General features: G+C 42.1%; 1 protein-coding gene and 1 non-coding gene across 4 annotated transcripts; one reads left to right on the top strand and one right to left on the bottom strand.

Annotated features, from left to right (window-relative positions):
- Window positions 1–53,832: 53,832 nt before the first annotated feature.
- TGFB2 (transforming growth factor beta 2) lies at window positions 53,833–133,798 on the bottom strand. 3 transcript variants are annotated; one of them, XM_061185317.1, is made up of 8 exons: window positions 132,790–133,798; window positions 118,215–118,298; window positions 82,596–82,759; window positions 60,892–61,024; window positions 60,658–60,768; window positions 58,952–59,129; window positions 57,434–57,587; window positions 53,833–54,357 (listed from the first exon to the last, which is right to left on the bottom strand). In XM_061185317.1, exons 1-8 carry the CDS (start codon window positions 133,133–133,135, stop codon window positions 54,199–54,201), a joined length of 1,329 nt encoding a protein of 442 aa, XP_061041300.1. In that variant the 5' UTR covers window positions 133,136–133,798; the 3' UTR covers window positions 53,833–54,198. The 3 variants fall into 3 exon arrangements, with proteins under 3 accessions (XP_061041300.1, XP_061041298.1, XP_061041299.1); XM_061185315.1 differs by lacking the exon at window positions 118,215–118,298; XM_061185316.1 differs by lacking the exon at window positions 118,215–118,298 and having other exon boundaries at window positions 54,236–54,357; window positions 58,952–59,014.
- On the top strand, window positions 102,507–102,615 carry LOC133089204 (U6 spliceosomal RNA). Its single transcript, XR_009700590.1, has one exon. It is a non-coding gene; the product is annotated as a U6 spliceosomal RNA (small nuclear RNA).
- Window positions 133,799–144,179: the final 10,381 nt, after the last annotated feature.

Here is a 144,179-nt window from a genome sequence, read left to right as displayed (position 1 = left end):
TCCTAACTTACCTGGGTCTAACTTTGACCACTCAGTTCACATTTTCTTATCAAAACATCTCCCCAGGAAAAATCGCCCAAGATGAGATGGATCATAATTTTTAAAGTATTCATAAAGGATCTGTCATTGGGATTTAGGGGTGGAAATCAGTTTCAGTTGACATACATTATACACTCAAACCTGGGTAGATCCCGTCACATCTGTGAGTATTTTGTCCAGGAACGACCCAAGTTGCCTTTAGGCAGGACTTGATGGGAGGATGATGAGAACTGTAGTAGTTGTTCTCCACCCTCCAATTCAGGATCCACTTCAGCTTCAGGAGAAAGAGGAGAGGATGCAAGAGGAATGGAAGGGAAAGAGAAGGGAGAGGAAGATGGGAGGAGAAGTAGCTCTCTCATCTGTACTAACAAACAAAATGAAAGATCCTGAAAGAACTGAAGCCCCGCCTACCTCCAACTTCAAATCCTATCCAAAGCAGTTCCCACCTGCACCCAAGATCATCCACTTTGCGTTACTGAACACACTCACCCGTTGCCTGATCTGGCCGACATTGGCTAAAACGAAGACTGTTTCATTCCAAACATAAATTAGTTCATCCTTTGAATAAAGTCATTCTCATTCATTAAGTTCAGTAGGTTACAATCACCTTCACGGTCTCTTTAGCTTTCCTTCCCATGGATGATGGCTCGGGTCTTAGAAATAACAATTAAAAGCCCTCAGGTCTTGTTATCTTGGCCCATAGCAACAGCAATCCCCTAGTTTGTTTAAGGGTGGGAAAGGCTTGGGAAAGGAGAAGAGAAAGCAGAAACCTGCTGGGCATTATTCTAATCAGGGTTCTCTGCTTGGCAGCGGGCACAGACCAGCTCCTGTTTTGCAGAGCAGCTCTCCCCAGGGTGCCAGAGAGAAGAATAGCAAGGCAGAGCAGGTGCTGGCCTTTCCCGGCTCACCATGCAGGAGGGCTTTCATTTACTTTGGGGAGGAAAGTCAATGAGCCCGCAGTACCTCCAAACCAGGCTGAGGGTAGCAACCTGAGAAAAAGCTCTGAGAAACAGAATCATCTTGGTCTAGAGACTAGAATGGCTGTTTAGTCAGCGGGCTGGGCTGAGAAATGTCTTTCCCTCCCTCAGCCAACCTACACGTTTGGAGGCATGTCTCTAAATGGATGACATCAAAGAGCAGAGATATGGACACGGAAATTGATATCCATCAATCACAATATAGCAGGCAATCAATGGCTCCACAGAGGGCCTGGTTCTCCTCCGTGCCACAAAGGAGCAACCTGCGGTGAAATCTCCTTTCTCTAAGATGGGAAAAGAGCCTCACTGCATGAAAACACAGATTGAGGTTTTCAAGGCACTTTCCTTTTTCTTTTTGGTCAGAAGTCTATTCTTGCTAGAAAGAGGAAACTACATCCTTTACTAAGGATCATGAAAAGTAGTACGACGGCGTGGAATAAAGTGGAAAGAGCACATGAAATGGGAGTCAGGAGACCTGGAGTCTTGTCCTCACCTCAGAAGACACATGACCCAACTGTTGCGGGAAAGGGAACCCCTTCCAGGGCCCGAGAGTGGGCTCTCGTCTAACACTCGGAAATGAATTGCATGAGGAGACACGTGTGCTGACAAAGCAAAAGACTTTATGCCCGGGTGGACAGCAGCAGAGTAAGGGAACCCGGGAGAACTGCTCTGCCATGTGGCTCGCAGTCTCAGGTTTTATGGTGATGGGGTTAGTTTCCGGGTTGCCTCTGGCTAATCATCTTGCTTGGCCCATATTCGGTCTGACTCGGGGTCCTTCCTGGTGGCGTGTGCTTCTCTCAGCCAAGATGGATTCCAGAGTGAAGGATTCTGAGAGGTTGGTAGGACATATTATGGGCTGACGTCTCCTCCCTCCTTTTGGCCCCTCCCAAGTTCTTCCAGTTAGTTTTACAGGACATATTTTGGGCTGGCATCTCCTCCCTCTTCTTTTTTTTTTTTTAATATTTATTTATTTATTTATTTATCTATTTGGTTGCCCTGGGTCTTAGTTGCAGCAGGCGGGCACCTTTAGTTGTGGCTCGAGAGTTCCGTAGTTGTGGCATGCAAACTCTCAGTTGAGACATACATGCGGGATCTAGTTCCCGGGCCAGGGATCGAACCTGGGCCCCCTGCAATGGGAGCGCAGAGTCTTAACCACTGCGCCACCAGGGAAGTCCCTCCTCCCTCTTTTTGATTCCTCCCAAATTCTCCGGGTTAGTTTTCGGCGGTAGCACCATGTTCCTTATTGGGACCTCCTGCTGCGAGACAGCTCACACAAGTGGTTATCATCGTGCCTGGCAAAGGCAGGCCGTTTTGGTCAACAGTTCCTTAAGACAACCTCAACAGGTCTCAGTTTTCTCATCAACAAAATATGAGGATTAGACTAAATTATCCCCAAGTCTCCTGCCATTGTGAAAGTCTGTGACTTATGAGACTTTGTTATCAGATATTGGTCCCTTCCTGCAATGGGGCTGTGCTGGACTTCACACTTGTATGAACAGATGTGGGTCCAAATTCTATGAAGTTTCTCTCCTTCATCTGTAGCAACAGTTAATGCAATAAAACAAACAAACAAATGGAAATGAAAATTTAATTAACTGTCATTAGTTAATAGCTGTTAGTCTGACTGAACTGTTCATGTTTTAACAAAATGATAGTCTGAGAGGAAAAAAATTAAGAATACCATATACATAAAATTGAACAGAATGCATTAAACAAATAAATCTCATAATTAATAGCATACAGAGGCAAAGAATTAGTAAAATGTAGAATAAGGGTGGCAAGATCACTAGCATTTGATATTAGACTTATGGACAATGTGGAGAGAAGAAAGATATAAATGAATTAGAAAACATCTAGAAAATCTTGCATACAAAGAAGCTATTAATTAGCTGTAGTAACTATGAGGGGTACCTGGTATAAAAATCAGTTTTGTGGACTTAATACCTTCTTATTGATAACCATATCATGGTTATACTATGATAGAGGATTAGAGAAAAAAATAGTCACTTTCCCTCCATCTGGGAAGCCAGGTCAAACTCATTGAGAGAGAAACCGTAGTGGTCCATTGGACTGCACAAAAATATAGGGTGGAAAGTTGCCCATTCGAAGCTCACCTCTTCCGACACCTGCCTTGTTCTCTGCTGCATCCCCAGAACTTATCACAATGCTGGCACATGGAGCAGACTCAGCAAAAATTATTGACTACATTTGCACACTAAACAAGAGTGTAATCACCCCTTTATTTTTTTCATCTTTATCAGTTATTCAAACACTGTGAATCGATCACTCCACTAGTTGCTGGCCATCAAACGTATTCTGAGCAAACGTGTTTCCTCTTTAGGGAGAGCTCACTCTAGCAAGAGAGATAGACATTAACCAGATAACCACATAAAAATGTCACATGTAGTTATAAATGACAATATATACCATAAAGGAAAAGGTAGAGCAATGAGGAGGGAGGCCCCAACTTGGTCCTGGTCAAGGGTGAGAAGGCCTGTCCCAGAAACTTCCTAGAACAATGACTTTGGACTAATATCTGAAAAAGGAGTAGCAGTCAATCAGGCAAAGATGGGGAAAGAGCAATTTAGACACAGGGAATAGCATGAGGTAGAACAAAATTTCTTTTAGAAGAAATTTCGAAAGAAAATCATGGTAGCCAGAGCACAGAAAGTGAGGAGAAGCAAGAGGTACTGGAGATGTTGGCAGCGGCTGCATCCTGCAGGTCCTTAGACGCCATATTAAGAATTACCATCTGAGGGGACTTCCTTGGTGGCGCAGTGGTTAAGAATCCACCTGCCAATGCAGGGGACACAGGTTCGAGCCCTGGTCTGGGAAGATCCCACATGCCACGGAGCAACTGAGCCCGTGCACCACAACTACTGAAGCCCACATGCCTAGAGCCTATGCTCCACAACAAGAGAAGCCACCGCAATGAGAAGCCCACACACAGAAATGAAGAGTAGCCCCCGCTCGCCACACCTAGGGAAAGCTTTGCAGCAATGAAGACCCAATGCAGCCAAAAATAAATAAATAAAACAAATAAATTTATAGGAAAAAAAAAAAAAGAATTACCATCTGGAAGAGCCCATTACCGAGCAGATATTTGGTGTAGGGCACTCTTCTATGAGCTGAGCATACCAAGAAGGTAAGGCTCAATCCTTCTCCTCAAACAAATAGAACTCTAGTTCGTGAAAATAGGATTTTTTTTTTACATGATTTTTTTAAAACAGAAGGTAACAAGTAGTTTCTGCTAGGGACCCATAGAGTGGGTCCCAGGCATTCAAAGAATGGAGCGTTCACTCAACTTGGGAAGTTGGGAGAGCTGGGACGCCATCCCAGAAGAGGAAGACCTTGACCTGGACAGTGAAAAGTGAGACCAATTCCATAGAGGTTCCAAGAATGAAGACCAGGGGGAGAAATGTGCAAAGATGCTTGGGGAGTCATCTGAAGATGCTTCCGACATGATCCACCTGATGGTGTAAAGTCAAATGAAGAGGAGCATCAGACAAATCATCATATAAGCACCTACACAAAATGTCTGTGTGACTGATTTCAACTGAGTTTTTTCCTGAATTCCATCAAAGCAGAGAGTAGATGACACACACCGATTTATTTGTTTTCAGTACATATCCCACAAAGATTAATTCAGCAAGAACACAGTCTACATGTAAATTTTTCCATCTGCAACAGAAGGAAAATACATCTGCTCATAGCAACTTACCCAAGATTCAAAAGAATGAACCAGTGAAGGAAGGAAGTATACTTAGTCACTTGTATCATATCCCTTGGGATAAAATCAGTGCACATCCCTACACTTAACATATGTTGTTTGTCTTTGAAACCAGCTTTGGTAATTTTCTCACCACAATACCATGTTAATGAGTGTGTTTCTAGAAGATTTTAAGCACTTCACACACATTAACTTATTTTATCTTCACACCTACACTATGTGGTTAGTTCTGGTGTTTTCTCCATTTCACAGTTGAGAAAACCACAGCACAGAGACTTAACCCAGGCCGCAGCTGATCAGGGCAGGAATTGGGATTTGAACCCAGGACATCTGACTCTAGAGCTACACTCTTACCTTTACATTACACTGCCTCCCTAATGTACGTAAGCTGGGGTAGGCAACATTTTTCTAGAAAGGCAAGAAATATTTTCAGCTTTGCAGGCCATATACCACCTCTGTCTCTATTTTTCCACTGTTGAAATGTGAAACCAGCCACAGATAATAGGTAAACAAGTGAGCATGGCTGGAGTGGGCTCATGGCAGGTTTGACCCACCCCTGACATAAGCCGTCAGCGCAAATAAAAAGAGAATCGTTTTTCATATATGTACATAATATGAAAGAGATTTTGCTTATTGGTGTTATTAGGCATCATTTGTACTTATTCCTTTATTTATTCAACAAATCTGAGGCCGTACTCTGTGCTAGGCACTTTTTTAGATACTAAAGAGACATGAGTGAACCAGATAGTTTCTGTTCTCCTGGAGCTACATTCTGGTGGAAGAGACAGAAGACAATAAACAATAGAGATATGCTAGATGTCTAAAAGAATATCAGAAAAACAAAGCAGGAAATGGGGATAAAGACAGACAGTGGCTGGTACTGCAGAGAGCATGGTCAGGGAAAGTCTCTCTGATGGGGAGATGTGTGTAGAAGTGGTGCTTGAAGTCTAGGGGCTGGGGGAGATCACCCAGAAAGTATGTACAGTTTGAGAAGATAAGAGGTCCAAGGACTGAGCCCTGCAGTATTCCAACATTTTGAAGCTAATAGGTGAAGTTTCCAGCAAATACTGAGAAGGGGCGGCCAGTAGGGTAGGGGGAGCATGAGACAGTGATGTCAGGAAGCCAAGTTAGGGAGCGTTTCGAGAAAGAGAGTGAAACCAGCTGTGACAAATGCTGCTAACACTTACATGGAAGAGGTCTAAGAGGTGCCCATCAGTTTCGGGGTGAGCATGTCCTTCGTGATTGACAAGAGCATTTTCAGAAGAGGGAAGAAAACCTGACTGGTGAAACTTCAAGAGCTAATGAAGGAAGGAAAGGAAGATTGTGAGTGGAAAAACTCCTGCTGGGAATTTTGCTCTAAGGAAAAGAACTAGAACGGGTGGATAACAGATAGTGTGGCATAGAGGAATGATGTTTATTTCTTAAGTAAGAAGACATAACACAATATGATTTCATACTAATAAAAATAATACAGTAGAGAAGGAAGAATTGATGAAGTGAGACAAAGAATAAACATACCATATTTGAAATTGATATCCATCTGTAGAAGGAGCATTAGTACACTTCAGGTGTTATTTATAATGTTGATCTCCACCTGGACAAGGTACATTAAGTACAATTTAGGTATCATTCCCATGTAACAGCTCAGTGGATGAAACATAGAAGCAGGATTGATATCCAACAAATACCTCCCAGTACAAACATAGAAGTTGTCTGTGGTCACTATCTCTTCTGATTGTTAGATGCAATTCCAGTTGGTAAATATTTTGATGATCATCCTTACTCAGAATTCTTCATGAGAGTCATAACTTTTACACATAATCATTGTATACATAATCAAAATTTCCTAAGAATCTTTGCTGTTCTATAGACATCAACAGCAAAACCATAAAAAACGCATTAGATTCAGAACACTAGGCATAGCTTAGTGATGTTCTGATTATTGGTTGCTTTTAGCTAAAACACATCCCTTTCTCACTCTACTACATTTTGGGTAGTCATTCAGAGTGGCTGGGTGTGAGCATTTTTAGAAATCTTAGGTCACTCCAAGTAGGATGATATCTCATACCCAAACCGCTGTGTTTGTGGGTTTGCTTAACTAATCTCTGGGTGATGTAGGCGCAGAGTAAATAAGCTTTTGCCCATGAAAGGACTGACTGAGAGCCTGAACGTGCCTAGCCACAGTGAGGATTTCTGCAGAGTTCATGATATTGGACCTGCTGGAAGAGCAGCCATCACTCGCTGCATTCCTGGGATGCACAAATGCCTTTGGAGGAAAGGTAACTTGTTTGAAGGAAATTCCAGAATCATTTTCAAATTCCCAGGTCTAGAGACAAAATCAAAAATTAATTAGACAGCATCCTCATAATCCCGTGAAGAGCACATAGGAATAATGCCAAACTTCCTTTAAGATGTTTTCCATTCAGCATATTTTCTCATTTCATTGTATGCGACAGAACATACAGATTTAGTGTAAGAAGGGGAGACATTGGAGTAGATTCCTGAGCTCTGTAAAGGCAGTCACCTTGACATTTGTGTATCCCACCGATGGCACTAGGCAGGTGTTTGATGAATGGATGGATGAATGAATGAATGAATGAATGAATGAATGGATGGATGGATGAGAAAACATACCTGAGGAATCATATGTGATCTCTCACACACTGATTCTGTGGTTTCTACCCCATGATTTATTCATCTTTCCCTTGTTTCTCAGACCTAAGTAAGTCCAATTTCTCAGGCCAGATTTTGTGAACAAAGCCTATAATTATATCCGAAATGTTTATAACCTACTACCAGAGATGTATTTGGGGTATTCTTATTGTGCTGCTGATTTTTTGTTTTGTTTCTTTTCCTTCTTTTTTAAAATAACAGATCTGTACTTGCTTAGCCATCAGACCATTCATTCATTCAACACACTACTGTGATCTAGATAAGTATCCTAAATGCAGGAGATACCAAGTGAAGAAAAGTGCCAGACATCTCTGAACACATGGACTGGAGAATGAGGCCATGACAAAGCATAGGGTTATTTTAGTAACAGTTCACTTCTTCATCACCACCCTCTTTGATGTCGCTAACATTCATCTTTGAATCATCCAGGTCAAGTCATTGTCTGAATCCTGAATCCTACTTGTTCAACCTTGGAAATATCTCCTCTGTGCTCATCAGCAAAAGAACTGACCAGTAGCTGTAGCATCATTATACAACCCTCATGAGGGCAAGACCCAAGGCTCCTTCATTTTCTCCAGGCTTTACACTAAGATGATAACTGCATGCTGTCTTGGAAAGATTTCTGGTCCTGGTTGCTCATAAAGTCAGGACCTCTCAAAATTTCAATTTCCTTGAATATAAAATAAGGTCATTGGAGCTAATCCTCTTAAGATCTCTTCTAAGATCCAATGACTGGGATTATTTAATACTAAAGAAATGTTCATTACTCAGCTAGAAGGAATCTGGCACCTAAAAGTATATTCTGAAGGAAGTGTAGTTTAATAGTGAAATTTGACCTCTGAAGTACCCTGAAGAATCAGGGACAGGCTTTTAGATACAAATATCCACTTTAACACAATGACATAAATTTAAGAGCTCTTAAAGAGTAGCAACTAAATCAAAAGGAAACTTGCACCCAATTTCCCAAGCCAGATGCAAACAAGTACTTAAATCTGGTCAGAGACATTTTGTTTTCATCTGATCTTCCTGTTCTGGGAAAGTCAAGGCAGAACGATGTAGCCAATGAGGCCTGGACTCCTCAGAGCACAAAAACTTGCCCTCCTGGTCCTGCTCTAACAGAAAGGGCTGGTGACATCAGGCACCTCCCTGGCCCTCTTTTCTTCTCCATGAAATTAAAAGGTCAAACCCAGTGACTGCAAAAATCCCACACAATTCTATCATAACATGGTTTTATGAAGCCTGTAACATTAACATGTCTATGTACTTCAGAAAATATCCTACTATTTCAGAAGTCCTATACAGCATCAGTTTAGCAACATTAGACACTCCATAACCCAGAAATCTGTCATTCTAATTTCAGCCTAAATTACAACAAACTCATAGTTTCCTGTACTCAAGGAAAATAAGGAGGCACAGATCAATTCATTTGGTAATTAAGCACCTATGTATGCATGGAACTTGCTAGACACTATATGGGACACAGATAAATATATCACAGACTCTGTGCTCAGGAAACACGAGAGATATATACAAGATACACACAATTCATTCATTCCTTTACAATTCTTTGGGCCCAACAGTAACAGTGCCAGACACTTTCTGTTCCAGGTTAAAAAACTGAAATTGATTTTGACAGACAGTGTTGTGGATATGCATCAGAGCAAGGCATGCCTTTGAGGAAAATTGTTTGGCCGCTGCTATCATTACGGTGTAAGTCAGAAAAGACAGATAAGAGGCAGAGATAAGAGGTTGTTGCCAGAGAATACTTGAGGCATAAAGATGTTTGTTACATAATTATTTATACTAAGTAGAAAGTAATAAATCACTGCAAGGACTAATCATAGAGGTAGGTTGGAATATTCCATAATCATTCAAATACATTTGCCAGTGAAACTACTGTGTTTGACACTACAATGGTAGATATATATCATTATAAATTTGTCCAAACCCATAGAATGTACAGTAATAGCATTGAACCCCAATATAAACTATGGACTTCGTGTGATCATAATATGTCAAAGTAGGTGCATCAAATGTACCCAGTGTACCAGTCTGGCAGGAGATGTTGATAATAGAGGTGGCCGTGCATGTGTGGGTACAGGGGATCTACAGGAAACCTCTGTACCTTCGGCTCAGTTTTGCTATGAACCTAAAACTGCTCTAAAAATAATAAAGCCTATTAAAAAATACATTTGCCAGGAGTTTGTAATAACTTGAGGAAAATGCTTATTTTATTAAGTTAAATGAAAAACGTTGTAAGATAAAAAAAGATATAAGTATACATATATACCCATATATGTATGGATGGATATGAATATATGTATACCTCTAAAATACACATGGAACAGTAGCTAAAATAAAGCATATATCTACTTCTAATTAGGGACATTATAGGTGATATTCTTTCTGCTGTTCTCTTTATTTTCCATAATTTCTACAATGAGTATATAATGATATTATAATTAGCAAGAGATAATATTTTTCAAAGATGTTCAGGTAAGAGGTGATGGTGACTTGTGCTCTAGTATCAGCAATGGGAATGAAAAGCAGGAACTCGGTGACATTATGTGGAAGATTCACTGTGGAATCCAAAGACTCTTCAACTTCTTTCTCCATTTTGACCAATAACGTCGATCGCCTCTGACACCAAACCTTTCAAATTCCATATGTGAGGAGCTATGTAGAATCATGTTCAAGAGTACCAGCCCTGGAGTCAGAGAGCTTGGGTTTGAGTTCTGTTCTGCCACTGACTAGCTTGGTGATCTTGGGCAAGCCGCTCTCTAAGCCTCAGTTTCCCCATCTTTAAAATGGAATTAATAATACCAAGTTCCTAAGACTGGTGAAAGGATTCAATGAGGTCATACATTTAACCATTTAGTGAACTTCTTTACACATAGCAAGGACTCAGTAGAGGCTAATTACTATTTTTATGATTATCATTTGTCTTGTCCACCCTCTCAGTAAAGATCAAGAGGAAAGGGGAGCCAAGAAGTGAGTTTCCTCAGCCTCTGGATCTTTGGAGATACGGAGGCAGCAACAGGCACACGGAACCAGAAAAAACCACTCCCCGGCAGAGTTGCATTTATGGGCACACCCCACAACTGAAGCCTGTCCCCAACACGGATCCAATTACCCTCTTCTCTTCTTGGCCGGTGTCTTGACTGGACTTTGACTCTATCACGCCTCCTGAGACACGGTGATCGTGCTGCTCCCCACCTCAAGGAAGGAGAACCATCCTTCTCCATTATAAACTAACTGTGATTTCTGAGTCCATATACATAGTACTGGCCCGCGACCCTTGGACCCTGTTACCACTCAGCCTAATTCCACAAGGTATTACTAGCATGTGTGATGCTTACCATGAAATGGCAGAGCTGCATCATTGCTTTAGAGAACTTCCAGAAGATGCCAAAAGGAAGCACAATGCCTTCCTCTTGGGACCATCTTGCGTGACAATGTGTGCTTCAGGAATTAAAATAGCAGCTTTGTTTATTGTAGACTAAAAACTCGCCAAAAGGAAGTAGTGCCTTTGTACTGTGACTTTCTGTAACTTTTCTGGATCATGAAATGTTCTTCATTACTCATGACTACAAAACAGAGGCATTTCTGTGGTTAGTGTTGAAGAGTTATGCAGCTATCATCCAAAATATATTATTGACCTTCATTTTCCCTAAGGAGCAAGTCCACTACTTTTCATCTGCTGTTTCAAATTCTTCTCTTCCACCATCTTATCCGTCCACCCTTGCTCCTCTCCACGTTAGCATATATTGTAGAGACAGAAATATCACATACCCTATCAAATAGGATATCAAATAAGAACATAAATTCATGGAAAAGTGTTTAAATAAAATCTCATATTTGTATATAAACCCATGTAGGCAAATATTCAGACTTCACATAGCTTTATGGCTAAATGCTGATTCTCTAAGTCAATAGATAAAGAAACTTATAGATAGAGAAAACAGAAAACCTATTGCTACTGTATCAATGGTACAGTAGCAGAGAGGCAATTGTAGAGCCAAGAACAGAGTACAGGAGCCCTCTCTGCTTATTCTATTTAATTATATCTCCACATTATCCCCTTCAGAGCAAAGACAACACCCAACCTTTCTTGGAAATCATCACATTTTTCAGGCTATGTTTCTTTTGAAGTTGTTCGGAGACAATAACATCATTAAAATTTGAGGCAAGGGACAGACACAATGTCTAGCTGGTTGCTATTAGTGTATTGGAGACGCCAAATGAAATGCTTCTTTCCGTTTAGCAATGAGAGATGTTGATCAAACAATACCCAGCCAACCTCAAAATTGGATGTACCCAGATGACTGCACTCAAGCATTAGAATTTGAGGGTCTGTGGGTAAAACTTGACTAAGTGTGGTATTGACCTTAGGATAGCCATAGAGGACTTACTGTGCTGAGTAGCCCTACATATGCATGACAGAAAATTCGTACACTGTGTTTATGGCATGCTAGAGACAGCACTCCACATGACATTACCAAACTCAGGATCTAAAGCAACTTTGAGCCAATGCCCTAAAGCATCAGAGTTCGTGGTAATCTTTTTATTTTATTTTTTATTTTTTAAAATTTTTATTGGAGTATAGTTGATTTACAATGTTGAGTTAGTTTCATATATACATACATATATCCACTCTTTTTTAGATTCCTTTCCCATATAGGCCATTACAGAGTATTGAGTAGAGTTCCCTGTGCTATGCAGTAGGTCCTTACTAGTTATCAGAGTTCGTGGTAATCTATTGAATAATTCATCTCACAGCCACTCTTGTGCTCCATTTTGTAAACTGGAGAATATACTCCAGGCATGAAAATATGGGAAAACATTCAGATATGAATTACTGAAATAACTACAAGGAAATCTCACTGCACACACACAAGTTATGTTGACATGGAAGAATATCTCCCCATCAGTCTGAGTAAACTATTACATAACAGCTAAGCTATAATAAAATCCTGATTCCAAATCAAATAAGTCTCCCAGACTTCTAAAATGAGTCACCAACAGCTTTATAAACATACAAAATACTTGACAAGGAAGTCTCTGATAATTTTTTAGTAATTATGCCTGCAAATTGTTCCTTGCTGACATCACCATCAGAAATGGTTTCCCATAAGTTTGCATTGCCTCTTCACATCTGTTCATCAATCATTAATGCTTTGAATATTTCTATCATTATTAGGTAATTCACAGGGTTTACAGGATTCCACAGCACTCTTCTTGGTGGAATTTTTAATTAGTGGAATCAGTATGATCAAAGCTGGTATAATCATGGTCTCATGTTCCTTGCAGTGTTTTTTAGGGCAGCTTCACAATATTGACATACTTTTATCCTAAGATCAGATTTCACAAACAAAGATGACACAGCTTCTAAACATCTCAAAAAAATGCAAGGAAGAAAGAAAAGGGCAGGGTTGGAGGGGGGTCACTGAATTGACATATTTTGTGTTAAAAGACATTTCAAAACACTGGCGTCATCTCTCTTTGTGTTGGACGTGAGATTTAAAGTTCTGCTCTGACATGTGATTCACAAACCAGCCCTGAGCCAAATATGAGTGTCAGATACTGGGTTCCGCATACTGTATTGTCTGGCAGTGAAAACAGGAGAGAATCAGAGCTATGAAAAACAGCACTGCTGCTTTAGAATAAAGAAAAAGCAGTCACAGCCTGGGCACATGGATTTATCCTGGGAAGGAGGGCAACGTGGCAGAAAATTTCAGTCTAAGACCCAGGAAAGTACTTGGGAACAAGAGGACTCCTTGGTCTAAACTAGGCCATTATAATGGATGTGACCCAGAATAAACTAAGTCTTTGATCTCTCTGTAACTGTACTCATCCAGTGATAAACACTGGCTCCCTGGAAGCCTGAGAAAGTACAATATTTAGAGGAGTTCAAAATGTGTCTAAATGGAATTTGGATTTCTCCCTAAATGACCTGTGTGGCTGGCATGCCAGAAACTTGCCACTGGAATGCCACTGGAATGAAGATGGTTGAACAAGCAAAGGAATAAGCACAGTACTTCCTGTTGAAAACAAAATTGCTATCTTCATCAGGCCTGAAACCTTCAGTTTAATATTTAGAATAAACACATGGGAAAGATGTTTTCTATGGGAAAATGGAAGTTCTGAGGATAGGTTTTAGCTTAATACCAAAGAAAAGCTTTTTGTCATTAAAGTTATCCAACATAGTAATGGATCGACTAGCAAAGCAGTATTTCAGAACAAGAAGCACTCCAGGAGAAGTTGCATGTAAGTGTCATATAAGTGATTCATTCATTAACTAATTCATTTATGGCACAGTATTTATGGAGTGTCCATGAAGCATAAAGTGCTGATAATGCAGAGATTAATAAGATGTAGCCCCTGACATCCAGGAGTTCACAGAAGAGTGGGTGAGCCACTCCCCAAAACAGAAAATGAAAACACAATATAGTCAGTGATGAGCTGATAATATGGCCCTGCTTTGGACCACACATAGGACCTCACTTTAGAAGGAGCTGGACAAATATATATCCTTCCACTGGGCCTCTGATGGGTTGTTTTTCTGTGCTTCCAAACAAACAAATCTTTTGATCCATTGATCGTGTTACTGGGAAAAAAAAAAAAAATGATGCCTAGAGGGAAGAGATATGGGAACATATGTATATGTATAATTGATTCACTTTGTTATAAAGCAGAAACTAACACACCATTGTAAAGCAATTATACGTCAATAAAGATGTTTAAAAAAAAAATGTTGCCTAGCCCTTTAATTTAAAGAGAAGCAACAAGTTGGAATAATAGAAGAGTAGAACAAGCCGTGCTGCCAAAAAAAGTGAATCAGTAGGGGGAAAAGATAAAGGAAAAAGAAAGTAACATTAGCAGACCCTTGGAAATCATGCTTTCTACGCAAAAAGCTTGTTCTCTCTCTTCCTCTGATCCAAGAAGTAAATATTTTCTCATCACTCTAATAACAAGATCCTTTTGACTTCAGAAACTTGCACTGATAGGAAAATTCACACACACACACATACACACACACACACTCACACATGCATACGAGCCTGTTTCAATAAGCTAACCGTAACAATGATTTAAAAATTGAGTCATATAACCTATGCCAAGAATGTTTGAAACGAATTTTCAGATCTAAAGAATAGAAAAAATATTAACAGGAAAGAATTAATGCTGAAAAAGAATGAAGACCAACTACTTAATTTATACAAGATCCCTGGGATGAGGAAACCAAAAGATGAGAACCATGAAGCATTGCCAATTATTTTGAAGAGCTATGAGGGACATGAAAGGTGACAGAAGCCTGGAGAGAGAAAAATGTGGCTCTGGATCAGGCTCACCATGGGTTCGCTGAATTAAGCAAGAAGTATTAACTTATTTCCTGTTCTGACAGCTGAGAACTTGACTGTCTGGGAAGGACACTGGGCAAGGTGAATCATGATGTCCTGGTGGGGATGATGAAGAAACGTGGACTGAAATGACCAGTTAGTTGGTGACTTTATAACTGTTCAAATGACTGTAACATATATGGGGTGACTATGGACAGCACTTAGCCTGGGAGGACGATTCTCACAGCAAGCCATAAATGCCCTGTCCAAGTTAACGTATTTATCACCAAATTAAATGACAATGCTGATAGTCAGCTGATTCCATAATTAGATAACATGAAACTGAGAGGGATACCTGATTAGTTAGTTGCGAGAATTCTGTTCCAAAAGAAACTGGGTCGATCTGAAACGATGAGTCAACTAGCAAGGGCATAATAACTCTAAATAGAAAATTCTGTATCTGATCTAAAAAAATCCAATTTCAAAAATGGAGAAATGTGGTTTAAGAAGAGAAAACTTGGGCATAACCAGGGTTACATCATGATAATACTGTCACTACTGAAAGTCAATGTGAAATTTCAGTAGTATTCAAAGTAGGATTGAGACAGTAGAACCAGGACTAAGGGGAGAAATTGAAAATATGCAGATGTCAGTGCAACACAAAGAAGAACTTTCTGACCCCTAGAGCTGTTAAAAAGTGTAATGGGTTTCTAGAGGAGGGTCAGAGGGTATTGAAGATAATTTTCCTTTGTGACTACATACATCTGTGCTGTTCAATACAGTAGCCACGAACTACATGTGACTACTGAGTGCTTGAAGTGTGGCTAGTCCAAATTAAGATGTGCTTTAATTGTAAAATACCCTGAATTTTCAAGACTTGGTATGAAAAAAAGAAATGAATGTAAAATATCTCATTAATAACTTTATAATGATTACATGTTGAAGGAATAATGTTTTGGACCTACTGAGTTAAAACAATGTTAAAATTAATTTCACCTGTTTCTTTTTACTTTTTTAGTGTGATCATTAGAAAATTTAAAATTACATATGTGGCTTTATTTTTAGCTCACAGTCTATTGCTAGTGGACAGCACTGATGTATTAACAGTGGCTGGACAACCATGTAGAGGGGTGGAGGGAGTTTACACACTGCATAAGGACTGGTCCCCATCTCTAAGTCCTTCAGACTCTAAATTTTATGCTGTAGGTTAAAGAACCACCAATAGAAACTGAAAAGTAGTTAAAACTTCACTGTTAAATTGCAAACGCTTTTTCTAGCAACAACCATTTGTTGACTTAAGAGTCCTGCTTAGGTTAAGACCATTTGTGGAAGAAGCTAAATGGCAGTGACTCATCACACAAGTGTCTTTGAATTCTTGGCATTTTCTAATGGGGCCATCACGTTGATCAACCATCATGTTGATAACTGTAGTCATAGAATCTTAGACTAACAAATCATGATCTTTTAAAATGGGCCTTTATAATAATCATATTCAAGAATTTTCTAATTTTTATTTCCTACAGCATCTTATAAATAGGATGTTTAGGAGTTTAAGTAAATAAATGAAATAAAGAACTTCAGAAAAGAGCAAAACAACTCAGGCTGGAGTCTTTACTCTGTGCATTAAAGAAAATTGAGGGCAGTGAGTACAATCTATATTCATAAACTGCTGTATAATGGGTGCTCTTTGTGTTTCAAGATTGAACTGTTCGTCTCCTTCACTAGACTATTATGACTTTGAAATCTGTATGCAAGTCCCTTCTATGAAGTGTGAGCTTTGTACAAGAGATCTGGGAGGCACTAGCTAGATGCTTGCTGCATGTAGAGATTACAGTAAGGCTCACTATTTTGGAGAGACTAGTTCATTTTCAGACAGGAGTGGAATTTCCTGATAAGCCCAGGAAGCAATATAGAAACTGATTTGATTTCAGATCAGTATACATTCTAACCGCCAACTTCCTCCTTCCAGAATCAATAAGCCCTTCAAGGAGTTTTGAATCTAGCTAAGGAACTCATCATCATGGATTACAGGAGATTAGAGCTGGAAGAGCTGACCCTGAAACCTACAACTCCTGACTCCAGTCCTGACTTCTTAAAGTTCACCTGTATCTTACTACCTAGGCATCGTGTATGATTGTAAGGCCTTAGCATTTTAAGGTAGGAGAGTAGTGCTGGTTAGTTTCAGTGATAAACCTAGACTTGAAATGCTCTGCTCTTCAGTGACCTTAATCACTGATGATCTAAAAATTCTGACAAAATTTTAGGATCCCAAAGTTCTGCAGAGACTGCTTATGTAATTGCTATTCATCTTGTTTTATAGGTACTTGGCTTAATAGGAAGCTAACGATGGGTATTTAAAAGTCAAATGACAAGAGTCATTAAGAATAACCAAGAAGGATGATGTAAAGGCATCTCCATTTCAGGCTGGAGAGAGCACAGGAATTTTCTACCTCCTGGATCATAGATAAAAATAGCTGCTGTCTGCTGGTGCCAGGTACTTTACATGATTCTCTCATTGACTCCTCACGGCCACTATATGAGATGGGTGCCATGTTATTCCACGTAATGCGTGAGGAATCTAAGGCAAGGAGAGGTTTTGTTACTTGTCAGATGTTACAGTCGGTCATGGGGGCTGGAACCGCATCCTACAGCTGACCGGATACCCAAGCCTGCTGTCTGTGCTGACTGGGGGTAGAGACTGCCCCTCCCACCAAGGAGCTGAGATCATCTCAGATGAGCCCCTGCTTGGATCTTAGTAAACTGTAAAGAGTTGTTTCCTCTGAGAGAACAGGAGCGAGGGAAGGGGAGCTGTCAAGACACAGCTTGGACCCTCAGGGAACGCTATGCCTAGAAAGTCCTCAATGATAGAGGATCTTGCTCCGAAGAATCGCAGACACCTCATGGCTCTAGCCCTCACTCAGTAAGGCAACTTAAAACAAACAGACAATCACCTAAAATTAAGGCTAAGAAATATTAGCAGCACAATATCAGTAACAGTTTACACCCTAAACCCCAAAGGAAAGAGGTGAACAAATATCTCATTTTTCCCATTGAAATTTGTCTCTTCTGTACCCTTAATCATTACATTGCTCCAGTGGAACTTTGTATAGATTAAAACCCCTTATGGACTTGCTACCCTTGTTTTCTGATCCAAATTCAGTCATAAAATGAAGAACTCTGGTCACAATCAGAGAGAAACAAAAATGTCTGTAAACTCATTACCAATAAACTATCAAGTCCTTATCCTGTAACAATGTTGGGTCAGAAATGTTATCTTTGGGTAAGAGAAACCAAGCAAAAAACGATGGAGGCATTTCTCTCAGAGACCAGCAGGAAGTATTCCAGGAAGGTGGGATGACCCCTCGTGATGTAAACAGGATGAATGAGGACAGAGGAAGAAGACAGGGCAAACACTGAGTCCTCTCAGAAGAAAGTTTGAGAAAGAATGTGACATAGCTAAAGGGACCAAAGAACAACAAGAGCTGGGCTAAGGAAAGGTCAGGAGCAGACAGCCGTGCACTTCCCCTCGCTTCAATATCTGACCACATGTAGAAGTAAACAACAGCTGGGAAAGAAGGAAAAGAAAAAAAAGAAGAGACACATTATTCAGGTGCTATGAAGTGTGAGGGCAAGTCGGATACACAGGAAAGTGGCATCTGATGTCAACGAGAGGACAGCACGTCAGTGGGAAGCCCTTCAAGCAAGAGGACAGCCAAGTGTCACGTTAGAAAACATCTGTAGACAGTTACAAAGCCAAAAGGATGTTGACTATTTTGTGCGGAACCCAGTTGTAGGCACCACGAAGGGGAAAGTGCCAGGAAAAGAAGCAGAAGGGAAGGAAAGTCCAGGAGGATAAATGGCAGAAAGGCTGAATGACCGGATGGTAGGAAGCAAAGAAAACATACACCCTGACTTTGAAGAGTTTATCTTTGCCCAGCCTTCATGACCTGGCTTATGGGCAACCAGCGGATAATTGGAGTTGTAAGAAATGCGAAGTTGTCTCCCATGGCTAAATCAGCCATTGGTTGAAAAGAGAGAAGGTGAGAGTGTGTGTTAGTCCACTCAAATTCATCTTCAGCAGTAAAATATTAACTCAAATCACAGGGTCTAGAAGAGGACAATTTGGATAAGAATAGAAACTTGCTTGAAAAGCAGGGCAGTCAATGACAAGTACAATGCAAGTGACAGATATTAATTATCTAATTCAACTGAGTTAAATGTTGTGTTTGCCCTCGTCATTAAGGAAGAGCAATCGACCAATGAAGCCAGTTGGTAAAAAAAAAGTACAACTTGGAAAAAGAAAACAACATATTTAATACTGTGTAAAGGGAATGGTCTCATTAAGTGTGCATCAAAATGATGCATAATCAGTACCATTATTATTTATTAATAACAGCGGTATGGAACCCAATTTCACAGTGGCTGAGGTCAGCCTCAAATGGGTGACTCACACACATGGCTGATCTACATAAATAGCATGTGCTAAGATTACCATCTGGTATAACAATCTACATCACAAGACTCCACATTTCCTGTTACCCAGGGTAAGTAAATTTCAAGCATGAGGGAAAATTTTAGCAAGTTTCTCCAAGTACCTTTACTGAGAGACTCATGTGGCTTACACAGAGAGGAGGGGAAGGGAAATTATGAGGTAAAGGTTATTCTCTCTTTCATCTGCCCCCAACTTCCCCTTCCCAGGAGAAGAGAGACGCCACCTTTGCTCTTCTGGCTCCTATCATTTAGAAAATCAAATTTGCCTAATTAATCTCTAACAAAGGTACTCCAGACATACCTTGAGACAAATATTTGAAATGTTAAAAACGGGCAGTGCATATTTGAAAAATCTTTTTCCCTTCCTTTCTTTTCCTATTCTTTTTTCTTTTTTTTTTTTCTTTTTTCTTGAATGAAGATATTAATGTGTATCATGGACCTATGCAAGGGAAGCTGTAGCCCCCGAAGATGACTTTGGTATTTTGTATTTCCAATAAAGACATCCACATCTGAAATTGTGCTCAGACGAAACAAATTTTGATTCATTTTAAAGATTTTCCTACCCGTAAAGATGTTATTACTGCTATAGCTAGAACTGCATTGTTTTCTATCAGAGGCAAGTGAGGAAGCTCCTACTTTCACACCTACACACATGATGCCTCCTGGCGCATTATTATAATACCCATCTCTTTTTCTGAGAACCACCCCCAGGGTCTACCAATCACAGAAGCCCTCAGAGGGATTTTTAGAGCTTGGGATAAGCCAGCATCTCTACTCCTGGTTTGATTCTTCAGATTCTCTTTTATTATTTAATTTTCTTTTTTTTTTTTCTTCAAATTTTCACAAATTTGGAACTTTGCAATTCAGATTATAAAATTCAGATTATAATTCATCTCGGTAACAGAATTCTCTCCTTGGCTTTTTGCCATCTGTAAGAGGCATTGTGTTATACAAATTAAAAGTATAAACAGAGATTTAATATAACCGTGAGGAAAAGCAAACAAATAGTTTACAGCAACCTTTGCTTGAGAGCAAGGACTATGTTTGTTATCAATAATAGAAATCCCTTTGCACAATACTTTATAGCAGGAATCAACAAGCTTTTTCCGTGCAAATCAGATAGTAAATATTTTAAGCCTTTGTGGGCCAAGAGGCAAAAGAGAGGATATTATGCTGGTATTTATATAACCAAAGAGAAGACAAATTTCCATAAAATCTTTATTGATGAAATTCAAAATGTAATAATAATAATTGGGTGCAATTCTATTGTAATACAGACCTACTAACAAGAAAAAAGGAATTCTTGGGTGTGGAGAGTGGTAACATTTTTCATAGCTGGGGTTCACAGTTAGCGGTCCCTATTAACAAATTGATACACACATTCATTGGCACCATTCTTTGCTCACTGGCTCTGCAGAAACAGGCAACAGACTGAATCCGACCTATAGTGTGCCAACCTCAGCTTGTATTCTTGGGTGCTTTTCAAGCAAAGTGCTCTCACATCTACTATCGCATTTGTGCTTCACAGTAATTCTATGAGAAATCTAGTTTGGTACATTATCCCCATATTATGGATGAAGTTCCCAAAACTTCCACAAGTAAAGTGGCTTCCTGAGGGAATACAGCTGGTAAATGCTGGAACCAGGACTTAAGCTTGTACCTCCTAACCTCTTACACATTCCAATTTAGGGCATATGCTAAGTCTTTGCTTCCTCTGATTTACCAAGGAAAATAGTCAAATTAAACTCTAATAATATCCCAAGATAACATTGCTATTACCCAAAAGATTTTTGTAATCCCATTTTTGAGGTGTCTATCAGAATATCTTCAATGGTGGTCCATCTCTTTCCTTAGACAATAGATTTGGCTTTTGCGAAGAGCCCCAAATCATTTGATGCCAAGTCTCATAACATGAGCTGCATTCGAGACACAAAGTTTGAATATAATGTAATGAGACTTTTTCTCTGGATTGACCTCATAAAGCCAATTCTGAAGATAATGTCCAAGCAGAAACACCTACCTCTGCCTGAAAAAAGCAAAGGAATCTTCACTGGATTAATGAATAGCCTCCCAGTTGACCAATCTTCATACAATTTTAGAATTAGAAGGGACTTTTGTGATAATTTTTTCTAATTTTTCTTATTTACAGAAAATGAAGAAGGAAACAGACTCAGAAAGATTTATTTGAAGAATAGCATTTATTTGAATTGTAAAATCTAATATTTGGTTTTAAAACCCCTCTCTCAGAAGTAATGACAGTTGAATGAATTTCTCTCCAGTATACATCTTATAAATAAAACTAGATATTACAGTTTAGTGACATTAAACTAGCAAGAATAAGATATCTACCCTAAAATGACTGGGAGTTTTGGCCTTTTTAGGGCAAGTTACTGGTTCAGATAACTTCTCAAAATCTCTGCCAGTCCTCAAACCCCATAATACTATGGAAAATTATATTGAGTCAAAGTCAAGTTTTGTAGGTAGTCGTAACCATTAATTAATTGAATACTTCCTGTATGCCTTGCAGAGTACTCAGCTCTTGGCTCATATAATCTTCACAACACTCCTATATGGTAGTTAGTATTATCCCCATTTTATAGATGAAGAAATTTGCTTAGAGAAATTTGCCTACTATTGTATTTATAGCTAGAGAAAGATGTTGGATTCTAACCTAATCAGTTAGTTGGGGCTCAATCAGAGAAGCAAAATCATCAGGAGCCGTATATACTTGACCTTACATGATTATAGGAACTGACTGAACCGTTTACATACAGTTGGGCCTGAAGTCAGAAGGGCAGGCTTTCAGGAAAGAAAAGATGGACATGGAGTAAGGGAGAGCAAGGACAAACTACATCCATGAGAATAAGCTGGAATCTATTAGGATGAACTGGAGCCAATGCTAGTCTCTCACTGCCTCCAAAACTCCAACTCCAATGATGCATATAACCTGCACAAGAGCCGGTGCATTTTGCCACAAAACTGCATGAAAACCTGTCAGGTTCTCACTTCCAGCTTAATGAAACCATTGCTATATCCACTCTCTTGGGGACTAAGACCTCTAGACCAGCAGAGCAGGGACAGGTAGCAAAAATTCCACTAGTTTATCACTAAGGATGATAATAAGAGAAACCATTTGCATTTCCACCTCTTGATTCCTAGAATGTAAATCCTACCTATGGGAGAGAGAGTACCATATATTACTCACTGATTTAGAGAAGATAATGCATCTTGGAGGCTATTCCTTCAGTCTTCCATGCTGTGTACATCTGGTTGGCACTGAAACCAGTCTCAAAAGGTCATTCTACTCTTTTACTATCAGGCCACCTTCTTCAGAGTGGTAGGGAACCTAGTAAGACCAGTGAGTTACATGAGTGTGAGCCCACTGCTGCACTGAATTTCTTGTGAAATGAGGTCTTCTGTCAAAAGCAATGTCGTATGGTGATCATGGCATCTGTAAGTCTGTAGAAGGTAGTATTGGCAGAAGCACTGAAGGAAGTTAAGGTAAATCTACTTCTAGAGTAAACATCTATTCCAGTGAGAACAAAGTGCTGGTGCTGTCCCTTACGTGATAGAATTGGCCCAATGGAATCAACCTGCCACCAGGTGCCTGGTTAAGCCCATCAGGGAGTGGTGCCATATTGGGAGCTCATTGTCATTCTCTGCTGTTGGTAGGACATATCTTCAGCAGTGGCTGAAGCCAAATCAGCCTTAGTGAAGAGGAGTTTGTGTTGTTGAGCCCATTCATAACCTCCACCCATACTTCTCTGCCACTTTGTTCATAGAGCCAACTGGGCAAGGATAGGGGTATCCACTGGTATCCATAAGACAGGCTATTTGTACACCTGATAATTGAGCCTTTTCTGTTTAGGTTGCCCTTTCATGCATATTCACAGAGGTCCACCCACAATCAGAGGATGCCTGATTGACACTCTTGGAGATAATGACCTGTGACCAGTAACTTCCCAAGACCTCTTTGTCACTAATTTTCCAATTGAGCTCCTTCCAAGTTCCTGACCATCTAGGCAAACCAATAGCCACAGCCCATGAATTGTTGTATAACCATATCTCTTACCTTCTCTCTTTCTAAGCAAGTGTACTTGAACAACCAAGTACACTGCTAGAAGTTCTTTCCCTTACCACTGCCTTTAGGGCCACCCCAGAGTAGGGCTATAGGGGTAGTGCCAGCATATTGCTGAAAACTATCCATAAACCAGACCTAAATGATTCCTTCCTCAGTCAAATGATAATAGGGAACCCCCATGGGGCCATGTGTTTGTTCGAGAGGGAAAAAGGCATATAGCAGAAAGATGTCCCATGAGCATCAGTACATTTGCACATGCAACTTACATTTGCCTTCAGGACCTGCGTTAACCTAATCTCATTTATACTGCTTCCATCTAACAATGGAATGCTTCTATGCACAATCAACGTTATGACCCAAATATGTGTGTCTCCATAACCCATGACTTTAACTACTGTATGTACTGCTGTTGGAATTCATAACAAACAAGAACCATTATATTTGGTACAGAAAGAAACGTCAGGTAACGATCGTTATTTACAACATCACCGCAGACATTTATTATGTTAACACTGATGATTTCCGATATAAAGCAGATATAATGGAATAGCTAAACCCAAGCAACCCTGAGAAAATGATAATGGAGGATGCCTGATTTACACTCCTGGAGATAATGATCTGTGACCAGTAACTATACAGGAGAAAAGATCTCTGAAATTATATATAATTTAAATCCTAAATATCTTTTTAAGTAAATAGGTGCTTCTCAAACTTTTTCTGTTAATGATGCATTCCCATTGCAAAGGAACAAAGAATCCAACCTCTTCTTAACTCTTTAGTTTTCTTCTCAGGCTTTCTAAAATACAGCATTATACAAACTAGGGTAATTACTCAAAAATATAACATTTTTCCACCATCAACCTTAAAATATTCTGCATCATATTTTGACAAATGTAATCAACCATACCTATCTGATATGCTTGATTGCCCTTTTAAGAGGTTCTAATTTGATTCAGACCGATCTGATTCCTGAATCTCTGAAGAAGGAGAAAGTAAAAGCAAAGAGAAGCATTTCCTTTGTAAAGCATGAGGGAAAAAAAGAACTTATCTGAGGAAACAGAGTGCAAACAGGACATTGTAAAAGCACAGTTTTGAAGTTAACGTTACTACTTCACCCATCATGGACCAAAGGAAGATTCCATATAAGCTAAAACATGGTGCACCTATGAATAAAGGGATGTTAGGTATGTTGACATTTCACAAAGATGGAGTGATTTTCTTCCAAAGAGCTCTCCATGTATTGCATTTACAGAGATTACAATATTAAAAGTAGAATGAGACACCCTTAGAAATTTGAGCAAGGATTTTCCTTCTAGTCTTTGGGTGACTTTGACTCTCCAGTCTTCACAATGGTGGCTGAGGCCTGCAACTCTTAGCACGACTACCTTGCTTTTGGCACCCTGGGAATTCTCTAGTTTTTCCTGGGGTGATTGTCCCACCCTGGTTACTCTTTGACATAAATGAGCAATGAAGTTGCAAATGTAGTCATTGTCAAGGCTTTAAAAAATAAGGGAAGTGGTGACAAGGATAATCCAAGAACTACAGTTACTGTCAAATGCAAGGATAATCTAAGAATCGCAGTTAAGCCAAAGAGCATTAATGCTTGGCTTTGGAACTGATCGTGAAATTTAGGAAGCCTTCTTGTTGAACTCTAACAAATACTAAAATGAGTCTATGCCCTGGGGATATCCACCAACTCCTAGTTCTGGGAGGCCGGCCTGCACTTAACATTTTTCTTCAGTTGAGATCCAAAGTGGACAATCCACACAGATTAATGGAGAATTGATTTTAAACACTGGGTGATGAGAAATGCCAGTGGGGTAAGGAAAGGGAAAAAGAGATGGGGCAAGAAGGAGACATAAAGCACGTATAGGCAGGTGCACGGTGCCTCCAATCAGATCCGTAATTCTATCCCCCATACTGAAGAAGATGCTTACAACAGTCATGGGTCACAACACAAGCTCCTTTATTCCCACGGCAAATAGCATTTGAAAATGATGCTCCGTGCAATTAAGGTTTGTTGGGAACTTCTTTTTTTCTTTTCACATATGGCAATATTTATCTTCAAAGTTTTCCTCTTTGGCTCACAGGCTCCTTTGTGAAGCAGCTGGTCTTGTGTAGCCTAATTGTGAGATGATATGTTGTGTGATTCAGTAGCATTGTTTATTTGTACAGTGGTTTGGTGGAATTTATAAACTGCATAATATTGTTCTAGACTGTTTTCTTTTTATTAAGAAGCCACATTTTCTCCAGCATTCATGACCGGGTCTGTAATTAGGTGGAGCATTCAAGATATTTTCATCCCAACTTCCTCTGTTAATTAATGACATTAAACCAGAAACTCTTGCATTTAAATGAAAAGATGGGAGCCGAACATGGAAAGAGAACTCGAGTGATGAATCAAGTTGAAATCCATCTTTGTTTTGCATACAAGAGCTTGTTCACAATTACTCAGATGTAACTAATACAAGCTGTAAGTTGTGTCTAATTAGTCCTAGCTGTTCTCAGGAAAATCAAGACAAATCATGGAGTCTTTTAGAAAAGCTCTCTTTTGCTATTCTTTGTCTGTCCCTGAGAAACCCTCAGTAAATTGTCCCAGTGACTTGTCACACGTTCTTTAATGATGAAATATTTCCAGTACTGCCAGGCCTATAAAAAGTTCTAAGAGCAATTTTACTTTCCCATCTCGTTTCCTTCATTAAAAAGAAGCTGCATGTGGATTTGTTTGTTTGTTTGTTTGTTTTTCCAATAAGAATATTTCTAAATAAAGTATGAATGGAATTTTCAAGGGACTTTGGAAGTGAAAAAAGGATAATTCCAGGATCTGGGATGGGCTGTGAAACCTGACAATGGTAAGATATGTTCAAGCTGAACTGAAAGGCTTGAGGCAGAATAGGGTGTCACAGGGGAAAACGGGGTTAGATGATCAGTCAAGCAATTTCCAACATGGCATTGCTTTGGTGAATGAGTCACAGACCAGAGTCTGGCCCTTTGCCTTGTCAGTCCTATAACTGGAATTAATCGAGAATCTCAGATGTAGTCAGAATCTTGAGGAGAGATTCACACACTAAGTTCACAGGAGAGTAATGTGTAAACGCAAAGGTCAATTTACCAATTTCATATGGGGGATATCTATGTCAGGGTGCTGAATGCTTGCCCCTCCCATCTAAGACATCCCTTTCCATGTACTGAGTAGCCAGGAAGATGGGTTATTCATCTGAATGTTGCTTGGTTGGTGTGGAACTGAAAGCCATGTGTGGGGAATGCCTTGAAGATCATGTCATCTAAGCAAAGATAAGGTTCAATGAAATTCCCATCATCTCACAGGGAACAACACTCTACAGAGATCTCTGTGTCCCAAATGCAGTCACTTCAGTCCACTCAATAAGACTTAACATAAATCACTAATTCTTTTGCCCCTTTCCTTCTGTGCTGCATGTCTTTAAAGGTGTTAAGATTGTTAACCAATTATTGAATGGCTGTTTCTGTGGACGCCAGAAGATATGCTGTCCACTTCCATTATATGCTTACTTAATTTCTTTGAATCTCTAAGAGCATCCTTTTTTACCCCACCGCTAAGTTTCTTGGGGAACCCTTGCTTTCACTCCAATGTATCATCTTCAAACTTCAGGATTCAATCGTTCACTGAAGATATATTTATTTATCAGGAGTGTATTGAATATAAGCTAAGTCCAGAGTGTTAAGTTGGGTACAGTTAAAGGCACAAAAAGAAGAGGAGATAAACCCTGCCATCGGGAAACCTCAAATCCAATTAGGGAGATAAGCTATAGATAAATTCAGAAGAACAATGCCATGCAGAACACAGCTTAGTACCAAACACACAGCGGAGTTCAAAGAAGGGAGAAAATAGGATGGTCCAGAGAAAGTTTAATGGAAGAAGTGGAATTGAGGAGGAAAATACATAAATTCCATCTTAGGTTAAGACGGGCTTTCTCAGTCTAGGCACTAATGACATTGTTGTGGAGGCCTTTTCCATGCATTGTAGGATGCCTAGCAGCATCCCTGGCCTCTATCCAACACACCAGTAATATCCGCCTCTAAGTGCGACAACCAAAAATATCTCCAGACATTGTCATATATCCCCTGCGGGGAGGTGGGGCAAAATCACCCCTGTTGGAACCCCTGGGGTGAAGGTAGCCAGTCATCTAAGTGAATTATTCAATTGACCCTTAGAGATGGGGGACCAGTGCCCAGGAGAGAAGTTAGGGCTAAAGATTCAGAGTGGAGAGCTAGCATCACAACGGTGTGAATCTACAATATCGGGGAGGCAGGAAGAGTGGGGAGAATCTAAGAGAAGAGGTGGGCCTGAGACTGGATAGAGCATAAAACACAACAGGAGTTAGGAAATTTACTTTTTGCACTTAAACGGATGTTTTGAAAATGCTTAAAATGTTCCTGCCATTATTCTGAATTGGTGAGTTTTTTTTTTGATATACGATTCTCCTTCAAAAAGACTCTAGGACTTCCCTGGTGGCGCAGTGGTTAAGAATCCACCTGCCAATGCAGGGGACACGGGTTCGAGCCCTGGTCTGGGAAGATCCCACATGCCGCGGAGCAACTAAGCCCGTGCGCCACAACTACTGAGCCTGTGCTCTAGAGCCCCACGAGCCACAACTACTGAGCCCACGTGCCACAGCTACTGAAGCCTGCGCACCTAGAGCCCGTGCTCCGCAAGAAGAGAAGCCACTGCAATGAGAAGCCCAGGCACCGCAGCAGAGTAGACCGCAACTAGAGAAAGCGTGCGCGCAGCAACACAGACCCAACACAGCCAAAAACAAATATATAAAATAAATAAATTTATTAAAAAAAAAAGAAAAGACCCCATATAAAGGGAGAGGTTGGCTACGTACAACTAATTATCTCAGAAGACATCTAAATAACCTATAGGAACAAATATGATTATAGGCCTGACACCAGAACAAGATGTTTTTCAGGGCAGAGAGCTCCCTTTTTACTATATATGACTTTGCTTGAGAACTTGGCACCTAAACTGAGTGCCAAAATATATAATTATGACAGAACACATTTCAAAATGACACTCAGCATAAACAATGTCATCACAATCCATCCTATAATCTCTTTCCAGGGCACTTTTTTCCAGGGCTGCACATGAGCAGAAGTCTTCAGCATCATGAATAGCCACTAGTTTTCCCAAAATGCCTAACGTCACAAGCCAACTTGGAGTAAGAAATTGTTATCTCGGCCCAATTTGTGACTTTGCTGGGGACCCTGGAGGGGAATCAAGGAAAGACCCACTGGCAAAGGGGCACGTGATACTATAGTAGACCTGCCAATATTCCATGTCGCTTTCAGCAGGCTCATTGTCTCCCGGATTCATTTCGTAATCGTTCTAGCAGGAAGTAAGAAGGCCCAGTGAGTCATGCAGAAATACATCCTTAAAAAAAAAAAAAATATCCAACTTGTTCAGATGTACACTGTTTTAAAATTGTGCTTGTTTTGAATTCACCAAAAAGCAGGTACTGTGGGGAAATACGGTTGGGTGTTGGGCAGAAGGGATCCATTAGCCTAGAAGGTGGTGAACAGGAGAATAAAGGGACATGGGAGAGAGCAGTCCCTTCAGAGAGGAACCTGGGATCTACCAGAGACCTTTACCAGCCTCGATGAGTTCGTTTCAATTCTTTTTATTTCACTCTTCGCCTGGACTCCAGCGCATCAGGAGCAACGGTGCAGAAACAATGCTGATTCAGAAAGGCTGTTTGCCGGAAACAGAAAGACGGAAAGGATGCAGTGTGGAGAGGGCAACCTGGACATGGCAAGGCCTGTTATCCTTGCACGCAGGGGAAATCATCAGAATCTCTTGAATCAAAAAAATCAGAGTGGAAAGCAGCCTTAAAAAAAAAAAATTTTTTTTTTTTGAAGGGCTGACTTTCCTCTGATATCCAGAGTTTTCTGGTTAGGCTTCAACTGGAAATGCCACAGTGGGGTGATGGGGAGGAGGGCAGGGGAACTGTTCTCACACAATTCCTCTTTCCCCTCCACTCTCAGATAAAACCGTTTCGAGGCAATGATTCCTTTAAGCTATACGCAAATGTTAAGGATAATTTTTATTTTGTCAAAATACATTCGTCTCTTCCTTTGAATCCTCTCCTTGCCCAGCCATTGCTATGAGTTTCCTTTAAAAAAAAGAAGAAATCACTCACGTTATGACATACACTAGAATAGCTCCAAGTCCTATTCTTAGATTGATATATAAGGAATTTACTCACCACTCCCTTCAGGATTAAGGAGCATTAACCTTTGGAACACAGTCTCCATATGCATGTCAGGGTATTTTTAAGAATGGGAAAACCCAGGATACAGATAAACAACAAGGGTTCCAAAGGGGATTATTTTTAGACCTGAGATTCCGAAGTATATAAAGCTACAGATACCAAAATGGTTCTCATCTTAGTGGACGTGCCCCTCCCATCACCTCCACAGACCGCTGTCCCCTTGTTCTGTTGCATTTGTGTGCACACACACACAAACACACACGAGCACACACACACACCTCAGACCCCTTCATAAAATCCTACTGCCACAATCCCTAATTTTGATCATAACCCAAACCATGATGAGGAGTAGAAATATTTAACTGTTTCCTGCAGATAAAAGACCATTCTTGCTGAGGCTTCCCCCTCAAAACTGTAATAAAAAAATGCCTGGGTTGTGGTAAGTGTGTCTATAAGCATTTGAATATTAGTGATGTCTCCAAACCACTCTTGAACTCTGTGGCTGTCATGGGAAAATGCTGTGGATGTTACCCTTCTTGCAGTTACTACCAACCACCAGTCTCTGAAAAATGGAAAAGGATGAAAAAAAGCCTCCTCACATGATACAGCATATCGAATCTGCAATGGAAAAGAAAGTAATAACACTTGAAAGTTTGCCACACTTGGGCTGATCTAGAGCAGTCTTTTGGGGTTCCGCACAGGGCATGCAGAATTGCTCGCTTATTCCCAAGCTGTGAATCTATCTGAAATATGGAGTACCCTTTAACGGATCTTTGGTTTTCCACTAATCTAGAACACATGGCATCCCCTAAAGGACGAGTGGGATCTGAGGGTAATGGAACTGTTTGCTCTATCCTTTTGGAAAGAGCAGCAGCCGTATGGTTCTTGCACCTGGAGAGAATCAATTTCTCTAGCTGGTTTTACCCAAATTGTCTGAGTCTGTCTATGTTCCAGAGGAGTATCATTACGCTAATGATTTGTAAACTCTTAGTCAACAGATGCAATATCTGAGATTTGTTTCAAAATAATCCAGTGACAGGAAGAGGGATGTGAGAAGAGATGTAGACAAAACAGAGCTGAATAAAGGGTACAGGAGGGGGTTTATTCTACTATTCTTGCTACTTTTGTGCGTGTTTGACATTTTCTATAATAAAAAGCTTTTTAAAGTTTTATGCAGTCATTCATTTATTTTCCATCTCAACTCTTTGAGTGACTCTTTCAAAAAAAGCACAGTTTCCCAGTTTAATTCACACAGTTAAAGCATACAGTCGGTGACCTAGTTGGGGGGGGCATTATAAAACAATGTAAACAATAAGACAGTGAGGGCCCCAAATCCTGATTTCACTACTTACTAACAGAGAGACTTCAGGGAAAATGTCTTAACGTCCCTGAACTCCGTAATTTTACTTTTAAAATTGAGGGCAATAATACCTACTTTATCAGAATTGTTGTGAAGTTCAAAAAAGTTAATATATCCAAAAGGGTCCTGACACTATAGGTGATTAATACATGTTAGTTTTATTTTTCAACAAAACCACTGATGGAATATCAAATGCTGAGTTTATTTCAAACTCCAAAGAAATAGGCCAAGTATTCGTTTAGGCATGTATTCGACCTACATATATCAAGCAACTTTTGTGTGATTTGAACTGTGCTGGGCACAGCACAGAATAATAAATGATCATTGCTTTAGAGGATTCTGTAGCCTAGTGGTAGGCAAAGGTATATATTTATATCACCAGTTGGGGAAAAGCCACAACAGGGGTATCTATGCAGAACTCTTGGAACCCTGGACAGGACACTAAGAACTCAGCCCAGAAGGGGTCATGGAGTGGTTAATCAAGCACTCAACTAGGGCATGCTACTGACCACTAAGCCCTGTTCCCCGGCCTCCCAGGGACTCCATCCAAGCTCCCAGCCAATCCATTGCCTCTCCTGGCGATATCCTAGGTAACCAACCGACAGCCACGGAAACGGAGCATACACAGTGGAAGGAAACCAGAACAAATAACCTCTGGCATTTCCACTCATTTCAGGACAGTCCATCTGAATTGTTAATAAACGGAGAACCGAACTGCTGGAAGGAATAGAGCAGATTGGAGGGTCCAGCTTGTGGGGCTGGGACGAGGGTTTGATAGGGGGAGATATAATGGGAACACGAGTATTTGAGAGGTTGTGAGGGGTCAGTGGCGGAGCCCCAAGGCCATCAGAAGGCAGTCTCACACGCAGGCTTTGCCTTTGGTCAGGGGACAAAGAAGACTTGAAAACTGAAAAAGAGAGAAATAGCTGGGGTGGTGGTGCATAGAAAGAGGCAATGTCCAAATAACTTGCCCCCTCCTGTTTTCTACTGGCACTATAAATACCATTCTAAAATGTTACCGTAACTTAATGAGTCTCTTTTAGGAAGCATTGGGTAGTGAGTCATCTCAAAACTATGCATGAGGCTGAACACCCTGCTGGGATTCTGTGAAGCTTCTCAACTGGCTATTACTGGGTCTGGTTTGGAATCCCATTTCTGTGGCGAGGAAGGAGCTGAGCTACGTACAGACAAGGTCACCTTGGCTGCCAAGGTCTCAGCAACTACATTTATTCCCGTCTTGCCCGGGGGACTTCCAGGAGAAGGGGAGCTCATCAGAAAGCTGGATGGCAGGGATGTGCTTTTAAAGCAGAAGGTGGGGCTAATTTTAATGAATAAAATGTTTTCAGAACAAGACCCTTTGCAGATGACAGGAAATAGACAAAAGGGAAATAGACTGAAGGCTCAAAGCAAGGGACTCAGGGCGACTGGACCAAATCTCTTGGATCCCCTTTCCTCTGGGGTCAGTGCTGCCGGGCTGGCCGAGCCGCCATTTTGGCCACCTGCCTAAGGACACCCCACAGATGTTCCTTTAGGCCCGGTCCCCTCCGTCCCATGGCTCTTCAGAAAGTCAGCAGCCAAAACCAAGGCCCACATCAGACAACAATCCTAGCAAAATCGTTGCATTACCTTATCAAGTGAGGGCCTGAGTTTGTATTTCATCCTCACCGAACTCTGTAAAGTAGGCAATGTTTACTAGCGTTGTTGTTAATATTATTTAATGATTTTGCCTTTTGAATAAAAATTATTTGTACCATAGTAATACATGTTTACTACATGATGATTATAAGGCAAAAATAAAAAATAACTCAGAGAAATAAGAACTATGATCCACCCCTTGGACCTAAGAACTGCTAGCATTTGGATACATTTCTCTGCTGAATTACATGGAGCTTAAAGGAAGAGACTTGGAGAGAGTTGTCTGCTTTTATAATAGTTCCTCCATTTGAGACCTATATGACTTTCTTTTTATTGAAGTATAGTTGCTGTATAATATTATATAAATTACAGGTGTACAATATAGTGAGTCACAATTTTTAAAGGCTATACTCCATTTATAGTTATTGTAAAATATTGGCTATATTCCCCATGTTGTACAATATGTCCTTGTAGCTTATTTTATACCTAATAGTTTGTACCTCTTAACCCCCTACCCCTGTATTGCCCCTCCCCCCTTCCCTCTCCCCACGGGTAACCACTAGTTTGTTCTCTAGATCTGTGAGTCTGATCTTTTTTGTTATATTCACTAGTTTTTGTATTTTTAAAATCCCACATATAAGTGATATCAAACAGTATTTGTCTTTCTCTGTCTGACTTATTTCACTTAGCATAATGCCCTCCAAGTCCATCCACATTGCTGCAAATGGCAAAATTTCATTCTTTTTTATGGCTGAGTAGTATTCCATTTTATACACATACCGTATCTTCTTTATCCGTTCATCTGTGGACGGACACTTAGGTTGCTTCCATATTTGGCTATTGTGAATAATGCTGCTGTGAACCTTGGGATGCGTGTATCTTCGAATTAGTGTTTTTGTTTTTTTTTCAATATATACCCAGGAGTGGAATTGCTGGGTCACACAGCAACCTATGTGACTTTGGCCAATCGATTTAACCTCACATCAACCCACGTGCCTTATCTGGAAGATGGGGACTATAACAAAACCAATCTCATGATTGGTCAGGGGACAAAGAACCAATCTCATGAGGTCACTGTAAAAACAAATCTCCAGAAAGGATGTGTCACAGCAAAAAGAGAGATAACAGAGGGAGCTCAGTAGCAGAGAGCAGGAGAGGAGAAGGAGGGGGAAATTATACCTGGCAACTTAAGCTAAGGAAGCTCCTATGATTGATTATAAAATTTAGCTCTGAGTTCACTGGCAGCCAGAATAAAAATAGGTAATGGATACATTGTATTCTCTCACAATCTCATGAAAGAAAGCTTCCTATTACATCAGGAAAGACATATTCTATTAGCAGTTGACTCTAAGAGGAATTATCGTGTAGTTTTTTCTATACAGGACTATAAAGAACATATTAGGGGCTATATTTTAAATATTTTCTAAAAACACAGATATTTCTCAGGCAACCACCTCTCATCTTCTCTTGAGGCTCTCCAATTGCATGATCATTTGCTTTTAAAACTGGATAATATTTGTAAAAACAAACATAAATCACCCCACATACAACAGATTGCCCTTAATTTAATAGCTTCTACTTGCTGTATCTTAACTCCATGTGGCTTAATGTCGTATTTCACTTTACAGCTATAGATAATTCCTACTTACACTCTTTCTTGATAGAGATGTGAAAGAACAAAATTCAACCGAGTAAATGTTAAAGATCTTAATTGGCCTTATTCAGTGATTCATAAATCATACAGCATCCGATTGGGCAGCAGATAGAAAGGAGCTCCGAAGAGCTGTACAATTTGAGAGGGTTTTATAAACCAAAGTGAGCAGGAACAAGGAAGTTATTTTGGGCAAAAGCAAACTGGTTACTGAAAGGTTACTTTCCTCATATGGAGTGAAGGGAAATCTTGGCGCTCTGTCAGGTAACTTGTGCTGAGCAAGCAAACACTGATGGGTTGACCTACACCTTCCTTTACTGGGAGAGCTGAGTATAGAAACTTAGCTAAGTTTTAGTTTGTTGACGTGGAGCTTAGCATGAGAGCTTTCATCTTGAGCCCAGTAGAGATAATACATGAATTCATTCTCCTTGAGAAGAAAACATGAATTAAAAATAAGTGCCAACATAGTATGTTGATTATGGTATCAAAAAACAATATGTTTTTACAAAGCTTGAGAAAATGAATGAGAAAGACAAGATGGCACCGAGTTTATTAAACATACTTGAGAATCATTGAAAGCTCCTCATAAGCTGTTTACATACCTCAAACTGACAACGGCTAAAAAGAGCTCTTCTGTGTCTTATCTATTCATCCTTAAGTCTCCCAAAGTCTCTATTACATAGCATTTTCTTTATCCTAGAGTCAGTGCTCTTTGACCCCTTGAAAACATTAATATTGCATTTTTAAATGATTTCTCATATTTCGATTTTCTATTAACTCAAATGGCTCAATTAATACATTCCTACAATTTAAAGCGGCATGGATTAACGATAAAAATAGGTCAGTGATCAAAACCAGTCCCCTAGAGCTGTAGAAATTTCCAAAACCAACAGGCGTCCTTTTTGAACAGCTAGTTTATTTTGCAAAAGATCGCAGAAACCTCAAGATAGCATTTTCTTTGTGTGAAAGAAAGATTTGAGTAAGAGTTGACAAGATTCGTATTTAGGAAATGACGTCACAACTTTACCAAGAGTGACGTTGGTTTACTTCATCATTTGTGCACTTCCCAGCTTTTCTGATGGTGATCGGTGGTCCTGGGGCGGGGCGGGGTGGGTGGTGGGGGGGAGCAGGGAGATTCTTTTCATACCACCTGCAGTGCACCTCCATGGGGTGAGGGCCACTTTCAGGCTGACTGTGATGGCATCGGAGGTGACAAAGTGTAAAACTACTCTATTCATCTGAAAGGCTCACGGAGCTTTGCATGTCTCAGGTGGGACATGTCCAAGCATTGCCTATCACTTTAGCAATATCCCCCTAAATATCCCCAACACACCTAGCCTTGGGGATATTTAGGCAGGAGAAAGGGTGAAATAGTAGAAAAGCCCAGCATACAAACTGAGGAAGAAATTTCTGCTCTAAGGTTCCATGGCTGACTCCAACTGGTTTCCTTTATTGGTAAAGTTTTTCTCTGTGGGTTTTCCTTCTGGTCTACTGAGGGCTTGACCAATAGCCCATGGAATGTGTCAGCTCTAATTGCCTGTGTGGATTGGCACAAGTCATGCTTCAAAATTGGAATGTTGTCACATATAGTCCTCCAAAGGGATAAATGTGGCCTGGAAAATGTTTCACCCAAACATTCATTAAAAGCAATTGCATTCTGCTATGGTGAGGAGCAGACAACCTTCACAGAACCGCTGAGCCAATTCCCAGGATGCCGAAGGGGCTCAACACATGTCAGGGCAGTGCTACCTCACCCGGCCCCTACAGAACAGATTTCCTCCTCCCTCCAAGGACAGGGACGACGACCAATTGCACCCGGGGGGTACCCTGGCACTGGAGTCAGGGCAGCTTTCCAAAGGAAGTGGGTAATTGGAGAGTTGTGAAGACAGACAAGGAATCTACAGACCTGGGCTCGCCTTGGGGGTGAGCCTCCTAATTGATGATCTCTTTACACAAGTGTTGCCTGATGGGCAGCTAATAGCTGTCAAGCGAGCCTCATTGGAACAGGTTTGAAGAAAGCAAGGAAGCGGTCTTCGGGGGAGTTTTGCCATGAAGAAAGATGCCATGAGGTAAGGACATAATGCGATTAGGGAGACAAAGAAAGGACACCAAAATCTTGAGCACCTATTATGTGCCAGGCCCCTTGAGTTGGCATTTTTATCCATTTTATCTCAGGACTCTTAAGGTCAAGCACTCACATTCTCCTGCAGGGTCTGCTTTCTTTAGAAATAAATTGTGTCAACCTGGTTCCCGTGAACCAATTAAGTAGTAAATATTGTGTCACACAGACAAATCAGTTCTTTGCTTCTCCACTCCATTTCCCTCTGCACCTGGCAGACAGGTGCTAGCAGAGGAAAACAGAGGCTTGAACCAAATACTATAATATAGTTGGGAAAGCATTCATTATATGCCAGAAGTCCAGATAATGTACCTCTTGCCTCAGAAACAATCCTCATTAAAGGCACATAGGCAGACACCAAAGCATTGTTGGAAAACAAAACAAAAACTAGTTATGTTAGCTACCTATGATGAATCAACTAGTTGACTGATTTAATTTTTGGAAAGATTAGCAAAATTGAGTTGCACTTTTTATCATGAGAGATTGAGTTGATTGGAGACCAATAGCAAAGCCGGAACTCTGTATCAGTTGGGGAGACCCAATCAAGAGCTGCCATCAAGGAAGGACTCTCTACCAGAGACACTCTCAAGAAAGTTCCCATAGAAAAACTCAGGCCCACAGGAAATGTCTAGTTGAGGTGATGGATCACAGACCGCCCCACTTGCCAAACTTCCATTTCAACCTCCTGCAGCACCATCATGTGAAGAAACAATTCTCCTTTTTGTCCTGGGAAATGACAAACTGTGGTCTTCTAAACATTTCATGTTTGATATTTGACATTTTCCCAAGAGGCCCAACCCTATCCTCACCACGCAATGGACTGGAGCTAAAGATGCTTCTTTTTTTAGAGACAGGCAACACTGCTTTTGGAGAGCTAGACAGAACCACAGGCATCTCCTAACAGAGAATGGAGCCGAGACAATCAGATCCCTGGAGACGTGAGTGGGAATCAATTACCACATGACATTATCAATACTCATCTTCTGACTGTTAGCTTTTCAAATAGTTATAGTGTCTGGAAACTCTCTCACTGAACTGGTCCCATTTTTATGAACATTTTCTCATAAGTTTATACCCATTTGTTTAGACAGTACTGTTGACGATTGAACAATGCAGGAGTTAGGGGCGTCAACCCTCCCCACAACTGAAAATCCCCGTAGAATATATATGGTCGATATATAAAATAAATAACCAACCAGGACTGTATAGCACAGGGAACTATACTCACTATTTTGTAATAACCTGTAAGGGAAAAGAATCTGAAAAAGAATAGATATATATGTATGTATAACTGAATCACTTTACTGTACTCCTGAAACTAACAAAACATTGTAAATTAACTGTACTTCGATAAAACAAACAAAAAACTTTACATGTGGCCCTCCCCTATCCATGGATTCAGCCGACAGCAAATCGAATGGTACTGTAGCATTTACTAGTGAAAAAAAATCCACGTATAAGCCCCTGTTGTTCAAGGGTCAACTGTAATTGCCAAATGCTAGCTTGGGACTGCATCAGATTTCCTTAGAAGAGATTTTCTTTTTTTACTACAAAATCCCCTTGTCATCTCAAAAATGACCCGATTTAGTAGGCCTGGGATGGAGATAGGAATCTCTAATTTTTAAATCCCTCCAGATGACTCTGCTGTGTACCCCGGTTTGGGACAACTGAGGGTAGACAGAGAGCCCATCCATAAGAGAATGTGAACTTTTCTCCACCCCTCAACTGTAGACTTTTCGAAATGTTTCACAAAGGAGACTGGGTAACAGAGTTTGGTCTAAATTGGCCCAAATCTTTCTCTATTATTGGCAGAAATATCTAGCCATTAGCTGATGGGTGAAGCCCACTTTTTATACAATTTATTATTTCCTTTAACTTCCCCAGGGATAATTATTCATTCTCCTTTGCACTTCTGATTTAAACTGTTAAGGGTTAAATTGTGTTCCTCCCAAAAGAAATATCGGAGTCCTAACTCCCAGAACCTCAGAATGTGACCTTATTTGGAGACAGGGTTTTTACAGCAGTAATTAAGTTAAAATGAAGTAATTAGGGTGGGCCCTAATCCAATATGACTGGTATCCTTGTTAAAAGGGGAAGTTTGGATGCAGAGATAGACATATCTCTGAGGAAAGATGATGTGAGGAAACACAGGGAGAAAACAGCCATCCATAAACCAAAGAGAGAGGCCTGGAATAGATTCTTCCATCGCAATCTTCAGAAAGAACCAACCCTGTGGACACCTTGACTTTGAACTTCTAGCCTCCAGAACTGTGAGATAATAAATTTACGTTGTGACGCCACCCAGTTTGTGATGCTTTGCTTCAGCAGCCCTACTAAACTGATACATAAACATTAGTCAGTATTTAGTGGCCCAGCCTCCATCTACCTTCCTAATAAACCTGCCTTTTCCCCTGTGTAACGATGTTTCCCCAGTGTAAGCAGCCGTGCTGGAAGGATAACTTCCTGTTGCTACACCCACCATGGAAGCCAAAGGAACAAGATTCCTCCTCTATAAACCCATGTTCTAAGCATAGGAATTGGCACATGACCTAAGCTCAGACAACTGGATGCTTTCTTCTGGGACTTTCCATCTTGAGTGAGGGAGGCACAGATGGAGGAAGCATCAGGCCATTCTCATAGCCTCCACAGCAGCGGTGGTGGCTGGCTCAGCTGTGCCCCAATGGCAATTCCTGCAACAGGAGGTTTGTTCCTCCTCCCTGTCTCTGGTCCCTCCAGGGTTTCCTTGATCCCTGCTAATCCTCAAGTCTGGTCTCTCTGAATCCTATTGATTCTGTGAGCGTCATATAAATGTATCAATAGACAACCTTTTTATTTTAAATTTTTTTTTAAATTTTATTATTTATTTAGTTAGTCTTGGCTGTGTTGGGTCTTCGTTGCTGTGCACGGGCTTTCTCTAGCTGAGGTGAGCAGGGGCTACTCTTTGTTGTGGTGCGTGGGCTTCTCACTGTCATGGCTTCTCTGGTTGCGGAGCCCAGGCTCTAGGCACGCAGGCTTCAGTAGTTGTGACACTCGGGCTCAGTAGTTGTGGCACGTGGGCTCAGTAGTTGTGGCTCATGGTCTCTAGAGCGCAGGCTCAGTAGTTGGATGCACAGGCTGAGTTGCTCCGCGGCATGTGGGATCCTCCCAAACCAGGGCTCGAACCTGTGCCTCCTGCATTGACAGGCAGATTCTTAACCACTGTGCCACCAGGGAAGTCCTAGACAATCTTTTTTGACCTACAATAAACCAATTTCATATGGTCTGACCTAATAATTTTACTAGACTTATTTTCTGTTGTTTGTTACTAAGAACCTTGGTACATTTCCCATGTGCTTCACACATGTATTATTATAACCCATTAGTATCATTTCCATGTGTTTGTCTTCTCAAAACCACTATATTCCCAATACCTGTAGAGTGCCTATCACATCACGAGTGCTCAATAAATATTTGATAAATTAATTGCTTTTGACTTCCAGATTGTATTTTACATATTTATATATCTGGCTCTTTCAGAAGACTGTGAAAACTTTGTGGCCAGAGACTGTGGATTTCTTATCTCTGCATCTCCAGAAATTTATACAGATCCTTGTAATATTAAAAGTTGCTGAGTGACTGAACACACAAAGTTATTTTTTGAGAGAAAGGAATCCATGCAGACCATCTAATTAAATTTTCTTATTTCACAGGGGCTGTTAGTTTAATTAGTAAAAGTCATGCAGCTAACTTCTTAATTACAAAGTCAAAAATAACCATGGTTTCAGTTATCATTGCTGTATAACCAATCACCCCAAATCAGTGGCTTAAAATAGCAATAATTATTCTTACTATTACTTTTTGTGGTTCTGGGCATTAATTGGACTTAGCTAAGAAATTCTCTTTATTTAAAGTTTTTTTTTTTTTTTTTAAATTTATTTATTTATTTATTTATTTATTTATTTTGGCTGCGCCAGGATGTGGGATCTAGTTCCCTGACCAGGGATCGAACCCGGTCGATCCCTTACCCACTGGACCACCAGGGAAGTCCCTTAGCTAAGCAATTCTTGCTTGAGGTTCTTTGTGAAGAATGTCAGTGGCTGCAACTAGAGCCCTTTGATGGCTTCTTAATCCACAAGTTGGACAGTTGAAATATTGACTGTTAGCTGGGATCTTGGCTGAGGCTGTTGGCCAGAAACTTTTAATGTGGTCTCTCCATGTTGCTTGGGTTTCCTCACAGCATGGCAGCTGGTTTCCAAGAACAAGTATCCCAAGAGAACAAGGCAAAAGCTCTGCCTTTTATGACCTATCCTTGGATATCAAATAACAGCACTCCCACTGTAGTCCCAAGCCCAGGCAGATCCAAGGGGACAAGACATAGACCCCACAAGTAATGGAAGAAGTATAAGTTTCATGCTGTAAGATGGGCGTGTGGGATGGGATACACTGTGGCAGTCACTTTTGAAAAATATATAATTTACCAGAGTCTGCCCTCTGACTACAATAGATCATATCCTTCTCACATGCCACATACACTTAACTCCTCCTTCCAAACCTCAGTGTCCCATGCCATAAACTCGAAGTCCAGGATCTTGTTATCTAAATAAGATCTAGATATTGTGAGGCTTAGATGAAATTCCTCAGGTGCATCACCCCAAGTACTGCTTCCCTTGATCTGGAGACAAATGAACTAAGTGTTTGCCCTTTCCATATGCCCAATATGGAACAGAAAGAATATGTTTTATTTCCTCAAAGGAAATAAGAGTTTCACAAGTAAATAAGAAAGAGGAGATTGGAGGCAACTTGATTAGGGTTTAGAAGATGAGAAGGAGACCAAAGTCCCGTAACCTTGGTCATGTTTGAGGAACATCCATGTCCCAGCTCCCTAGACAGCAAGCCTCACAGGGCAGTCAAACATGGGACCTGAGCTGTGGAAAACAATGACTGAAGGAGGTGTTTGAAAGGATGAACCTAAGGCAGCATCAGAGAGTTTTATGAACTCAGCTAAAATCAAGAAAAACAGACAAGAGTACCCAACCTCTCTGAGAAAGGCTCAGAAGTGAGAGGCTCAATCAACCAGAAGAGACATGGGCATTAGGAGGAGGAGAACGTAAAGCACATCTTCCTGACAAGAGGGCGGCTACAGCAAGTCCTCCGACATTAGTAGCACATGAAGCAAGCACACATGGTGTGTTGGCCATGACGTCAATCCTCACCGTTCCCCGGCCCTGTCCTCCCACATAGGGAGGCTAACTCTTGCATGTCACGACTCCTAGGCTCCCATCTCACCTGGCTTCCCACTGGGTTTACCCAGTGAAGACCTGGGCTGAACACTGAGGGCAAGAGGAAGAAAGAAACTTGGGAACTTCTCTCTTTCTTCGCCTCAGGCAACATTTCCAGCAAAGGTCATGTGTCCTTCAAGGCGCCGGCTCCCTACAGACAGGGCCCCTCTGACACCAGCCCCTGGGCTCTGGAAACGCTGCTTCTTCTCTCCTCCCTCTGGCTTGAGTGTGGTTACCAGCTCTTTGTTACTCATCTTAGGGTTGCCTTGAAGTCCTCTATTTGGTTTCTCAGCCCTTCCATCACCTGGGTAACCAGTTCTGTACATAAAATTCCTGTTTCAAACACTAGTGGTTTTTATTTTCCTGTTTAGACCCCATCTGATATGAAGCAATGTCCAAGATTTGATGGGTTATGATATACCCCCCAAGACCAGTGAAGAGAGAAAAGCACCACAGACCAAATATATACCTCCTTGACTACTGTATATAAAATAGATAACTAATAAGGACCTATTGTATTGCACAGGGAACTCTTCTCAATACTCTGTAATGACCTATACGGGAAAAGAATTTTAAAAAGTGTGGATATATGTATACATACGACTGGTTCACTTTGCTGTACAGCAGAAACTAACACAACATTTTAAATCAACTATACTCAAATAAAAATTAATATATATACATACACATGTAAATATATATTTATACCTCCTTGTAGTCCCCATAGGGTAAGGAAGACTCTCTAGGGCCCACATGCTACCCAAGCAACAGAGAAAAGGAAAAGGAGTGGGCAGAACAAATCCAAAACTGACTGAGCGGTTAGTCAAAAGAGACAGCTTTTAAACTGAAGTGACATAGTTATCTTGGCTTGGCAGGCTTAATTGTTCTGCTATCCAAATGAAACTAGAGGTTCAGAAGTTAAGTGGATTCAGTCATAGAAACATAAAAGTCCTTTCTGCATATCGAAATACCCAGTCTTAAAATGCCTATCCACCGAGTGAAGGGTCTTAAATTTGTCTTCTATGCAATGAGAATGCTCTGAAGGGATTCACACAGGGACTGACATATTTATCATTGCTGGAGAAAGATTCTCTTGCTAAACTGTGGAGATGTTATGGGAGGGAACAAGGTAAGAGGGAGAGAGATCTGTTAGTCTTTTCAGAACAGCCTAAATTTAGGAGTCCGGAAGTGGCCTTCCTTAAATGTTTGAGCACTATCTGGTTGATATTGCTGGTTAAAGTCGAGGAGGACAACTTTATATGCCCTCCAATAGAGTTTCCTATTGTCACCGAACTCAGCCGCTCCTCACTTGAAAACCAATACTTGAGAGACAGTGTTGATTGGAAAGGAAAGGATGATTTATTCAGGAGGCTGGCAACCTGGGGAGAAGCCAGACTCCTGTCCAAAAGCCGGCTCTTGAAGATTCTGCTTGACCATGGAAGTTTTTGAAGGGAGAATCATTTGGGGAGGGGGTCAGAGTTATCTTCTACTGTGTGCAGATTTTCTCTTGATTGGCCGGTAGTGAGGTAAGAGGGTGGTGTTCCAGGAATCATGTGTTCAGCCTGAAGTTACCATCCTCCCCCCATTCCTCACCCCCGGCGTGGAGGAGGGCCTTAGTTCCTGCAGAAGAACTCAAAGATATTGTTATGCATATCCCTGGAGGAGGAACCAGGACCCTGCCCCAAGGCTGCACTATTATTTCTTGACTGCTCCACCTTTGTTTCTGCATCCCCTCCCTTCCTTGATTAGCAGCTGTTTGAATCTGCCCTTTGGAACCCAGGTAAGGTCAAGGAGGCTGAACGAAGCCCATTTCCTGCAAACAAGAAACGGGGGACACAGAAAAGATTTGTACCCGGGAGAGCCCCACAGGGTCCTGCTCCGTTTCACTAGAAGCCTACTCTCTCCAGAGACCTAAGCCTCCTAAGCACACTGAAGGTGAAATGACCTTCCAATATATGCAGTCGTGATTGGAGCCTTAGAATAGACACAAATTAATGCAGAACTTGCTGTAAGAGACTCTCACGTTGAGGTGATGAGTGCTTTTGGAGATATCCTCACTTCTGTTACTGTGTTATTTCAGAAACCCATTACAGTTACTCACACTACATTTCTGCAAATGTGTTCATCATGGTTTACTGTCTTGTGAAATACTTGATAACTACCAAATGTTGCAGAAGTTTTGATCTAGATCAGAGTTTTTTAATCTCCGCAGCACTGACATTTTTTGGCTAGATAATTCTTTACAGAAGGAGACTGTCCTGTGCATTGTGGGATGTTTAGCTGCATCCCTGGCCTCTACCTCCTAGATGCCAACAGCACTTGCTGAGCTGTGACAACCAGAAACGTCTCCAGACTTTGTCAAATGTCCCACAGGGGAAGAGGGATGAGGCAAAATAGCTCCTGGTTCAGAATCGTTGGTTTAGATGGAACAAGTTAGCCATGGGAGATAAACCAAGATACACACACTTAGTAAGTTGTAGTGTTGATTTTGTTGATGATGATATTGCTGGCAACAAAACAAAGGATAAGTATAATTGGGTCCACTGTTTCTTTCACTCTAAACTGTGAGCTCCTGGGGTGCAGAACTAGTTACTGTACACTGGTAAGAAGGATTATAGGTGGTGGAATATGCATCTGAAGCCCTCTTTGCTGAGCCTCCACCTGCAGAAGCAACATGGTTCCGGTCTTTCTCCATCATGAAGAGCAGTTCAACAATTCCTTTGTGTGAACTGCAGAGTTGGTCCCTCTCTCGCAAGGGGGTTATAGACCAGCCGCATCTCGGATTGGCAAACGAAAGGCTTTGCTCTAGTGGAGAAAGTATTGGGGGAAACAGGGCTTCTTCCTTTTCCATTACCTCTAAAATCAGCCAAAGAAGTGCCTGTTGATTCTGCCTCCACCAGTGATGGTCAACCAAGTCTCAGCGCCCGCGGCAAGGAAGGTGCAGTGAGAGAAATGGGTTACAGCATCTTCTTTAGGGTTTCACTGGGGTGAAATCCCCCCCACACCCACCCAGAGCATCACTTCCCGAAGGCAGAGACTGAGGCTGTTTTGTTCACTTTTGTGAACCTAGAACCTAAAACCTGAAACAAAATCTGTTACATAGGATATGTTCAGTAATTATTTGTTGAACGAATTATAGTGGAGAGATGTTTTACGCTCACAGGTGCAATCATAGAAAAACACACGAGGGCATCCGACCAATCAGAAAAAAGGAATTTACAAAGGACTTTGTAGATCACCTAATCTAACCCTTTTGTTTTATTGAAGGAGACACTGAAAATGATTTCTCTGCATCCCAGATAGTGTCAGTGGCAGAGTTGGGACTATAATCCCATCTCATGCCTTTCTTTGATTTTTGCCATGAGCTGAGCTGTATAGTAGGGGCTGAGAATACAAGATAAATGAGGGCGGGTACAGAATAGGTAACGTGGGATTGGGATGGCTCACGGTTCTGAGGGAGACCCCTGGGGGTCGATGTGACCATCCCAAACACCCATCACAGTGGGGCAGGGACAGAGCACAAAGAACCACTTCTTCCAGTCACATCATTTATGCAACCAGCTCCTTGGCTTTTCAAGACGCCTGTTGAAAGACAATGGCACAGTGGGACTCTTCCTTTGAATCTTTTGCTTGAGCTTAAGCCGGTTGACCAGTTGTTTTATATTTCTCAGTATATTTGTTTAGTTGCTTTGGTGTTTTATGCAAACATCATGCTCTTGACTCAGTGGGCGATGCACATAAAATTGGTGCTCAGAATAGCCCACTCCCTTTCCTGACCCCCTCCTTGTGCCCCCTCCCCACTTCCCCTTCCATTGTGTCCTGAGTGTTCATTGGTCTCACTGTTCCAAATCCTGGAACAAGAGGAAATAAATAAAAATTGATCCTAGCACCCTTGGTTGGAATTGTTTCCTGCACTACACCCCTGAGGATATTAAAATAAAAATTTAAAAAATCTATCTATCCATCTACCTATCTATCTAATCTCTTCGGGTAAAATTCTACAGGAATAATTCCTCATGGTTGACTGTATTCAGGGGTTTGCCAGATGTCCCTGGACCTCCTCTAGGTCTGCCATGCCACCTTCTCTCTGTGTTTCACCTTTGTAGGAATCTGAATGTAGCCAGTGGCTTTTGGGGACACCAGGATGTGAGCAAGGGGAAGATGTACACATGTGGTGATGTGAAATCTGATATTTCATGAAATGAAAAACGACAACTTGATTGAAAGTTCTCCTCAGTTTTCTGTACTGTTTAACTTAATTTTGTTTCAAAGGAAGAAATTAATGTTACACCCATGTTTGAGGACAAGCCAAGCTACATGACTTCACATTGCCTTCAGAGCTGGATGGGATCACATAAGTTCTTTACTTGTTTGCTCCCAACATCCTGAGATTTGGGATTTTCTATATGAATCAGAATGGAGATTTGGGCCTGAGGAGAGTGTTTCCATCTCTAGAGTTGGCTAGACCTTTATGATGTCACCTGAGTCATACATCTGTGTTCTTTCAGTTGGGTTGGCATCTACGGGAGAGAAAATCCCACTTTGGGGGAAAAGCCTGGGAGATTGTACTGGGCCTTTTTGTGGACCACTAATTTCTTGCTTTGCTGTTTAATTATATCTGTTCTCTTAGGCTGAATGATTTTCCTAGTTTTGATCACAGAGCACTGTCTCCCTCAGTACATTCTGTTCTTTTTACTAGGTCTCTGCCCAATTACAGGAATACACTCATCTCTTCTCCAAATAGCCATTACTTGCTGAAATAAAGAAACCAACTACAAAGTGTTTCAGGGAAATAAAGACAAAATCACAATCATCACAACTGGGGAGGAGGGGCAGGGGACCAGAGAAATACTTTCCTTTAAAAAAAGTAATTGAAAAGCATTCTTTCTGCAACTTCAGGTGAAGTTATTCATATTTACTGACACAATTGCCTAATGTTTATATTAACAATGTCTCCAGTCTCATAGGGTGTTTCAAAAGAGGTATAAAAATAACATCGCCTCTACTGCCTCTGACTCAGAATGTTAGAAAAACCAAGGTCATTTTTTCCTTTGTTCAGCACATAAGATGTGATTTAGAAGATTATCAATAAAAAGATGGGCTATAGTTTTTGCTAGAATTACAAGCTGACCATCTGATAGTAACAAAGGTATGTGTTAGCTTAAGCCCAGAGGCCAGTTTGCAGTGAAACTCCTTTTTTTTTTTTTTTTAATTGATTGATTTCAAGTGGCACTAATATTACTGGGGTCCTATGCTATTCAACTCCAATCCACATTACATAGAAATTCAGAAAGGCTCTAGGTTTCCGGGTTGGGAGAAAGTGAGGCTTTATTTTATTTATTTATTTATTTATTTATTTTTGGCTGTGTTGGGTCTTTGTTTCTGTACGAGGACTTTCTCTAGTTGCGGCAAGCGGGGGCCACTCTTCATCGCGGTGCGCGGGCCTCTCACTATCGCGGCCTCTCTTGTTGCGGAGCACAGGCTCCGGACGCGCAGGCTCAGTAATTGTGGCTCACGGGCCCAGTTGCTCCGCGGCATGTGGAATCTTCCCAGACCAGGGCTCGAACCCGTGTTCCCTGCATTAGCAGGCAGATTCTCAACCACTGCGCCACCAGGGAAGCCCTGCAGTAGAGCTCTTAAAGCTCAAAATATCCCACCTTCTCACTTTTATGGGCCCTCTCTAAGGCTCTGAATCTAATTTTGTATTTGTAATTTTGATTCTTTAAAACAAAAAACAAAACCTCCCTTATATAAGCTTCCGGAACACAAAGCCTGGATCCACCCTTCTAAGACCTGTTAGTAAAGAGAGCACAGCTTATTTACAGATAGAAAAGCAGTGTCTTCTCAGGACCAGTGACTTGAAAGAGCACAGTGAGTATTCTGGCTTTCCCCCCCTTCAACACAGTAGAAAATGTTGTCACAGGTGCATAAATGAAGATTTCTATGGACTGAAAAGATTTGTACGATAGTCCAGCTACCCTAGAAATAGGTTGTACTGTCTCAGTAGTGCTTTGCTGATAAGTAACCATAAATTTTATCAAGAGCTTTGCCAGTGGAGCTTGTAGAATGTATGTATTTTCATTGCCACATCTGTCAATCAGCTCCAACTGTTAGGATGAACCCTAAAGAATTGGCAACTTTCAACAAATCACGACCTACAAGAACAATTTCGTAGAGTTCGACTCAATATTGTTCAATCATAGGTTAATTACAAAAACAAAAGCTGGTAATACAAACAAAACAAAACAAAAGCTGGAATCTAGGACTTCCTGCAGGGGGCGGGCTAAGGGAATAGTTTAGCCCTTAAACAGAACTGCTTTCGAATTCTACACCAGAGCTGTCTAACAGAAGTAGAAAGAACTTCTGGCTCCACATGTAAGAAGCTTAGGAGTCACCACTCTGTCCTAACAACTAGTAACAAGCTGAAAAGACTGAAAAAATATCAACAAATCTTCCTGGATCCACGAGAGGGGAGGACACAGGGCAAACCACTGTCCCCAAGGTTGAAGAGACGGATGGGTAAATAGAGGTCATCACCACTTATCAGAGCAGAGACTTATAAGCAGAAACTGCTGTGGGTGATATGATTTACATAAAATTCAAGAACAAATTAATATACTATTTGTGAATACATACATATTAACATATAAGCAATACAGATACAAAGATAAAATCCAACTTCAAGATGGTCATCTGCACATGTATTTTTGTAACTTGCTTTTTTCACTCAACATCGTATTTTTGAGATGTATATATGTTGATACATTTAAATCTAATTCATTTTCTTTTAATTACTAGACAACATTTCATTGTATGAATGGACTATGCTTTATCCATCACATTATTGATAGACAAAAAAAAAAAGAAAGAAACCACTGCAGGAACTAGTGCTGGGATAGGAAAAGCTGAATGGTAATTTACGAATTGCTGGAGGCTCAGTGTGAATACCTCTGAGAGTTAAAAACTCTGGGGGACCCACCCATAGCCTCCTCCCAACCCCTACATACACACACAATATTGTGAGATTCACCTCCAGGAGATCCACCAGATTCCCACAGTAAATACCAGAGAAAAATCTAGGACTTCCTGCAGGGGATGGGGCAAAGGAATCATTCTGCAATACACCAGAGCATTCTGTTCTTATCAAGCGCTCTGGGGAAACCAGTTAAGCAGAGGCTAACCTGCTGGAGTATTGTCAGAGACTAACAAACTGCTGACCTTGCGGAAGGGAAATACCCAACTCTGCAACATACTAGCCATCCTGCCCCAGCTAAGGAGGGAGAAGAAATCTGAGCACTGCTTGTGAATGTCACAATCCAGAGGCCCAGGTTCACTGGAAGACTGAGACCTTATCATAGACCTATAGACTGCTTCCCCTCCCACTTCACCACCATGTTTCTAAGGCCTATTCGCAGCAGTTCCTTTTACCCAGTACATCATGTCCAGCTATAAGAAAAAATTACAAGGCATACCAATAGGCAAAAAACACAATTTGAAAGGACAGAGCAAGCACCAGAACCACACATGACAGGGATGTTGGAATTACCAGACCTGGAATTGAAAACAACTGTGATTAATATGCTAAGGGTTCTAATAGACAAAGTAGATAGCACACAAGAATAGATGGGCAACGTAATCAGAGAGATGGGGAAATTCTAAGAAAGAACTGAAGAAACAATTCTAGAGAAATAGAATAGGGTAGGAATACGAGCCCCATATGTACTTTTTTAATAATTAATTAATTTATTTATTTATTTATTTTTGGCTGTGTTGGGTCTTCGTTTCTGTGCGAGGGCTTTCTCTAGTTGCAGCAAGCGGGGGCCACTCTTCATCGCGGTGCGCGGGCCTCTCACTATCGCGGCCTCTCTTGTTGCGGAGCACAGGCTCCAGACGCGCAGGCTCAGCAGTTGTGGCTCATGGGCCCAGTTGCTCCGCGGCATGTGGGATCTTCCCGGACCAGGGCTCAAACCCGTGTCCCCTGCATTGGCAGGCAGATTCTCAACCACTGCGCCACCAGGGAAGCCCCCCATATGTACTTTTAAATTTTCTAGTAATTGTATTAAAAGAGTAAAAAAGAAACAGGTGAAATAATTTCAATAATATACTTTATTTAATCCCATATATTCAAAATAGTATTATTTAGACATGTAATCAATATAAAAAAGTAATGAGACATTAGATATTCTTTCTCTTTTGTACTAAGTCTTCAAAATATGGTTTGGATATTACACCTTGGAATGTCTCAATTCAGATTCACCATATTTCAGTGGCTTGAAGGCCACACGTGGCAAGTAGCTAGTGTACTGAACAATGAAGTTCTCGACCTTCCTCTTACAAACTGGGTGATCTTGGACATGTAATTTAACCATTCCGAGTCTGCTCATTTCCCTGTAAAATGGAGTTCCATCAAAAAAGCCTACATCGTAGGGTGACATGTGAGGTTAAGTAGGATAACAGAGAACAGTAGCTGGTGGTTGCTCAACAAACGGGGGGGTGGGTCTCAGTATCATCATCTTAGAAAATGGGACCGTCAACTAACCGCCTTGTCTCCGTTACGTTGAATTTCATCGGTGGGCTGGAAGCAAAGCTTCATCTGAACATTTCCCCATGATTTTAAACAGTTTCTGGTCAGTCATGTAACCAGAAAGTTAAGAAACAGAGTGACAGAATATTCTCAGGAATAACTGATGGCCTGATTCACTGATGAGATTAGGGTCTGGAGGTTACACATTCAGTATCAAGAGGAAGGGGTGTGGCCCCTGGTTACGGCCTGAATAGACGTTAAAGAGCTGTTAAGACTACGATTTACTGACCATCATCTACAGGCCAAACACCAAAGTACTTTTCCTAGGTCCATTTACTTAACAATAGCAAGGGCACAAAAACAAACACACAAAGCCCCATAAAGCAGGTAAATCTCATCCTTATTTTAAAGATAAGGAAACGGAGGCTCAGAGTGGCTGACAAATTTACCAAGTTGATACAGCTCTTGGGTGACTCTTTTCATGACCCTATGATATCCTCTTATTCTCACACTTCAAATAAAGGTGATGGGGGCTGGGGTGATAGGCCTGGTACTGGCCCTCTGCAGAGAAGCACAAACGAATTGTTTTCAAGTGAAACACTTCCTCTGTCTATAAAAGATGAGTATAAAAGATGAAACACAGAGTGTAGAAAAGGGAACCGTTTTCTGTTCTACCTAGACGTTTGAATGGACGGTTTGTTTCTAGGTGATGTTTAGACAACAGGCACAAACTCGTTCTTTCATTAGATAAAGCAGGACAGCCAGATGGAGCCACAACGACTTTTTTTATTACTTTGATTTATTGAGAGACTGGCAACTCACTTGCAAAGTCTGGTTTTGCAGGGAACAGCCAAGGAAGTTTGCGGGAATAGGGGTTTTTTGGTGCAGCGGTAGGGGAGAAATAGAGAAGTAGCTGCTCTCAAAGACCAACCCCAAAAAGCACGTGGCTCTTGTTATATCTGGCTGGCTCAGCAACTATCCAAGTTATGGGGCTACAGGGGATACTGTCTAGACCAGTTCTTTTGGCCCTGGGGTTGGCAGAACATAGGATCAGAAAGCCAAAGCATGGTCCAAACATCTCTCTGCATTTCTTTTCTGGTAGACAGTCAAGCTGGATGGAAACTAAATCTCCAACAATTACCAAATAGCAATAAACAAGGGAATAAAAAGACTGCACAGGGCTTTCTTCAGGCCTTGATAGATACATCCTGGCTCTTGAACTCTAAAGCATGACATCTCTGGACTGAATCTCTCTGAGGAAAAAAAAAAAAAAAAAAAGCACAATCTTAAAGCTGGTATGACTTTTCTAGCTTGAGATCATGCTCCCTGAATCAGAAGTGTTCTCTGGTCTCCAGGATGATACCAGGACAGGAAAAACACATCGACATATAATTGAAATAATTTATTTACCACTAGAGCACCACAAAAACAGACATACATTGTGTTAAAATACAGCGTAATCAGTCATCAAAATACAAAACAGCTATTCTTATGTTCCATTTTTTTAAAAAAAAAAATCATGCCAACCATAAAATCGTATTGCTGTTTATCACAGAGAAACTGCAGGCCAACCCCACCCCCCACATACTAACCTTTTCCCCACTCCCTCCCATCTCCCTCCCCTCTCATAGCAATATTTACTAATGGGAAATAAAGACCTTATAGAACCCCCAAACTAAAAAAAAAAAAAAAAAAAAAAAAAGATTCAAGAGATCTTAAAATAAAGCATTTAAAATATTATCAGTGCATTCATGAGGAAAGACAAAATAATACAAAACGAAATGTCATTCTATCTGAGAGGAAAATACCTGCAGAAATAAAAGTGATTTACATAGAATGGATAGAAAAGTGGAAGAGAAAAAAAAAAAAAAAATCAACACACTCCAATCTGGGATTGGGTTACATCCAACCCAAGGGTTGTTTGGTATTGTGGCATCCTATCTCTTGCTTTTCCAGTTTTCAAACAAATCCAATTTGTCATTTTAATAATGGTCAGGAAATTCCAAAAAAGAAGAACACTATATCAAACAAACAACTTCACTCTGGATTCACACATCACTGTGCTGCTCTTCAGGTAAAACTGCAAATATTCCATTGACTTACTATTAATTGTTATCCTAAAGCTAAATAAGAGACAACTGACAGACTGACATAGCCTACAACCCCTGACATAAGGTTACCTCCTCTGCAAAAATGTGGCAAATCATGTATTTCAGCAAGGTAAATTCTAACCTCTGATTTGATAACTCTCATTCAGAGGAAAGAAAGGATTTTTTGATCATGGGAGAATTTGCCTAGTGCCTTTTCAACCTTCAAAGAACATCTATAAAAACCTTAACTTCAGTGAAATAAACTAAATGACTTAGGCTGACCTGGGCTTTTTTTCTTCCTTAAAAAAAAAAAAAAATCAACTAAAATTTAAATCTTTCCATTTCTCCCTGAACACTAAAAGGTCGATTAAAGAAAAAGGTGTTTCCTGTGAACTGTCTGCTCTTTTATAACAGTAGAATTCCGTGAAAATACTGATTAAACCAAGTTAGAGAAACCTTTCTTAACCCAGTCACCAAGATTCTGAGTTCCAGTCAGATCCTTAAGCCCTTGCTAAAACTAAAACATTTCACCTCAATTATCTATGTATCTATAATCCCCAATTTTCCTAAAATAGAAGATTGTTAATGTCTGAATTGATTAGTAATGATGCTTAGAAAATGAAGGAAAACTACGTCTTTTTATAAAAGAAAAAAAAAGGACAAGTGGACTCAGGTAGCTTATGTCATAATAATGGACAATGCAAAAGCACAGGTGGAACAAATACTATCAAACATGTATTTGTAGTGCAAGTCAAAGTACAGGGGCTTTACTCAAAAGTACTGGCCAGCTAAAGGAAACACACAATTCCGAACGATCATTAAAAAGCGCCCAAATTTAAGTCCAATCTAAATCAGAGTTGACATGATGACAGAACATTAAAAATATGGTAAAAATTTATACATTACACATAAAGTAGTTAATGTTTTGATTTCATCGTTTGCAAAAGAGATCTGCAGATGTGTTTCCAATTATACTGGCTTCTATACCCATCTATTGTAGTAATATAGGTATGGTTACATACACCGAAATGAAGGAAAAATCTAGAGCATAGCTATACAGCAATACTTTAAGGTCTGAAGTTTGACCAGTACATATCAAAACATTTCAACATTTCACTGGTTGACTAAACTGACAAAGAACCATTTACAATTAAAAAGGAAAAAAAAAAATCTTACAGACTTATTCTGACCGAAAGTTTCCTTTATTAACAGGCTTTTCAGTTTTGAACCTTACAAGAAGCTTCCTCCGGCAGTCGGTAGAGAGCATGTGTTTGCAGGGTCTTTTCTTCATGCAGACTTGCTCGGTCATATAATATGTCACTTGCATTTTTCATCCCGTTAATATGACCTCTCTTTTTTGCTGGCTCGTTTGAGTTCAAGTTCCTTAAGCCATCCATGAGTTTCTGGCAAAGTATTTGGTCTCCACTTTATACACCTGTTTTATTTTCCAAGGGCAATGAAATGTTCATTATATAGTAACACACAATAAATAACTCACTGTTAACTCTAAGAGTAAGAATGGGAAGGATGCCTATTGCATAGCAATACAGAAAAATCAAGTGAGGCGTGGGATAAAAACGTATGTACAGCAACTCCACTTAACGGGATTTTCCTGTTTTTTTTTTCTTTCACATAATTAACACTAACAAATTCTTCCAGTGTTTATTTTTTTTTCTCAAGAAAAAAAGGTTTTGCTTCTTGTCTCTCTCACTTACAGAGTAGGTAAAATATAGAATAAAGCCTTCAACTTTTTTTTTGTTTGTTTCAGACGCCAGTTTTAACAAACAGAACACAAACTTCCGAAGTGTTTGAACTAGTACCGCTTTTTCAAATTTTTTTTAAACACTGATGAAGCAAGGCTCTCTCGTGTTTTCCTGTTACAAACATTGCCTTTGTCACCATCATCATCATCATCATCATCATCATCATCATCATCATCACTTTGTGATTATCATCTTGTCACTTTTCCAAGAATCTTAGCTGCATTTGCAAGACTTTACGATCATATTAGAAAGCTGTTCAATCTTGGGTGTTTTGCCGATGTAGTAGAGAATGGTGAGTGGTTCTAAATCCTGGGACACGCAGCAAGGGGAAGCAGACGCTTCTGGATTTATGGTATTATATAAGCTGAGAACCTGAAAGGACACAGGAGAAGAAAGAAAACATAGGAAAAGACCAAAGACACCAGGCAATTATTTTTTAATAGAACAATCGCACATGGTTATCTTATCAGTCACAGCACTGAGTAGGCAATTTAGATTATTTGGGGCTTACACTTTCCTTTACTTATTCTCCAATTATAGTCAAATGGGTAGGCATCCTGAGGAATCCCTGAATTCACCATTTTCCTACAGAATCCTTTTCTCATACATTGTAAACAAATAATTCTGTAAAAGTCAGATTAGGCAAAATTGCTCATTCAACAGATTTTCCAGTTTTTCCAAGGAGTCTTTACTTTGATCACTGCTTTGCTGCCCATACTTCCCAGGCCCTCAGAAAACTTGGTCCAAATACCAAACTTGGTATTTCGCCTTGTGTCTACACTTCTTTGTAACTGAAGTTGTTTCGTGAGTAGTTTCAATCCCCACCTAGATGAAGAGTTCCCTTGAGGTCAGGGACTCTACACACCTCTTTTTTTTAACCTTATAGCCCTAGTGAGTCTTCTCTGGACAAAACCAAAACAAGACTCACATGCTAGGTGAAGAAATGAATACATGGATAAACAGGAGAATAACATTTTTTATTAAAACTCTCATCAGACCTTTAATCTACCCTTAGGTAGAGCAAAAGACACCTGCAATGTGAAATCTTCCTAGGCTAAGTGTCTTCTCAGGCCAATTTAATGTCACCTAAAGTTTCATTTAAAATAAAAAAAGATCAAAGTCTTTTCATTTTTCATTGCTTCGTAAATACGATCATGCTAAGAACGACCTCGGAAGTAATCTATATTCTTAATTATTCACTTTGTTACATTTTTCTTAAGATAATAATAATAATCAACCCTCCATTTAGCTTTCCATGTGGTAAATGGTAGTGGCTATGTTGGAGGAGTGAATAGGCAGTCTTAGAATGAAAAGAAAGTTCTATGGTTAGTGCTATACTTTTAACCCCATCCTATATCAAAGGGGTATGTGACTTCTACCAACGGAAGTATGGAGCTTCCCCAGTGATGATAAAGAGACATTTCCAAGGATGCCATTAATGTGTTAATCAAACAGCGAGTGACCTTTTCCTCGAGATTCACTGCAATGTTTTCAGCCTAAGACAGAAGATCTGTTCAGCACAGCAACACTGACTACTTTATTAAGCTACCTCTGGCTTTTTGGGTAACTGTCCAAACCACACATTTGTGATCATGACAGTGATTCTTCCTCTCTCCTTGAAAAACAAGCATGGTCTCAGCCTTCACACACTCCCTCTGTGTATCGGGGAGGAGAATTATGTTTCTACTTGGCAACTGGGTCTTGCCCACATTACAGCTACTGTTGCCACAGCCCAGCTGAAGCAGCCTGGCCAGAGAGCTCAGACCAAGGGACAGGCATGAGCAAGCTTCCCTCACGTGGCCAAGCACGTGGTCAGCCCAGAGAGCCCAAATCTCCAGGGGTGTCAGGAAAACAGCTGAAGGAAGGGGAGCCGTATTTGTCAATTGAAAGTTTAGCATATGTAAGCGTTTATCAATACATAGACTTCATGCTCCACCAACACAAGATTTTTTCAGCTGAATTCAAGAGGAATTTTAGAATACAGATTATCTAAAATAATTGATATCCCCCAAACTCTTGAGTTCAGCTGAACGCATTATGTGACCTTTTTGGCAGGAGATTCATTTTCCTATCCTGCAGTGAAGGCAATTTTTCTAATGTTTCTTTAATAAGGAGATTTACAGAGGCATAACCGCAATGTGTAGCCACATTTCAGGAATTAAACTCTAAGACGAAGTGAACGAAGGCCTGGTTATAAAACAAGGAGGCCTGCGTTCCAAGCTCTGGTTTGTCACCAACTGTTTGCTCTTGGACAAGTCATCTACTTGATCTAGACTTCAATTTCTTTAAAAAAATGAAAGGTTTGAACAAGAGAGCCTATTATTTTTTTGTATTTTATTTTATTATTATTTCATTTTATTCTATATTTTTATTGAAGTATAGTTGATTTACAATGTTGCGTTAGTTTCAGGTGTACAGCAAAGTGATTCAGTTATGTGTGTGTGTGTGTATATATATATATATATATATATATATTCTTTTTCAGATTCTTTTCCCTTATACGTTGTTACAAAATATTGAGTATAGTTCTCTGTGCTGTATAGTAGGTCCTTGTTGTTTATTTATTTTATATATAGTACTACAGGATGGGACAAGATAACTTATGAAGTCCTTTCCATTTCTAAAAATCCTACATGACTAGGCACCAGGAAGAAGCATTTGGACAAATATCATTATTACATAGAAAAAGTCTTTGCTAATCTGGGCTGGGAACCCGTGGCATCCAATCTAGGACCTGCCTTCTGAATTAGCCTTCATTCCTCATTGAAGTAACTTAATAAAATATTCAGATTCTCATTTACTTTGGGTTATATTCAAAAAGACTGGGAGATACTGATTTTCAAATCACTGTTCCATATATCATCTGTATGTTCTTCACGTCCACTCTCGAGTTGGACATTATTATTTCCAAAATAATTTTTAATACAGACATTCCTTTTTACTGATAAGAAAACTGAGGTTTGGAGAAGTTTAATGATTTTATAACTGCCATACACTAGTGAATCACTCTGCCAAAGCATCTACTGAAGTCCTCTATGTTCTTTCAAATATGACAGTCCCTGATGGAGGTGATAACGGATCCTTTTTTTAGCTGGAGACCTGGGTCCCTGCACATCTTAACAGCACATGACACTGAGTGATATATTGATCCTACCTATTTATGCTTACAGCTGTTAAGAATATAAAACAAAGAAAAAATTAAACTGTCCTCAAGTTGCTTGTAATCTAATTGGGAAGGCCAGACCTACTGTCCAAACTCATCAGTGTTACTTTCTGAGTTCACCTACAGCTTACATATTTTTCTCATCATTCCAAAGGGTGTCTCCAGCACCCATTTACGTGTGATGACAAAAGGGCACCAGGCTATTTAGAATTCATGTGGAAATACTATCAGCAGGTACATATTAGCAGCCCAAGAATAGAAGAGACAAGTGAGGCCCGTACTTACCCTACTGTGCTGAGTGTCTGAGCTCCACAGATACGGGCACGCTCCAGCACAGAAGTTGGCATTGTACCCTTTAGGCTCATGTATCCATTTCCACCCAAGATCCCTCTTGAAATCAATGTAAAGTGGGCGTAGGCAACAATTATCCTGCACATTTCTGATAAAAGAAAGAGCAATGGAGATTTTAAAGCTGATTTCACCCCAATCCCCCCGCCCCTCATCCCAAACCAGGAAAATGACTCGTTCATTTATTCAACAAATATGTATGAGCAAATACCACAGGCCAGGTTTTAATGGTTGAACTGCAATCTCAAGACACTGTCATGATGAGGTGTGATGGTGATTCGCTGGACTCCCTTGCGAGTTCTATGCCCCAACTCGTTTATCTGGGACCTCAAAAATCAAACCCTTCCCTTGAATGATGAGATATAAGCAGAGATATGGCAGATGGAGACCAAGCCCCTTCCAACCTACAGTGCACAGTTTTGCCATCCAGCCTCTATTGCCTTTTCAAATGCAAAATGGATGAAGTACAATAGCTATTTACAGAGAACAATCTAAGGCATTTTCCTCTGAGAAGATATCCTTTCTTTCATTTCCTGTTCCTGGATCTAGGAATGAACCAGGGATCAAGAAACACGGAGTCTTGCTTAGAGCAACCACTGGCTCTGGCAACCAAAAAACACCCTTTTTCTTGTGAACTCAGACACTTTGAGCACTTTATCAGTGAGGACCCCTCACCACCCCACAGCTCCTACCAGGCTTGCTAAGAAACCACAGAAAAGGGGAACTCCCCGGTGGGCCAGTGGTTAGGACTCCGCGCTCCCAATGCAGGGGGCACGGGTTCAATTCCTGGTCAGGAAACTAAGATCCCCGCAAGCCACTAAGGCCCCCGCAAGCTGCACCTGTGGCACGGCCAAAAGAAAAAAGAAAAAGAAAAATATACAGAAGAACATTCACACTTTCCCTCCATGAATTCATGTGGAAATGGGAGATACATTTATGTTACCCTCCCTTCTCATACTCTTTAGTAAAAGACACGACAAATAGCATCCTTCTTCTGTCTCTCTCACCACTGTTACTGTGAAGAAGGTTTGACCATGGGTACCTTGCAGGGAGAGTGAAGGCTTCTACAGGTGGTGAGTCTCCCCAGTTAGGGACCCGCCATCCTGCACCTCAAAGAAACCTAACTTTGCTCTGGGGAGCAGACAGCTCCTTTTCTTCTTCAGCCTCAAAGTGCTTCGGAGGGATCTGGGGAAAAAGTTCAGGGGGCTAGTTTTCTCCCTTCACAGTAGATTCATTGCTAAAGAACTGATGAATACAGCATAGAAATAACTGTTTAAACCTCCGGAAAGGATGATGTTACGAAATACTACGGCTCTACTTTTCTAGTCCTGGTTTTACGCAATGAGTTGCAGTTCAAGTCCATTTTTAGTAAAAAAAAAAAAAAAGGGGGGGGCATAGGCAGTACAAAAGTTAAACCAACACAGTTACTTTTTGTTTTTTTTTTATTTCCTTTACCTAAAGCAATAGGCTGCATCCAAAGCACGCTTCTTCCGCCGGTTGGACTGTTGTGACTCAAGTCTGTAGGAGGGTAACAACATTAGCAGGAGATGTGGGGTCTTCCCACTGTTTTTTTTCCTAGTGGACTTTATTGTTTTCTGATCACCACTGGTATATGTGGAGGTGCCATCAATACCTTGAAAAAATGCATTCGGGTAATAAACATTTAGCTTCACCTTCATCAAATAGAATCAGCCATATCTTTTTTTTTTTTTTTCCTTTGTCTATTGTCACAAATAGCAGTGATGACCACACAGCAGCAGCAGCTGGCTCACTCCCCACGGCAATGGATAGGACTAGTGCAGGTGACAAGGAACACGGCTAAACGGGGCTCTTGTCAGAAGGCAGTTCGGTGTCCAAGGCAGGGCCTGTTGGTTATGAAAGTCACTACAGAAGAAGTCTTTGACCTCTGGTCCAAGGGCAATCTCGACTATTTGTTTTAGTCAGTCCTCAGTGTAGGCTGTGCTCAACCCCTCAACGACTGATGACATGGCCATAGGACGTGTCGCCCGCTGGTCCCCTCTCTTCCTAGGACTGCTCAAGTCAAAGACTTCCCTGATGAACCTAAACTGAGACTTACACTAAACTGCAGTGAACGAGGTTCAAGTGAAACAGAAGTCACCCACCCTTACCTAATGCTATTTTGGGAAGCTGTGAAGAAAGTGTTTTTTCATTGATTTTATGACATCCTCCACGCCTTCCTGATTCGATGGAGAAACGCGAGCTCCCCAAAGCGCACTCAGGAGACTGACAGCTTAAGCATTTAATCTCCATACTCTAGAGAATCATGACTAGGTTAGAGACTGAAATGAATCTCTAGACCGCTGGGAGGATTTTTCCATGAGCAAGGCCCAGTGGAGCCTTCTGCCAATGGATGGAGGTCCCAGGTGGGGTGAGTTAGGAAAGGGCCATTAGCTCCCTAACCTGGTGGTGTGGAGCCAGTGCTGCACCTGCAATTGGTCCAGACTCCCCCCTCTCCTCTCGTCCTCCAATGACTTGTTACATAACGTAAGACATGACTTGAACCCTTGGCATCTCCTCATCCTCTTTGACTTTTGGCTAATTCACTAAAAGGTGAGCAAGACTAGGGGGGCAACTAAAACCTTGTTATGTGTTTATAAACTATTATGAAAGTCTGATAAGGAAGCCACTTGGAATATTGGGCACCAGCTAGAAGAGGGGGTGTGCTCTGGTACAGGTCAGGTTAGTTACAGAGGCTGTGGTGGGAGAGGACGTCCTCTGTGAGATACAGTGGTGGCCTCCCGACGACGTTGGGTTTGGGGGGGATAATCAATGGATGTCCTTGAATGCATGTGATCTTCTTCTTCTATAATATTAGCATAGATGGAATGTTGGTTTGCTCAAGTGAAGAATAAAGGGCTTAACAGGCTATTTAAGAGTCTGGAAGGTTGGTAAGTCTGTCAGTTAGTACTGCCAAGTCATCACGGGGCATCGAGCAGCGTAAACTGGGAAGGAATCCCTTTCTTCCAATCCTTTCTGCCTTCATATATCTTTCCCCAACCATATCTTTGCCCAAACAAATGAAACTCCCCGGGCCTCACTCAGCAATCTCATTTTCACATGCAAACTGACCTCATCCCCCCAGGAGATTATCAACAGAGGCCCTTCCCTCCCCCCACCTCATACGCCCAAGTTTCAGTTACCTGCAAATCGCGCTTCTAGTTCTTCACTTTTGTTGGGGATGATGTAATTATTCGATGGTACAAAGGTGCAGCAGGGACAGTGTAAACTTATTTTAAATCCCAGATTCCTGTCTGGAAAACATTAAGTCAAGGAGGTCATTTGTCTATGCATCTAATACCCCTCAATCTGCAATCGACTTGCAATAACTTAGGATCACTGAACATCGAAGGAGGAGAACAGAGGGCGGTGGTCACCTTTATGGTGGAGCCATTCGTGAACAGCATCAGTGACATCGAAGGAGAGCCATTCGCCTTCTGCCCTGGTTTTCACGACTTTGCTGTCGATGTAGCGCTGGGTTGGAGATGTTAAATCTTTGGATTTGAGAATCTAGAGGAGGAAAGGGCAAGTAAAAAAAGCTCAGCTGGCATACTGACAGCATGACTAAACCCAAACCATTAACAGTATTCCAGTTCATTATCTAAATTTAGTCCCACTCCAGTCCCTCCATGTATTGTCATCTCACTAGCATGTCCACATGCATAAAAACATAACACCAGGCCATTTGCCATGAAAGACAGAGCTACTAAATCAGCTGTGTGTTATGATAAAGGTGACAGGAACCATAAAGCCAAGTGTCTCGAAGAAAGTGACAGTAATTATTTTCCTCTGCTGACATAAGCTTTGCAAGATTTCAGCCATAAATTCTACGCTATTAAGTTAATGGTTTTGTTGTCCTGCTTCCCTGCTTACTTCATTTGGGGAGCTGGGATGTGGGGAGGGGCTGGAGGATGGGTCCAGGCCAGAGGATCCAGGCTCACCCTCAGAAGGCTCTGAATTATAAATCTTCTTCTAATAGAGAGAGAAAGGTCCTAACCTTGGGTCCTAGATCCACCGCCATTAAAATATGTGGCACGCCTCAGCTTTTGAGGTAGGTCTCTAGCTGGGATTTTTACCCTCCCTGTGACTTGTTTTGATTTATAAAGATATTCCATATCCCACAGACGAAGAACAAATTTGGGCAGGAGCAGTCTGGCACAGTGTGGAGGGAGAATTTGAAACGAAATCAGCCTGAACGCTGAGAATTTAGAAGGATGCATTTATTTCAAATAAGTTAAGAGTAACTGCAGTATGTTCTTCGGTTTCTACAGGAAGTGAACATTTTAGGTTGGTTTTTTTTTTTTTAATTCTGTCTGTCTTTAAATGATACTGTTTTATGAACCCATCAAACCACGACCCTAAGTCTCCAAGAACTATATTAAATCCCTACCCAAACCTGTATCCTGCCTTTCCTCAGTACTTACAGGCTCAAGCCCTGTTGTTTTATACTTCCTTTCCTGAGATTGAGTCTAACCGTTCTGTGGTCATTTCATATATACACGTTTGGTCTCTCCAACAAGTTCATAAACTCTCCCAAGGCAGGGATCATGTCTTCAATTTGATATCATTTCAAAGCACAGCACTCGATTTAATCAATGTCTATTAAATGACTACCTGCATATCTAGAAGACTGATTTATTCTCCTTTAAACCTTGTAAAAAAAAAAAAAGCATAATCTTCCTGCTGATTTTACAGCGCACTTTCCTTCCATGTGTGCACATCATTTGTTTCAAGTAGTTTGACAACAAACGCTTCCTGGAACATCTGGCATTATAGTGGACATTTTTTTTTTTTTCCTGGATTGAGTAAGTATAGAAAAGGGGAAAAAAATCATACAATTGGATTTCGGGTGCCCTCATGAACTTTAGACCAACCCTACCCTACAAACCTGCCCCTAAGGTCCAGCAAAGCCCACGAGGGAAGAGAATCTAGAGGCAATCATGATGCTACCATAGGCAAGAGATGCCCTTTGTGAATCAATGACTTAAGGGCTGGGCACATGAGCTCTGAGCTTGGAGCATACTATTGCATTTAATTTAGTCCTGAAAACATTCTTGTCAGGTAGATGAAGGAAAGTGAGACTCAGAGAGGTTAAGTAACTTGCCCAAAGCTTCACAGTGAATGAGTGATTTAAAGCAACCCCAGGTCATTCTTCCTCCTTCAATGCTGGATTTTTGAAGACCAAAAGAGTTGTGGGAGTCAGGGCTGGATTATGGTCCACCCCACCCCTGCCCAGATGCCAGAGAACACTCAACAATAGAGGCAAACATTTCTAATAAGCTTATAGTAAATGTTGGTACAAGATGAAAATATCCCACGTGGAACACATACACAGTTAATGCTGATAAAAACCTATAATTTTCCAGATATAACCTAACAGCAGTCAATCCTCTGGAAATGAGACCTTGCCTTGAAAACACTCCTAGTTGGGCAAATAAGACACCCCTTTATCCAATTCAGAATAAACAGTAAAATTCACCTAACACAGGATAACAATGGTGAAACAATAGTTGAGAAGAAGTTTCAGGCATTTCCATCTGCCTCGTTGGCTAAAGACTAGTAACATTGCCCAAACTCACTTTTCTGTCTTTAAATTTCTTCCCCTAGATGACTTTCTATAATGATGCATTATTTCATAATGCTTTGTGTATTTATTTGCTTTGCTCCCAATTAGCATGGTGTATATCTTATTCATCTTCATATCCCTAACACACAGACACACTGTCTAGAATGAAACATTGCTTTCATTGCTGAATTAATTACATATGATAAATATATATCTATATCATATATCAAATATCTACAATATCTATGAGATACATGTGTATATATCTCATATCTTAAGGCACCATATATACACCCATGCCTATATACATGTATGTATACACATGTATGTGTATACACCATCTCACTAAAAACACAGAACTTTATGTTTAAAGTCGTGACCACATTGACCAAGTGGGCAGAAAAAAACACACACTGGCAAATCTCTGGAAAATTTTCATCTCATACAGAAGAAGTAAATCTAGATTATCTGGCTTTAAAAGTAGATGAAGGTGGAGCAAAGAGATTCTGAATTTTTTTTCTTTTTAAATCTCCTTAGAAGATAAGTGCTTCCTCAGCCACAGAACACTGGTAGGTTCTGACACTGGACAACTTCATACTCTCACACCGGTGAAAGGTCCTCCATATCTTTTTACTAGTTCAAGAACAGGCCAGTTGAAACCACCCAAGAAAGATAGCTAGTGAGCTACATAATTCTGAAACAGAGAAGTGACTTTGGTCTTGTGGGTTTGTTGTCTTGAACTTTATGGCCAAGTAGTTCTTAAACCCACTTGTTGCAATTTAACTCCATTCTTTCTTATCCAGCCCTCAGTGGAAACAGGAAACAGCTGCTTTCCATCACTCATAGAATATCCCTCATATTCTTGGAGACTATTATTAAGTCCCCCTCAGCATGCTCAGTCTCCCTCTCTAAGCTAAATAAACCCAGTTCCTTTAGCCCATATTTAGAGGGGCAATTTCCCAAACCTTTAATAATTTGGGTCACCAACAAGGATGGATGATGCTGTATAAAAGTACTCCTCCTACAGCTTGGTGATTTCATTTCAGAACTGGCTAGAAAACCTTCTAATCACATCCCAAAGTCTTGAATCTTAACCTGAAAGGTATTTTCTTTCTAAGAATAGGCACGATCTCCCTATTCTTTGTTTATCTTCCATTTATCACCCACGCTAAGTGAAGCTGTAAGGGAAGAAAATTAACCTACGGCTCTTATCGATTAGAACTTTCTTAAATTCAAGAGTTGATACAAAAATGACCACCTTGGTCAACTTCCCATTCTATTTTAGCCTTTGCTGTGTGCCTTTCTCTAGTCTCCCAACAACAAGTGTATTGAATGTTAACAGTCCTGGATGTGCAGCTGTTTTTTTTTTTTTTTCTAGAGCCACAGTCATTTCTAAATTCCTTTATACATCTTATCATGACAAAGGTAATTTAATTGAATGGTAAAAGCTCTCTTAACTGGCCTCCATTTGACTGGACAGATTAACCAATATTCTCCATTTGTTCTGTAATAGGTATTGGCTGATGCCCATAGCACCCTGGGGCTTATTGCCAGAAAGCTACTCTCTAGTATGTTCCAAGGACTTCTGGTCTTAGCAGTTGAGTTGCATGCTTAGCAAGTATCAATTGTATATGTTTCTAAACCTGTTTATGATAGTTGGACTTGATATTGTATTTTTTTGACCACGCAGCATGCGGGATCTCAGTTCCCCGACCAGGGATCAAACCCGCGCCCCCCGCATTGGAAGTGCGGAGTCTTAACCACTGGACCACCAGGGAATCCATGATATTGTAATTATACAAGTTAATTAGATGGTCTAGAAACTGATGAAATATAGGACCAAACGTAAAGAGAGCTGTTGCTTCTGTGAGAACCAAGCTGAATGCCTTAGAAAGTCTTCATAAAGACAAATTGCTTAAAAAAAATTTTTTTTTTGAAAAACAGTTTGGTGGGTCCTCAGAAAAGGTAAACATGAAATTACCATATGATCTAGCAATTCTACTGCTAGGTATATACCCAAAAGAATTGAAAATAGGGACTGAAACAGGTACTTGTACACCAATGTTCATAGCAGCATTAATCACAATAGTTGAATGATGAAAACAACCCAAGTGTCCATCAACAGATATATGGATAAACAAAATGGAGTATATACATACAATAGAATATTATTCAGCCATGAAAAGTAATGAAATGCTGACATATTACAGCATGGATGAATCTTGAAAACTTTATGCCAAGTAAAATAAGCCAGACACAAAAGGACAAATATTGTACGATTTCACTTATATGAGATAACTAGAATAGGCAAATTCATGAAGGTATAAAGTAGAATTAGAGGTTACCAGGGGCTGGGGGTAGTGGGAATGGGGAGTTATTTTTTATGGGCACAGAGTTTCCATTTAGGATAATGAAAAATTTCTGGAAATGGATAGCAGTGATGGTTGTACAACACTGTAAATTTACTTGATGCCTCTGAATATCATACTTTAAAAAATGGTTAAGGTAACTTTTATGTTATGTATGTTTTACCACAATATATATTTTTTTCTAATTTTAGATGTGGGAGAGACAACTATCAAAGAAGGAAATAATATGTTAAAAATCTAGAAGGATCCTGCACTCGGTTTGCTTAGCAATTGTCCTGAAACATCTCTCTCTTCTTCAAAGAAACTAAAAACTAGAAAGTATTGATGATGCACTATGGATGTGGTTTAAGCAAAAAACAAGACATGGATTGGCAATAGGCAGAGCCACAGTCAACGAAAAGTCCTCGGTATTTTATAAAAAACTCAGCATTTAAATTGTGTTTGTGTGTGTGTGTTGTACACATATATACACATACATATGTTTTAAATTAAAATATAAAGTTTGCCCCCCAACTCATGTTTTTATAATTCCCTGCTTTAACTGGCTTTTTTGTCTTTAAATAACAGAACAACAACTGTTCCTGATTGAATTAGAAGAGAGCTTCTAATATATTAAAAATGAGATTTAGCTGTCTCTTGCTTAGCTACCACCCACAGCCATGCTTGAATGGTACCTTCATTACGTTATTGATATATACACATTATCTGTAATATGTGTAAAATACCCACATATCGCCTTTGGCAAAGCTCTCAGTTCTTCCCTGAATTACAAAACTCCCTACACAAAAGGATCCATTCATTTCTCTGCCACTGGAAACCAGCCAGTCAGGGAGTGGAGAGAGGCAAAAGTCACTGATGTTACCCAATAGTTTAGGGCCAAAAGAAAAAAAAAAAAAAAAAGAAACAGAACTCTAGATGCAAAATTATAGCCAGAGGAGAGCTTAGTCTTAAAGGAATAATGCTATAAATCAACTCAGGATTTGGCTCAGACCTCGTGAAAGACACCTCTTCCATTCCTATGAGACATCGCAAAAAGGTATAAGAAAGCACTGGGGATTCGATTTTACTTTCCATATTCAGACATCAACAGATCTACAGAAGGACCCAGGGGCCCATTCAACCAGACTTCTAATGGAAAGAGAAATTTAACAATAGGGCTGGAGAGAAAAACTGACACCAGGTTAACAAGTGTGGGCCCATCTTGTTCCTTTTAAATGTTTTTAATGTACTTAATGTTTAAATATATTTCAGTGTTTAAAATGTTTGCAGTGGTGTGCACGGAGTGATGAGGAAATGCTGAATTAAACGTTCACTCCGTTGGCTCTGAGCACCATCCTCTTAGATCTGCCTCATCTCACGCACTAACGTCCGTGTCATGAAACACTGGTGTCAGAGAGGCCCTTAGGGGCTGTCTCTCCAACCCAAAACAATTCATCCGCTAACATCTCTGGCTTTATCTGAAGACCTCTCACGACAGTGAACTTGCTACTTGTTGAGAAAGATCATCCCACTTTGGGCCAACTGGTAGGTTGAAATTTTTCTTTATCTTGGATTTAAACTTTCCATCAACTCGTCTTAGTTAATAATAGTACCATTGCCTCATCTTCATACAATGATGTTAGCTTTTCAAAAATGTGAAACATTTTCACATTTTTCAGTCTTCACAAAACCTTGTGAGGTAGACATCCTAGCCCTTATTATCTGAATACTACAACAGGAGGAGAAGAGGCCTGAAGGACTTACCTGGGTTACCAAAGCCCTGTAGGAAAAGCCTGGAAACATCTTGCCCTGTTCATACCAGTTGAGGGGGATTTTGAACATTGTACGTATTTTGCTCTCTGGAACAAGATGAAAAATTCTCTTTCTTCTCTATGTCAGCCCCCCATCACAGGAGATGGCTTCCCCCAACTTCTTCCTTCAAGACAAGGTTTGTGGTGCTTTCCACCCTTGTCAAGCCCCTTTTCAATGTCCCTCTTAAAATCAGTTCCTCAACAAATTCTAGGTACAGTCTAGCGGAATATGGCAAATACACAGAATATGCCAAATGGGGAGGGGGGAGCCTCATGCTTCCCTTGTTCTGGTCACTATTTTTAATGCAAACTATTTATTTTTGGCAGGAGCCACATCACACCATTGATTCCAAACTTTTTGTAAAATAAAACCTTTGTTCTTACACAAATCATTAAGTCAGATTTTCTACCCCAAGTCCTTTCTTGGGAAAGACATGGAATAAAGACAAAGAAATGAAGGAAGGCAAAGAGAGAAGGAAGGTTGGTTTTTCTAACCAGTGGTTCTCCAACTTTAGCCTGCATTAGACACATCTGGAGGGCTTACTGAAACATCTATAGAGTTTCTGATTTAATAGGGATGAGGCTGGGGCCCAAGAATTTGCATTTCTAACATGTTCCTAGGTGATGCACAAGCTGCTGGTCCAAGGGCCACTCGGAGAACTACTGTTCTAGTCTATATTGACGCAATTCATTTTTGAACCTAAATGGAAATTCCACATATATCTCCGTTAACTTCGAACTTCTTATCTGAGCTGGGTTTTTAGCATTTTAGAATCTCTCTGAACCTTGTTTGCTCTTCAACATCTAAACTATCCTCGCCATAGTACCAGCCACTGTGCATGCAATGTCTTCATCAGCTTGACGATAACAGTATTAAACTGTATAGAGCCAAAGCCATAACCTGGTGCTGTATCCATAGTTACTTCTTTTCTGGTTGGTCTTGTTTTCTTTAATCAACACCCTGTCTTGTGTTGTATACAGCAGAACAAAGTAGAACTTCACTAGTGTACGTAAGGTGTGAGGCCCAGTTTAAGCCAGAGTCCTGCCCATCTTTGCCGATCCATTCCATACCCTCTGTGGTTCCTCAGGTTTCTTTGAAGAACCCATGGCGCTTGCCAAGTGCCTTTGGAAATCATTAGTGTAGGGAAAAGGCTCATAGGTTTTGAAGTCAGGCAAACATAAACCATCACTTCCTTAGTATGATAATCTCTAGGTCCACCCATGTTGCTGCAAATGGCATTATTGCATTCTTTTTTATGGCTGAGTAGTATTCCATTGTATATATGTACCACATCTTCTTTATCCATTCATCTGTCAGTGTTAACTTAGGTTGCTTCCATGTCTTGGCTATTGTAAATAGTGCTGCTATGAACACTGAGGTGCATGTATCTTTTCCAATTAGAGTTTTCTCCATATATATGCCCAGGAGTGGGATTGCAGGATCATATGGTAGCTCTATTTTTAGTTTTTTAAGGAACCTCCATACTGTTCTCCATAGTGGCTGTACCAATTTACATTCCCACCAACAGTGTAGGAGGGTTCCCTTTTCTCTACACCCTCTCCAGCATTTGTTATTTGTAGACTTCTTGATGATGGCCATTCTGACTGCTGTGAGCTGATACCTCACTGTAAGTTCTGATTTGCATTTCTCTAATAATTAGGGGTGTTGAGCATCTTTGCATGTGCACATGCCTGTCTTCTTAGGACACTGACCATATAGGATTAGAGGCCTACCTTACGCCGGTGTAACCTCATGTTAATTTAACTAATTACATCTGCAACGAGCTTGTTTCCAAATAAGGTCACGTTATGGGATGCTGAAGGTCAGGACATCCACATATCTTTTTTGAAGGGACACAATTCAACCTATAACAGTAGGTGTTCATGCATTTCTGTGGGTTGTGTATGTTCTGATGCTTGATCTGACGGGGAAGTTCTTCAAAGCAAAAAACACTCCTTTCTTATTCTTCCACAGAGTTTTTTCCACCGTAGTTTACACAGTCCATCCTTGGTAAATTCTTATTGACTAACAGACTTCATTAGAAAGACATATATGATCAAGTGACATACAAGCCCCTGAACAATCAGTCATTTATAGTGATAGAAACTACTTCTCAGAATTTTACACATACACATGGACATACACCTCACAGAGACTTCATAGATAAACAGACATCTTTATCTATATATCCATATCTGTATCTATCTATCTATGATGACAAAGAATCACCTGACAATGTAAACAATTTTATACATATTTTACCCTTTCTACTTAACATATTTTGGTGTGGGAATGAAAATGACGAGAAAAAGCAAGAAAGTAGAATTTCCAAGTACTAGAAAGTGGGGTCTTAGAATCAGAACTGGGTAAACGGCTTCTCTTCCACTGAGGCATAAACATAGCCCTTTGTCCCTGTTTAATTGCAGCCTCCTTGAACAGCGCTGGGTCACCTTGGGCGTGTCTAACAAACTGACACACTGCATGATTATCCTTCGGAAAGTGGCCTAACAGACCCAGCTCTTATCCTACTTCTCCCATTACCACGTCCTGTAATTGCCATGGCTCCTTTGTGACTGCATCCCTCTAAGAGGTCGTAAGGAATGCATACTTCACAAGAGCTTCACAAGAGCCTGCATAGCACACACCTATGGAATACACATCAGCTTCAAAAGAAAGACTCACATTAAAAATACAGTCTCTTTGGAGCTGAGATATCTACATTATTATGTCCCGATATTAACTCTTTCTCGTTACAGTACAACATAATGCACAATGGTATGTTTCTGTATTACACAGATCCATGTGCAGTAAAAGTATGGCCTACAGAGGTCTTTAATGACCTTTATGGAAATGACACCAGCAAGCTACACGCACACACTCACACACATACACACACATACATCACACATACACACAAACACATATACACACACATACACACATACACACATCCTCACACACACACACACACACACACAGGAAAGCCTCTCCTCTGTGATGAAAACACCTCATAATTCCTTATTTTTTCCTTCACTTTTTTCATTCTCCACACACGGGCCTCTGTGCTGACTGCACATGTGCATAAACAAGCAAATGCATCTCTACAGGTCTGAGGGATGAAGGAGTCCTTTGTGTAAACGGAAGTCTCTGTGATGCTGCAGCTCGACCTCATTCACAAGAGCATCAGATATAAATCACACAGCAGAGAAAACGATTCAGCCAGACACAAGTCACATCCGCACAGGCAAGGAAAGAGGCATGTGCCATACAACAGTCAATGATGGAATCTGATGAGAAATGAAGTCAAGACCACAGGTCAAGTCAGTCCTTGGGACCAAACCACACAGCTCAGTCCTAAGGATGTTAATAATTATCCAGTTGTTTCCTACCACGGGGGGAATGAGTGTCCCCAACAAAACTTCGAGCTGCCATATCTTCTGATTTTCTCATTTGATATTCCCTTCCAATTCTGTTCTGACTAAACACAGACACACACATACTTCGGGAACACACTTCCACCCCCCTTTTCCTTCTTCCTGGCTCCCAACAACCCATATGACCTGTACTGTAACTCAAGTCCCTGCTTACCTTCAGCTGAGCCCTTTAATTTAGAGGGTGTGATTCTAAAGTAATGAGTCTAAAAAAATAAAGAGCATGGTTTTTCTACCGTGTTTACGGGTTATCCAAGAGCATCAGTTTCATTACTGTATTATATATATATGTATTTTTCCTACATGGTTATTATTCACTTAACCAGAAGTAGCTCTGAATAAGTAACAGAAAATGGGTAGCTATCAACATTTCTTTCTTCATTAATAGCTACAGAGGTATCTTTAAAACAAATCTAGCAGAATTTCCAAATCCAAATAATTGATGTTTCTCAAGAGTCCCCTGATGATGGTACACGCTTATTTCCACAATGTTCCTTGTACTTAACTCTTTTTTAAAAAATTTTTATTGGAGTATAGTTGATTTACAATGTTGTGTTAGTTGCAGGTGTACAACAAAGTGATCCAGTTATAAATATATATAATCCTTGTACTTAAATCTTATTTTGAAATGTTTCTTCAATGTACTCAAAGACATTTATTGAACATCATCTATGCACCAGGTGCTGTTCTGGGAGATTATCTCTAGAGGTGGAGACAAGACCATAAACAAGATGAAGATGGAGAAGATCAAGTATAGCATGTGACAAGAGTATGGAGGAGAAACGTGGAGAACAGGGACGGGAACCGTTGGGAAGAGGGACCCTGAGATGTCAGATGTCAGGTTGGCTAGGAAGGTCTCTGAGCAGGTGACATTCGAGGAAAGATCTGAAGGAATGAAGAGAGGGAGACTTAGGGAAAATGGCAAAGAGCACCGCAGGCAGAGGGAACAGCAGCCGCAGGCTTTAGGAGGGGGTGAGCCCAGGGTGTCCGAGGAACAGCAAAGAGGCCAGGATGGGGGAGCCCCCTGAGCGGGGGAAGTCACGGCTGGGGGGCGCGAGTGAACAATAGGCCAGGGAAAGCCTCAGAAGGCACAAGAAGGCCTTTAGCTCCTACGCGGAGTGAGGTAAGAAGCCACGACAGGGCTCTGACCAGGGGATTTGGATCGGACCAACCTCTCGGCAGAGATCGCCCTCACTGCTGTGTTGCAAACAGCCTCGAAGGTGGCCAGGGTGCAAACAGCGAGACGAGGCCACTGCAAAAGCCCAAGCAAGAGACAAGAACCCCTGGGACCAGGGTAGTAGCAGCAGAGATGTGAGAAGTGGTTGGATTTTGGCTCCATCTTTTAAAAACTGCCATTAAATAGGAAAATCAACTTAATTACTTTTTATGTTCCTCTTATTTAGAACTTTGGCAGTTTAAAAAAACCAATAGTACCTTTCAAAAAATCCAGATTTGTCCCCGTTGAAGGAATTCTCAATTATGTATTTGTAGGCTGTGAACACAGTTCTAGAACCCAAAGTTCCCCCCAAATATTCTGATTACTGTTGCTATCAGGAAATAAACACATATCCTCCCTTGGAACAACTTTTGCCCTGGTGGAGTTATAGAAAAGTCGACAGACATTTACAAGATGGAAATAAAACTACTGAAATCAATCCAGGAAGCAGGTATCAAGCCTAATCGTGTGGTGGTGAGGCAGGGAGAGGTAGTTACGGGGCTGGGGATGAGGTAAAAAAGACATCCCCACCGGGGTCAGTCACTCTGTAATGGTTTCTTCAAAAAGAAAAGCAAGACACATCACAGCCCCCAACTCATCACAGCTGCCCTTGGAGTTTTTATAAAGCAAACACCCAGAATGCTAACACCATAGCTGTTCCCATAATCCTGCTCTCAGATGACACCTCATCCAATCAGAGATGAATGGCATCATCCAACCAGAGACGACTGACATCATCACGGAGTAGTTTTACAATCACAAACCCACTCTAGGGGAAGTATAAACCATGTTCTAGATGACCAGCAAAACCCTGGTGAAAATAATCCACTCCTGACGCGGCCAACGTGCCAGACACTTTACAGCTGTGTTCTCCTCACAGCAACTCATTAGACAAGAACTGTCAACCTCCAGTGGATGAAGAAAATCTGAGGCTCAGAGAGATGAGTGATTTGTAAGACCAGAAAGCTACTAAATAAAAAAGGTGAAAGGTGAACCCAGGGCTGACTGGCTGCAATGTTCCTCTTGTTTCCTCCCCAGAGCTACTCACCAGCAATTGAATGAGACCACCACACACAGCGTGAGTTGAAAATATTATCTAAGGAAGTCCTGAAGCTAACTTCTGGGGCAGCCACTGCAAACCCAGGACCCGCAGCACTAGGGGCTAAGGTGAGTTTTCATTACTAACAGATTTGGAGCAGATCGTAAATTTAAGAGATCCTTTCTGATAAAAGTTCAAAGTCAATGCTTTGGAAACAATAATAATAATAATAGTAACCATTGAGTCGACTAATATTGTGCTAGGAGTTTCCATGCATTCTCTCCATGTCTTACAAAATGCTTGCCAAGTAGGTGCTTTTATCCACATTTTACTGATACAGAAATCATCTCGGTGATGTGACTTCCTCAGACTCCCCAAGGGGGAAAGCCACACCTGGAACTCACACTAGCCCGACTCCAAAGCCTGGGCTCCTCCTTCCAGTAGGGCAAAGCAGTCAACAGCATGGATGCCTGCGTTAGAATCCTGGCTCTGCCTCTTCCAAGTTGTGTGGCCTGGGCAAGTTTCTCAACCTCTCTGTGCCTCAGTTTCCTCATTTGTAAAATGAAGATAATAATAGTAACCACCTCATAAGGTTATTATAAGGATTAAATGAATCAATCTTTATAACGCACTTAAAATAGTGCCCAGCAGACAGTAAGTACGGCATGGGTTAGCGATAATTCTCAACATGGTTACTGAGCCACACTACGCAAAAGAACAGAGAATTATTAGTTACCATAGCACGATTATTAACATTTCTTTGAATACAGTGGGGAAGGACTACTGTTCACACCGTTTTTGGGGTCCTGTCTGCTCACAGGGTTCATAGGCTTTGGGTAACGTCAGAACCTAATGCAAATGATAACCATCCAATTTCCTTACGAGGCGAGCATGTCATTCGATCAGTTTGCAAAAACCTGAGATATTAATAGCCTTGTACAAACAAAGTGTTTATTATACCTCACGGCTTTTTTTAAAGTGGGTTACTATACCTCGTGTATCGCCAACGTGGCGCCAGAGTTAGGATCAGTATTAAGGGGATTGTACGCTGTAAAATTCTGGACAACAGGAGCACAGTATAAATTTTTTTTTTCAGTAGCACTTTTTGCAAGTCAAATTTAACAGACAGTCGGGTTTCTTGGCTGCCCTCTTTATATTTTACACACCCTTGGGCAATATGAGAACTGAAAGCTGAACTCTGTGTGCGTGCACGCGTGCGCGTGTACAATGGCACTTATGCGCATGTGTTTGGGATTAGGAAAAGGTTAATCTTCATTAACCCCACTAGTGCTGTGGTCCTTGCAATGACAGGAACCTCACCCTTCATTTTGCAGCTTTAGAGTCCCTTAAAAAGCAGGCCAGGGCTTCCCTGGTGGTGCAGTGGTTAAGAAGCCGCCTGCCAATGCAGGGGACACGGGTTCGAGCCCTGGTCCGGGAAGATCCCACGTGCCGCGGAGCAACTAAGCCCGTGCGCCACAACTACTGAGCCGGTGCTCTAGAGCCGGCGAGCCACAACTACTGAGCCCGCGTGCCACAACTACTGAATCCCGTGCTCCTAGAGCCCGTGCTCTACAACAAGAGAAGCCACCGCAATGAGAAGCCCACGTACTTCAACGAAGAGTAGCCCCCGCTCGCCGCAACTAGAGAAAGCCGCGCACAGCAACAGAGACCCAGTGTAGCCAAAAATAAATAAATAAATAAATAATAAATAAAAAGCAGGCCAAGGCCATCTACCTTGAATTATCACTGTAAAGCCTTAGGGGTGTGCATCGTTTAAAATCTTTCACGGAGATGAGACACAATGTCCATTAAAAGTAGCTGGGGATTCGCTCCTCCCCACTAAAATCTTTCTTTACTTATTTTGCTCCGTAAACATCAATTCACTCTTTCACCCTCAAATCTGAAAAATCATTTCATATGGACTATACAGCTTGAAGCCAAAGATAAATGGATATAAATGACTTAGGATTTAGCCGCTGTTTTGTATAACCTTGCAAGGGATCTCTAAAGATGAGATTTCATCACATTTGACAAACCCATTACTGTACAAATGCAAATCCAACTCGGCATTAAAATCCAAGGATTGGGAATTCCCTGGTGGGCCAGTGGTTAGGACTCCGCACTTCCACGGCAGGGGCACGGGTTTGATCCCTGGTCGGGGAACTAAGATCCTGCATGCTGCACAGCACAGCCAAAATAAATAAATACATCAATCAATCAATCAATCAATCAATCAATCCCAAGGATTAAAGAAAGAGGTCAGAAAAAGCAGGAGGACAGATTTTATTTTACTTTTGTTCATCACAGGTCTGATAGAGTATTCTGTAGAGGGGGGAGTTCCTTTGTTAAGGCAAAGGTGACTTCAACTGAAGCTGGACGCCCTACCTCTACAAAAATAAACACCACCATTGCCCCTCTTAAGGCCATGGTCGGGAAATCTAAGGTGCCTTGGAAATCCACCGAGTTTGTTTCATCCCAACACCTTTATCTTCTACTGATTAATAGGGAACTACCAGCAGACTGTATTCTACCAAGATCTGACACCAACATTTGTGGCCTCACACCAGCCCCATGTGAGAAGGTGACATTTTTCTCCTGATGTATGATGTATGATGTATGAACCCAGTATGTTGCATTGCCTCCCAGGGAGTTCTTTTGCATGTTTTTTTTAGTGGTCTCAAGCTAATAAATTAATCTAATGATAACCTGGCAACTGACTTTGGCAGGTAATTCTGTAGAGAGCTCTTCCTCTTGGAGGAATCAAAGACTTAGAAGTCAAAATCTAAGAGATGACGAGGAAGGAAGGGAACTAACCTAGGTTGACTGCCAACTCTCCATCCGACAGTTATATACACTGTTTTATTTCACCCTTACAATAAACAGCAAGTGAATTGGAATTATTAAAAAAAAAACTTGGATCACAACGCCCATACCAGTGAACACTACACCATGCTGTCTCATTAAGGGTGACTAGTGAACGAGTGAATAAAAGAAAATGCTGTGCATAGTAATTAACCAAACCTGCTCCTATCTCAATCTGATGCATTCAGATATTCCTGCTATAAATATTGTTGGGCTCAAAGAAATCTCTTGAGTCAGGCACATGGTGTATTGGAATTATCTGCCTGTCCACCCAAGGAGTCCAAACAAGATGGCAGACTGCCCCCAAATTCTCACAGCTCCCTTTCTGGAAGGAATGAGTTCTGAGGCATTCCTCTGGATTCTCCAAATTTTGTTCTAGGAGTCCCTTGGGTATATCTCTATTAGTGGAAAGACGGTACTGTTGAGACACCATTTACACGTCTGTTCCTCCACCAGATCCTGAGCAACTGGAAGGCAGAGTCTGAGTCTGATTTATCTGTAGATGGCTGGCACCACTTCTGGTGCCAAGCTAGGAGGAGCTCACTTGGAGTTTGCTCACTACGACTCCATACAGTGGGTTAGTGTGGCAGATTAAAGATGGCTGCAACTTCTTTGACACTCCTCCCATCAAGAGTTGGGGTCTATTTCCTTTCCCTTTGAATCTGGGCTGGGCTGTAGGTCATCTGATCAATAGAATAAGGTGAAAATGATGGTCTGTTAGTTCTGGTCCTTGTTTTTAAGCAGACTGGCAGCTTTCGCCTTGGGACACTTGGCCCCTTGAGCCTCATGTAAAAAGCCTGACTACTCTTCTGGGAAGACTGCGTGGATACATCCTGAAACCATTTAGAGAGGCGGAGGGGCTCAGTCATCCCATCCAAGCTCCAAGCTTATGAGCAAACTCATCACAGATCCTCTAGACCAGACCAGCTGCTACCTGAATACCATCAAGTGACCCCAGTCAAAGTCACATGAAGCAGAAGAACAGCCCAGCCAAGTCTTGCCCAAGCTTCTGACCCTTAAAAATCGATAAAATAATTGATACTTGAGGCGATGAAATTTGGGGGTAGTTTTGTTATACAGTGACTAGATCATCGAAACATTACAAAGGTACAAATTTTATTATCCTAGAGGTGGTAAAGTTTTAAATGAACAGTAAATAGACCCACAGACAGAGAAAACAAATTTTTGGTTACCAAAGGGGAAAGGGAGGGGGGGAGGAATAAATCAGGAGTTTGGGATTAACACATACACATTACTATATATAAAATAGATAACCAACAAGGACCTACTGTATAGCACAGGGAACTATACTTGATATTTTGTAATATATATATACTTGATATATATATATCAATATATACTTGATATTTTGTAATAAGCTAAAAGAGTCTGAAAAAGTATATATATTATATATAAAAGTATATATATAATATATATATATAATATATATATATATTATATATATATATATAAAACTGAATCACTTTGCTGTACACCAGAAACTAACACAACATTGTAAATCAACTATACTTCAATTAAAAAAAAAAAAGAAATGGGAAATAAGTGTGAAAAGGGCGTAAATTGGTGAGAGGAAGCTAGACATAGCTGGGATTTCCAAGGCCCTCTGAGGTCAGCACCCCTAAACATAAGTATTTTTTGGTGGTCTCACGTGGCCACGAGGTCATGGGCACCCTTACATAAGTTATTAATTTCTTGGTGCTTCATTTCTTTGCTTGTGAAATTGGGGACTTAGCCCCCTCCAAGATGGCAGATACCCTTGCTCTTGTTGGTGATATTCAATTGAAGAAGATTCCCCTCTCCTATTTTTTTTCCCTCTCATAACTCTGGGCATGATTTTAATCATAAATACAAGCACAACTTAATCAGAGAAAGATGTATTCCATTTTCCAAATGGGCTGAGAGCTCTACTAAATATTAGTAGGTTCAAAAGCATTCCCAGAGCACTGGAGCTTTATCGGAGCATATTTCAATAAAGGCTGCCTTTGTCATAAATCTCTAAAAATATGGTAAGGGTCACTCCTATTTGGAAAAATGTTCAGTTTTCCTCTTTTTTGCCCTTTTTCCCTTCATATCAGAAGGCTTTATCCCTTTCGTATTCCCTCCGATACTGGTGTACATCTGAAGTCACGATCACACCAGTATACGCTCTTTAGAGCCTGTTAACATAACAGAAGTCAGAGGTAGCAGGAGGACAGTGTGGTTTTATATTACCACCATTCATCACAGCTCTGACAGACTATTCTGTAGAGGGGAGAAGAGTGAGAGTCGCCTTGCCAAACTAAACATGATTTCCACAGAAGCTCGGGTATCCTGACTCTCCCAGGCAGGGAGAAATCAACAGATGCACAGCCCTGGACAAAACTAACTCTGAACTCACTCCCGGAAATGCTATCTTAGGTCTTTCTAGCCTGGGATTCGGACTCTAGAAAGAGGACCCATATACATTTTATGGGACAGAATGACCCCCAAAACTTGGGATATGCCTTAAATCTGTGATTCCCAATGGAGAATGGAGAATGATCATATCTGAATCATGAGGAGAGCTTTTCGAAACCACGTCTGTCCAGAGGCCAATCTTTTCCTCTCCAGGGAGAATCAGAATCTCCAGGAAAGGGACTGTGGACAGGCCTTGTAGAAGCTCCCCCAGGGCATTTAGAGGTGGGGAAGCACCTCCTGCACCCACATGTGAGCTCGCGCGCGTGGGCACACACACACACACACACTCCCCCTGCTTAAAATCGATGTCCTGAGGAATCCTAATAAATCATCCATACAATCATCTAAACACCCTGAAAACCTATGCCTAGTCATCCTATCTCTCTTCCTCTAGGAAGTAGATTGTCAACCATGTATCCAGTAATACAGTAGTCGAAGGGGATCTAGAAACTTCAGAGGCTTTGTTCTTCTGAATAGTTGAGCTCTCCACATAGCTACAGAGCTGCCCATTTAAGCACTGAGTATTTTATTTTTCAAAATAACATTTCAGCAATTTTGCATAGAAAACTCTCTAGTACTTTACGGCACGTGTTCAGTTCCCTGACTATAATTTAGCCTCACCTGCATAATTGAAAGCCGTTATTGTAAGCATCAATTTCTCTCCTGGGACTTGAAGAGGGAGTTTATCACTGAAGGCCACAAAGACTTCCAAATGCGTGGAAGGCAAGTGGCAAGTTGAAGAAGAACAAGCCAAAAATGGGACTCCAAATAAAAAGGCCACAAGCAGATGTCAGAATCCAGATAGGGTGCCACAGAGATAAAGATTGGGTTAACTACAAACAGGATAAGATTTAGGAGAATTGTCCATACAGGCACTGCCTTCTATGACTTGATCTTCTGGGCTGGCATTACTGGGGTGCACAGGCAAACATCTCAAGTCTAAAGGGTCATCTCCTCCTGTCAGAGTGTCTTCCCCCAGCACTCCTTCTAATCCAGTGCTTCGAATTTCTTGTGGTCCCAGAGAGGACCAAAGGCTGCCTTTCCGGTGAGTCAGCTGTGTGTGTGTGCGCTGTGTCTTCTGTGAGGGTGCTCAGGGATCTCTCTGACTTACTACCTGGACTTTGGCTGTGTTTCAGGAGGTTAGATTGCCACATAGCTGAGCTCCAGATAGATAAGGAGATGTTATTCTTCCTTATTTTCCTCTAAAACTACCTCCTTCCTGGATCCTGTGTTCAGTGTCACTGAACAAGCCCAAGGTCATGTTCTCCAGACGATGAGCTTCTGTTTGGGGCTGTATCTTTTCCAATTGGGGGGCTTTAATTGGAGCAGAGCCTGCTGCTTGTGTCACGGGGTGGCCAGTGCTGCAATAACCTCTGGGAAGGTACACATCCACTGAGGACTCACTGAGGTCCTCTAAATTACCAGCCTCCAGGGACAGATCCGCTCCCGGAGATGAGATGGCCTCTGGGAGGAAGACAAACCATCAGTAACCCGCTATCAGAGGCCACTCCTCGGAGCAAGGTCAGGAGCCAAAGAATAACGGTGATTTAGCAGCTTACGTTACAGGCAACAAAACCTAACAGACCTTGCCTTCAATTAACTGAAGTCGCGTAATTGAAACAGGGCCAGAGAGAACAATCTATCTGCACAGAGAGGCATGTACGAGAGACTTAATTGAAAAAGAAGAAAAAAGAGGACAGGGAATCATGTTTTTGTTTTTATTTTTCAAATCACCTTGCAATATCTCTGGCTACCTTTGATCAAGCTGCTTTTTCAGAGAACTCAGTCTTTGCTTTCCCTCCTAATACCACTCCACCCTCTGGCCGGCCTAGTTTCTCTTATTTTTCTTCTATTCTGGCTGATATTGAGGCAAAGAGGTAGGGAAGGATTTGCTACAAACAGCAAATGTGGTGAGGAGTGAGTGCTTGAGAATCAGAGCTGGACCTGTATCCCAGCCCCGCCTCCTCGTAGCTGTGTGACCCTGGCCAAGTGACTTAATTTCTCTGTGACTCAGCATCTTCCTCTGTAAAAAGGAGAAAGAATCCAGTAGTAGAAAGAATATTTGAAATGAGTGAAGGTGGTCTAAAGGTACGAACTTCCAGTTGTAAGATGAATAAGTTCTGGGGATGTAATGTACAATATGGTGACGATAGTTTGTAATAGTGTATTAAATACTTGAAATAAGAGAGTAAATCTTAAAAGTTCTTACCACAAAGGGAAAAAAAATGTGACTATGTGAAGTGGTACATGTTAACTAAACTTATTGTGGTGATCATTTTGCAATATATACATATATCAAAACCTTATTCAAGGTTGTACACCTTGAACTAATACAATGTTATACGTCTGTTATATGTCAATAAATGAAAAAAAAAGATGCCTCATCATGCAAACTTCACAGGAGAGCTGTGTATACAAATGGAGGCAATACTTATAAAGGGCTTAGCAGAGGGGCTGGTACACAGAAAGCCGACCCTGTCTGATACTCTTAGAACGCCCATTAAGATTTTAAGGTCTCCACGGAGAGGTCCCTGAGGATCTAAGTAAGAACTACTTTTCATGAACACACATGTAAACTGGTACTTTAAAACTGTTTTAACAACTTCAAACTCATTCTCTGAGATTCCATGTACAATGCTTATTTGTGTGGGAATTTTTCCATTTTCCCGATAAATGCAAAGAAAAGTCTTATCCAGATTACCAAAATTTCCAAATGTTTACAATCCAGGACAATTAGAGGTCTCCACATGCAGATGTCAATTCCTTTCATTCCCTCAAGTAAGCACGCTTTTTAGTCATATTGTCTCACATGCCTCCTCCTTAACATTGGGGTTCTCGGGTCTGTTCTTATTCAGTCTCCCTCTACATATCTTCCCTGGAGGGCAACACTCTGCCCTAGTCTCTCCTCACCTCCTGGCACTGAGTACCATCTCTTTGGTACCCTCAACAGGCCCCTTCAAAGGAGACCCTGTTTTGGTACAAGTGGCTCCTTCTGTCACGAATGACCATCCCTCATCCTGTTTTAACAGATGCTTCTTGAGGCCCCACACAAACGTCAAGTCCCTGGTGAAATCTTTCCAACTCTGCCCTCTACAGACACTGTTCATATGACACTATGACATATTCACTATGACCTCTGTAAAAGGTCTGCCTCCCTTGCCCAACTCAGGACTTTCAGAGCAGTGCTTTCATGTCTATCAGATCCCCTAAAGATCTTGATAAAAATCTAGATTCTGATCTACATTCTGTGCATTCTGATTTGGTAAGTCTGGGCTGGGGCCTGAGATTCTGCATTTCTCCCAGCTCCTAGGTAAAGCTGATGCTACTGCCCAATAACCCACGTGAGTAATAAGCTGTTAAGAACATCTCTCACATCTCAGTAACTTGGTATCATCATCATCATCATCATATCATCACCATCATCATCATCATCATCACCATCACCATCATCATCATCATATCATCACATCATCATCAACATCATCATATCATCATCACCATATTATCATCATCACCATATCATCATCATCATCACCACCAACATCATCATCATCATCATATCATCACCATCATCATCACATCATCATCATCATCACCACCACCATCATCATCATCATCATATCATCATCATCATCATCACCACTATCATCATCATCATCATATCATCACCATCATCATCATCATCATTATCATCATCATCATATCATCATCATCACCACCATCATCATCTTTTGACGCAGCTGCCTAGCAACTGTACTTAGGGAGATGAGATGTCAGGGCTGCCTGGAATCATGGTGGACAGTGGTGACCAGAGGATGTGCATCTGGTGTGGGATGGACTAGAAAGTGCGGGTAGAATCAGAGAGGAAAAGGAGGCAGGATGAGGTTAGTGAAGAGACAGGAGGTAGCAAAGAGAGGAAGAAAAGAGAGTGAAAGAGATGGAGAGAGAGACAACAGGAAGGCAGTGACGAGGGAAGAAAAGGAGAAAGGGATGGCCATCGAATGAGAAAAGAAAGGTAGCTGACTTCCCTCCTTGGGGTGGGACTGGTCCTACATCATCTGACTTTACAGAGTAGGGGGTGGACTTCTGGACTTGAGCCCTCCCGAGGGTGGGCACTCTAGCCATTCATGCCCAGAGCTTCCCCCCTTCACTCTAAATGTTCTGCCTTCCTGAGCAAGTGAGGAATGAACTGTCACGGTGAGAGGAATAACAAATGAGGGTCTATGTCATGATGATGCGTGTAGAAAATGGCGTAGCGTATCTCAGTTCAGAAAATCTCAGTCTGTAGGAAGTCCTTTATCCTAAGACTTCAAACTGATTGTCCATTCAAACAACCCAAACAAAAGTTACCTGATACAGTTCGATCCGTTGTTCAGGCACTCTGGCTTTCGGGTTCTGTAAACGAAAGACTCTGAACTCTGCCTTCACCAAATTGGAAGCATTCTTCTCCATGGCGGAGACGTCAAATCGGACAATTCTGAAGTAGGGTCTGTAGAAAGTGGGCGGGATGGCATCTGTAAAAAGTTAGGGCAATCATTCAAAATGATAAAAATCCATTGTTCTCTCACAAAAGACCACGCAGCATGAGATAGTCTTAAGAAACCATACGGGAAATATCTACAGAATAATTTCGTTTCCAATGGCCAATTTAATATCATTAACAATTGAACCAGAAAAAAAAAATATAAACATCTGCATTTGGTTACAGGAGCAACCGATTAATAGGGATTAACAAACGACTTCCAACTCCATTTGAGGCTATAAAGTTAACCCTCTCCTTCGAAAGCTGACAGAGTGGTGGAAAACCCTAGATGGTTATAAATTGGAACAAGTTCATGACAGTGGATGCCTGGAGAGAGCCGTCGGGCTTGCGTACACTTTCATCAGTTGTGCCAGGAAAAGAGCTCCTAATGGCAAGCAGTTTGCCCATGTATTTTTTTCCTTGAAATTTTGGCACTCAAACACTCTGTTCTCTCCAGCTTCATGGACTGCATCTTTTTTGGCTTTGATAATTTGGTCTTTCACACACATAGGACCAAATACACCCTCTAGACAAGTTAGGGTGAGGACATTTGAATAAAAATACACAGATACTGGCTATACCAGTCCAGTCTTCAAATTCTTTATTTGGCATAAATGTCCATTGGTGGGAGGGAATCCTAGCTAATGAAGAGAAAAAAAATCAACCCAAATGCCTTCTGTTCTGAGCCATGAAAAATACAGAGATGCAGAAAGCCCACAGCAATTTCAAGTTCATGGGCTGCTAGAATTTTGCTATTATGTTGTAGTAACCTGTCATTGCCTTTGAATATGCAACTTGAGGTTACCCCCAAACCAAAGCAAGTCCAAATTCTATCCCCATACTTCATATACAACACTGATTTATTAAGCACCTACACTGGGAAGGCCACCTGCTACAGGTATGTTCCTACAGTATAGGTAGAATAGGTATATTTCTACAATATTCTTCCAAAATCTCCTGCAAACTTACTTTCATTATTCTGGAATGTTCCATCCAACTCTGGTGGCTCCATGATTTTCTACCCCCTCCTCAACTGTGTCACTTCATTGCAACATAACCATTCATTTTTTTATGGCTTCTTACAAATGTTTTTATTACTTCATTATTATGTTTGCTTATTTTGTTTTCCCCATGAAATTTTAAGAATCTTGAGGACTAACCATATTTTCCAAGTCTTTCTTTTTCCCCATCTACCTAGGACAGGGTTCTGCACACATGAAGTTCACCAAATATCCACTGTTTACGAAGTTGGTCATCAACAGGAGTCTTGAAAGACTCAGGCATCTGGCTATTGGCAAGACTAGCTTCTTATTAAATAAATGAACCATCCTGGTCATCTTAAAATAGAAATAAATACCTTTTGTGATTTCCTGGGAAATCCATGCCCTGACAATTACACCGAAAAAAAAAAAATGCTAGGAACACACCAACATTTCCTCATCTTAAGAGCTCTGAACTTTTTTCCCTCATAGAGGCTTTTCCCCATCCCTTTCCCATGTCCTGTGGCTGCTGGAAAGCAGCTCATGGGGAAGTGGTGAATTTCAAACCATGCTCTGCTCGATGACTGCTTCACAAAGGACTGTGTGAATTGAGGCTTTGTAGCTCAGAAGCCTCAGAAACAAAAACAAACAAGCAAGCAAACAAAACCCCCCAAATCTAAAGCACCCACGTTTCAGAGAAAAGAAGGTATTCATGCGGACACGGGGATGGCCTGCTGCATCACTACCGTGAAATACTTGGTGGACAGTTTCAAGCAGACAAACATTCACCCAGCCAGAAAGGTTTGGGGAGCCCCCTAGCTTAGCAATTTGCAAAGGTAGCTGCAGGAACAAACTGACCTTTCTCTCCGCTGGAACGTGCCCAGCCCAGGTGATTGGACAGGCTTGTCCCATCCTGATCAGCTCAGCTGAAAACAGTCTGGGGGCCCAGGTAGAGAGGCCTGGGGAGGGCTGGGGCCAGGCCTCCTGGCTTCACACACTCTCTAGTTTGGCCAGAACCTTCCACAGGCCTAGTGGCTGCATTCAAGTTCGCATGGCCTCCCCATTAGACAGCAGAAGCTTCAAACATGCTTTGAAAGAGCATCCTGAAAGCGCAAAGCTGCTTCAGTGTATTTCCTGTCATTAGCAAGAGTAAACATCTCATTGGTTTTCTCCCTCTTATTGGAACCCCCTTCAGGCCTGTGTTACTTCCACAGACACCCATCATTCACACCCGCCAACCCCAACCTTATCCTTCCATCAAGTTTGTAAATAAGTGCTCTTGAGATTTATTTTTATTCTCTTTTGTGTTTATTAAACTTTGAACAATTTTTTTCCCTTTCTGGTCCTCTGCCCATAAACACACTTTCTTTTTATGGCCGCTTTGGACCAGGAGGTCAATTTTGTTTCTCCTTCTTCTAAGCAAATCATCCAATGATCCTGTCCTAGGCTTTCGAGCTTTGAAGGGGTGTTTGCAAATATTTACAGGAATCGCTTGATAGTTAAGTACGTTGTTCTGCTCTGCTTCCTATACCCTGGCAAACAGCCCTCCTCCCCTCTGGCCATTATAACCATTTTGGCTGTTTCAACTGCCTGATAATACAAATCCACAGTTTTGGTTCTTGCTTTATAAGTCGAAGCAGTTAACACAGGAGGTGAAATGGCAGCTGAACATTCCCCACCAGCGCGTCAGCTTTGGTCTTGTGACCACAGTGAAGGGACCAGGCCAGCAGGACACAGCAGCTTTTCCCACACCCCTGCTCCAGCACCCGAGAGTGGGAGCTCGTTGGATAAAGACTGGTAACTAAAGAACTGACTACCACTTCTAAGGGTCAGCCCCAGCTGTCCCTGGCTGCCCTCTGCTACGGGTCACCAGTCCCCTGCCTGGCTGAGGAACTTGAGCGACTTGCCAAATATCCTTACATTTGGGGGAAAAAAATAAAAATCACAGCAAAGTGCTGGGGCCTAGCCTGTGACCCTGCCCTTACCTCATAAAGGCTTTTGGACGCCTGGTGCAAAGAGCTCAACGTGGCCCCTCTACACCCAGCCTGGATGCTGAGGCTCATTTCCTGGGCTCAGGGTGGCTGGGTAGGTAGTTAACGGCTTGGGCAGTCCTAATGCACCCATCTAGCCTTGGAGGGATGTAGCTTTTTTCTCCACCTTCTCTAAGAACTCATTTCCCCCTTTGGAATGGGACATCTCTCTAAAGGCCTCTGGAATTCCGATCCAGTTCCTACCCCACTGCCAGGTAGTCGGGGACTTGTGTTTGACCTTTGCCAACTTGCCCACACTCATGCTAGCTGGCGCTCTCCTCTCGATGTCTGACCCACTTTTTTCGGTCCGATCAGATGCACCTTCCTCTAGCCCTGTGGATTTCAGACCACCAGGCTTGCTCTGCTCCTCCCCTCCCCTGCCACCCTCTGTCCCCTGTGCCTTCCTCTCGTGGAAAAGCTTGCACATGGGAGATTCCAGAATGACACCCAGTGAATGGTATTCCCCTCCCCTCAACCCTGGCCACACAACCCTGCTAAATCCCACTTGGGGGAACAGACAGAGGAAAAAAAGAAAAGGAGGAAATCTAGCTACTGATTTACAAAGTAATCATGTACAGGATGCCTAAACCTTGTGATAGTATAGGATCACAAGCTACTTTTATAAGCATTCTAGGTTGACTTGTCATCTCTTCCAAATTATTGATTAGCTCATTTGTAAATCATCTTCTCCTTGTGTTAGCACCCTGCGGTCAGGAATCTTCACTTAGAGTTCTTTGGTTCCCCATGGCCCAGGGATGGCTTCATGGGCATGTGACCAGGGTGGTGGCACCGGGTCCCAAGCTCAGAAAAGCCTCACACTGGAGTTTGATGCTCTGTGGTCACCATCTTGAGACCCTTAATCATTTCACCTTTGAATTTAGGCTTCGTACGTGAAGTCTGATGGGACAACGGAGCACGTGCTGGGGCATGGGGCCTCACTCATGTGCTGGGCCACCCTCCCGTCACCTCCAGGCCTCCCCGGGATTGGCGCTCAGCCCCCTGCCCCTCGCCCCCAGGACAGCCTGAACATCTCCGGGCAGGGCATGGGGGCGGCTGTTTCAGCTGAGGCTGGCAGCATATTCAGAGGCAGCCCAGTGGGAGAAAGTAGCTAGTCCTTCCACAGTCACATACACTTATAGTATCCGAATGCAGTGGGACCTTTAAGGCCATTTGAATTTTAACCCCAAATCAAAAAGTCCTAGCTATGGGGCAACAGGGACATCAGTGGGCTTTTCTGAGCCTGTTTCTTCATCTATATAAGGAAGTAAATAATTTCCTAGCTCATATGTATTGACTCAGGTTGTCAGTTCACACAAGTGAGCAGACAGAACATTCAAGCACTGGGTCTCGCACAAATTTCCCCTCAAGAATGTCCCTTCCGGGCTTCCCTGGTGGCGCGGTGGTTGGGAATCCGCCTGTCAATGCAGGGAACGGGGGTTCGAGCCCTGGTCCGGGAAGATCCCACATGCCGTGGAACGGCTAAGCCCGTGCGCCGCAACTACTGAGTCTGCGCTCTAGAGCCCGAGAGCCACAACTACAGAAGCCCGCGCACCTGAAGCCTGTGCTCCGGAACAAGGGAGGCCACCGCAATGAGAAGCCCGCGCACCACAGCGAAGAGTAGCCCCCGCTCGCCGCAACCAGAGAAAGCCTGCGTGCATCAAGGAAGACCCAACACAGCCAAAAATAAAATAAATAAAAAAATAAAAATAAATAAATTTATTAAAAAAAAAAAAAAAAAAAAGAATGTCCCTTCCTTTCCCCCTTTCCATCCTGCAACAAAGATGCTAAATGGAAAAAAAAAAAAAAAAAAAAAAAAAAGATGCTAAATGGTTCTTGGGCCTTCCTTGAATGTCCCACCGAGAGAGAACACTCTCTTACCACCTAACTTAATTAGAAGAGAAGGGGCAGAAGCAGCTAAGTGTCCTGGGACAGTTTATAAATGACTCTGAACAAAAACCAAAGAAAGGTCTTACAGCATCACCAATACGTGAGGAGCTCTGACAGAAAGTGTAGATTTGGAGCCTGAAAGAAATACCCCAAGGATGTCCAGAGCTCAGCCTTTGGGAGGCAAGGCTTCAACCATCTATCCTGAATCTGGTAGCAGGCCGAGCTAGATGGCCACCCAGCTCACTTGCAGCTCTGTCATTTCATCACTCTCATTTTGATATTCTCCACGGATGGAGCCTCCAAAAAGTATTTTTTCTCCCCTAAATTTTACATTAGACGACTGTCCCTCGCCACCTGCTTTAGAGTCACATGGGGGGCTTATGCATATGCTTATTACCTGCCTCTATCCCAGACCTACTGTGTGAATCCCAGGTGATTCTGTTTTACATCCAGATTTGATAACATCTGCCCTAGACAATGTCTAACCATAATGAACTTGGCCAGGCTTCCCTTCCCTTCAGTGTTATGAACTAGTTAGGGATGAATAAAATATGTCTATCCCACCATCCCCACCCTAAAAAGAATGGCCTGGTCTCACTGCAGCCTCAGAATTTACTTCACAGTCCCCTCCCATTTTCTAATAGTTTTATATGCTTCATGTCTGCTAAGGAGGTGTTTTTAATCCCCATTTCACAGATTCAGAAATCAAGAGCAAGGAGAGTGACATAACTCCTGGCTAAGGGCAAGGTGAAGCTGGCCTGGCAATCAAAAGCTCTGGCTTTTCACCACAATATCCTGCCTTCCGTGCAAAAGAGTCCCCTGAGTCGAAGACATGAATCCCACCCCAGGCAGAAAGACCAACACCCTCACTGGAGCACTGTTGCAAAAACGGGCACAAAGAAGTAGCTCCTGCATAACTAGAGATCTGTTTGACCTTGCAGTAAAGCTCCAGAAACTTTAATGCAAGGCCCAGTATTTTCACTGATACTCCTTAAAAGAATGGCTCTGGTTTGGAGATCTGGGGCTTGTTCAGGCGGAAGTTCCCCCCAGGAGGCACTTTGCTAATACTAGGACTGCCCAGGACCTTTTGGACGCCCATACAAGATGTGCCTGGTGCCTCTATCCTCAGTAGCATCCACTGGCTCTCATCCCCAAGCTCCTCAAACAAACAGAACAAACTCTTCATTCCCCTTTCCAGAAATGACTGCACTTTCCCTACAGCTCTGCCGTAATTGGCGTGGACTTTTGACAGTGCTTAACGGGTGTAGTGGTCCCTCATTCCTGACATCCCCAGCTTTGAGGGAAGTAGTTTGGGGTTCATTAGACATTCCCCAGAGAGCAGCAAGACAAGCAACCCGCCACATGATTGGAGGGCAAGAAATGAGCTGCTATTTGTATGTGCGCGGACACAGCCAACAAGAAACCAAGACAATTGTGTTTGGGGGTTTCCTCAAATTTGTCTTGGCACACGGGAGATAGATTGGATTTCACTACCCCATCCCAAACACTGCTGACATTCAAGTCACAGCAATTTAACACAAAGTGACTGAGGAATAAACAGCGAGCCCATCACCAGTGGTTTCTGATGTTCTCCCCGGCCATCCCTCCTATTAAATGTAACCCAGCACTGGAGCATCTGTGATGGAAAGTGGGTGTCTCCGAGCAGGGGACAGACCTAATGTGCTGCTGGCAGTTGGGAGTCACTGTGTCAGCATCAGCTTATGTGACTTGGCCTTCATCTAGCTGCTATTTGAGACTGTGCACACTGTCAGCAGGACCGTTTTGGCCCCTTCTTACACAAAACCAAAAAAGAAAAAGTAAATTCACAGTGATGCTGACCCACAGTGGTTGGTTTTCTTGAACTATGACAGACACGGTGTTTCTAGCGTCTACTCCAAAGTTTCCATCACCTTCATAAAAACCCCACTTATGTGGAGACACCTATTTTGTTTTGATTCTCCTACGTTTCTCATCGTGCTCAGGACTGTGTATGGAGAGGGCACCCGGACCCACTTTTGCGGGCAGGTGGACCACAAACGGGACATATTCCTTTGGAATGACATCACAGTGGGAGGCTGTCCTCTTGGTTGGAGTAGGTGATTGAAGCCACTCTTCTCTGCCATTGCCTCATTCTTTAAAGCACATACAACTCTCTTGGTTTTTTTTTTTTTCCTCTCTCTCTCCTTATTTTCTCTCCTTCCTTTGTTCCATTTTCTTTCTCTCTTTTCTTACTTCTCTTCAATCTGTGCTTCTTTTTCTCTAAAAAAAAGAGGAGGGGGTGGGGCGGAACTCCCCTGGTGGCACAGTGGTTAAGAATCCGCCTGCCAATGCAGGGGACACGGGTTTGAGCCCTGGTCTGGGAAGATCCCACATGCCACGTAGCAACTAAGCCCGTGCACCACAACTGCTGAGCCTGCGCTCTACAGCCCGTAAGCCACAACTACTGAGCCTTCAAGCCACAACTACTGAGCCCATGAGCCACAACTACTGAAGCCTGCGCACGTAGAGCCCGTGCTCCACAACAAGAGAAGCCACCACAATGAGAAGCCTGCGCACCACAAGGAAGAGTAGCCCCTGCTCGCCACAACTAGAGAAAGCCCGCACGCAGCAACAAAGACCCAACACAGCCAAAAATAAATAAATAAAATAAATAAATTTTTTTTACATGTTAAAAAAAAGGGGGAAGGGGCAAAATCGCCATGATTTTGGTCCACTAATGGCCTTTAAAAAGGCCAATGACCTCATGACATAGTTATCCACACAGCTATTCTAGAACCCAGCGATGTCTCCCAACAAGGTCAACAGAAAGAAGGCAATATGCATTGATTCCACTAACAACAAGTTAAACTTGGAAATGTAGGATCCCGCCCTTAATCTCTTAATGGATGAGAAGCACCCTTTATTTTTAATCTCTTTCTACAGATTGAGAAACGAGTAAAATCTTGCCAGACTTACACCAAACATTGCCAAAATAAAGATGAAAATGTACCCTCTCGGACATTCTTGCTCACTGCTGCAGAGAGCCTTCTTAGCCCAGAACAGACAAATTTCAACATTCCCCTTTCCAGAAACTACTGCATGTTCCCTGCAGCTCCACGATGATTGGTGTGGACTGTTTGACATGCTTAATGGGTGTAGTGGCTCCTTATTAGCCTGAAAATCTTTCTCTAAGCTTTCTAAAATTATAGCAGCGATGCACATAATGGTTATTGCGTGTCTTGTACCGGGAGCTCGTCTCTGTGTTGTCTGTAAGCTTCTTGCTTGTGGCCTAACTTCTTTGTCAGGCAATCGCCTAATTACTTTGAGGCACTGCGCTGCTTTCCTGCTCTGCCCTGAAGCTAAACTAATAAGCAACAGGGCACACCCTGCTAGGATTGCAAGCTATTTACCAACTTCACCAAGTGGGACAGACTATTATTGCTAATGTATTAAATTTATGACTTGGGGGTGGGTAAATGTGAAGAGGAAGAGATGGTCTGGATTATCTAGTTTGAAAAGGAAAGCAAATACAGCTAATCTTCATTCTCTCTGAACTCTTCATTGCACTTAGAAATGAGAACACATAAAGGGTTTGCCTGGCACCTATTATGTGCTCTCTCAGCGTTACTGGTATCGAATTCCTCTTACTGCAGTTTTCTCTACAAGACAAGACAAGACAGTCTCTCCCAGAACTCCTTCAGTGACGGAGAACTCAAACTTAGGCAGATGACCTACTGCAGTCTCTGACAGCTCCGAATGTACAGAGCTCTTCCCCATCTTGGGCTGAGATCTGCTTACCTACAAGGTCTGCCCACTGGGTCTGGTTCTGCCACACAAGACGATTTACCCCCTTTCCACTTGACCCTACTCAGAAATTGTGAAGCCAAATCTCACGTCTCCCTGCCCCCATCTCTCTTCTTTTCTAAGCAAACAAACATTCCTATTTCCTTTTCTTATTTTTCGTGAGAGCCTTTTACCTTCGTGGATGGTCTCCTCTTTGCTCCAATTTTAAAATCAGACCCTTAAATCTGAACATAATTCTCAAGGCAGAATAGAGTAGAACTATCACCTTCCTCATTGTGGAACTTATACTTTTATTAATACATCCCAACTGTGAATGATTCTCATTCATTCTCATTCTCTCTCTCCCTCCTGACTGCCCCCACCACACACATTCTCTCTCTCTTTTTACATTTGTACTCGTATCATATTTTCTATGTTTTGAATGCATAATAAATGAGAAGTCTTCGGTCTTTTCCACACAACCTGTTTTACAGATGTCATTATCTTATGTTTTATACCCTGAGGCTTTTTTGTGTGCAAATTTTACAATATACCCCTATCCAATATGTACTTATTTGATTTGACTCCTCATTTCAAATATGCTGAGATGGATTTGATGTCTGATTTGGTGAACCTGAGCATTCGTTTGTTAAATAACATTGCAGAGGACAGAGTCTTAAAATCAGAAATGTTCTTTATGCTGAATGCCAGTCCTGAATCTCAGCTAGAAAGATGGTAGGGAGTAAGAATTGCTTGAAGGGAATTTTTAGTTATCAGATATCTTTATTAGCATTTCAGTAGATGGTCATTCAGTACCTTAAAAAGAATACTAGAGTTTCAAAAGATGGTGCTTTCTTAGGGTTAGTAGATGTGTTCATTAAGGGTGTGGACTCTTCCTCCATCCTGTTTGTACTGGCAACACAGCTATGGGCAATTAAGATATGGGAACATACAGGAATTATAGGAATCCAGATGAACTGTGGCATGACCGAGTTCTGGAATGGAGCCACAGGTGTTATGCTTGTTTTAAGAATTCATGTTCATTTGGGTGCTAAGCTGCTTTCTGTTCAAGGTCGGGACACCACTTGTGAGAGGAGAAAAAACAGTCTTTAAAGTAAGAATCTCCACAGCAAAACTAGACCACGGCTAAGTACTTTGAAATGTTTGAGTGTACCTTATTTTTATTTAATTATCTGAGAGCAAGCCCTACCCTTTAGTTTCAATCTCATGACTTTGGTGTATAACATGTACAAATTTTCCTCTGCTCTTAGGGCCACTGGGAGAGAAAACTGACTAAATAGTAGCAGCCAGGACATCCAAAGAGTGAGTCCAACATCCAAGTTACTTTACATCCCTGCAAAGGAAGAAGGCACTGTCATTTTTGAAAATGGAAGGAGAATTCTTAAGGAAAAAAAAAAAAAAGAGTTTCTCCTCTTTGGGGAAGCTTCAGCTCTGTCTTACAGCTCTCTCTCTCTCTATTATCTTTTGAAGGCTTCAGAAGCCTTAGTGGCAGGGGTCAAAACTCACGTGCTTTCTGAAGCTTTCCCCACTCTCTTTTCTCACTGGCGGTTGTGTAGATGGCACAGGACAAATGCCTTTATTTAGTTACGAGCCAATGGCTCTCCTACACTTCTTAAAAAGCATTTACTAAGTCCCCTTTAAAGAAGAGCTCTTTGAATAAGCCAGTACTTCTTAAATATGTTAGGGTGAAAGCAAATAGAACTCCCAGGGCACCATAGTGATATATACACACATGCATAACCAGAATAAAAAAAGCAGCAAACTAAGGTAGAGAGATGGAACCTTTCTACAACACCAGTGTGGGGTTTACCTGCATGTACTCGGGGAATACTGCAGGTATGCCCTAAAATCAGGGGAATAACTTTCACCAGGTTGGGGTACGTCTGTTATGTCCTTGACACACCATATTCCGTTTCTTGTCATATTACATTGGTTTCATTAGACTGTTTTTAAAGCCTAGACAACACATCAGAAAGATTTCCCCATGTCAGAAAAGTGGGAAAATAGTCAGTTCCATAATCTCATCTGAATAAATTAATTGAGCTTTTGTGTGTGCAAGGGAAGGAAGGTTACCAATGAAGAACACTGTACAATAGAGCACCCATGAGACATGGTCCTGATGACAGTTGCTGCCAGAGGAGGTTTGACAAGGGAAACTCGGTAACTCCTCTCAATTCCTTTCAAGGGCTCTTAGACACCCCAAGAATTTTCCTTAGCAAGGAGCAAGTCCTGTGGCTGCCTGGCTATAGCACTGGACTGGAGATCCCTGAGAGCCAGGAAGAGATCTGCGCACGTCTATTTCACCCATCAGAGAGCTCCTTTTTAGACCCTCCTGACCAGGCCACCCATTGGACTGACACTTGTAGGAGCGACCCTGGGAACACTGGCTCTATGTTGGAGAGAGAAGCCTATGTAAGTCTCACAAGTACAGGGGCTGAATCATTCATCTTCTCTCTCTCCAAGGCCTCCTAGTACATCGTAAGTGCTCAATAACTATCACAAAGGAAAAGAAGATTAATTCTTTTCTCAAACAGCTAAATCATATGATGAGGACCAGTGTAAATCACAGGCCCTGACATTTTCCTAGGATTTTAATGCCTCACAATGTACTTTCACATACATTACTTCATCTGAGCCTGGTAACTCCTAGGTAGTGTTATCTCCATTCTACTGTTGAGGAAACCATAGTTCAGAAGCCAAATGGTTTTGTTTAAATGAGTCTGGGGACTTCTTAGTGCTAACGTCTGACACCAGGCTCGGGACCTGCCCTTCCTGTAAGATATAAAGCAGCTGACAGAGCAAGCAGCACAATCGCTTAGACTGTGCGTTCTCAAGTGAAGCCTGGGAAGACCAATTCTGAGACCTTCGTAGTATTCTGACTTGAAGAGATACAGCAACGCTAAAATAAACACTCTGTCTTTTCCACTGGCTCTGATGCTCTGGTGAGAGCGCTTTTCATTGTTATTGTGAATAGCTATTCTAGTGCCAAGGGCAGAAGCATCTTCCTCTAAATGCCCAGCAGCCTGAGAGGGACGGCGCTTAGAAGGGACCAAGACGGAGAAGTGATTTATGCTCAGGCAGCTACCTTGGGGATCACGACATTCAGTGACCTTCCCTGGAACTGGTACTTTGGGAATGACGCCAAGAGAGATTCAAGAGAGAAGGAGGGAGCAGATTCCCCCATGTTTCAGCGGGAGATTAAGATGTCTTCAGGCCATCTCTTTCTTCCACGGTGGGTAAGGGGGAGACTGGACCACAGGCAGCCACAGCAGTGGGCATAAGAAAGACTCAGAGGGACTTCCCTGGCAGTCAAGGGGTTAGGACTCCAGGTTTCCACTGCAGGGGGCATGGGTTCGATCCCTGGTCGGGGAACTAAGATCCCCCAAGCCGCGTGGCTCAGCCAAAAATAAAAATTACAAAAGCAATTAAAAAAAAAAAAAAAGAAGAAGAAAGACTCAGAGATGTTTTTTGACCATCAGCCTCAATGACAAAATCACTTTTTGGTGTATAAAGCGAGTCCACAATTGCCCAGAAGTTCACTGCACTTTTAAAATTTTCCCTCTGGATGTAGGGGATCAGCTGTGACCTCTCCTCCCTCAAGATGGCTTCACAGAAGTCATTCTGCCTTGAATAGGCAATCAGTGCAGCCCAAACACAGATGGACTTTTACAAATGCCAGCTGACCCCTTTGCTTCCTTTTTTTTGAAACCAACTGATTATACATTAATTACTCCTTGTTCATTGTAAGAAGGAAGCTGAGGGGCTCTCAGAGGCAAATATGCGTTCTCCATAGCTCTACTATAATCATACACATGTCTAAGCTCATGTCCATGGCTCTGTGGGTGCCTGGGATCCTCTAACTACAGCTTCTAATCTTGCAGAGGACAGAAACATGGCCTTGCTCTTGGTGGGCTTCCCAGGCTGCTTTGTTTCCATAGGGTAACACCGATGGGGAGAATAATGGGGGTTGGTGGTGCACATACAGACACATGAACTTCGCAGCATGTTCAGCAACATAAACTATCCCAGAGAAGGATCCCAGAATCCTAAAAGCATTTTACGAGTCTAATATATAGAGACGCAGCACAGAGTCAGTCCTTTTTCCCCAGCCTTCAATCAAACCAGCTTTTCTCACAAGTCTAGTGTGAATGAAGGGAAGTGAAAAGTGCAAGTGGCAACAGGTCTTGGGTGGTGGCCATTTGGACTGTGGAGGGATTTAAAATGTACCATATGGATCTATTTCTGCTTTGCAAATAAGTTCATCTGTACCACTTTTCTAGATTCCACATATAAGTGATACTATACGATATTTGTCTTTCTCTTTCTGACTTACTTCACTCTGTATGACAAGCTTTAGGTCCATCCACATCTCTGCAAATGACTCAATTTCGTTCCTTTTTATGGCTGAGTAATATTCCATTGTATACATGTACCACATCTTCTTTATCCATTCATCTGTTGATGGACATTTAGGTTGCTTCCATGTCCTGGCTACTGTAAATAGTGCTGCAATGAACATCGGGGTGCATGCATCCTTTTGAATTATGGTTATCTCCGGATATATGCCCAGGAGTGGGATTACTGGGTCATATGATAGCTCTATTTTTAGTTTTTTAAGGAACCTCCATACTGTTCTCCATAGTGGCTGCACCAACTTACATTCCCACCAACAGTGTAGGAGGGTTCCCTTTCTCCACACCCTCTTCAGCATTTATTGTTTGTAGATTTTTTATCATGGCCATTCTGACCAGCGTGAGGTGATACCTCACTGTAGTTTTGATTTGCAAAAGGAGTAGGTATATGTATCTGTATAACTGATTCACTTTGCTAGACAGCACAAACTAATACAACATTGTAAAGCAACTATACTCTAATCAAAAAAGATTAGAAGATTAAAAGGCAAAAAATAAAAAATAAAATAAAATGCACAGTATGGGAGGGGCTTTTCAGATGTGAGCCTGAAGAGGGCAGGGCGGTACGATCTCTTGGTACATCTCACTATGGGGCAGCAGCAACCTCTCCAGGACTCAGTTTCCTCGTGTCTAAAAGGATGTTGGGCTTGGACTAGACTCTAAGGCTGGGAGAGTCACTGGCTACTCTTGAGGTTACGGGGATTCAAGATTAAAAAGCTTGCCCTGCCCTTTCTAGCAACACAGACACCGTGGTAAAAAGCAAGCCCACTTTTATTCTCAGCCATCCTTTTCTCTCTCGTAAACTCTAACCTGTGAAAAGTCTTGACAGTTTTCAAATAAAGAGACAACTTCAAGACATATCTTGCTTTGCCCCCTGTGACCCCAACCTACATTTCTAGCTTCATGGGCACGTCACCATCTCTGCTGCCGTGTCCCCTCCCCCTGACACCCGCCACAGTGGACTCTCCCCGAAGCCCTAAATGCACCATATGACTTCCAGTCTCCAAACATGCCAAGTGCTGACATACCACCACACCCATGCCACGTGAATCCTTCACCTAGAAACTGCTTCTTTACATTTGGCAAATTCTACTCATTCTTGAAGGTCCAGCCCAGTTTCCCCTCTTATCAGAAGAATTTCCAGCTCTTCCAGAGCAGAAGCAACCCCTCCCTTCTTTGGGCCAGACAACACTTAGCCTATGACATGACAGCTCTCTCTTTAGATGTTTACCTGACAGATGACAGCATGAGAGCAAGGACGCAGATTCATTTACCTTTAATGTGTGATAATACCAACTCTTGCCTCTAAGAATCGTTATAAGGGTTAACTAAGGCAATGACTATGAACACAGTGAGTGCTCAAGAAATGTAAGCTTATATTATTAACAGACCACGGAGAGTAAAAGATGAAAGCCTGCACCCTACTCTCAGAGCCCCATGCCAGGAAGACTCTCCTAACCAGGAACAAAGACAAGGTCACATATGTCCAAACAGCAGCGGTAGCTGAAACTCTGTGGATGGCAGGAATTTTCTCTGCCTTTAAGAGAATGCTATTTGCAGCAACATGAATAGACCTAGAGATTATCATACTAAGTGAAGGAAACCAGACAAAGACAAACATCGTATGATATCCCTTATATGTGGAATCTAAGAAAAATGATACAAATGAAATTATTTACGAAACAGAAACAGACTCACAGACTTCGAACACAAATTTATGGTTACCAAAGGGGAAAGGTGGTCAGAGAGGGGTAAATTAGGAGTTCGGGATTAACATATGCACACTAACTGTATATAAAATAGATAATCAACAAGGACCTACTGTAGAGCACAGGGAACTTTCCATCCAGCGGGTGGAAAGTTCCAGAAGAACAGCCAAAGCTCAGTAAATGATGAGCCTTCTAAGTGTCAGAACCATACACAAAAGGAGTCAGGAACTTCCCGGGCAACAGCCAGAATCTTAGGACAAGATTCAAGGAGAGATAACAGAACCAGATGACCTTTGAAATGTGAACACCCTGACAACTTGTGACACTGTGCTGAGGCTTATTAGACAAGTCTGGTTCTGGCCCTTTGAATCTTCAACTTTCCTCAGAGAGGAAAGATGGGGAAGGAACCAGATAGCACTGAGGGTTCAGAGGCTGAGCTTCCGAAAAGCCTCACTGAGGTTTTGAAGGCGAGATATGAGGTCTATGTGTCTGCTCCTTCTCCTTGGCTCCTTGTAAGTCAAGCGTGCGTTTTGTGTGTGATTTTCTAGCTCTTGATCCAATATTGTTTGTTGCAGCTAAGCGAGGAGACTGGTCTTCGTCTTGACATGTGGTTGTGCTAGAACCCTTCTGTAAAAAACTCCCAAATCTCACGGTTAAAGGGATGAAGGGTCTACACACAGGACTATCACTTCTTGGTAAGAATTCCCATTTACCTCTGAAGCTGTGTTGTCTTGAACCTCTCTGTGCCTTGGGAGCTGGTGACCACTTTACAGGGTTCTGGTCAGGCTCAAATATGATGATGTATGTGAACGGGCTTTGTTAAATGCAAAGTGATTCATAAGTGCAAGGTGGCATGACTGTATTTACACTTATTCTTTTTTAATATCTTTTTAAATTGAAGTATAATTGACCTACAATTTTATATTAGTTGCAGGTGTACAACATAGTGATTCAACATTTTTATACATTGCAAAATAATCACCATGATAAGTCTCATTACCACCTGTCACCACACAAAGTTATAATATAATTGACAATATTCCCTACGCTGTAAATTATATCCCATGACTTATTTATTTTATAACTGGTAGTCTGTACCTCTTGGTCTTCCTCACCTATTTCACTTATCTCCCCACCCTTCTTCCCTCTGGCAACCACCTGTTTGTTCTCTGAATCTATGAGTCAGTTTCTGTTTTGTTGTTTGCTCATTTGTTTTGTTTTTTAGTGAAATCATATGGTATTTGTCTTTGTCTGTCTGACTTATTTCACTTAGCATAATACGCTCTAGGTCCATCCATGTCGTCACAAATGGCAATATTTCATTCTTTTGGTGGCTGAGTAACATTCCATTGTATATATACCACATCATCTTTTTCTGTTCGTCTGTCAATAAACAACTAGGTTGCCTCCTTATCTTGGCTATGGTGAATAATGCTGCAATAAACATAGGGGTGCATATATTTTTTCAAATTAATGTCTTTGTTTTCTTCAGCTAAATACCCAGAAGTGAAGTTGCTGGATTATATAGTAGTTTTATTTTTAATTTTTTGAGGAATCTCCATACCGTTTTCTACACTGACTGCACCAATTTACATTCCCACCACCAGTGCACAAGGGTTCCCTTTTCTCCACATCCTCATCTACACTTGTTATTTGCTGTCTTTTTGATGACAGCCATTCTGACACTGTCACTGAAGAAGAATGTACTAGCCACACTTCCCCAGAGGTCACTCAAAGACAACAGGCATTTGCTGACACAAGCGCATCTAATCCCCCGGAAACAACTTTTGAGGTTGATCGCCGACTTTGCAGATAAGGACACTGAGGCTCAGAGTTAGTGATCAGAAAACACTGGTAAGTGGATGATCAAACCCAAACCCTGACTCCCAACAGGTGTTCCTCCCACTCATCACATCGCCTCAGACTTGGGAAGGGTCCACTCAGGTTACAGTGCACAGAATTTGAGCCACTCTCGGGGGGCTGTAAGATCACGGTGTCATCAGTCCTATGAGCCATACCTGCCCGGGACCTCGACATGCACATGGGCAGCCTCCGAAGCACCTGTAGCCAACCCTCATCTGTTTCCCTGGCTTCCCTGAACCCCCTGCAGGTCATCCTCCAAGCTGAGTTTCAACCAACAGATCTGAGTTTTGCCTTCTGTCCCTTTGTGGCCAGACCCTAGGCATGTGAAGGACTGTCCACAGCCCCGAGCTTAAGGAAGAATGAGGTGAAGGAAATGCATGGTAAATCCACTGCCTGGGAAGTCTGCCTCTCAATATGTGATATGCCAATAATAACAGCAGCAACTCAGAGTCCTACATGCATTATCTCATTTAAGCCTCACAAGGTAGACACTCTTTTCATTCCCATTTTGCAGACGAGGAGACTGAGGCTTAGGAGGATTACATAATTTATCTAAGGTCACATAGCCAGTAAGTGGTGGCGCCAGAGTGAAAGTGACTTATCAATACAATGGACTACTTTTAGTACTTCACTTCATAAGGTAAGATAAACCCATTTATACACAATCTTGTTTATAACACATAGTAGAGTATTTAACATACTTGCTTTTCTCAGCTTGGCAAATAGACCACACACCTGCTAATGCCTTTTCCATGTCAAGTTATCCTGACTCTATTCCAACATACATAGCAATTTAAATTATCTACGTGAAAAAGATAACTTCTAACCCTATAAAATAATAAATGACAATACACTGTCACTAAAAGTAAGACACATACCCAATGCATTCAAAACATGTATGCTACGTAATTCCTTTTTTTTTTTCATTTTTTAAAAATGAATCAAGATGTTCTGGAGGAGGAGGGGGGAAAAAAAACCCTGTGAATTACTTTCTATTATTTAAATAAACCTTAAATAAACTTTCCCTATATCTCATCTCTACAGAACGGTCACCCCACCACAAAATCGCCATGCATGACAAACTGTGAGGCCAAAATGAAGGAAAGGGTGGAGGAAAGACATTCTTGTGTCATTTCACAATTTTTGGGAGGCTCCAGAATGTGGTACTTTTTGGTCAGTGTGTGTTTACGCTCTACCTTTTTAGGTTGGGAAATCCAAAGGCAACATTTCTTACTTGAAAACGTGTTTCATGGAAAGTTCTTCAGAAGTTTGTGGTTAATCTTGTTGCGACTTCTAACTCCTTGAAACCTTGAAACCTGACTCATAGGACATATCACCAAATCTGGTGAATCCTCTGAGAGGTAGCTGTGTTAAAATTCTTTGGTAAAAAACTCCCAGACATCATGGTTAAAAGGATAAACGGTTTATGCAAGGGCTGCCACTTCTTAGTAAGAATTCCTACCTCCTCTAAAGCCAATAGGAGCCTGTGTGACACTGAAAGCCTGTGACTCCCTTCCCACCCCCATGTCACCTGCTTTCCCATCAAACAGAAAAGGGACCTCTGAAGGGCAAAAGAGCAATCCTGTTACTGCATTTCAAAATGTTCTTGTGTTTTTCTTAATGTAGATTCATATTTACAATAGATGATATGCTTTTTTAAAAAGGCACATGCTTTCCCGCCTTGCAGTTTCAACTTTCCTAAAAGGTCACTTACAAATCCTAGGAGGATTATACAGCCACAGAACAGCAGTTCGATATCCTGTCTAAATGTGGGTGCATTTGTGCTGCTAGGCTTCCCATTAAACCCTCTGTTTAGATCATAAATCCAGCTCCACAGCTCTCCTGTAATATCCCAGGGCAGAATCCCCAAGTTTAAGGCTCTATTACATAGTTTTCTTTCCTCCTGATTGGGAATTGCCTTTCCTTTTGCATTTTATTTCTCCTTGAAACTTTTCCTAACCATGTAGTGTTTGATTAAAAAACCCAGTTAGGGGAGGGGGAAGGGTAAGCTGGGACGAAGTGAGAGAGTGGCATGGACATATATACACTACCAAATGTAAAATAGATAGCTAGTGGGAAGCAGCCGCATAGCACAGGGAGATCAGCTCAGTGCTTTGTGACCACCTAGAGGGGTGGGATAGGGAGGGTGGGAGGGAGACGCAAGAGGGAAGAGATATGGGAACAAATGTATAGGTATAACTGATTCACTTTGTTATAAAGCAGAAACTAACACACCATTGTAAAGCAATTATACTCCAATAAAGATGTTAAAAAAAAAACAAAAAAAAACCCCAGTTATTTCCAAGAAGACTCTAAAAACAATTTACAGTAGGCTTGTGTCATATGACAACCTCCTTGCCCCCATAAATATTTATTTGCAAAAACTGAGATGAGGGATCAAGAGAGAAAGAGCACATCATAGCTCCATATACCACCAGAGCTTGGAAAGGAAAGCCCGTTAAAGACCTGTGCTCCTGAGGAAACTAAAGATGGTATTTGAAGGTGATCTTAGCATTATATTGGAAGCAGGAGTTGGGAACTTTCATCCTCCTTTTCCTAATCCTGACTCCTTTGCCTAAACACTGGCTGTTTCACTGCAGGCAAGTTACTCCACTCTCTTCTGCTTCAAGATTGTGTCGAACGTGTATTTTTGTCAAAACTCATCAAGTTGCACACTTAAGATCTGTGCATTTTGCTGTATGTAAACAGTACTTCCATTAAGAATGGGGGACTTCCATTAAGAATGGGGGACTTCCATTAAGAATGGGGGGCTTCCCTGGTGGCGCAGTGGTTGAGAATCTGCCTGCCAATGCAGGGGACACGGGTTCGAGCCCTGGTCTGGGAAGATCCCACATGCTGCGGCGCGATTAGGCCCGTGAGCCATAACTACTGAGCCTGCGCGTCTGGAGCCTGTGCTCCGCAATGGGAGAGGCCGCGATAATGAGAGGCCCGCGCACCGCGATGAAGAGTGGCCCCCACTTGCCGCAACTAGAGAAAGCCCTCACACAGAAACGAAGACCCACAGCCATAAATAAATAAATAAATAAAATTAAAAAAAAAAAAAAAGAATGGGGAGTGCTTGCTTCGGCAGCACATATACTAAAATTGGAATATGATACAGAGAAGATTAGCATGGTCCCTGTGCAAGGATGACACGCAAATTCGTGAAGCGTTCCGTATTTTTGGGTGGGAGAGGGTTGGATTAGGAGTTTGGGATTAGTAGATGCAAACTATTATACATGAAATGGATAAACAACAAGGTCCTACTGTATAGCACAGGGAACTAAATTCAATATCCTATAATAAACCATAATGGAAAAGAATATGAAAACGAATATATATGTATAACTGAATCACTTTGCTGTACACCAGAAACTAACACAACGTTGTAAATCAACTATACTTCAATTAAAAAAAAAAAAACTAAAAAAAAAAAAGAATGGGGAAAAAAAGAAATTAGAAGGATGAAAATGCATATAAATATTTTAAAAATAATATCATTATGTAAGGTCCTACAAAGAAATACTAGTCCCAGGCAGTTGTACAAAGGAATCTCACTAGACTTTTAGGAAACATATCATTCCAATCTATGCAAACTATCCCAGAGAAAGAAATGGGGAGATACCCCAACTCATTTACACAGGCAGTATAACCTTGATACCAAAACCGAATCAGAAAAGGGAATGTATAGACCAAATCCACTCATGGAACAAAACCCATTCAACAAAATAGTAGCATAACCAACTGTTGTATTTATACACCCCCCCCCCCAAAAAAAGAAACTGAAATGATGGAAAATCATCCTTTGGATTCAGTTCCTGTGACCAAATGTCCTACACAGGACACAGTGGCACTGTGAAGCCAGTAGAGAAAAACTCTGAACTTCCGCCGAGAAAAGAACCTGCCTACCTACTTCAATGTAGAAGTGAAACCAAGGGCTTAAAAAACTAGTCCCTTCATCGGTTTCGCGAGAGCCGGCGCCTCGGTGAATCAGGGGCCCGGCCCCGAGTCTGGACGCGGATCTTGGAGCAACTTTATGCTGGGGTGACTGTTCTTCCACTGACAACACTCACCAAAGAGCTTCATTTCACACCTTTGCTTTTATAATTTTCCACCTTCGGCTAAAAATACTGCTTTTGGGGTGAGATTCAACCGAAGCATCATCTCCCAAAGCAAAGGGAGTAGTAGCGAATAAGGGCTCTTGCAAGGTGCCCCTGGCAAGCTGGCTCTTCCGTTTCTATCTCCAGCCTCATTGGAAGACAGCCCTGAGCCCTTCGGCTGCGGCCAGGGGGCTGCTTCCAATGCTCTGGCTTCATTTTCACACGAACGCTCCGCCAAAAAAAGAAAAAGAACAAAATTACAGCTGTGTCGAGGGTCCCAGTGGCAGCCCCCATCTGGGAAGGGCAGAAAGAACTAGAGGCAGTTTTCACCATCTCCTTTTCCTGACCTTGGGGATCCTGTCACTACTTACTCGTCAGATGAAGTGATGATGAAAGTAAAGTATGGTTCATTACACATGTGCTGATCTGGCAACCGCTGATCTCTTCGACTTGAAAATAATTGTCACCTGCTCCAGCCTATGACTGCCCCACTGTGTGTGCATGGACACACACACACAATAACAATATGTCATTTACTAGCTCTGTTTATTGACATACAGGGTTTAGTACAGACTGTCTGGAACTCGGCCTCCAGGCCCTTCTCAAAATTTAGGAACACCACAGAGAGCTGTCCTTGTCCAGGGTTTTAGGATGGGGTTTTGTTTGTAATCTTGGCACTGGCGCCTGATGAAGAAGACATCGTGCTGTAACACGAGGAGATTTAAGGTTTGGGACTCAGCAGACCCAGGTTCTGCTTTGATTTTGCCACGTAAAAGCTGGCCCTGGGCACATCTCTTAACCTTTCTAGGCCTCAGTTTCCTCATCTGTAAAATGTGAGGAACACCTTCCTGGCAAGGAGGTTGGGAAGGTCAGAGGAAATGAGAATCAAGAGAGGCTACAGGGAACGATTCAGCCCCACGTGGCCACCATCACCCTTTGCTCTAAACCAGCTTTACTAAAGTAAAAGTAAAGATAGACCTTGGAACAGAGCTAGCTATGTGGCAATCCAGTTAATTCTCGAAACCGCACTTTGCCCATCTCTAAAATGGGGGCAAGACAGCATCTATCGCCTAGAGATGTGAGGATAAACTAGGACTGTGAAAGCAAAAGCACTCAGCACTGTGAGTTTGATGGGTACCCCAACGGCGTAGCTTCTGTTATTTTTTCCTAGATTCCCAGTTGCCAGCAAAAGGGCTTGTTTCTGGCAGACCTCTGTTCCTCTTCCCAGCTCCCTGGTCATTCAGGGATGCCTCTGCACACGGAGCTCCCTTCCCAGCAGCGGCAGACTCCCCTACTCAGGGCAGCTCTGCTCTCCATCTCCAGATGAAGCGAAAATCTGGTAAATATTACACTTACAAGGTAACAGGTCTGGAATGCTCGGCATCCCAGGCGGAGCACAGTTGCTTCTTGGCATCCAGACACATATAGGCTGCAGCCCGGGGCCAAGCTACATTTGGCTGCTTTGTGCAATTCAAATAAAGATATTAAAAATCCTCCAACTCTCTAAACATGTGTACTGTTTGCTCATCAAAGGGGTTAGTTTAAGAAAGTCACCTGAAGGGAACCTGGCATGTTGACTGCTCTTTTCAGTTTAGACCCGAAGGAACACTGCGTGTATATGTACCGCATAGGTTTCTCATACATAAATGGTTTCTATATTTTACGCCAGGTGGACTCTACTTTCAGAGGGCACTGCCTTTCCCTAAACAAACAGGCCTAAGCAGTTTTCATTCTGGAGTTACGCCCTTAACCATTACACCACGTTGCTGCTTCTGTGTCACGTGATCAGCTCAAACTTCAATTCATGGGAGCGAGTAATGATGACAGTGGCAAATATGGGAGGTGGGGTGCCTTGGCTCTTCCACCTATTTAGCTATTGATCTTGGGAGTGATTTGATCTATCTCTGTGCCTTGGTTTCCTCCTATGTGAAATGGAAAAAAATAAGAATGCCTATCCATTATTGCCAGGATCAAATGAGTCAGTATCCCTAAATGCTTAGGCGGGTACCTGGGGTAGAGGAAGCACTACATCAGTGTAGGTAATAAATATTTTTATTATAAATATTATTCTTGTCGTTGTTGTTATGGACCAAACACCGAGTGTGAATAAAAGAAACTAGATACAGATCCTTAGCAAAGGGTAACTGGTTCCCCCAGTAAGTAAAATAAGTGTAGTTACACATATTTAGGTCCACCTGTCTCTCTATTAACTAGAAGCAAGTAGTGGAAAGTGGTAAAATTAGATTATATCACAGCCAGTGACTTAAACTTTGGCCTTCACTGATTCAGAGGTCAGGACTGAACTTCGCTCGGTTAACAACACAAAAAGGACACCGTTTTCAACTGGCTTCATCTTACTCCCCAAATATCTAACCTCAGAACTTTTAAATAAAACCTCCACCCAAATGGCAACTTGGAGAGAAAATATCAAAGCAGACTTTGAGCGGGAACAAAGAAAGGGGCACCATTTTCCTAAGACTAAAGAAAACGGAGCACATTCTCTTGGTTTGCTTTGACAATTAAAGGTGATCGGGAGGCCCGATTTCCCCTGTGGGTGATGGAAGGTCAAGGACTTCCGGGGTGACAGCTCGAGCCTGCTGGCAGACACCCTTCTTGCTTCGCTGGCCTGGGAATGCGCTGCTCCAGCAGGTAACGGCCAAGTCCAAACAGCAAGCCGGCGACAGCTGTCTCTGTCCTTTGCACACCTGTCTGGCTCCCACCCTCCTTTCCTCCCCTCCCCTCTGGCCTCCCTGTGCATTCACAACCCCTGCTGCTGCCTCAGGCCCCTTGTGTGTAACAGCAAGAAGGAAAAAACACTACAAGATACAGAAGGAATTAAAACGAAGGAGGTGATGGCCAGGGTGGGCCTCAAGATTCACTTTACAGAGGATACAGGAGGAAGCCAGTTGTATCAGTAAGAGAAAGGACAAGATTTCTTACTCAGTAAGGCCTTCTGGGACCTCAGGCCACATCCTCTGGAGACATCTATTCTGTGTACCCATGACCCTGGGCAGAGTTCCTCTCTGGCCACAGTCACCCGAGGCACAGGACAGGACGGGGCTTCCCAGGGGTCAGGAGTGGGGCAAGCTAGACAACACGAGGGGCAGGCAAGCGGCACAAGAGTGGGCCTTTCTGTTCTTTGTACTTGAAGAAGCATAAGTCTCTCTCAATACAGAGTCTATGGGGGGCGGGGGAGGGAGCAGTAGACTGAATGAATCACAGCGCTGATTGGGGGTGGGGTTGGTCGGCAGGGATGTCCTTGTGGTTAACCACATTTTACTGGGCTTTTTTATTGATTGCAGTTGTATTGAAAGAGACATGACTCAGACATACCATATCCGAAGCCACGTAAAGCACTGGGCTCTAATGGAATTTCAATGTATGAAAACGTCAAGAACTGTACTCTGAAATGTGAAAAGCTTTGCTATCAACACAGACATCACTTGCTTCTGTCCTTTAACAGCTGAAGGAGATGCTGACTTGCCTATTTCCCTTTTCATACCGAGGCTCTGGCTATTCACTGCTCAGGTACACATATCATTCTATGTTTTAAAAAGTTGGTTTCGCTACCCAGTCACCTTGTCTTTGTGTTACCATTGGCCTTGGCTTGTAAATATCATTCAGCAACTTTTTAATGGTTCTGCTCTGTGTAGGGCAGTGGGTGTATCAGTTTGTCTTCACAAATAGGCTATAAGCTGCTTGAGGGCAGGGATAATATAAGGATAACAATAAAAAGAAGAAGAAGAATGACAAAAGTAACACTACAAGTTTTGAGGGGCATGCCATCTGTCACATAGCCACCATGATTGTCCCATTTTGGTGGAAGCTAAGAAACTGAGGCTTAAAGAGGGAGTGTGCCCTATCCAATGTTAGATAGCTAGAAATATGGCGCCTCCACTTACACCTACGTTATATGATCCCAGGGCCTTCCTCTGGGCTGTCTGTGCTGCCTCTTCTGGGGGGAATCCACCCCTACTCTCCTCATTTTTATCCACCCGTGTGATTCAGGCAGCAAGCCCTTGAGGCAGTACATGCTCAGTGAATATTTATTGAATTAAATTGAATAAAACAGTATTTTCCACATCATTGTTTTCAGGGACGATCCAGGAAGGGATTAAATTGAAATAACAAGGGAGAGAGATGTACCACTTAGTTGTAGAAATAGTTACTAACACACAGAGTTCTTTTAGGCAGGTTCTGAAAGTTTTGAGCCGTCCTGATAAGACAAAGAATATCATTCTGCCTTATTTCCTTTTACCAATGTTTAAATGATATCTTCAGTATTATTTTCCTCTGACAGAAACTGGTACCACTTTTAATTTTTTCTTAGGCTTTAAAAAAATATATCACTTGCTTTTCTCAATGTATAACTCGATATTAAAAACATGGGTTGGAATTTCTGGTTTTCCTATAGTTCTCAGAATACAAAAGCAAGAAAGAGTCTTCACTGATCACCTTGAAATAAGTGAATGAATGAATGGATGAATAAAAAATATATTCATTCCCTACCACATGCAAGACATTTTTATGTGTTAATTTCTTTTTTTTTAAAGTACCATTAAGAAGCGTATTTTTAAAAATCAATTCTCATTTTAGAGAAAAGAAAAATGAGGTCCAGAGAGGGTAACTGGCTTGCCCAATATTTCACAGTCAGCATTTTACCCAGGATTCTCCTTTATGCAAAACCTGTATTTTCTTTCTATTATATCACAGACTAAGTGTCACCCTCAAGAGTCATCTTTGGCTCATGTATGAGTCACTTTCTTGGCTTATCAGTGGTAGGCTGGGATCAAAAAACCAAAGGTTGACATCCTCACAAAGTTGAAAGGAAGGGACCACCGTCTGTTATAACAAAGCAAAAGAAACAGAGAGGCCCATTATATGAACTCGTCTGTCTAGACAGATGACTAAACAGGGGTCCCCCCAGGGTTAGACTTAAATTTCCTCCGTTCAGCCTGTTGGATATTTAGCAAAAAAAAAAAAAAAAAAAAAAAATGCTTAAAGGCTGTAGTACTAATCCAAGCCCTCCTACACTACCCAGAGAGTAGTTTAAAAGTTGTTTCGGTGCAGCCTGCATGTGTTAAAGTTTCAAGCAGAAATTGGATTGAAACAAGAAGAACCCTAAAAATACTTGTGCTGTCCGGCTGAGGACCCAAGAACACAGGCCCAACTGTCCCACTATAACTCCAGGGACAGCAGTTCGAACGCACGGAGGGAGCAAGGGTTGATCCAGGTGTCCCCGCGGGACCATCCACAACAAGAATGCATCAAATATAGGCTTGGCTTTCATATGGGCTGGCAAGTAGCTTCACTCCTGTTCTTTCTGTGCCCCAGGGGACTCTGAATTTTTCCTAACTTATAACATGAAAAATGCTACTGACAGTAAAGAAGGAGTCAGTATCCCTTCATCCAGGCTGAGAGATATAAACAGAGGTTGGTGATAATAAGATGTTTTTAATCCTATTGATATTGCTTTGCTTAGAGTACAAAAACTTCCCCCAGGTAGGAATTAGGAGTTGGCTAACAGACCAAGTGGCCCCATGGAGAAACTGGGAGCAGACCAGCGGACCAAGGCATCGCTCATTTCCCAAGAAGTCCTTAGCAATATGCAAGGTGCTATTTCTCTTATGGTCCATATTTGCAAAATTCACTCACTCCCACATTTAACAAATATTTATTGGCTGCCTTGATCTGCAACATTCCTTCATATGTATGGGGATACATACGAAGGCCTGGAACTGGAGATGGAATTTCTAGGGCCTTGGCCTGGAACTATTCTGATCTTTTAATAGGCATTAAAGGATTAATGCAGTAGTCTCAGTAAGAACTCAGATTTACTAGCCAAAAAAAAAAAAAAAACCAAAAAACAGTTGTTCCTATCTAGGGAGAAAAAAAAAGAAAAACACCAGGATTTTACACTGCACGGTCCAGTGATTATCCAGTGTGGACCAGAGAATCACATAAGGATGCACCATATTTCATACACGTTCATATAAGAAGCAACCATTTCCGTTCTTGAAACAGGGAACCCAGAGAATAAAGATGAGCTAAACTCAGAAGCCACTGCCTAATTCCAACACCTGTGTTCAAGCCCTTGGGTTCTGCTGCCTGCTTTGAATTTCCATAGGTTTTTAGGAGAGAAATACTGGATTTAAAAGAAAAAAAGAAAGCATCCAAACATATCTTTTTTCTTTTTTCAGAAAAGAATGATCTCTTTAAAATACAGAAACATATTATTCTCACTCAGTGAATTCTCCTTTTCTGACACCTCATCCCCTCACCCCAAATATTCTTGTGTATATACTTAAGTTTATCGTCTTAGGGGAGCGATTAGTTGGAGCTTTGGAACCAGACAGACCAAGTTCAAGTTCTGGCTCTGCCACGTATTAGCTGTGTGACTGTGGGGAAATTACATGATGTCTGTAAGTCTCGGTTTCCTTATCTGTAAAACTGAGAATAACAGTAGTGTTTATCCTATAGGGCTAATAGAGAAAGATTAGTGCATTGCCGAACATAAGTATTCAATAACTAATGGCTATCGGTATCATTATTATTCATCTTATTATTACTAAAGCCAGAATCCACCCTTTTTATCTATCAATACCCCCAAGCAGGTATATGCCTTTTCTTCATGCAGAAGTTCGCTCATATTAGAACATGGATAGCTAGACAGAAAATCATAATAGTAAAAGTTATGTAAACCCCCAAAACAGAGGTTCTCAAACCTGGCCGCACATTAGAATGCCCTGGGAATCGTTTTAAAACTAAAGATGCCAGATCCCACCCCAGACCAACTGACTCAGAATTTCTGGAGGTGGACCTCAGCCTGAATGTATGTTAAATATCTCCCAGGTGATTCTCATGCCCAGTGAGGTTGAGAATCCCAGCACTAGAACACCCAAGTAGAGACCACAGCCCTGAAGGTCAACGCTTCCAATAAAGGATCTGAGTGCTTTGATATCTGAAGCCCAAGTTCAAGTCTTTGCCATGGTCCCAGCATACCTGTGGGTGAGCTGGTCTTGGTGCTTCCCCTGTTTAGTTTCTGAAAACCAGTCTGCTCTCTCCCTAACAATAACACTTGAGTAAACCATCCCTGAAGCCACAGTGGCCGCAGTTCCCGCAGGGAGCTGCCCTCCTGCTCTCCTGCCTACACACAATGGACGAGGTAAGTAGCAGCCTTGAGAAAACAAGCAACGCAGACCAGGAAAACAGAGAAGCAACCCCTGCCGTGCATGCGAACACAGACGAATCAGCTCCGCTTCAGAGCAAAGATACAATCCAACTGAAGATTAGAAAAATGTGGTCTGACCGTTTGGATTTCACAAGGATCCAAAACCAATTTTAAAGTCCAGTCGGTGGACAAAGTTCACATTCAGCAAAACAGCTCCAGTGGTTGCATCATCCACACAACAGGGCAATTCAGAAATACAGATGTCCAGCCAGGGGCAAAACAATGCTTTCCTTTTTTTCTGCTCTTTCCCACCGCTGACCCCAAGAGCAGGATGGAAAAGCTCAGCATCTGCCGCTACTAAGAATAGGCTGTGGAGATGATGATGAACTTGAAAGCACGGAGTTACCCAGCATGCTCAGGGGGTGCTCAGAGGGTATCGATGGCTGCCCCTGGGTTGAGAGTGGTACAGAAGATGCCTCAAGCCAGGCGGGGTCATTCTCCGGTTTTCTCACTGGACACAGCAAGAAGGAGCCTGAATCTAAGGCATCGACCCGATAGGTCACTGTCAGGAGACTAAGGTTCAGGTTAGACAGAATTCTAGGGAACCACATGGTACACGATGTTTAAATCAATTGGCGTGGAACTCACACAAGAGAGATAAGAAACAGGAAAGTCATGGTCCCTCTAGCAAACAGTTAAGCATTTCAAATTTATAGTCTCATGGAAACTTAGCCTGGATCCTTACTGTGAAGAACATTTACCAGATATTGCTGGGCATGTGAGGACCACAGTGGCAACCTGAGACCCTAAGGCTAAGGGATCTGAGTACATGCTTTGGAGGTAAGCCTGAGCTTCCCTGACATACATAAATTTCGCATAACACATCAGGACTTGCTTCCTAAACCTAGTACTACCAACTGTGCCTCTGACACCAAATAAACTTGTCTCGGTTGGAGGAACAAGTCATACATAAAAATGGAGGAGAAGGACATTGATGTCTGTCTTATAAAGCCAACCTACTAATTATTCAGTAAATACCCATTATAAAGCTCCTCATAATTCAACAGATAAAGCGATAGTGTGGCTCCAGCCAAGCCATACCCACAACATAGACAGTTTTTAACATGGGTGAAATCTTTGTCTTTCCCCAACTCCTCCACCTACACTGTGGTAGACCGTACCATTTTGGTCCAAATGTGGTCTGTCCCTCTCCCCTGGGCCCACGGCCACATGGACCCTTTCTTGTGTCTCTTCCTGTCCTGCTGAAATCAGGCTTGGCCAATGGAATGGGGTGGGGATAACTGTCACATCTCCTGAGGTCCAGCCAGGAGGTCAGCATGCCCGGGTTAGATGCTGTTCCCTCAGCCTGAGGCTTGCAATGAAGATGTCATGGAGCAGACCTACAGCCAACCCACAAATCCACAGTATATGAGTGAGGGATCAATCGTTGTGATATGCCTTTGAGATGAAGAAGAAAAGCTCTAGAGACTTTCAGCTTGTAAAATAATGTTATATTCCAGAGTCCCATTACACAACAGCACATCGTGGTGTAATGGATTTTATACACCATGGGTCCATTGTGTCTCCTGAATGTAACAATTCTGAATAACAAATACTTGATATAATGATCTTGCCCTGTTCTCCAGCCTCAGTATTTCACAGCGGGTCTCCTGTAGGAATACATCCAATTTCTCAAAGACTACACTAAGTTCTTCCGCTGTCTCACGATTCATCAAGACGGTAGTCATGCGAGCTCACAGAGGAAGTAAACAACATGAAAGGGCAAATCTTCTCCTTCCAGAAAACTGAAGCAGCTTCCTAGGGCTACTGGATGACTGCCAAACGATCATCCCAAAGGCCATCTTTTCAAGCAGCAAATACCACCTTCCCCAAGAAGGCTTCCTTGACCTCTCTCAAGCAAGTTCAGCAATTCTTCTGCCCTCTCAGACCCTCACTAATAATCAACCACGTGGTGTTAGCTTCTCGGTTTGGTTTGGTTGGTTGGCCTGCCTGAGCTCCTCAGTAAGTTGAAGTTCTCCTGAAGTCAGGGGCTATGCTCTATTCCTCCATCCAATGGCGACTTCACCCAGCACCTGCATGCACTATAGACTCGGTAGACATGTCTTATACAGATGGATGAAGGAGTCAAATCAACATCCCAGTGTAAAGTCTTGCTGTTGAAGACTTGAAAATTAGAATTCAAAGTCTCATCCAAGAGAAATGCTTTTTGACTGATAAGGGACATAGTCTTACAAATTCCCTGGCTTATGACCTCATTTCAAAGTTTAGGCAAAGGCATAAGGCACAGCTGGACAGGTCCAAAGACCCTTCCAAACCCAACTTTACACTGCACACAGGGAGAGATAGTTTGTCATTTTCCGAGGCCAACCGTGGTCACCTATGAGTTTAGTGCCTTGTGTCCCTGGTCACTGAATCAAGGGTGGCCGTGACTAGGCAGTACAGCAAGTACAGCCTCCAACAGCTGCCATTCTACACTTGTCAGCACAAGATGGGAGACCCAAGAGGCTATTTTCATACACAGAAGGGTGCAAAGATAGCTTCTTTCCCGAAAGGAAGGGGGTGGGTTGCCAATAACTCCAAGAGTATTCATTTAAAACAATAAAAAATTTTAAAAAAACAACCAAAAACCATAATCTACATACAGAACCCACTTGTAGCCTGCCTATCAAATTATCTGCTAAAGAAAGAACTCAGCACAAGGGAGGTCTGGTTGAAGTTCTTGGTGCAGCTTCACCTAGAAATGCAGCTGTGAAGTGCCTTTCCCATGCATTGCCAAGTCCAACTCACTGGGCTTCGTACTCCTCCTTGGTCACCTATGCACTATTCTCAGTTTAGCCACAGGAACCCCTTGGCTAGAACCACCCTTCTCCCCATTTTATGCAGAGGAAAAGCCACAGGCTTTACAGTGGCCTCCAAGGCCCTACCTGACCCATCATTAACTCTCTAATCTCATCTCCTAGGATACTTTTGATCATCCTTGAGTGTGGAAGGAACGGTACCCACTGCTCCCTCTGCCAGAAATGCTCTTCTCCACATTGTCTCAGGCTGTCCTACGCCCTCCTTCAAGTCTCTGCTTCCATGTCACCCTCTCAATGAGCCCTCCCACGCCCAGCCTACTTCAAATCGCAACTCACCTCCCCATTCCCCCAACGCTGCTTTTCTCCCCTATCGCATTGATCAAATTCTACCATTCTTATCTCGTCTTTTGAACTAATTGTCTATCTTCTCTCTCCAAAATGTGAAGCTCTCCCAGAGCAAAGTTTTCTGCTGTTTTATTCACTGATGACATCACTAGTGCCTAGATGGATGCCTATTACATAGCGGACAACGAACGCTGTGGAGTGAAAGACAGTATCGTAAGAATGTCTTGTCTTTACCTCTGTCTTCCCACGATCTCTGCATGCATTTGCCGTTTATCTTAAAACTTGATCTACATTTGTAGTGCATGTAGAGACCTTTTAATGGAAGGCTTGCTGGGAAGTAGAATGAATATGACCAGTCATTCTTTTCCTACTTCAATAGAAAAATGCTTTTTTCCCATTGTTTAAGTCTGCAAAGTGATGAGTTCTTATAATATTAATATTTTAAACTTCATGTTTTCTAGCGGTTATTAAGCGTGACCAGTATAATCCTAGGGTGGCTATAAAGTAACCACTGTAGTTAGTGCCTCTTCCTCTGGTGTTAGTTGACTGTTACATTTACCCTTCACCACACAGCAAACAACCTACTTCTCAAACTGGTAGAAATAAAAGAGAAATCACTTGGGGCACAAGGACACTTTCTGGGCATGTTTATAAAAAAAAAAAAAAATTTTTTTTTGGTTTAGTGATACAGACCATGTAGAAGAACTGGCTGCTTCTTTAGTTGGATGGTCAAAAACACTACATAATATCCACACTGTATGGCTGGAATCAAAATACTGGATGGTTCCAAAACAACATCAAAATAACAGGAGGTCTAGGGTTGCACAAAGAAAATACCAAGTAATTTATCATTAACATTTTCTTTTTAATATCTGGGTCAGATTTTCACCTGCTCGAATACCTCTGGTTGAAAAAAAAAAACACTATTTGGAAAGAGAAAACTGCAGTTACTTGTGGCTGAGTTTGGCTGAGAGAGTACAGTTTACATTCCATTGTTGGCGAGATCCTTACCCCATGGAATGTCTCAGAACAGGATTCAGGCCACGAAGAGGTCAGCAGTGCTTTGACCAAACACTACCTCAGCGAATTAAACATTATACATTGACTAAGACATAATAAATTATGCATCACTTACACATTATACATTAGTTTTGAAACTCCCCTTCCCAATCCACACTTGAATGGAGGTGTTCACTCCCGTACATAACATCCCAACTAGGCATCCAACCGCCATGTGATCACTTGCTTGCACATTCAGGGCCTCCTCTGCGGTGAATGGTGAGCAGGGGTTGTGTGTGAGAAGTGTAATTAGCCACAGATCTACCTTGATATCTGCATGCATTTGGGGACATGGAGAGCACAGGGTGAAAACTCAGCCACGCTGTGGATTCAGGGTCTCACACTTGCAGGACCAGCTGATCAAACAGAGGCCCCACTGGATCTGCATCCTTCAAGCTGAAGGACTTCGAGTAAACAGACCAGCAGAATGAGAGCATCCTCACCTTAGTGAGGCCAGACTCACCTGTGCTGCCTCTTAAAGGTACAGACTCTTCAGCTCCACCCACCCCAGTGATTCTGACTCCGCAGGCCTGAGATAGGTCAGGGAATCTGCTTTTGATGGCCCTTCGGGACATACACATGCAGGCCACACTTTGAGAAGCCCATCTTTAAATCTGAACCAAGCTGACAAAAAGCATCGCGCTCAGTAAATACTTGAAGAACGAAGCTGAATTTCCCTTCATGACTTCTAACCCATTTCTTCATAGAGAGACCATCTCAACTGCTTATCTTCTGGATTCTTCTATCTCAGGAGAAAAACTTTCAGGCAGGCTCACCTCATCCTAACCTACATTTTTGGGGAGAGTGAACTTAAAGGGAGAAAAATTACGCAGCGGCCACATGGGCTGTGAGGAGCAGGGACTACTTCTTCCTCCAGGGGATTTGATGTAAAGCTGATGAAGCATCAGCACGGCCAGTCCAAGCATGGGTGTCAGGACACATAGTGATAACTACACCCAGGTTAGAGACGGAGGGAGGAAAGCCAGAGGCGCCACGGGCCCGGCACTCCCTGTGGCCACTCCCAACATCTCCTTGGAATGGAGAGGCGGTTCACACAAGGTGACAGGGATGGCCCTGGAGCCCTTGGCACGAGCCAGGCTCCACTTAACGAGTGTTCAGAATCACAGTCAGCATGGAGAAATTCACCCTGACCCTGGACGCCTGCCCCTTGGCATCCGCTCACTTACATTTTTACTCAATTACTATTTCTAAGAACAGAGAGACAAAAAAAAAAAAAAAAATGCAGAGCCGCACTGCTCAGCAGTCTTGAATGGAAGGTCTGGAAGGGTCCGCAGGGTTTCCTCCCAGGAGGGAAGCTGGGTGGGGAGGGAGAGGCTCCCACCATAGGGAATCTGTGCGTCTCTCTCCCCCATCCTGGCCACACCCTCTGAGACACTCCTGATTTTCCCAGACTCAGGAGGGGCAGGGTGGGTTTCCAGTGTTTTTTCACCAAAGAAAGAGGGAAGCTTGCAGCGATTTGAAAATAACCCCGAGGGAGAAGGCGTGTCTGAGGCCAAAAGCTAGGGTAGGCCTCTCCACTTGTTTCCTATGGGAAGAAAACATGAAAAGGAAATGAATCCAAAGTGGTAGGTAAGAGAATTATAAAATGAATGGGATAGGATTCCAAAGGGAAAGCAAAAAGAAGGGCAAAAAAATTAAAAATAAAATAAAAAAAGTTTGGGGGTCTCTGTGGTAGAGGGCACCAGGGCCAGACCTGAATTCAGATTTTGGCTCTGCCCCTTTTGCTAGCTCAATGACCAAGGACAAGGTATTCACCTCTCCAAGCCACAGTTTCCTGTGGGGAGAAATGGGGATGTCACACTCGCCCTCCCCACCTGCCCACCCAGGATGACGTGCCTTAAATACCAGGGACATAGGGGGTAGTCTACAAATGTTTTCCTTCTCTCATCCCTTTCCCTTGTCTTTTCCAAAAAGCTGGTGAGACCAAAAAAAAAAAAAAAAAAATCAGACAATTAACTCCTTGGTTTAGACAGTGAAATAAAATACACATTTAGAGATGGAAAACCAAATATAATCTGCCTCAAAAAAGGGAACTTTAAAAGCATGGATCAAGCCATTCACTCTTTATTCACATGGCAGCTTCTAGCCACTCTGAGGCTTTCTGTACTAAAATAAATGTATATTCTCAATAGAATCAGTTTTTGTTTTTCTTTCTTTTTTTTTTTAGGAAAGCCCAGCTTAGGCCACTGTAAATAAACTATTTCATTTCTTGATTCCTTGATTCCTAAGAAGCAAGGTTAGGCATGGTAAAGTCCATGGTAGGATAACCCAGTGAGTCAGACATCTACTGGGGTAATAAAAACATTTCTCTTGTCCTTATTTGGGACCTCCACCTGCATTTAGAATCAATATAATCCACGCTTCGTCAGGGTCTCAAAAGTGCAGCGGGAACCAATGCCAGGGTGGCGAGTCCATTTCCTCCCTTCCTGAATGGATCAGGGTACAACCTGGGCCAGAGTTCTTGAGTGTCAGGATCATCTAAGACCTATTCTTTGCTGTGGTCTCATGGTCCAGCATACAATAAAAGATGGCACTCAATCAAAGCTGGCTAAATTTATTAATGTTCCAAATCAGAAAGGGGTGAGACCTCCGGCTTCGGTGGCCCCCAAACTAACACGTGGCCCTAGCTCTGGGGAGTCTGCACTTGTTCTGAGGGTCAGGGCGAAGTGGCAAGCTCCCAGGTTCAGTCAACTGAAGCCTTGACCATGACCACTGCATTCTCTCATGCAACCCATTAATGGCAACACAAAGGTCACAATGATCAGCATATGTTTCCCACAGGCCTCCCTCTAGAACTCCAAAGGAGAGAAAATCTCCTTCTTCCCTTTCAGTTCAGTACCAGAAACATTCACTGAGCCATTGCTATGTGCCCGAAACAAGAACACAGATTCAAATAAGATACCAAAAAAGGACCCTTGACATTCTGGCCCTACCGTTCAACCCTCCAGAGAGTATCCTCCCAGGGGGGTCAAGAGATCAATCTGTCCAATCACTCGGTAACCCCTGGATCACACACATCTCACAGACCCACAATCCATGCTTCCCCATACTGCAATCAAGTCATCATATCACTTCAAAGCATTCCTGAGTCTTTCTCATAGAAACTCTGACTACAAAATTGGGGGCACCTGTGTGACTGTCCAGCTACAAGGCTGCGCTTCAGAATTCTATTTGGCCTCTGACAAGTTCCCCCCAGGAGGCAGACACTACAGACGGGCCGGCTATCACTACGGCAAATGAGGTATATAAAGCAGACGAGTGTACTCACCAAGGTACCCACAGAGCACCTGGGGCTGTCTGGAGCACAAGCTGCCCACTGAGCCAGAGGGTGTTGTAACAACTGGGCAGACAGCTAGGAGTTTTAAAAAGTACAGTCATTAGCTATTTTACTGAGGAGAAGCCTCGTACAGAGCTATACAAAGATTCAACACAGAAGAGGGACTCAATGAACGTACTTATCATTCCCCCAGAAATAGAAGGTCCCCCCTACTCAGGGCCAGGGGACTAGGCAGGAGGGATCTCTGGGGGATTGTGGATTCTCGTCCCAGATCTTTCGGCATCCCTTAACCAGCGGTCAGGCTCCTGAATCCAGCGTTCCCTTTAACACATTCTAGCGTTAAAATAGCAATGTACAATTTATATACTGAAATGGTTAAAATAAATACCTTGACTTACATTAAAGATGAATAAGAAAGGCCTTGACCTCTTTGACAAAAGACAGACTCCCTATTAAGAGTAAAACTCTGATTTCTGTTTGGTTGGCCTCGATTTCAGTTTTCTTAAAACCACCTGTCATCATTTCTAACCCGCACAGGAAAGCTCCTTCTCTGGTGATCAAAAATTCAAGTGTCTATTGCTTTGGGGCTGCTTAGCTGCAGTTTAAAAATCTAGGGCTCCTTGGAATGCATTAAAATATCTTCCGTGATAGTTCTGACATCCTGAAATTCGGAACTTTGCTTCTTTTAAAGTAAAGGTAGCAACTAGATCTTGTATATTTCCCACCATATTCTTGTAAACGAAAATACACCAAAAAATACCTCCAGCTAAAAACATTGCTGAGTGTTCAAAGGCTATCCTATCTGTGATAGAGTCGATAATAAATATCAGATTTTTGCATGAGAAGATGTAGATGGACACCCTGCTCTGTCATTAGTTTCCTGGGAATCTCTGGAAAAGCGCCTTGATGCACCCAAGCCTCTGCTGCTATAAAATGAAACTGACATCATGCTATCCTTGAGGGTTTTTGAAAGACTGAAGTGAGATATTTAAAAGAAACTGAGAAATAAAAGGTGCTCAAGGGATGTAATAATATTAGTTATCTAACTTATTTGATAGATAAACCCCTGACGGCCTTCTAGGTCTGCATGAATATACTTCTTTCCCAGCTCCTTACACCAATTTAAAATCCATGCACCTTCCATTCACCTAGGGCATGTCTTCTAGAAGTAGCATGGCCACTATTTATACCTGACTTGAAAACTTCTTTGGACAAAAGACAAAAAGGTCTTGTGGATTCCCTCCCACCCCATACGCACCCCACCACCCCCCCTTTTTTTTTTTTTGCCAGATTTGTACTTTTATCTCTCAATTTTAAAACAGATAAGGAAGACTTTTTCCATGCCCTGTAGCTTACCATCTCCAACATTCAGCCCACTAACAAGACCCCAGGGACCTATATTCACACTTGTGTGGATTCCACCTTCCAGTCAAAACCCTCTTTAATTGAGATGTGGGACCTGCATGGCCTGAATGGCCTGGAAGACGAAGGCCCAACACCCAGGTCTTGGTAACACGCTGCTATCATGTTGCCACCATATGCTGTTACCAGCTGACATCTGCTCACACATGTTCTCACCAATAAGCAACCATGTTGTTTATTTTTAGAGCCCTCTCCACAGCCTCACAGAGAGAAAATTCCCTCACATCACCCGTCAGCAAAGACAGGAAGCTACAGACTGGGTATAAACTGTTTGTCACAAGATCAGCAAGGCACACAACGTCTTCTCATTCAGATCTGACCTCTAAAAAGAGATGCTGAAAGTTATCTTCAATAAAAATCTCAAGGAACGGAACCAGAGACAGGCAGGGTACGCAAAAAGCATCGCTTAGTTAGCAATGCTTTCTCTTCAGACTAGGGCCCTGTGCATTTCTTGGGGGGATTTCACTCCTTTTCCTGGGAAACAGCACCTTCTTCAGGCCAGTGGGTGTTGTGGTGCCAAAGAGGGATGCTTCTATTACCGGAATCCAGATCCCTGAAATCGCCCCAGGTCACCGGGGTCAAACGAAGTCTGTGGGGAAACAAGGCAAGCTAACTGCCATCATTTGTCGTTTCCAACTTGCAGTCCTCAAGTATGCACCTTTGGTTTACTCTCTCTCCGCCATCAAGCTACAGCATTAAAATGCTTTCTTTCCTCCCCTTCCTTTTTCTGTTTGTTTGTTTGTTTGTTTGGTTTGTTTTTAAGCAGGGCCAAAGAACAGGCTGCTCTGGTGCTGATCCAGTGCCTCTGAAGTTAAGCCCATGAACTGGATGGAGAGATAAATGATGCGAATAGGGATGATTTAGGCCAAAGAAAGTAACTGTTAGTTTTCGTAAAAATCAACTTTCAACATCTATGTGTTTGAAGTGGCACTGTGGTATGCATAAACTTTTTCAGATCAGTAAGGTTTGGCGTCCATGTGAAATGCTTTTTAAAAGATGGAACCCTATGAAAAATCTGAGACATGAATAGTCCTAGAGAAATAAAAATTTTTAGAATTACCTGGGCACTCAGTCATGAATAATGGGGTACTCGTATGGCTCACATAAGTCAAAAGAGAAAAACAGTCCTGGAATTTAAATTTTGCATGGGTCATTTACAAAATAACTAAGAAACAATGAAGCTAACTATAAAAGTGTTGGGACTCATTTTTGCCTGTGATGACACAGCTAAGAAATAAAGCAACAAAACCCAAATACACAGTGTTTCCAGAGTGAGGTTCTGAACTACCTGCTTGGGAATCACCTGGCCTTCTTGTCAAGAGGCAGTTATCTGGAGCTCACCTCAAAACCACTGGATAATAATCTTGGGAATTCCCTGGCGGTCCAGTGGTTAGGACTCCGCGCTCTCACCGCCGAGGGCCCGGGTTCAATCCCTGGTCGGGGAACTAAGGTCCCGCAAGCAGCGCAGCGCGGCCAAGAAAAACAAAACAAACAAACAAAAACTACTGAATAATAATCTGGATGGAGGGTAGCAGGCAAAGGTTTGGGAATCCGCACATAGCACTCCAGGTGATTCTTTTGCTTGGTAAAATTCAAGAAGCACTGGTGTAGGCTTTTGTGACTTAGAGGTTAGAAAGGCCTTTTACAAAAAGCTCGTTTGACCTCAACACAACCCAACCAGGTGGATCACAGAGAAACTGTTCTCTCCTAAGAGTTGTCTGTTCTGGGTAATGGTTTTATGTAGCGTGGAAGCGTCTCTCAGTCAGAGAGAAAGCCATTCTTAACGCAATGATATCTTAAGCAGAATTAAATGTCATTAAAAATGCTGCAGTAAACTCCACATCAAATTAGTCCTCCCCCTCAACCCCTCCCCAGCCCTCCACCCAAACATCCTCCACGCAAACATCTCTCCGATAACAGCAATTCCGCAAGTGGGTACTGTCATTTCCTCCCAGCAGTAGACGACAGTGAGTTTCTACTCCACTTAGAGAATCCCCAGTAAATGTTACGAGAAAGGGCAAACCGCTGAGCCCCAGTGTCTAATGACTCGGGGTCAGCTTGGCTCAAGACCCTCTTTCTAGAATCCTGGTACAATTGCCAAAGAATGAATGAAATTAGACATGACCTTATACACATAGTTTCATTATTGATGGTGATGTTTTCTGACAGTGGAATTCTTCTGAAATATTTCTCTCTACAAGACAAACCAGCACCTGCCACCTAATTCCATGGAGGAGAAAAGCAAAAGTTGAGTAGGTGAAACAACGGCCGCTTAGGAGTGGGTTCACAGATGTGACCAGTGAACTCTACTAACACACTTAACAACCTAAGGCTTGATACTCCGGGGAGGTACAAATGAATGACTAAGCTACTATTCAGATCAAAATGACTGTGTAATAGACATATCTAAGGCTGAGAACTGCTGCCTTAGAACCTGAGGTGACAGCCATAATTAATTCTCCTTTGGTTCTGCCTGGCTACTTCCAGGTAAAAGCTCCTACCTCTGTTTCTCTCTCCTTAACTTCCAGAGCCCCAGATGCTAAGGTGTGAACTTGGATGTAGAAACACTTCCCCAACAGAAAACCCTGACAGACCTCCAAGTGGGCAGTTCCTTTACCAAATCACCCATCTTCTACAAAGAAATGTCCTCAGTCTGTGATTTTCCTCTTCTTTTCTCCTTCTAAAGTCGAATCAGAATAAGTCATCCACCTTCCCCGCCCCCTTTTGCCAGCCCCCTTTTTGGCCTGTCTCAGCCAGCAACTGAGTTATAGGAGTTTATTATAAAGCAAGAAGAAACAACTTCAATGGCATGGTCATTAAGTTGTCAAAGCAGAGTGAAAATGAGATTAAGTCAATGGATAGGGAAATAAATGACCCTATAAGAATAAAACCCCCCAGTGGAAGGAATGACAAAGTGACTGCTACGTGTGGTCTAGAGAGAATAATCCCTGATGAATTTGATCTAAGAAGTGCTGAATTCCCAATGCTGAAGTGACTCCAAAACTTAAAAATTACCTTTCCCAGAAAATTCCCATTTATGGGCAATAATATATTTTAGCGCTCTTAAAATGCATTAAAAAATATGGTCTTCTCTTTTAGATAGTGCTTCCCCTGAGATCTGCAAAGACCAGTGGACTTCTGATCGTTTCAATGTCTTTCTCAAAACCGAACTGTGCATTCTCGCTCACAAGCTGAAGTAACAAATAAGGATTCTTACAACAGTCTAAAGTTATGAATGAGCAGTCATTTGTGAACTAGCTTGTCAAGACAGATGTGGTATTTGTCAGTGTGGTGTGGGTTAGATAGCAAAAGCCAAAGGAACGGAGCGCCAAGGTCAAAGTCACAACATTTTTCTTTTTCTTCCTTGAGACTGAAAAGATGCTACAGCACTTCCTGAAACAAACATCTCCAAAAAAGCAGCCTTACTCTCCAACAGCTGCCCCATGACTCTCCTTTCAGAATCACCATGTCTCTCCCTTAGGAACGTCCTGCTTCCTAATTACTGACATGGAGGCCGCGAGGAAGGCCCGAAGGGAGAGTGGCAGTCTCTCTGTGGACAGAGATGTGTGCAATATGCCAGTGTGAGAGCAAACAGCTGCCTGGGGAGGTTGGAAATGCATTTGAACTATTTTCAGAAGGTCTGGGCTTTGTAACATCCAGAAAGCATTTTCCATTTGCTTTAAGTTCCTCAAGTTGTTGTGATTAAAGGAACATCTAAGCCCCACATTTTTGACTTATCAGGCAGAACCAAATCCAAGGGCTCATTTTTGAGAATGAAGGGATGGGGGCTGGTCCACACAGAAGAGCTTTCTGGGCACCAGCAGGCCTTCCCTCCTTCTAACAGACGCTAAATCCAGTAAACTCGATTCCTCCTGGACGGCAACGTCTTCTCATACCAACGAAGTGGTTTTACTCGGTAGCTCCAGGAAAGCCAGGATGCTACCCCACGCAGAGAGCGTTTTGCTCTGCTAACAGCTACCCTGGGCCGAGTACGGCCTCCCCTCTCTGACATCACCTCCTAAGTTTTCATTTCCTCCTCAAACCCTTTGTGGTGACTCCTCACTACCCTCTGCCCTTCCTCCCACCCATCCTCCTCTGGGAGACTTCTACCCCCTAATGGCATTTTGATGCTAAAGTTCTGTTTTTAAATGAGTCGCCTGACAGTGAAGAAACTGCTGTGGCTGGTGCCTGGTCATGGAGATGCAGGGAGGTCCAAACGTCCTGGCTTCCTTCTCAACAGAGCCTCTCCCCAGGGGAGCGGGTGAGACAGGGGGCCTGGGAGGAGGGGCCGCGTCAGCCCAGAGGCACGTTGCCCACAAGTCCCTTCTGCGTGTTAGCCTTTTCTGAGCAATACCCTCCCCCCATCCTCTGTTGGATTTCAGCCTTTAAGGCCCAGAAAGATAAAGAGGTGAGTGCTATGTGACTCATACGTGTACTCAGAGAGAGCCGTTAAAATAATTTTAAACATTTTTTCCCTAGAAATGTAAAGGCCCTTTGAAACAACTGGTAACATCTTGAGATGTCAAAACAAAACAAAAAAAAATCAAAACTGGATATTAATGCACTGAGCATGCACAGCAAGACACTCCAGCTGGGAGGAATCCATGATGCGGACCTCCTGCTTCTGGTGCCAGAGGTGGCGATTTCCAGTCGGAGGCTCTTAAAGTTTACTAAATAGAAACGTTTTCTGAGGGCAGATATCATGCTCCCACTTAATTTTATTTTCGATGTGCTTCTAGGACATAGCACTCTGCTACATGCACGTGGACCGCTATTCTCCCAATCCACAAACATTTATGTGACTTCACTGATTTTGCATATTTTTCATATTTTCATACTTCTAAAATCCTGATGCCCTCTTAGAATCAATGGCACGTTACAATTAAGTGGCAATGATATTTCTTTTTAAGTGGCATATAAAATAATGGTGCACTGTAAAATCAGTAGCGTTTGAGATTCAGTGAATGATAGCTGCCGCGTAAAGCAAGCCTATTAAGTGCCAGAAGCAGCTGCACTTGGCCTTTCTTTGCATGTCATCATCCATCCTCTACAACCCTAGGGGGCAGATATCATCTTCTTCACCGTTACAAGTGAACAAACTGAGATCAGCTTAAGTGCAGGGGCTTCCGCCTGGTCACCAAGCCAGTGATGGCAGAGCTAAGATCTGAATTCAGCAGGAAGCAACTTAAATGTCAACGAGGCAGATTTAATAACTTGCACTGAGACAGCCAAGTTGCTAACCCAAACAAGACCACATTTTAACAACTGCCATTGGCCTGGGGTAGGACTTCTTGTCTTTGATGCTCCCTCTTCCCTTTCAGCCTCTGAGATTCCTCTGGTGCAATTCCCTTTTATTTATTCTCTTTCTTTTACTTCTTGGGGCTGTCTGGCTCTCAAGTCTGTGCTCACTGTACAACACCATCCTGCCTTCCTCAATAAATTAATTTTCTGCGAGAGACAAGACGAATCACCTATCAATCAAATTTATAAACATTTTGTGAAGAAAATGGTTGCAGTTCAAGATCAAGACCAGGAGACTTGAGAAATCACAATTTTTGTATCAACCAAGTGCAGAGATAAAAGTGGAAGACTGTGTTAGAGGCAAGAAGAGAGACCCAGGGTGGTAGGGAAGGCTTCAGAAGTATATTTCCTTCTGGAGGGAAAGAATGTAGAGCTTCTATGAATGTAATTCCTGCCAGGTGAGGAGAGTCACCACCCTTTCATGGAGGGACTGTATCATTTTGCAAGAGGGCAGGAAAAGTCATGCTCTCCATTTCCTGGTCTCTATTTGGGGCCTCTATTACTTGTGGTCCCTAAAAGTCTGACTTCTAGGAAGACATCGCTGATAGAAATAGTTATAGCCATGTCCTCATATGTCACAGGGAAAATACCAGTCTGGACCGTATAGGGTCACTTTTGAGTGTGAAATAAGTGCACACATGTAAAATATTTAAAACTATGCTTGGCACGTAGTATATACCCGATAAGGGTTAGCTTGCTTTCATCATCATCATTATCGCCATCATTTTCATTTTTATCTGCAAAACTGGAAACAGGAAATGAATGGTTCTGAGAAGCCTGTGTTGCCTTCAGCACAGGGACAAGATCCATCAAGAACATTGTCCCCAGTAACGGAGGTGAGTAGATTTCTGTCTCTCCGTATCTCCCGGTCCTAATGCTTAGAACTCTTGATCCTTCTTCTGGTAACTCAATCTTATTCTCTAAAGGGAAACGCTCATTCCTTTATTAAGCATTGACTGAGCAACAACAACGTGCTGTAAGAACAGAGTTAAGTCAGAGTGGGTTCCTATTCTGAGGCAGTTTACAAACCGATGAAGAAGACAGGTCAGGACACAGCTAGATTTTACCTACAGCAAAAGAAAAGAGGCTGAGATAGAGATGAATGTCAGTCTTGTGAGAGTGCAGAGGAAGAGCCACTTAAATAGGACAAAGAATATCAACGAAGGTTTCATAAGGAGATGGTACTAACTAAACCTCGAAGGACATTTAAAGGTGTTAAAAGATGGATCTCTAAGTGGAAGAAATGACATAAACAAAGGGCTGGAGGCACAGAAATAAAGGGCCCATTTGGGTAAAGGCAAAGAGGGTGATCTGGCTGGAGTGTAGTTTTCTTGGGGGGATTTAGTTGGGGGGCTGCTGAGCAAGGAGGAGGGGCCTGACCCTGAAAGGTCTTGGATATTATCTAAGACATCTGAGATCTTACCTACGAAGCCTAAATTCTCAAGGCCTCCCTATATGAGGATTAGATAGTGCTGGGCATGCTGGATTACCAGCCCTGCCAGTCTGTGTTCCCAGCCCCTTAGGTGGCAAAGGTCACCTAAGGACCAATCCGAGTGAGCCAGGGAAACAGATCCACTGAGTGGAACTTACTAGGAAATGAATGAGATGTTGGTCCCGAGACATCCCGGGCTGGTGGGAGTGGTCCCCAGAGCATCACTTTTAATCATACTGGAATGTCTCTAAAATATCTCGTTTTAATATCTCATAATCAATGGCACGTTATAGTCAATTGTCACTGATATTTCTTTCTTTGTGGCACATAAAATAACAGTGCACCTTAAAATCAATGGTGTCTGAGAATCAATGGTTAATAGCTGGCATGCAAAGAAGGTCTACTGAGTGCCAGAAGCAGAGCTCAGGACTTCTTTACACAGGTCATGGTCAGTCCTTTGCAACCCTAGGAAGCCAGCATCTTCTTCATCTTTACAAGTGAAGAAACGGAGCCATGGTTGAATGAAGTTCACCACCCTACAGACAGATATTCCAGAAGAGAGGAGAACAAGAAGGCAATTTAGAGCCTGTGGGGAAGAGGTCAAGGGGGAGCGCTGATGCAGAGTCAAGGCCACCAAGCCAATCCGGAAGCAGGGTGGTGGTCACAGTGCAGTGTAGTTCTAACCTATCAGAGGTTAGAAAAGAAACAAAGCCAATGACAACCACCAAAACCCACTTGTGACTGCAGCATGAGGCGAATTTCTCCCAAACACAGGATGGAAACAAGCTTTTCAGTCTAAACAAACCCATCAGAGAATCCCTAGCATGTGATTAAATTGAAACTACCTGGAGAACATTGAATTCCTAGGTTAAAAAGTATCTTTGTTTAAAGACTATTAAAAACCCAAAGCACACCATATGGTTTCAAAATGACAATGGAAACGTTTGTTTATCTCAGCCAGAGGCACATTTCATCAAGCTGTTCAGAATCTGCAAAGTGGATCCACCCTTCGGCAGTCGGGCTGCCTAAGGAGAGCAAGCACATCTGGTAAATCCACATCCTCTCTCCAGGATCCCTCAGGACCGGAAATGCTACATCAAGAGAGCTGACAGGGCTGTTTCCAGAGCTCTTCCCTGCAGGCTCTTTGCTCCTGGCTCACCTTAATACTGAACCTGTAAAGGGCTGGGGGTGGCGGCGGGGAGGGAGGAGTCCCCCCAGAATCCCACCTCGGTGGTCAGCTTGTACGTCTCTCCCAGGGCCAGGCTCTTCCACTCTACTTTCCCTACCCTTCTAAAAATGCAGCTTGAAGTGTGTTGTAATCTCTGGGCAAAGGCCTAGGAGTCAGTGACCTCCTTTGTTCTAACCCAGATTTGATATGGGATCAACAGTGAGTCATTAGCCCTTTTCTCACATCTCAGTTTCCTCTAGGAAATAGGATCTGTCATTCTTTCATATCTTTTTTGTATGAAAGATGCTGTGACTGGGTTACATCAGCATCTCTTCACCAGGGAGAAGGCATCGTTCAAAAAGTGCAGCTCCTTGAGTAGACCCCAGGGGTCGCTGTGGAGACACAGAAGGCCCCCGGAGCCTCTGCCAGGTCAGCTGGTCCCCATCTACCCCTCCAGCTTCACAAAGCCCAGCCTCCATCCAGTGGGGACTCCTCAGGAGAGGAGACCGGCCTCCCTTGGCAACAAAGACGGCCCAACTGCTTCAGTTATAACCAGTATATCTCTTTGAGGAGTTTTCCTAGACTTTGAAAAGTAAAAGAAAGAAAAGAGAGAAAATCCTGGAAGAGAATGTAGCCTAAAGTTAAATGAGACCACAATTAGGCACTAGAGTTAGTACAAGCAATGATGCAATACAAGTGGGGGAATTAAAGTTGGGTCTGCTGTGTATTAATAACTCAATCATTGGGGAAGTCTAGGGAAGGGGTTCAAGTCTGTCTCTCTCTCTGTCCCTTTTTCTCACACATCCACAGAGAATCCCTCTCTGTCTCTCTCTCTCTCTCTCTCTCTCTCTGTCTCTCTCTCTCTCTCTCTCTCTCTGTGTCTCTCTTTCTCACACATCCACAGAGAATCTGAAAAATAAAATCCCTATCACTTTGCTGTATACCTGAAACTAACACAATATTGTAAATCAACTATAGTTCAATTTAAGAAACAGAAAAAAAAAAATCCCTGAACATCAAGCAAAAATAGTACTATGTTCCAGCAACTGCTAATATTTTCCTTCATCGGGCAATTGGCTGATAGTCCAGCAATGTGTACACAGAAAGATATATCCATGAATAGAATGTTAAGTTGCATGCCCCCCAAACCATAGTGCTATTGGTATTCTTTCTATCTTCCTCAATTTCACTTGGAAAATTACAGGGGAAATAGAAAAAGAGATTGCTTGGTATTAAATGTTTAGCATTTATGTGAAACAATTACAAAGGAAACCTCACCGTAATGTCTCAGGCTGTATATTTTAGTTTATCTAATTCAATATGATAGAATAAACCGACATGATTATTTACTTTCTTCCATTGCCGAGCTTGGAGATTCCACTCTTCCTTAACATGAGCTGCTTATTTTCCTTGCAAGGAAAATCCACGATAATCCCTCACTTCTTTTTTCTCTGTCCTGACTAACATCACATTGCTGCTGACTGAAGTTACAGATGGGTGGAGCGACACCCTTACTTAGGCTAAATGAATGGGAACTTTTGATGCCTCTAATTTAGGCCCTTTAAGATCATAATAATAAAGTATACACCATACCAAAGAGTCAAATTCATAGTCCCACTTGCTTAAGAAAACTTTCTGATTATCTTTCTATTCCATGTTAATGTCCTTTTGATGATAAAGATGTTTTACTTTCAGATTATTACTTTGGAAATGGTACCACTAGCAGAATTCAGCAACTGCAAATAAATCCCAGGGTGACCGGCTTTCTCCACGTGGGGATTACTGACATTTGGAGCTGGATAATTCTTTGATGTATGGGGGTGGCGGGTGGAAAAGGGACCTTTCCTGTGCATTCTAGAATGCTGAGCAACATCCCTGGCCCTTCCACTCCCAGTCATGACAACCCAGAATGTCTCCAGACATTGCCAAATGTTCCCTGAGGGTGTGGGCGGGGGAAGGGACCAAAATCACCGCAGTTAGAACCACAACACGTGCCTGATCTGTTACATGGAAAAGAGAGGGGAAAGAAAGAAAATAAAACTTTTTGTCTCTTCCTTTTTTTTTTTTTTTTTTGACTGTCAAAGGGTCTACATATTTTAATTGTTAATCATTTGGATTCTTACTCTGTTATGTGGAATCACTCTTTCTAAATTTCTAAAGCCCTGTACAGTGTCTTTTGAATAGATGTGCTTGAAGTTCAAGTGGATTGTCAAAAGGACGAGAAGTCCACTAATTCCCACTGGGTAAAGTATGGGTAAACCTTAGCATAACTCCACTTTGAGCCTTAAACTAACAGCATGTGAAAAGATCAATACGAATAAATTCAAAACTAATCAGATCCCTTCTTCAAATGTTGACACAGTATTATTTATATCCCATAAATACCTTCTTGACTAAAATTCATCCTAGGAGATTGGCACCTGGCCAGTTCTATTCATATTTACTGTATTTATATAGTACGCTGGGCCAAGGATAATATTTAAGACAAAATATGCCTGAAGGCATATACAATATCTCTTATATTTTTACTTTTAAAACTCAGCATTGCTAAAAACATTTCGTCTGAACTGTATAAAATGTCCTGCAAAGGGCTACCAACAATCTGTAATGATATATAGCTCGTTGAGTATGATTAGAACATATTTGTAATATTTGAGCTGAAGTCACTCCCTGAACGCTAATAAGTTGGTGGTAAAAAATGAACCAGTGATCTTTCCCATGCCTTCATCTCTGGGGCTTATGACCCGCTGCGGATTCCCTTCAAGAAATGACAGGCACACTTCCTCCCCACCATCGCTTCAGGGAGGACCGAGTTAAAAGTTAGGTGGAAAGGTCCTAAAGGGGGAAAGCTGGTATATAAGCCAATGCTGTCCTTTCAGTTTGCCCTTTAAAATATGGTGGAGTGATTTTTTTTTTCTTTTCTTCCTTTTTTTTGGAAGGGTTCATTATATTCCAGTATAACTAGAAAGTACTGGAAAATCAGTTAACCTACTTTCTATAAAATTATCCACAGTCCTAGCACAGTGGTGTCAAATCTGCTATTAATAAGGCTTTCTGCTCCTAAACTTCCTTTAAGGCTTTAAGAAGCCTGTACTCTTTGTAGGAAGACTGATAGTTTATATTTTACCCTGCACTGATCAGAGGCTTTCATTTCTTTGGTAGCTGGGAGAGGAAGCAGAAGGGAATCCACACACCCACCTGAGATGCCAACCTCTGAAACCCTAATAATTTGAGAATTTTTTCCAATTTGGTGATGATGATAATCTTGCATGGGATCACCTCAGTTCTTTAGACTGAAGAGTGCTTGAAAGAACAAAGAATGAACACCCTCTTGGGTAATTTGCTCTCTCCACACCTATCTCATGAAGGGATCAGACCCCCTCTCTGTTATGAAAGTGCCAGCAATTCATGAGAGCTGTTGCAGGTAAACATTGAAGGCTTGGCTTGTTCTGGTTCTACATAACATAACTGCCCCGCCTGCCCAAATTCCAGTAGAACGGTTGCACGTGCTAGAGAAAGCAAACTGACTCAACTCCCTGTTGGGTCTCAATGATTTTGGACTAATTACAATGAACTTTCTTTCCTAATTATCTCCTTGGCTCCACCCCAGGTAGAAAGCTTTCCTTCACTCCCCGGGGGGGAATCACCAGGGTGGAGTGTATTTATCACCACTGTTGTGGATGGTGATGTAATTACAATAATAAAATCATCCCGCTTGCCAGGATCTCCTGCTTCAGCTCTGCTCTTAAACAAGAAGAGATGATGCTGCAGCAAAACAGAGGTCGCCAGGAAGCCTGGGGTTGGATACTTCAGCTGACAATCTGAGACCATCAAATACAAGGCATGGCAAGTGCCGGAACTACGACTTGTCAAACTAAATATAAATATTCAAAAAGAAAAGCACCACCCTGCAATTAGAACCTCTAGGATAAAATTACCAAGATGGCCATATTATCTCTGTAGGCAAGACACAGAGACGTTGTGAAGGCAGCCAGGGAGTATATAGGGCATGGAAAGGGGAGGAGAGAGATGGGCAACCAATGAAAAGTGTACGACTTGGGATTTGGAATAGGCAAATGTTGGAGCTCTTTTTTTTTCTTTTTCTTCTTCCTGGTATTTAACCCTCTCAGGCATCAATATATGCTTCTTCTTCTTTCCTTTTTTTAAAGAACTTGGAAATCATTCTAAGCTAACTGCCCTCTTCCCTTCCCCTCAAAGAACTCCTAACAATAAATCATTCACTCCCGTTGCTACTGTATGCCAGCTGGTTTTGAGGACACTGCCCTCAGAGAAGCCAGTTTAAAAAAAAAAAAAAATCGGCTGTCTAATACGCTGAGATTTAGGAATGCAACGAAGTGACTGCAGGAAGCCTATGAAAGGGCAGGGAACACCGGGCTCAAGAGTGAGAAAGATAAACGATAAACGCATAAGAAAAAGGATCTGCTACACCGGCGATTTTAAGAAGGCAGGTTTGAGTGAATTCTGAAAAAAATAACGTGAAGGAAAATCCCTTTTAAACGTAGTCAGCAACGAAGCTGTCCTTTCTACCATTCCAGGTGAAATCAAAAGGGGACGTGGTTACAAGATCTCGCCTTGGGGGGAATGTAAACACCTCGCCGAGGCAGTAGCTTCAAGAATTGAGGGGTTGGAGGTAGCTTTTTGGAGGGGTCTCCAGATCGGGTTTTGTCTTGGCGATGCTGACATTTTTCGGGGAGTTAGAGACAATAGGGAAGGCTTGGGGAATCAGCTGATAGGTCGGCACGGAAAGGGGCGCCTTCCGGAGAGGCTAGTTTTGAGCCACTTTTTTTTTTTTTTTAACCCCTCGTGCACCAGTTCGGCGGGCTTCAGGCCAATCGGAGCAAAGAAAACAAACCCACCAAGGTTTCCCGGTTTAACGCGGCCCCAGGGAGCGCCTCCAAGTTTGACAGAGGAGGGCTGACTCCTAGCCGGTGGCCGAGTCGAGAATTCCAGGGAAGAGAAAAAAAGAGAAAAACGCCTTATAAAAGACGGGGGCGTTGGGGGAAGGGAGAAATGGAGAAAATTAAAAGTCGCAAGTCCACGTTTTAAAGCCTAACGTCCTCAAGCACACAACTGGCAAGGAGGTGGGTGGGACGGAGGACAGGAGCAGGGGAAGGAGCGAGCTGGGACCCGGAGAGGGCAGGGCGATCCCTGGAGTGGCTGCGGTTCTGGAAGCCTCGGGCAGCGCTAAGCCCCGGGGAGTGGAAGCGGGGAGCGGTACTTACTTTCCGAGGGGAAGAAGGGCGGCATGTCTATTTTGTAAACCTCCTTGGCGTAGTACTCCTCGTCGCTCCGCTCGCGCTCGCAGGCGGCCGCCCTCCGGCTCGCCTTCTCCTGGAGCAAGTCCCTTGTGCTGTTGTAGATGGAAATCACCTCCGGGGGGACCTCCTCGGGTTCGGGGTAGTCTTCTGGGGGGCTGGTGAGTTTCAGCTTGCTCAGGATCTGTCCGCGGATCGCCTCGATCCTCTTGCGCATGAACTGGTCCATGTCGAGCGTGCTGCAGGTAGACAGGCTGAGCGCGACCGCGACCAGATGCAGAAGCAGGAAAGCGCTCAGCACACAGTAGTGCATTTTTTTTTTTAAGGTGGAAAAAAAATTTTTTTAAAAAGTAAAAAAGTAAGAAAACTAAAAAGAAACCAACAACTCTCAAAGTACAGATCAGGTAGATTTTTTTTTTTTTAAATGCGAAACTTTTGCAAACAATCGGGAGTCAATGTCCGAGAGAAAAAGCTATCTTGCTTGAATTCCTTTAAAAAGAAAAGGCAAGTCGTTCCCCAAGTGGAAATATTAATACACGACGGGCAAGGGGGAAGCTTCACTTGGGGGAGGCAGCAAAAGTTTTCTTGGAGCGACGAGATGGGGGGGAAAAAAAGAGACGAGTGGCTATTAGGCAGAAATAAATTGAGGAGGAGGAAACGGAGTTCAGTGTGTCAGTTTCGGGTGCGGAGTGGCGGATCCGAACTCGGCTCCTCCGGCCAAAAGGGAAGAGATGAAAAGGTCCCGGGGCTGGCAGCGGGCGCGCCGGCGGGAGGGGCGCGGGCAGCGCTGTCAGGGGGGCGGCCGAGGCCGGCCGGCTCCAATTTATATATTTAAAGAAGGAGCGGCGCGGCCCTGCCTTCCACTACGGCGCTGAGAGCAGGAGCAGCAGCAGCTCCGGAGCGGAGGAGCGCACACGTGTGTGAGTGTGTGTGTGAGTGTGCGCGCGCGCGCCCGTGTGCGCGCGCTGGGAGCGAGCCCGGCCCGCGGCGGGGAGGCGGGAGCGCTTCGCGCTGCGCCCGGGGCTCGGCCGGGCCCGGCGGGGGCCGCCGAGGCCGCGGAGGGAGGCGGCGAGGATCCTGCTCCCGGAGCTGCGCGCGGGGGCCGACACCCCGGCCGGCGCGCCGACCCGCCCGGTCACTCCACGTTGCCGCCGCCGCCGCCGCTGGCGAACGCGTCCGGCCTCCAGCTCCCTCCTTCCGCTCCTCCTTCTCCTCTCGCTCCAAACGCCAACCCGGCAACAGACGAGCGGCGGCCGCCGCCGTGGCTTTCGCCCCCCGCGGACCGCAGCGGCAGCCCCGGGACGCGCCGACAGGGGAGTTTTATTCCTAGGGGGTTGCGACGGGGTTCCCTTGGACTCCCACCCTTGCCCACCCACTCCTGGTTTCTCTCCCACTTGGGCTTTCTCGCTGAGGGTAGTAGGCACTTGGCAGCCTGCAGTAGAGCCTCTCCTTTCTCCTTTCTGCGGCCAGGCAGCCCCTCGGTTTGCCCCCGAATGGCTCCCTAGACCGTTATCCTAGGTTCTCCATCCCTCTCGCCAGGCCTCCTTCACTTGCGCTCTCGCTCTTCCCTGTGTGTCTCTCTCTCTGCCTCTCTCTCGGTCTCTCTGTATCTCTCCGGCTGCCTCTGCCTGCCTTTCTCTCCCTCCCTCTCTCTCTCTCTGGTCGGGAGCTTCTGGAGCTCCCCTCGGAGCGTACCTTCTGCTGCCAGCAGATAACATCACGATCCTGCCTGGGAGGAGAGATTTATAAGTTCTCTCTGAACCACGTGTTTGCCTTCAACAAAGTGACGTGCTAGGATTACAGTCAGAAGTCCTCTCGTTTACTTAGACCACGAGCTCTCCCTGAACCGTTGAGGGGGTGTGGAAATGAGGACGGCTGTGGGGAAGGGAGGGAGGAGGTGGAGTGTGCGCCCTGACAACAGTGATTTATGGTATTTACTTTATATAGTCATTTTGGACCCGTCTGGTGAAGGACATGCGATCAAGCCTCCCATTTTTACTTCGTGTGGCTCGCTCACAGCCTCCCAGATGGGATCACTTGCTCTAGAATGGAAGTCTTCTCTCCTGTATTGTACACACACACACACACACACACACACTCTCTCTCTCTCTCTCTCTCTCTCTCGCTCTTTCTCTCTCTCTCATGCAAATGAGCATCAAACAGTTGACTCTGGGCCAGGCCAGCCCTGAGATAGGTCATCCAAGCTCCACCTCCTAGCTTTTTAGTGGAATCATTTTCTGAGATTCCAGAGCATCGTGCTGGTACCTCTATCCTAAAGCTTATTTTATTATGGTTTGTTGTTTACAGCCTAGTTCTGCATTTGACTGTGAACGGCTGAAAACAGAGCTCTCTCTTTTGCACCTGGAGAATGAATTATATTTATTTTACTGTTTGAATGAATGGCTATCTTCTTAATTTGCTGCCTAAGCCACTTCTTGACATGGCTTTCTCTTCACCTTCTTCCCCAGCTAGACTTTAGCAATCAACTTCATTCCTTGCACAGGATATATCCAGGAAGCTGGGATTTTAAGTGTTTGATGTCGCTGTTATATACTACTCATAACTTGACATTTTCTATTTCAACCTAGTCCAAATTAGATAAATACAAAAATAATTCTTGCCCCTGTTCACTTTTCCCTTTTTCTTTTCTTTTACCTTTAGTTACTCAAAGTCAACATTTTCATTTCATCATGACGGTAGCCATACCGACTAGACAGATGATTTAAACTGGAAACTCTGTTGAGTTTTCCCCCAAACTCAAAGCCACTATATCATTCCCTAGTTCAGATGTTCCTTTTATTATAGAAAGGTCACAAGGAACTTTCTCTAACTTTTGGAATTTACACTTTCCATGTGTATGGGGCCTATATCATTAGTAAATAGAGGGGTGGATAGTTACAATAACAGTAGCTAACACATATTACACTTAGTAATGTGAGGCAGATCGACAGATGTATATATATGGTCATTTAATCTTCACAACATTCTAAAGTAGGTATTATTATTATTATCATCTCTATTTTGCAGATGAGGAGACTGCGGTACAGAGAGGTTAAGTACCTTGTTCAAGACCATAGTAAGAGGCAGAGCTGGATTTTAAAATCAGAATGTACTGTCTATGTTCTTATCCACTACGTATTTCTAAGAAGCACTGGTACCAGAATATGTCTGACAAACAGGGATTGTGTGGTGAAGTTAAGTTTGAGAGATACTGGGTACTCTCTTGCCTTCTTACAGATTCACAGTTTCCATCATGTTAAAGGCTCTGAGAATCTTACAGAAAATAAAACTGTTTAACTCTTTTAACCCAGCATATCCTGAACTCCCTTGAACATGGGATTTTTTCCTATGAAAACACATCAGAAAACTCTGGAATAAAGGAATTGTTCCAACCAACTTCTGAATAATTCTGAAAATTATGTGTAAATCAGCATTAGCACGTTCCTTTCCTGGAGGTCAATTTCAAATTGAAGCAACTTGAAAGCAGTTAAGACAACCAGCTACAACTCCAATAGCCAAAGCAAAATATACTCAAGAGGTGCTGCTATGGGGCTAGTAGTTTCACCAAGTTGTCATCCCTTTTGAGTTGAGTTTGAGAACTGCATTAATCTAGCTATACACAAAGGGGAAAAGTGACTGTTCCTGCACGTGGGGCAATTATAGGACATAAAGCAGGAGCTACTGAGTGAAGATGTGGCTTTGGAAGGTGGCTGGTTACCTTAGGCACCGTGCTCCGCCAAGGACATAGGCTCAGCCTCCCCTCAAATTAGGGAGACTACCTTCTAGATATAAACACAAACGTACCTGAGGTTAAGTGGGTTCAGATTAGAGTGTGGATAAAGCAGCAAAAGTCCGTCTCCATCACTGCTAGGAAAGCAATCTAAGCCGTAAATCCTTCTGACAACCCCCTTCCCAACATAAACACACACACTTTTGTCCATGGTATTTAGTTTGATGAACACGTACTGCTTACTTTACAACCCCTCAGACTCCTGGCCTGTTCATAAGAGGCTACTTTTAATTTGCCCAAAGCCCAGAGAGCGAGGACAGGGGAGGGGATGGTAAACTCTTCTGGTGTGGCTGAGGAGAGTGACTTGAGTGTAGCGGGAGAGGAGGCGCCCCTTTCTACCTCTCAGGTGAGCAATCCTTTGAAGATGCAACAGGTAAGACTTCAGGAGCTGTCCCCCTGGTTTACCAAAGCCATATGGTAAAAGGGGATTTCACCCACACAGACCATCCTGATTACCTCGAGGAGGCAGGTGAGCACAGTGGTAAAAGGGGCAGGTTCCAGACTCAAGTTTTCTTGGGTTCAAATATCCATCGCTTTCTGGCTTTGTGATCCTGGCTAAGTTACTCAGACACTTGTGTTAGTTTCTTCATCTATGAAATGGGGATAACACATAGTACCAACAAGTTAAAATTATTGTGAGGATTAAATGACACAAGGTACCAAGAGAGTTTCTAACACAACCTGGCACTTAATATATGCCCATTAAATGTTAGCGACCATTCTTGTATCCTCTCACTTCTTCATTTCTGTCAGCTCTTTCTCCAATATAAATAGAATGAAAAAGCCAGGGAAGATGCTAATTAGAATTTGCTTCATGGTTATGCCTCCTAGAAGTTTCTATAAGTTCATGCTCATTGTTATTTTAAACATTATGGTATTTTCCCCCTACTAATTGTAGGAAGAAAGGGCAAGAAAATACACTTTTGGTGAATAGAACTCTAAATGATTATCAAAATCCAGTTAAGTCCAAATTCCAGTTTAACACCCTCAAATGGAATTCTTTGTTTTCCAGATCAGTGGGAGAGGGTACAGCTGTTTCCACCACTAGCCCTTCTCTGCTCATTAATGGGTATATTCACTTAACTAATGTGCAAGTCCTACAAGAGCCTGAACAAATGCTTGATATCAAAACAACTACTCATCCCTGTCCCGGAGTTTTACCCCTAAGGATCACAGACAAGAGTTTATAATGTAATAGGTCCTTCCTAAGTCTGGTGAAAGAAAAACTTCATTTGTAACCATTTTGAAAGCTTTCCACAATGGTTTCAAGCCTCAAAAACCAGGAGGTGGGGAAAAGAAATATACAGAGCTACTGTAATTGATTACATTTTACTCTCAATAGTTACACTTGATAAACGCAAAGTAACCCTTTAATGTGAAAATATACCAAAAGCCTTTTAAGTTCTTACTTGTAATTTTATCTTTGATACCACAATTCAAAAACAATGTTTGGTCCATAGCACTTTTTGTCTCATGTTCTGTAGGCATTTTTATGCAAGTTTCTGCTCTCAGAATAATGAAATGAAAATGTTTAGTGATTTCCACAAGAAAAATCATCCAAATATTGTTTCCATTCTGTATCTATAGGTTTATCCAAGAAAGAAGTGATAAAGGACAAAGGACGGCACACTGGCAGGGAGGAAAAGGCTGAAAGAGAAGATCACAGGTGGTGAAAGATAAAGGGATGAACTCAGGAGACAGGGAAAAGCAGACGTATCACTAGGTTGTGAGGTTTTAAAGTGATAAACTCCTCACACTTTGATGATACACTGTGGGAACACTGACCTTACCCTTTGGAATTGCGATTAGTTGATGGATTACTGCTGGTGGCTTTGGGGCCCTTCCACCTCTATATTTTCAGCTCCATGAGATTTCCAACAGGGGGCAACCTCCGGAGGCCTGGATACTGTCACTGCCTACTGAAATCAGCCAGAGATTCTGGTTTCTTACCCCCGGTGAAATTCAGCCACTAAAATAGCACTTGGTGACTGATATAAATAAAGAGCATTTAGTGATTGATATAAATAAATGAACATTATGGGGACAGCTGTCTTACACTAAAATATGGAGACATGCTTGATAAAATGCTAATGCTGATCAAAAGAAGCCAGCAGCAGAGTTTTCCTTAGTTTTTAGGGCAGGGTTTGACACTTGCCTTTACAGAATCTCTGCTCCTACTTCACTGACCCCACCAGCCCAGCAGTCCCCAGATACTTCACAAAGCAAGAGACTGGAATTAAGTTGCTGGGGAGAAAGGGAGACAGAGAAGTATGAACAAAGTAAAAATTCAAAGATGAGGAAGGAAAAGAAAAGGCAAACGATAAGAGAAAAACATAATGATGTTATAATTAAAATGAGTATGACAACATAAAGTGGAATTTTTATCTTTTTAAGATATATAGTCTTTAAATGAATTTGTCATCATTTCAGTGGGCTTCATAGATTGTGGAAAATTCTGAATGTGTCAATTTCCATGAGCAAAGTTACCAACCTCTGTTTCAAACAACCTTGCCTTTCTGCTGCCTCAATTATCCTGCAATTAAAAAATGAAAATAAAACAAAAACCAACAGGCAATAGCAATTGCAGATAAAAAGAAAACCTGGATGTAGTTTTTTTTAATGTTAGAAGGAAAAACTAGTAAATACATATTTTAAAAAGCAAAGTGTAAGTATACTTTTAATATGTATTTTAGAAAGCAAAGCTATATTGGTAGTTATGATTTGTAAAAGTGGAGACTGAGGGCCACAAACTTTTCCTGATGTTTGTTTCAAGTCTTAGAAAAGAAAGTTAGTTCTTACATCTAGGGCGACCATATAATTAATCACACAAACCCGAGCACTTTCAAGAGTGAAGAGGATGCTTTTCATCAATACACAGGACACCAGCAGTAAACCAGGACTGTCCCAGGCTGTCACCCTAAAATGAAGCCACTTTCCAATCGGAATCTGTAACAATGCATCAATTAACTTCTCACCTTTTCTCGGTTCAGTATGATATATGTTGCGTATTTCCAAGCCTTTTTTTTTCTTTGCCTATGCTACCGATTCTAATAATCACTATCAGAGCTATAATTTGAAAATACTTGTACGATTTTTAGCATTTATATAAACATGCACCACCCCCAAAATGAAGCTCCTGAGAGGTGCCTGGTCAAGATTCTTCCGAGCTCCATGAAAGCCCATCTCCCACACAGACAGGAAGAAGAGGATGAAGATGAAAATGACTGGGGATTAACAAGTATTTCAAGTATTCTGGGTACAGCCAAATTCATTTTTAAATTTTGGAAAGTGAACAATAGATAAAAGAATCTGAAAGGTAAAAATAGTGTCCTCTTCCCGTTTTAGTGTACAGAAAGAACAGAATGTTTCTGTCATTTGCTGCTTCCAGGTCACCTAATACTGACTTTTTACATGTTGATCTTTCCTGTTTCGTGAACAGTGAAGGCTGCAGCAAAACCAGGGACACCTGGGAAGTTAACATCACCTACATTTCTGGTTTCTTTTTAGATTATTTCAGTTATCTCTATGTGTCTTTTCAAGTACAAAGGGAGTATCTTTACAGTCAATATCAAATGGCAAGCTGTTTACCATAAACCAAAGAAATAAATCCATAAATGGGCGTGTGCTATGACCCAAAGAGACTTCAGCAATACACAAAAATGATTTTGGCTACCTGGTTATTAGAGATAAGCTTTTGTTTTTTAAGAGGTCTTTGTTAATTAAGTTACTTAACGTCACTAGACAACAGATTGTTGCAAGGTCAATCTGGTTATTTGACCAGTTATAACGGTTAAATGGAATCGATACCCCGGTTGTACTGATTGTTCAGAAACTAGTCCCTCGCCTGGTGTGAGGGCTGGAGGGGAATCGTTTAATTCAATGATAGCCTAAATCGTGCCACCTAGAGGAGAAAAGTGGTATGTCCTACAGCTTCCTATTTGGAGAAAACTAACATACTCAATTTCCCTGGGTATTTTCATCACAGCCTATTAAACAATGATACAATGTCATCTGGCTGTAAATTTCTTTTTAACTGTAATTAACTTTCACCTCAAGAATATTTTCCATTGACTTTTGTTTTCCCCCGGAGGAAAAATAAAGTGTTAGTTACTTGTTATCTCCTAGCCAATAACATTCTAAACTAAAATCTAGTCTTCATTTTTACAAAGCATAATTTGAATATCTAAATTCTTAATAGCAAAAATGTCAGCACTTACACTTTTATGAGTCATCTAATGTCATTAAGTAACAACCAGAGCTATGGGCAATATATTGTATCTTCGTATAAAAGGAGCTAGTCATGTTCCAATAGACAAAACTACTGGACACTACTCCAGGACTTAGTAGTAGTTCCATTTCTGCAGCATCAAGATAATTAAATAGCAAAGTTTTAATTATCAGACATACTCAAACAAGATCTATAATAAATTCTCCAGTAGTACACTGTATAATAAACTGACAGTAGCAACCAAAATAAAGCCTGAGCTGACAAGCGACCTTTAAATTGCTACTGCCAGGAAAATGTTCACCTTTTGATACGTGCCGTCTTCCCCCACCTTCCACTGGCCATAGGTTCGTGTCATGAGTAAATGAGACTAAAAAATGTAATATGCCTATTTATTTTTCCCAGAGCAAAGTGCAATTTCTAGAATCTCATTTTCTATAAGACCCTAATAATTTCTAGAATGTCACTTGCTATACAACATTAGTATCATCTACAATGTGAGGAATCACTGTTGTGTTTAACAGCTCTATGACTGGAGCTTGGACTCAACTGTATTAATAACTGTGAACTTGGGAAAGTTATTAACCTCTTGCCTGTGTCCTCAACTATATGTTGGGGACAATAACAGCACCTACTTCACAGGGTCATAGGAAGACTGACTGGATGAGTTAAGGGCATTATAAACTGTTAAATACTATCTGGCACACAATAATTACTGTATAAATGTTTGCCGTTCTTATGACTTGCTCTGGTCCAACTTATACTTGACTGGTTGATGGGCCGACCTTCATGCAGTCATCAATTGCACCTCTCCATGTCAACCCCTTGGAGTGTTCTATTAAGACAGTATTTAGAGTTTTGGTTCTGGAACAGCTGAAGTAGACAGTAAATATATTTTAATTTCTCATTAAAGGTCAGGATCCTGGTACTCAGTGTGAACTCGACTTTTCAGGCCGTCAAAAATTATTTTCTCAAAAAAAGAATGTATTATGTTCTATTCATCTAATGAATTTTTGGCATTTGACAATTTTACTTATGCTATCCATAATTTTTTAATCTTACATTTTCAGTCTACATGCAATTCTTGACACGTGATTTCACCAGTCTTCACGCCATCATGTTAAATGGTAGCACAAAAGTGGAAGTACCACAGTTGACGTCTGTGTGTGTCCTCAAGTCACTGAACTTGTAGGTTGTCTAGAATTTGTTATTAAAAATAATGCTATTATACTGTTCACACATTTTCTGTAATTAGGATCTTTTCCTGAGGAGGGTTTCTAGAAGTAGAATTACTGGGTGAACACAAATTTTACTATCTGCCAGACTTTAAACTTCTGTGGGAGGAACTCATTATCTAGAAGAGGAACGTTTATGATTACAGAGATCAGAAATGAATAACAAATCTACATGCACAGCATCTAAACCTCCAAATACATAATACTGTTTCCTGAGACCCTCCCTACTACATAGCAGGCACTGTGCTAGACAGACGCTGTGCACGCATTATTCCAATCCCCCCAATATACACAAACATATCCCTGTGCCTGAGGTACATGCTAGCCTCAAAAAGTTTTAAGACATTTTTGCAACGACACATGGCTTAATATGAGTCCAAACTGAACTCTGAACTCAGTTCTGATTCCAAAATTTTGCCTTCTGTCATCTAACAACGAATACTGATATTTCTAAAAATATTCCACGTAAATATAACTTCATTTATCATTAAAAAGTGTACTTGGGAGTCCTCATAAGGACCAAAATATGGCAGCTGTGTCATACAATAGATATTCCTATCATTCCTACCATTTGTAGAGAAGGATAATGTCACCTTGAACCTTTCGGACTCTGAGCTTTTACTATTTATAATACACTTAAGAGATCCCAGTGTTATTGTACAAAGACAAATACTATGTAGAAACAGCCCTGATGCTGTGCTTGGTACTACTCAGTATTTCAGGGTAGCTGCTGTGTCTGGCCGCCTGGCTGATGTTTGGAGAGCTGATGTCAATCCCTTGTTTATGTCCATCCCACGGGAGGGGATCCATTTTTACCGAAGACTGAAGTCTGGCTCTGCGAGCACGCAGAGGCAACTGTCTAGAAGCCTCAGGGTGAATCAACAGCTGCGAGGCCACCCACGCAAAGGACACGGCTCTCAGCTGTCTCTCCATTCAGAGCCCCAGTTGGTCTTGACCCCACACAAATTTGGTGTTGCTGCTCTGATGTTTATGCACCGATTGCATTAAAGACGCAGGGCAATGATTCTGGGGTTAGAGAAACTGTCCTTTATACAAATGTGGTTTGACACCTCATCGCTTTAAACTGGCTGGACTAATAACGCTCATGGTGCGCTTTGTTTTCCGGGTTTTTTTGCCCAAATCTGCAACCTCCATTTGCTCTGGCAGGATGTCGAGTGTGTGCTGCGACAGATCGGAGCTGCTGGATACCTCGGGGGCCCTGCCACTCAAGGCGCTTCCTCAGGAAACCTCCTAAACAAGGAGGCTCCCGACAGAAGTCCCCAGCGCTGGAATTCACTGGCTTAGAGGGCACCTGCTGTCTGCTGCTCTGACAGTTCTCAGCATGTCCCTTTCGTGCATCACAAACCTATTGTTTCACAGTACTGCACTGAGACTTAAAGTTTAGTGTGTTCATTCTGAAAGCTGCAGGTGATACTACTAAAAAAGCAAATGCTATGTGTCATACACAGTGGCCTAACATGTAAGGACAATAGTTATACCTCAGGAAATAATTATAAAGCAACCTAATATAGCTTTTTAAAAATACAAATAGTGAAAAAGACATCAACCATAATTTAGTCAATAAAAATCACACCAGTATTTGTATATACTTAAATTGTATCAGTAAATGTTTATGGAACAATTCAAGATAGACTTATGATTCCAAAATTCACTGATATTTTATTAGACTAAATATATGCTCCGTGACTTTATGCTCTTCATAGGTAGACAGACCACCACTAGCCATGTGCAGCTTTTAAAACTTGAAGTAATTAAGTAAAATGAAAAATCCAGCTTCTTTGTATCCCTAGCCACACTGGAGATGCTCCATAGCCACTTGTGCTACCATATTGGACAGTGGAGATATATTTCCATCATCACAGAAAGTCCTACTGGACAGTAGTGATGTAGAGACCAAAATTATAAGGAATCAGGCCCACTTCTCTAACATATACCCTTGTTTAACTACTCGAATGAAAACCAAAGAGCATTTGACAGAAGGCTAAATATATACTCCTGCTATGGTGGAGGGGTGGGTGAATGAGGTGAGCAATGTTGGACCAGATGTTGCTAACAAAGCAAAATGAAACATATTTTGTAACTCTGT

The sequence above is a fragment of the Eubalaena glacialis genome, chromosome 3 (assembly GCF_028564815.1).
Source record: "Eubalaena glacialis isolate mEubGla1 chromosome 3, mEubGla1.1.hap2.+ XY, whole genome shotgun sequence".
In the NCBI taxonomy this organism is placed as follows: Eukaryota; Metazoa; Chordata; class Mammalia; order Artiodactyla; family Balaenidae; genus Eubalaena; species Eubalaena glacialis.
Note: the sequence above shows the minus strand (reverse complement) of the source record. Positions and strands in the feature narration are given on the sequence as shown.

Bases quoted from the DNA above. Each gene is read 5' to 3' on its own strand.
- TGFB2 (XM_061185317.1), bottom strand. From the start codon at position 133,135: ATGCACTACTGTGTGCTGAGCGCTTTCCTGCTTCTGCATCTGGTCGCG. The intron at 61,025-82,595 runs GTAACTTTTGTT...TTCCTCCTCTAG, and splicing joins AACGGATCGAACTGTATCAG to ATTCTCAAATCCAAAGATTT. The intron at 54,358-57,433 runs GTAAGTACGGGC...GTGTCCTTTCAG, and splicing joins CAGACACTCAGCACAGTAGG to GTTCTCAGCTTATATAATAC.